Genomic DNA, 144179 nt, shown 5'->3' with positions numbered 1-144179 from the left:
ACACCTGATACATAACAGGCGAAATTTTCAAATGCTTCTCCTTCGCAAACTGAAGACTTATAAAACTCTCAGTACTGCCCGTATCTATAAGGGCCTTCACTTCCAACCCATTAACTTGAGCCGTAACTATAGCTTTGTTTGGGCCATGAGCAAATGCAGCAGAAATTGATGCAATAAACGCCCTATCTAAAGGCTGAATAGTCACAGAGGAGGAGGTGGTAGAGGAGGGCCCTCCCACACCAGGAGAGGAGGAGGTAATTGAACCTGATGATTTGCACACGCGTGCATAATGACCTCTCTTGCCGCATTTACTACACACAGCCTCCTGAGCAGGACACTTCAGATGAGGGTGCCGGATATTCCCACAAAAATAACACTTCTGAATCCTAAAGGCAACAGCCGCCGAAGTAGAAACTGTTTCAGAATCTAGTAAACCACTCCCATTAAGTCCACATAATTCCTTTTCATCCGAAACTGCCGAAACCATAGTCGCAGGCCGATTAAAAAGAGCATAAGAATCCGAACTTCTCTGAGCCACATCCAATGTAGAAGCTTGCTCAAAAGCACTTTTAAGATCCAAAGTCTTATTTTCTAACAACCGCTGATGAATTGATCTAGACAGTAATCCATTAATAAAAGCATCCCGTACCGATTCTTCCTTATATTCTTCAGCCGTCACGGCCTTATAATTACAGTTAACACTAAGGCACCGAAGTGCTTGTAAATAAGTATCCAAAGATTCTCCCACCTGCTGCCTACAGGCAGATAGAAGGTGACGTGCAAATACCTCATTCTTTGGTTTAACAAAAATCTTTTCCAATGTAGAAATAGCCACTTCATAAGTTTTACAGTCCAAAATATATTTATATACATCCGGAGCAATGTAGTTGATCAGCATATTCAGCTTATTTAGAGACTCTTGATCCAACACGCCCAAAAAGTTTTTAAATGTACAATACCAATGTTTCCATTTATCATCCACTCCAGCAGAATTGGGGTCAGCCTTGAATCGTTCTGGTTGAAGATATCGCTCCATTCTAACATAAAGTTAATAAATTGAAATAAAGAATAGATTTGCCTTCCAAAGCTAGGCTTTATTAACTTTAAAATCTGCAGCACTTCTTTCCACATCCAGTCCCAACCAAAGCTGGAAAAGAACTGAATTTAAGGTGGCCACCACACATCATGTGACATCAACTACCAATGAGATTACAACATATATCCCAAGGCAGTTAACAAACAACCAATCACAATACTTTTACTAAACAAGGAATAATCACCACATTCCCCCTCACAGTACCGGTGTTTTCCCCTCACTTTCCCGGTGTTTTCCCCTCACGTTCCCGGTGTTTTCCCCTCACATTCCCGGGGTTCCCCCTCACATTCCCAGTGTTTTCTCCTCACATTCCCGGTGTTTTCTCCTCACGTTCCCGGTGTTTCCTCCTCACAGACCCGGTGTTTTCTCCTGACATTCCCGGTGTGTCCCTCCTCACAGTCCCGGTGTTTTCTCCTGACATTCCCGGTGTTTCCCTCCTCACAGTCCTGATATTTTCCCCTCAGCCTCCCGGTGTTGTCTGTTATTCTGGCCCCGCCCCTCTCCCCGCCTCTCAGTCAATGGGCCCCATGTGACCGCTCTGGGCCAATCCGCTTCTCGGGACTGGGCGCGGGGAATTTAAACTGAGGGCGGTTGGATGGACTCAGGGCCGCGGCTTCATGTTTGAATCCATATTGCCCCGTGTCGGGACTTTCCCGCCCTCCCGGTTACCGGCTGGCTCTGGGCCCATATTTCCCAGTTATTCCCGAGTCTGTCTGAGGAGCGCAGGTGCCAAGTTCGGCTTTTCTCCCAGGTCACTCCCAGCGGAGCCGCTCAATGGAGCCTGGAGTCTCCCTGTGCCAAACACTCCTGGTTTCAGCAGAGAGGCCGGCTCCCTGGATGTTTGTAACTGAGAGACTGGCCTGGTGATGGGAGAGCGACTTCTGTATAAATAGTGAGAAGGCAGAGTGCATGGGACTGCAGGTCTGGGGGGAAACATACAGATATAGAAACATAGAAGATAGGAGCAGGAGTAGGCCATTCGGCCCCTCGAGCCTGCTCCGCCATTTAATGCGATCATGGCTGATCATCGAAATTCAGTACCCTGTCCCTGCCTTCTCCCCATACCCCTTGATCCCTTTAGCCTTAAGAAATATATCTAACTCCTTCTTGAATATATTTAATGAATTGGCCTCAACTGCCCTGTGTGGCAGAGAATTCCACAGGTTCATCACTCTCTGGGTGAAGAAATTCCTCCTCATTTCTGGCCAAAATGGCTTAGCCCTTATCCTTAGACTGTGACCCCTGGTTCTGGACGCCCCCACCATCGGGAACATCCTTCCTGCATCTAGTCTGTCTAGTCCTGTTAGAATTTTATAAGTTTCAATGAGATCCCCTCTCATTCTTCTGAACTCTAGCAAATAAAAGCCCAACCGACCCATATATATATATAGACACATACACACATATATGACACACACATAAACAGATGCGTAATAGCGATCCTCAGATAAGTTAAGACAAAAAGAAAATACTGCAGATGCTGGAAATCTGAAATAAAAACAGAAAATGGTGGAGAAACTCAGCAGGTCAGGCATCATCTGTGGAGAGAGAAACAGAGTTAACGTTTCAGGTCGATAACCCTTCGTCAGAAGGTCGAAATATGCCTGACACCGGTAGTGGGGAAAATGCTAGAGTCCATTATAAAAGATGTAATAGCAGAGCACTTGGAAAACAGTGACAGGATCGGACAAAGTCAACATGGATTTACAAAAGGTAAATCGTGCTTGACTAATCTACTGGAATTTATTGAGGACGTAACTGGTAGAATAGATAAGGGAGAACCAGTGGATTGGTGTATTTGGACTTTCAGAAGGCTTTCGATAAGGTCCCGCATAAGAGATTAGCGTGTAAAGTTAACGCACATGGGATTGGGGGCAAGGTACTGACTTGGATAGAGAACTGGTTGGCAGACAGGAAGCAAAGAGTTGGAATAAACGGGTCTTTTTCCGAGTGGCAGGCAGTGACTAGTGGGGTACCGCAGGGATCGGTGCTAGGACCCCAGCTATTCACAATATATATGAATAATGATCTAGACGAGGGAACTAGATGTAATATCTCCAAGTTTGCAGACAACACAAAGCTGGGTGGGCGTGTGTGCTATGAGGAGGATGCCGAGAAACTTCAGTATGATTTGGACAGGTTGGGTGATTGGACAGAAGCATGGTAGATGCAGCATAATGTGGATAAATGCGAGGTTAGCCACTTTGGTGGCAAAAACAGGAAGGCAGATTATTATCTGAACGGCAATAGATTGGGAGAAGGGGAAGTGCAACGAGACCTGGGTGTCCTTGTGCACCAGTCGCTGAAGGTAAGCATGCAGGTGCAGCAGGCGGTTAAGAAGGCAAATGGTATGTTGGCCTTCATAGCAAGAGGGTTCGAGTACAGGAACAAGGATGTCTTACTGCAGTTGTACAGGGCCTTGGTGAGACCACACCTTGAGTATTGTGTGCAGTTTTGTTTGCCTTATCTGAGGCAGGATGTTCTTGCCATGGAGGGAGTGCAGCAAAGATTCACCAGACTGATACCTGGGATGGCAGGAATGACGTATGAGAAGAGATTGGGTCGATTGGGCTTACACTCGCTGGAGTTTAGAAGAATGAGAGAGGATCTCATTGAAACTTATAAAATTCTAACAGGACTAGACAGACTAGATGCAGGAAGGATGTTCCCAATGGCCGGGGAGTCCAGAACCAAGGGTCACAGTCTAAGGATAAGGGGTAAGCCATTTAGGACAGAGATGAGGAGGAATTTCTTCACCCAGAGAGTGGTGAACCTATGGAATTCTCTACCACAGAAGGCAGTAGAGGCCAATTCATTAAATACATTCAAGAAGGAGTTAGATATGTTTCTTAAGGCTAAAGGGATCAAGGGATATGGGGAGAAAGCAGGGACAGGGTACTGAATTTGGAAGATCAACCATGATCTCGTTGAATGGCAGAGCAGGCTCGAGGGGCCGAATGGCCTACTCCTGCTCCTATCTTCTATATTTCTGTGAAACGTTAACTCTTGTTTCTCTCTTCACAGATGCTGCCTGACCTGCTGACTATTTCCAGCATTTTCTGTTTTTATCTGAGATAAGTTGAGCCTGGGGGATGTGTTGAATATGGGAGACCGGGGAGCGGAGGCGATCGAGGTGTTCGGGAGTGGGACCAAGCTTTTGTTAAATGTGCGTTTGGGAGGAGCTCTCCTGATACTCCAGGCTCCACATTGCGGTAAGTAAATTTAAGAACTTACCTTGATGGACGCAGGCGGTCCCAAGGTCGGATTTACTCCATGTCCACACCAGCTGCCTTGAGGGCTAACCAATCTTACGGTGGGGCCTTAAACAGGCCTCTTATTTCCCTATGCAGAAGGCCTAATGCCTATTTTGTCCTTCACCAATATGGTGGGCGGCGCACTTCTGGCAGAAATGTGAATGACCTTCCTGCCTGCTATATTGGGGGCTTTAGTGAGTACAATAGGTTGGAAACTCCAATTAATCCAACTCCTCGGCTGTGACAGGAGATTCAATGGCGGATCTCAGAATGAATCTGTGCTTTCACTGTCAGTATATCAAATTTACATGATCCTGAATCGTGCTCTAAATAAACAATTCTTTGGATATAAATATTTGCTCCTACTTAGCATCGACTTACACTATATTTCACAGAAGGCCATTCGGCCCATTGTGCCTGTGTGGGCTCTTTGAAAGAGCAATTCAATTAGTCTCACTCCCCGGCTCTTTCCACATTGCCCGGCAACATTTTCACCTTCAACTGTTTATCCAATTCCCTTTTGAAGGTTCAAGTGTTGATCCAATTCCCTTAAGGCTGAAGGGATCAAGGGATATGGGGAAAAGGCAGGGACAGGGTAATGAGTTTGGATGATCAGCCATGATCTCATTGAATGGCGGAGCAGGCTCGAGGGGCCGAATGGCCTACTCCTGCTCCTATCTTCTATGTTTCTATGTTACTATTGACTCTGCTTCCACCACCCTTTCAGGCAGTGCGTTCCAGATCATATCAACTTACTTCGGGAAAAAAGTCTCCTCATCTCGCCTCTGGTTCTTTTGCCTATTACCTTACATCTGTGTCCTCTGGTTAGCGACCCTTCTGCCACTAAACACTTAAAAAAATCTTAGGATGAGGGTGTCCCTGGCAAAGCTGGCATTTACTGCACATCTCTAGTTGCCCTTGACGAGCCGCCTTCTTCAACCGCTGCAGGCTGTGCGGTGAAGATACTCCCACAATGCTGTTAAAGTAGGGAGTTTTAGGATTTTGACCCAGCGACGATGAAGGAATGGCCAACATATGTCCAAGTCGTGCTGGTGTTTGACTTGGAGGGGAACTTAGAGGTGATGCAGTTCCCATGCACCTGCTGCCCATGTGCTTCTAGATCATGGACCTCATGGTTTCGGTGGTGCTGCCGAAGAAGAAATGGCGAGTTGTTGCAGTCTATCCTGTAGACAGTACGCAGTGCAGCCACGGTGCGCCAACGGTTGAATGTGTGGATCTTTCAGATATATAACTCAGATATATTTATATACCATCAGATCAGTATTTGGTGGGACAGTGTAGAGGGAGCTCTACTCGATATCTAACCCATGCTGTACCTGCCCTGGGAGTGTTTGCTGGGAGAGTGTAGAGGTAGCTTTACTCTGTATCTAACCCGTGCTGTACCTGCCCTGGGAGAGTTTGATGGGACAGTGTACAGGGAGTTTTACTTTGTATCTAACCCATGCTGTACCTGTCATGGGAGTGTTTGATGGGGCAGTGTAGAGGAAGCTTTACTCTGTATTTAACCCGTGCTGTACCTGCCCTGGGAGAGTTTGATGGGACGATGTACACGGAGCTTTACTTTGTATCTAACCCATGCTGTACCTGTCATGGGAGTGTTTGATGGGGCAGTGTAGAGGAAGCTTTACTTTGTATCTAACCCATGCTGTACCTGTCATGGGAGTGTTTGATGGGGCAGTGTTTGATGGGGCGGCATTTGATGCGACATACATGCCTTAGAGGGGGTGCAATGATGGTTCACTAGATTGATTCCTGGGATGAGATAGTTGTCCTTTGAGGAGAGATTGAGTAGAATGGGCCTATACTCTCTGGAGTTTAGAAGAATGAGAGGTGATCTCATTGAAACAGATAAGATTCTGAGAGGGCTTGATAGGGTAGATGCTGACAGGTTGTTTCCCCTGGCTGGAGAGTCTAGAACTAGGGGGCATAGTCTCAGCATAAGGGGTCAGCCATTTAAGACTAAAATGAGGAGGAATTTCTTCACTCAGAGGGTTGTGAATCTTTAGTATTCTCTATCCCAAAGGGCTGTTGATGCTGAATTGTTGAGTGTATTCAAGGCTGAGATTGATAGATTATTGAACTCTAGGGGAACCAAGGGATATGGGGATCAGGCGGGAAAGTGGAGTTGATCTTACTGAATGGCAGAGCAGGCTCGAGGGAGCATAAGGCCTACTCCTGCTTCGAATTCTCATGTTCTTATATAGTTAAAATTCCGCCAAATGATTCACATTGAGTAGTCGAGGAATGTTAACAGGAATGGTCAGATGCTTGGATAGGGGAGCTGCCTTCAGTCTGTTCCTGCCATGGTATCGCAGACTGCAGCAGCCTGTTGTGACTGTAATGTAAGTACCTTTAAGGGGGAGAACTACTTTTTACAGCTCATGTATACTGTAGTATCGGCAGTGACCACACCTGTATATAACGTTGAATAGTAATCTGTACAGTTCAGTTGCAGTCTGAGCCACGTTGAGTAAACACCGTTTGTACCGTTGTCCGCAGTCTGTGTCTGATTATACACGGACATAACAGTGGCGACGAGGCAGATTCGAACCTACCTGCAACTCTGCATCACCTCCCAGGGATTCGCTCCTGGAGAACAGTGGAAGAAGGTCGAGTCCAGAAGCACGGGCGTCGACCACGGGCAACCGCCCAGTCATCCAGCGGAGATTTGAGCATCGCAGGGGAGGCTGTCGAGAGCCAGGCTTGGCTTTCCAGTCACGGTGGTCCAGCGAAACAGGCTGGCAACAGGTACTGCGCAGACCCTTCCCGGACAGCGATGGGCTAGAGCCCGACCAAGTGGCACAGAAAAAGGCCGAGCAGCGTCGACGGGGGAGGGAGAGAGGGCAGAGCACACAGGGCACAGCCGGTGTTCAGGACCGAGCGGCGTCAATGGGGGAGAGAGACGAGAGAGAGCAGAGCGCAGCCGGTGTTCAAGGGCCGAGCAGCGTCAACGGGGGAAAGAGGTGCGCGGTGATGCATTTTGGACGGGCAAATAAGGCAAGGGAATACACAATGAGTGGTAGGACCCTAGGAAGTACAGAGGGTCAGAGGGACCTTGGTGTACATGTACATAGGTCCCTGAAGGCAGCGGAGCAGGTAGATAAGGTGGTTAAAAAGGCATATGGGATACTTGCCTTCATTAGCCGAGGCATAGAATATAAGAGCAGGGAGGTTATGATGGAGCTGTACAAAACGCTGGTGAGGCCACAGCTGGAGTACTGTGTGCAGTTCTGGTCGCCTCACTATAGGAAGGATGTGATTGCTTTGGAGAGGGTGCAGAGAAGATTCACCAGGATGTTACCTGGGATGGAGCGCCTGAGCTATGAAGAGAGGCTGGACAGGCTGGAGTTGTTTTCCTTGGAGCAGAGAAGGCTGAGGGGGGACCTGATTGAGGTGTACAAAATGATGAGGGGCATAGATAGGGTAGATAAAGAGGAACTTTTCCCCTTAGTGGGGGGGTCAATAACAAGGGGGCATAGATTCAGGGTAAGGGGCAGGAGATTTAGAGGGGATTTGAGGAGGAACTTCTTCACCCAGAGGGTGGTTGGAATGTGGAATTCAATGCCTGAAAGGGTGGTAGAGGCAGGAACCCTCACAACATTCAAGAAGCATTTGGATGAGCACTTGAAATGCCATTGCATACAAGGCTATGGACCAAATGCTGGAAAATGGGATTAGACTGGACAGGGATGGATGGGCGGCGCAGACACGATGGGCCGAAGGGCCTCTTTCTGTGCTGTAAAACTCTATGACTCTATGACTCTATGACTCTAAAACGCGAGGTGCTGCCATTGCCACGAGGACCGCCGAGAGCAGCGTTGGCATCAGCGCAGGAGAAGCCATTTTAAGCCGCAGCGGGGAAGAAAGGAAAGCGCGGGAGACGCCATTTTAAGCCAGTCTAACCACACCCAAAAATGCCGAAGAGTGGCAGTATCACAGCGTTCGACAATGAAGTCGAAGTTTGGATGACATATGTCGAACGCATAGAAGTATACTGCAAGGAGAATGAAGTGCCAGATGACAAGAAAGCGTTGGTATTGTTGAATTCAATGGGTGCAAAAACATATGGCTTACTACGAAACCTAGTAACCCCAGAGAAGCCAGTAGAAAAGGATTTTGAAACATAGTGTCAATCCTACAGGACCACTTAAACCCCACACCGCTGCTGATAGCAGAAAGATTTAAGTTTCACAAAAGGAACCAGCATAAAGATGAAAGTAATGCTGAGTATTTAACAGAACTGCGCAAGCTATCAAAACACTGCCAGTTTGGAACGGGACTAGCAGATACTTTAAGGGACAAGTTTGTGTGTGGGCTTCAAAGTGAAGGAACCCAGAAATGGCTTTTATCTGAAAAGGACCTTACGCTGGAAAAGGCTTTCAGCATTGCAGTATCACACGAAGCAGCAGCACGGGGCGCTGCAGAGATACAACAGAGACCGCAAGAATATGGCACAAACGAAATGTCATATGGAACAGAGAAGTGCTATCGCTGCAGCAGAACAACACACGACCAGAATGATTGCTGGTTCAAAGACAAAGTGTGCAGACAGTGTGGAAAAGTAGGACACATAGCACGAGTCTGCAGGTCGGGAAAGAAAACCAGCAATAAGAAACCGACCAAAGGAAAGTACAAGAAGGTACATAAGATAACGGAGAATCGTTCAAACAAAAGAGTAATAACGACTCCGAAAGCAGGGAACTGAGTTGTCTGAAACTACATAATGTAATCACAACAGAGGATCACCGAACCATTTGGGTCACTCTCAAGATAGCAGGAGTCCAGGTAAAGATGGAATTGGACACAGGATCAGCCCTAACAGTCATAAACTGACGGGACTACGAGCGGCTATTCTCACACATACCGTTGAGAGACACAAAAATTATTTTGAAGACGTACACGGGGCAAAAAGTTTACCCCAAAGGAAAAATAAGGGTGAACGTTATATATAACGGCAAGGGAACATCAAAAATGGACCTATATGTATTGCCAGATTGAGGACCACCACTACTAGGACGTGAATGAATCCGGAAGTAACAGCTAGATTGGCATTCCATACAAGCACTGACTGTAGATGCCAAAAAGGATGACGATGTCACACCTGGACGACTGTCAAAAATGCTAACTGACGCACAAGAAGTGTTCCAGCAGGGACTCGGAACGCTAAAAGGCATAACAGCGATGATCAAAATAGAGGAAAATGCAAGCCCAAAGTTTTTTAAGGCCAGACCGGTACCTTATGCGATCCACCCAGCCGTCGAAGCAGAGCTGGAGAGTCTGGAACGTTCAGGTGTACTGTCCAAGGTAGACTGGAGTGAGTGGGCTACACCCATCATCCCTGTGATGAAAAAGTCGTTGAGCAGCACGCCTGGGGAACCAAGGAAGGTTCGCATCTGTGGGGACTTTAAGGTAACAGTGAACACGATCCTTCACACCATACAATATCCACTTCTGCGGATTGAAGATATTTTTGCCTCACTATCTGGAGGGAAACGCTTCACTAAGATTGACCTGGCCCAGGCGTATCTGCAAATGGAGGTAGAAGAAGCATCAAAAAAATACCTCACAATCAACACCCATAAAGGTCTCTACCAATACAACCGGCTGGTATTCGGGATAGCATCAGCTCCAACTATTTGGCAGAGGGCAATGGAACAAGTCCTGCAAGGGATCCCAGGGACCCAGTGTTATTTGGATGACATCCTGGTCACGGGCGAAAATGACAGTGATCACCTTGCCAACCTGGAGCAGGTGCTCACTAGATTGCAGGAATATGGGCTCTGAGCTAACCGCCCCAAATGCGAGTTTTTTAGAAAACAGATCTCGTATTGTGGCCACGTTATCGATAAAGAGGGGTTACATAAGTCCCCAGAGAAGATTGAGGCTGTAGTCAAGGCTCCAGCACCGGAAAATGTGTCACAACTGCAGTCGTTCCTCGGGCTGGTAAACTACTACTGTAGTGTATGTACCTTTAAGAGAGAACTACTTTTACAGCTCCTGTATACTGTAGTACCGGCAGTGACCACACCTGTATATAAGCTTTGAGCAGGCATCTGTACTATTAGTTTTTAGACTACCCTCATCCAGTAAACACCTGTTGATTGTTGATCTGCAGTCTCCGTCTATTTATTGAAGAACTCCATACCTTAAGATTCACGGATTCAACAGTGGCGACGAGGTCGATTCGAATCTACCTGCAACTCTGCATTTCCTCCCAAGGATTCGCTCCGGGAGGACAGTGGAAGAAAGTCGAGGCCCGAAGCACGGGCGTCGACCACGAGCAACCGCCCAGTCATCCGGCAGAGAGTGAACATCGTAGGGGAGGCTGTTGAGAGCTGGGCTTGGTTCTCCAGCCACGACGATCCAGCAACAGACTGGCAACAGGTACAGCGCAGACCCTTCCTGGACAGCGGCGGCTGGAGCCGACCGACGGCACAGAATAGGCCGAGCAGCGTCGACGGGGTAAGAGAGAGGGTAAAGCGCACAGGGCACAGCCGGGGGTTGAAGACCGAGCGGCGTCGACGGAAAACAAAAAAGAGAGAGAGGGTAAAGCACAGCCGGGGTTTAGGACCGAGCGGCGGCAACGAGAGATGCGCACAGGAGAACGCGCAGAGTGCAGCCAGGGCTCAAGGGCTGAGCAGCATCCGCGGGGAAAGAAAGGAAGCGTAGGAGACGCCATTGAGCCGCGGAGAAGAAGGGAGAGTGCGGGAGACGCCATTTTTGAAGCCGCAGCGGAGAAGAAGGATGAGCGCGGGAAGAAAGGAAAGCGTGGTAGATGCCATTTTGAGCCAGCGGAGAAGAAGGGAGAGCGCGGGAGATGCCATTTTAGCCAGTCTAACCACACCCAGGGATGCCGAAGAGTGGCAGTGTCACAGCGTTCGACAATGAAGTCGAAGATTGGGCGACATATGTGGAACGCATTGAGGTGTACTGCAAGGCGAATGAAGTGCCAGATGCCAGGAAAGCACTGGTTTTGTTGAATTCCATGGGTGCAAAAACGTTTGGCTTACTGCGAAACCTAATAACCACAGAGAAGCCAGTGGATAAGGATTTCGAAAGCATAGTGGAAATCCTACAGGACCACTTAAACCCCACACCGCTGCTGATAGCAGAAAGATTTAAGTTCCACAAAAGGAACCAGCAGAAAGACGAAAGTAATGCTGAGTATTTAACGGAACTGCGCAAGATATCGAAACACTGCCAGTTTGGAATGGGACTAGCAGATACGTTAAGGGACAAGTTTGTGTGTGGGCTTCAAAGTGAAGGAACCCAGAAATGGCTTCAATCAGAAAAGGATCTTACGCTGGACAAGGCTTTCAGCATGGCAGTATCACACAAAGCAGCCGCACGGGGCGCTGCAGAGATACAACGGAGACCGCAAGAATATGGCACCAATGAAATGTCATATGGAGCAGGGAAGTGTTATCGCTGTGGCAGAACAACACACGACCAGAAGGATTGTTGGTTCAACGACCAAGTGTGCAGACAGTGTGGAAAAGCAGGACACATAGCAAGAGTCTGCAGGTCAGGGAAGAAAACCAGCAGCAAGAAATCTCCATAGGAGAAGTACAAAAAGGTACATAAGGTGATGGACAGTAGTTCAGACGAACAGAAAAGTGATACAGGCTCCGGGAGCAAGGAGCTGGGTTGTCTGAAACTACATAATGTAATCAAAATGGAGGATCACCAGACTATCTGGGTCACGCTCAAGATAGACGGAGTCCAAGTGAAAATGGAATTGGACCCAGGATCAGCCCTAACAGTCATAAACCGAAGGGACTACAAGCGGCTATTCTCACATATACCCTTGAAAGCTACAGAGATTGTCTTGAAGACGTATACAGGGCAAAAAGTCTACCCCAAAGGAAAAATAATGGCGAATGTGATATACAAAGGCCAGGAAATACCAAAAATGGACCTATATGTATTGCCAGATGGAGGACCACCACTACTAGGACGTGAATGGATCCGGAAGATACAATTAGATTGGCATTCCATACAGGCACTGAAGGTTGAGGCCAAAAAGGATGACGACGTTACACCTGGACGACTGTCAAAAATGCTAACTGACGCACAAGAAGTGTTCTAGGAGGGACTCGGAACACTAAAAGACATAACAGCGACGATTGAAATAGAGGTAAATACAAGCCCAAAGTTTTTTAAGGCCAGACTTATGCGATCTGACCAGCCGTCGAAGCAGAGCTGGAAGGTTTGGAACGTTCAGGAGTACTGTCCAAAGTGGACTGGAGCGAGTGGGCTACACCCATCGTTCCTGTAATGAAGAGGTCGTTGAGTAATACGCCTGGGGAACCAAAGAAGGTCTGCATCTGTGGGGATTTTAAGGTGACAGTGAACCCAGTCCTTCACACGGTATTTTCGCCTCGCTATCTGGAGGAAAACGCTTCACTAAGATTGATCTGGCCCAGGCGTACCTGCAAATGGAGGTAGAAGAAGCCTCGAAACAATACTTCACGATCAACACTCATAAAGGTCTCTACCAATACAATCGGCTGGTGTTCGGGGTAGCATCGGCTCCGGCTATTTGGCAAAGGGCAATGGATCAAGTCCTGCAAGGGATTCCAGGGACCCAGTGTTATTTGGACGACATCCTGGTCACGGGCGAAAATGACAGTGATCACCTCGCCAACCTGGAGAAGGTGCTCACTAGATTGAAGGAATATGGGCTACGAGCTAATCGCCACAAGTGCGAGTTTTTCCAGAAGCAGATCTCGTATTGTGGCCACGTTATTGATGAAGAGGGGTTACATAAGTCCCCTGAAAAGACTGAGGCAGTAGCCAAGGCTCCAGCACCGGAAAATGTGTCACAACTGAGGTCGTTCCTCGGGCTGGTGAACTACTACCATAAGTTCTTACCAAATTTGACTGCAGTATTACACCCACTGAACACTCTACTGCAAACGGGGGTACCATGGAAGTGGAATGACAAATGTAAACGAGCTTTCCAGAAGTGCAAAGAATTGATCACATCAAAAGAGGTGTTGGCCCATTTCAACCCAGCACTACCAATTCGGTTGGCATGTGATGCATCACCCTATGGTATTGGAGCGGTGCTGTCGCACAAATTCCCAGACGGGTTGGAGAGGCCAGTAGCCTTTGCGTCTCGGTAACTAACCTCAGCCGAGCGCAACTACACCCAGATTGACAGGGAGGCCCTCAGCCTAGTATGGGGAGTAAAAAAATTCAACCACTATCTGCATGGGCGGAAGTTCACCTTGCTGACTGACCACCAACCACTTGTCTCCATCTTTAATCCAAAGAAGGGCGTTCCGGTGATGACTGCACAACGGCTACAAAGATGGTCCCTTTTTCTAGGGGCGAACCAATATGAAATAGAGTATAAGGGCACAAAACAGCATGGAAACGCTGATGGGCTATCACGCCTGCCACTGCCTACTGCAGAGGAAGCACCAGCAGTGGACCCTATCGAAATATTTTATTCGTCGATGTTTGAACGCTTGCCAGTAACTAACGCGGATATAGAGAAGGAGACCCGAAATGATCCGGCACTGTCTCGGGTATATGATTTGACGGTGAAGGGATGGCCAACACATGGCGACTCACTGTTGCCAGCATTCTCATCCAGAAGAGAACAGCTGTCAGTATGCCAGGGGACAGTGATGTGTGGATCCCGAGTGGTAATTCCACCCAAGTTAAGGGAGAGAGTGCTCAATGAGCTTCACAAAGGCCATCTGGGAGGGGTGAAAATGAAAAGCCTTGCTAGGGCTTATGTCTGGTGGCTGGGGATCGATCAACAAATCGAGGACCTAACAAAGAGCTGCTCCGGATGCCAGAAGGTCCAAAATGCACCACCAGATGCCCCCCTCCACCCATGGGAGTGGCCCTCCTCTCCATGGCAACGGGTGCATATTGATTTTGCTGGTCCATTCATGACTCAATGTTCTTAATAGCAGTGGATGCGCACTCGAAATGGCCTGAGGTAATCAAAATGTCCTCCACCACTACGGAGAAAACGATTGCAGTCCTACGGACCATATTTGCCAGGAACGGCTTGCCAGAGCAGATTTGTTCTGATAACGGACCACAGTTTGTGTCCGAAGAGTTTCGGAAATTTATGAGAAGGAATGGGGTAAGGCATTACACATCCGCCCCGTATCATCCAGCCACAAATGGATTGGCTGAGAGGTTCGTACAAACGTTTAAAAAGGCAGTAAGGGCCATGTGCGATGATGACATTCCACTACAGCATAAGGTGGACAATTTCCTGTTAGCCTACAGAAATGCGACACATGCAGTTACCAACCAGACCCCGGCCATGATGTTCTTCAACTGAAGGTTGAGATCTCGTCTGGATTTGCTCGGACCAAATGTGCGAAGAAATGTTGAGGATAAGCAATTCCAGCACTTCAATGAGAAGCCGACAAGGAGCTTAAATGTAGGACAACCTGTCTTGGCCCGCGACTGCCTAACAGAGAAATGGCAACCCGGAACGATATGCACACGGCAGGGGCCACTAATGTACACAGTGGATGTCGGGGAGAACATTGTGAGACGCCATGTCGACCAGATCCTAGCATCACAGGAACGAGTCAACCCCATGTCTCGCGTACCTGGGGATGAATCCGACATACCGGTAGCATCTACCCCAGAAACAGTAGCAGCGTAAACTGATGAACTAACCGACGACAGGGGGCCAGAATCGCCTCCGCACCAAGAACAAGACACTCAGGAAAGGCGTGATCCAGAAAGGATCAGGAAGCCGCCCCAAAGACTGAATCTATAAATGGACTATTTCAGTTAAATGTGCATATTAAAGTGTTAACTGTTATTTGAATGTTATGGTACTGTTAATCTAAAAGGGGAGGAATTGTAGTGTATGTACCTTTAAGAGAGAACTACTTTTACAGCTCCTGTATACTGTAGTACCGGCAGTGACCACACCTGTATATAAGCTTTGAGCAGGCATCTGTACTGTTAGTTTTTAGACTACCCTCATCCAGTAAACACCTGTTGATTGTTGATCTGCAGTCTCCCTCTATTTATTGAAGAACACCACACCTTAAGATTCACGGATTCAACAACTACCATAAGTTCTTGCCAAATTTGTCTACACCCACTGAACACCCTACTGCAAACTGGGGTGCCATGGAAGTGGAGTGACGAATGTAGACGAGCTTTCCAGAAGAGCAAAACACTAATCACATCGAAAGAGGTATTGGCCCATTACAACCCAGCATTACCAATTCGGTTGGCATGTGATGCCTCACCCTACGGCATTGGAGCGGTGCTGTCGCACAAATTCTCAGACGGCTCAGAGAGGCCAATAGCCTTTGCGTCACGATCACTAACCTCAGCTGAGCGTAACTACGCCCAGATTGACAGGGAGGCCCTCAGCCTAGTGTTGGGAGTGAAAAAGTTCAATCACTATCTGCACGGACAGAAATTCACCTTGCTGACTGATCACCAGCCTCTTGTCTCCATTTTTAATCCAAAGAAGGGCGTTCCGGTGATGACTGCGCAACGACTACAAAGATGGTCACTTTTTCTAGGGGCGCACCACTATGAGATTGAATATAAGGGCACGAAACAGCATGGAAATGCTGATGGGCTATCACGCCTGCCACTGCCTACTGCGGAGGAAGCACCAGCAGTGGATCCTGTCGAAATATTCCATTCGACTATAGTTGAATACCTACCGGTAACTAACGCTTGTATCGAAAAGGAAACCCGAAATGACCCGACACTGTCTCGGGTATATGATTTGACGGTGAAGGGATGGCCAGCACATGGCGACTCACTGTTGCCAGCATTCTCGACAAGGAGAGAACAGCTGTCAGTGTGCCGGGGGACCTTGATGTGTGGATCCCGAGTGGTAATTCCACCCAAGTTAAGGGATAGAGTGCTCAATGAGCTTCATGAGGGTCATCTGGGAGGGGTAAAAATGAAAAGCCTAGCCAGGGCTTATGTGTGGTGTCCGGGAATCGATAAACAAATCGAGGACCTGACCAAGAGCTGCTCAGGATGCCAGAAAGTCCAAAATGCACCACCACAGGCCCCTCTACACCCATGGGAGTGGCCCTCATCTCCATGGCAACGGGTGCATATTGATTTTGCTGGTCCATTCATGGACTCAATGGCCTAGAAATTGAGTTTGCGCTGCGCCAGGGCTTTAGCGCCGGAAGTTAGCGCCGGCGCTAAGTCCCTTTGCGCGCGCTAAGAATTCAGTAGCGCCGCGCCCAAACGGCTGCCGGCGCTACTGAAGGGTTTTAGCGCCTGAAAACTGGCGCAACGCGCCGCATTGCGGCGCTATTCCGGCGCTGCGGCGCCCGCTGCGGTGCGGCAGGCTCGGGAAGTGCAGGCCTCCTCCTTCCGTTAAGGAGGAGCTGCCTGCACCCGGCCGCGGCCCGCGCAAATCTCTTCAAAAATGAGCCCGGCACCTCGGACAAGTGCCGGGCTTGCATCTGTTCCGGGGGGGGGGGAGAAGTCCGGGGAGGGAGCTGCGGGCAGGCGGCCGGCGGGAAAGCGGCCGGCCGCCGCGCCTCCTTAAAGCGCCGGCGCAGACTCCGGCAACACTCGTTTGCCGGAGTCTTAGTTGCGGCTGCCACTGGCGAGGCGGCCGCAACTGAATTTCGGCTTGGGGCCGGGTTACCACGGCAACCGGGACGCTGCGCACACCGATGACGTCATCGGTGCCGGCGCAGCGCTACCGGTCTACCGCCGCGGAAGGGCCCCAGGCAATTTAGGAACCGGCGCCAATTGCAGCGCTAGGCCCTCTAGCGCCGCAAAATCGGTGCTAAGGGCACTGAATTTCTAGGCCAATGTTTTTAATAGCCGTGGATGCACACTCGAAATGGCCTGAGGTCATCAAAATGTCCTCCACCACCACGGAGAAAACTATTGCAGTCCTACGGACCATTTTTGCCAGAAATGACAGCCATGAACGATATGCACACGGCAGGGTCCACTAATGCACACAGTGGACGTTGGGGAGAGCATCGTGAGACGCCATGCTGACCAGATCCTAGAGTCACAGGAACAAGTCAACCCCATGCCTCGCCCATACGTACCTGGTGATGAACCCGACGTACAGGTAGCATCTACCCCAGAAACAGTAGCATCGGAAGCTGATGAACCAACCGATGACAGGGGGCCAGAATCGCCTCCGCACCAAGAGCAAGACACTCGGGAAAGGCGCGATCCAGAAAGGATCAGGAAGCCTCCCCAAAGACTGAATTTATAAATAGACTATTTTCAGCTAATGTTGCATGTTAAAAGTGTTAATTGTAATTAGGTTGATATTTAATTGTTAAATGAGTGTTATGGTACTGTTAATCTAAAAGGGGAGGAATTGTAATGTATGTACCTTTAAGGGGGAGAACTACTTTTTACAGCTCATGTATACTGTAGTACTGGCAGTGACCACACCTGTATATAACGTTGAGTAGTAATCTGTACAGTTCAGTTGCAGTCTGAGCCACGTTGAGTAAACACCGTTTGTACCATTCTCTGCAGTCTGTGTCTGATTATACACGGACATAACAGTGACGTCCATGACTTGGTTGTCCAGGATAGCCTAGAGGTTGACGCGCTAAGGCGGGAGGGAGAGGCAGAGGGAGATACCACAAGACACAAAAAGGAGAAGTTGCATAACCAACAGCCACAGCAACCAGAGAGGTGCGATTGCAGTTTGTGCTGAATCATGCACCGTTGTTTGTCACAAAGACATTTCCGTTTGTAGCACAGTTCTATCTTGACTAATGGTCTTTAATAAAAGATGGAAAGGATTTGCAACCTCAGGATGTCTCAAAGCGCTTTACAGCCAATGAAGTACTTTTGAAGTGTAGTCACTGTTGTAATGTAGGAAAAGCGGCAGCCAATATGCTCACTGCAAGGTCCCGCAAACAGCAATGTGATAATGACCAGATCATCTGTTTTAGTGAAATAACAACAGAAAATGCTGGAAAAACTCAGCAGGTCAGGCAACATCCGTGGAGAGAAATTTGAGTTGACGTTTCGGTTCGATGTTGGTTGAGGGGTAAATGTTGGCCGGGACACGGGGAGAACTCCCCTGCTCTTCTTTGAACGGCAAAGAGGCTTCAAGGCGATTTAAACAAGTTGAGTGAGTGGGCAAATACATGGCAGATGCAGTATAACGTGGATAAATGTGAAGTTATCCACTTTGGTATGAAAAACAGAAAGGCAGAGTATTATTTAAATGGTGATAGATTGGGAAATGTTGATGTACAGAGGGACCTGGGTGTCCTTGTTAATTTTAAATCTGAGATTGATAGCTTTCTGTTTACCAAAGAATTTAGGGATATGGGCCAAAGGCGGGTATGTGGAGTTAGGTCGCAGATCAGCCATGATCTCATTGAATGGTGGAGCAGGCTCGAGGGGCTCAATGGCCTACTCCTGCTCCTATGCTCTTGTGTTCCTTTCCCCAGTGGCTGCAGCTTGGGAGAAGGAAGGCTGCTGAGCTTCCATTGAGGAAGACACTGCAGATTGCCTTGGAGGACAAACTCGTGCATCACTGGGTCTCGAGGGCCTGGCTGCAGACTGCACCGTGCCAGCCTGGGCTGCAGCAGCCTGGGCCAGCTGGCTGACAGCTAACAGCAAGGGCGCTGGCAGGGGCAGCGGTGGGAGCAGGAATGCTGTCACCCTGAGAGGGGATAGCAGGTTCCTCTTCCAATGATGGTACTGGCACTACTCTTGTTAGCAAAGCATTGGAGTCGACCTTGGGAAGTGAACCCGTTAAAGTCTAACGAAGTGAGTAAAGACTCTGGAATAGGCCCGATATATAAACAATACGAAGAATACACACGCCATCTGATAAAGAATGCTGGAACTTGGATAGTACCGGATGACGTAAGAAAACTACGAGGCACTTGGTCTAAGCGTTAAACAAAGCTTTAATCAACTGTTTTACAATATGGAGGTCTAGTTGTGTCCTTCACTAGTTCCTGTTAAAGAATGTCCTGAGCAAGCTGGGCCCATGCCTGAGTATTTATACTCTCCCTGGATAGCACCACCAGCAGGCCACCGAGTATTATTTGGAATTTTTTGAGGATGTAACTGGTAAAATAGATAAGGGAGAACCAGTGGATGTGGTGTATCTGGACTTTCAGAAGGCCTTCGATAAGGTCCCGCATAAGAGATTAGCGTGTAAAGTTAAGGCACATGGGATTGGGGGCAAGGTATTGACTTGGATAGAAAACTGGTTGGCAGACAGAAAGCAAAGAGTTGGAATAAATGGGTCTTTTTCCGAATGGCAGGCAGTGACTAGTGGGGTACCGCAGGGATCGGTCCTTGGACCCCAGCTATTCACAATATATATAAATGACCTGGACAAGGGAACTAGATGTAATATCTCCAAATTTGCAGATGACACAAAGCTGGGTGGGCGTGTGTGCTGTGAGGGGGATGTCGAGAAACTCCAGGATGATTTGGACATGTTGGGTGATTGGGCAGCAACATGGCAGATGCAATATAATGTGGATAAATGTGAGGTTATCCACTTTGGTGGCAAAAACAGGAAGGCAGATTATTATCTAAATGGCAATAGATTGGGAGAAGGAGGAGTGCAACGAGACCTGGGCGTCCTTGTGCACCAGTCGCTGAAGGTAATCATGCAGGTGCAGCAGGCGGTTAAGAAGGCAAATGGTATGTTGGCCTTCGTAGCGAGAGAGTTTGTGTACAGGAACAAGGATGTCTTGTTGCAGTTGTACAGGGCCTTGGTGAGACCACATCTTGAGTATTGTGTGCAGTTCTGGTCGCCTTATCTGAGGAAGGATGTTCTTGCCATGGAAGGAGTTCAACGAAGAGTCACCAGGCTGATACCTGGGATGGCAGGAATGACGTATGAGGAGAGATTGGGTCGATTGGACTTGTACTCGCTGGAGTTTAGAAGAATGAGAGGTGATCTCATTGAAACTTATAAAATTCTGATTGGACTGGACAGACGAGATGCAGGAAGGATGTTCCCGATGGTTGGGGAGTCCAGAACCAGGGGACACAGTCTAAGGATAAAGGGTAGGCCATTTAAGACAGAAATGAGGAGGAATTTCTTCACCCAGAGAGTGGTGAACCTGTGGAACTCTCTACCACAGAAGGCGGTGGAGGCCAGTTCATTAAATATATTCAAGAAGGAGTTGGATATATTTCTTAAGGCTAAAGGGATCAAGGGGTATGGGGAGAAAGCAGGGACCGGGTACTGAATTTGGATGATCAGCCATGATCGCATTGAATGGCGGGGCAGGCTCGAGGGGCCGAATGGCCTACTCCTGCTCCTATCTTCTATGTTTCTATAAGTCATTTCCCCATGAATGACAAGATTCATGTCACCGGACATAGAGTGCTGCACGCTAAAAGGGACCACTTGAGTTTGTAGGTGTGATGTGCTGCAAAAATATACCATTCCAGCTTGCGGGTTCAAAAACAATGAGGAATCACCCAATTGTAAGATGAGTCTAAGACTCTGGGAAGAGGGACGGACTAATATAGCCTACAAAGAGAAGGAAAGATACTGTGCGACCACCACAGCTGCTTTTCTGACTGTTGGATTAACAAGATTGTGATTTAAACAGAGCGCTGCGAGTTGGGTGAGTCAGGGAGTCTTAACTCTTTGCTAAAATCAAACTTTGTTTGTTTCAAATTTACTGTTACTAGTTATTGTTTAAAATCTAAATTTCCCAGCTTTAAGCAGGGTTATAAAGGGATATACAAGGCCTACAATTCAGAACAGCTGAAGGCAGTTAATTAGGGAAACTAGATTAAACTGGTTCTCCTGTAGCAGAACCCAGCAAGCTCCTTTGTTTCAGGGCCTATAAAAACAGGCTTTGCAGTGTGATTTTGCACTGAGTGTGGTTTAAACAGAGTGCTGCGAGTTGGGTGAGTCAGGGAGCATTCTTGGAAATGCCAGTTTTCAGCGCATGCGCGTACCCACCCGTAGGGATCAGAATATCTGGGCCAATATAGATTGTAAATAGCTGAGGTCCAAGCATGGATCTTTGCGGTACCCCACTAGTTACAGCCTGCTAACACAAAAATGAACCGTTTATTCCTAATCTCTGTTTTCTGTCTGTTAACCAATCCTCAATCCAAGCTAATATATGTCACCCAATCCCATGGGCCCTAATTTTGTGTAATAACCTATTGTGTGGCACCTTATCGAATGCTTGTTGAAAATCCAAATATACTGCATCTACTGGTTCCTTCTTATCTACCCTGCTAGATACAACCAGCATTCCCTCTAAGCTGCGCGGCCGCATAGCTCTCTGTTGGTCCCGCACAGCCCGGGACCGGCTTTTCCAGTGTTAAGTTTCATGCAAGCGCACCCAAAAAAAATTGGGGGCACATTGGTTACAACCTCAAAAAACTCTAACAGATTCGTCAAACACGATTTCCCTTTCATAAATCCTTGTTGACTCTGTCCAATCATATTATAACTTTGCAAATGCCCTGTTATCACGTCCCTAGGAATAGATTCTAGCATTTTCCCTACTATTGATGTCAGGCTAACTGGTCTGTAGTCCCCTGTTTTCTCTCTCCCTCCTTTCTTGAACAGCAGGGTTACATTTGCTACTTCCCAATCCATGGGGACCATTCTAGAATCTAGGGAATTCTGGAAGATCAAAATTAATGCATCCGCTATCTCTGTAGCCATCTCTTTTAGAACCCTAGGATGTAGGCCATCAGGTCCAGGGAATTTGTTGGCTTTTAGTCTCATTAATTTCTCCAGTACCATTTCTTTACTAATACTAATTTGTTTAAGTTCCTCACTCTCACTAGACCCTTAGCTCCCCACTATTTCCAGGATCTTTTTGTGTCTTCTGCTGTGAAGACAGGTACAATGCATTTGTTTAATGTCTCTGCCATTTCCTTATTCCCCATTATAATTTCTCCTGTCTCTGCCTATAAGGGACCCACGTTTACATTCACATACCGCCCTCCCCATGCCCGTTCTCCGCACTAATCAATTTAACCCCCATAGCTTTTGATGGACATTCTGACAAACATATTGGAAGCTAATGCAGCATCTCTCATTCATAATTGATGCTGTGGTTTATGCCTCTTTATAGCAGCAGTTATATAAATATCCCTGGTCTGTTAGTCAGCAACACTTTCATAGTATCATAGAATCATAGAAAGGTACAGCATAGAAGGAGGCCATTCGGCCCATCGAGTTTGCGCTGGCTCTTTCGAAGAGCAGTCCAGTTAGTCCCACTCCCCCGCTCTTTCTCCATTTCCCTGCAAATTTTTCTTCTGCAAGTATTTGTCCAATTCCCTTTTGAAGGCTACTATTGAATTTTTTATTTTATTCATTCATGGGATATGAGCGTCATTGGCAAGGCCAGCATTTATTGCCTATCCCTAATCGCCCTTGAGAAGGTGATGGTGATCCGCCTTCTTGAACCGCTGCAGTCCGTGTGGTGAAGGTACTCCCACAGTGCTGTTAGGGAGGGAGTTCCAGGATTTTGACCCAGCGACGATGAAGGATCAGCGATATACTTCCAAGTCAGGATGGTGTGTGACTTGGAGGGGAACTTGAAGGTGATGGTGTTCCCATGCGCCTGCTGCCCTTGTCCTTCTAGGTGGAAGAGGTTGCGGGTTTGGGAGGTGCTGCTGAAGAAGCCTTGGCGAGTTGCTGCAGTGTATCTTGTAGATGGTACACACTGCAGCCACGGTACGCCGGTGGTGGAGGGAGTGAATGTTTAAGGTGGTGGCTGGGGTGCCAATCAAGCAAGCTGCTTTGTCCTGGATGGTGTTGAGCTTCTCAAGTGTTGTTGGAGCTGCACTCATCCAGGCAAGTGGAGAGTATTCCATCACACTCCTTACTTGTGCCTGTAGATGGTGGAAAGGCTTTGGGCAGTCAGGAGGTGAGAATACCATCCTCTGACCTGCTCTTGTCGCCACAGTATTTATGTGGCTGGTCCAGTTAAGATTCTGGTCCAGTTAACAATCTGCCTCCACCGCCCTATCAGGCACCGCATTCCAAATCTGAACCACTCGTTGCCTAAAAAGTTTTTCCTCATGTCGCCTCTTGTACTTTTGCCAATCACCTTAAATCTGTGCCCTCCCGTTATCGACGTTTCCGCCATTGGAAACAGTTTCTCTTAATTACTCTATCTAAACCCTTCATGATTTTAAACACCTCTATCAAATCTCCTTTTAGCATTCTCTGCTCTAAGGAGAACAACCTCAGCTTAGAGTCATAGAGTCATAGAGTAATACAGCACGGATAGAGGCCCTTCGGCCCATCGTGTCCGCGCCGGCCATCAAGCCCTGTCTAATCTAATCCCATATTCCAGCATTTGGCCCGTAGCCTTGTATGCTATGGCATTTCAAGTGCACATCCAAATGCTTCTTAAATGTTGTGAGGGTTTCTGCCTCCACAACCCTTTCAGGCAGTGAGTTCCAGACTCCAACCACCCTCTGGGTGAAAAAGTTCTTTCTCAAATCCCCTCTAAACCTCCCGCCTTTTACCTTGAATCTATGCCCCCTAGTTATTGACCCCTCTACTAAGGGAAAAAGCTCCTCAGCATCCATCCTATCTATGCCCCTCATAATTTTGTACACCTCAATCATGTCCCCCCTCAGCCTCCTCAGCTCCAAGGAAAACAAACCCAATCTGCCCAGTCTCTCTTCATAGCTGAAGCGCTCCAGCCCTGGTAACATCCTGGTGAACCTCCTCTGCACCCTCTCTAACGCGATCACATCCTTCCTGTAGTGTGGCGACCAGAACTGCACACAGTATTCCAGCTGTGGCCTAACCAGTGTTTTATACAGCTCCATCATAACCTCCTTGCTCTTATATTCAATGCCTCGGCTAATGAAGGCAAGTATCCCATATGCCTTTTTTACCACCTTATCCACCTGTTCCGCCGCCTTCAGGGATCTGTGTACTTGCACACCCAGATCCCTCTGACCCTCCGTCTTGCCTAGGGTCTTTCCATTCATTGTGTATTCCTTTGCCTTGTTAGTCCCCCCAAAGTGCATCACCTCGCACTTTTCCGGGTTAAATTCCATTTGCCACTGTTCCGCCCATCTGACCAACCCATCTATATCGTCCTGCAGACTGAGGCTACCCTCCCCGCTATTTACCACCCTACCAATTTTTGTATCATCCGCGAACTTACTGATCATACCCTTTACATTCATATCCAAGTCATTAATATAGACCACAAACAGCAAGGGACCCAGCACCGATCCCTGTGGTACCCCACTGGCCACAGGCTTCCAGTCACAAAAACAACCTTCGACCATCACCCTCTGCCTTCTGCCACTAAGCCAGTTTTGTATCCAATGTGCCAAGGCACCCTGGATTCCATGGGCTCTTACCTTCTTGACCAGTCTCCTGTGCGGGACTTTATCGAAGGCCTTACTGAAATCCATGTATACCACATCCACTGCGTTACCCTCATCCACATCCAGCTTCTCTAGTCTATCCACGTAACTTTATTCCCTTATCCCTGGAACCATTCTAGTAAACCTCTTCTGTACCCTCTCCAAAGCCTTCAGGTCCTTCCTAAAGTGTGGTGCCCAGAATTGGACACAATACTCCAGCTGGGGCCGAACTAGTGTTTTACACCGGTTTAGCATAACTTCTTGGCTTTTGTACTCTATGCCAATATTTTTAAAGTCCAGTACCCGTATGCTTTATTAACTGCCTTGTTAACCTGTCCTGCCACCTTCAAAGATTTATGCACAAACACCCCCAGGTCTCTCTCTTCTTGCAGTCCATTTAAAATTGTACCATTTAGCTTGCATTGTCTCTCCTCATTCTTCCTACCAAAATGTATCACATCATACTCCTCATGCGCTGAATTTCATTTGCCATGTGTCCACCCATTGCACCAGCCTGTCTATGTCTTCTTGAAGTCTATCACTATCTTTGCTCTCTTTTTCTGCTCAACATAAAGAGACTTCCTCTTAGCCTCTTACATTCAGTGAGATTGAGAATTTGTTTTGCGGGGTTCCACAGGAAGTGAAGAAACACTTTGAGCAACTTCTGTATTTCGGTGTCAGGGGATAAAAAGCAGCGAGGGAGAAGGACGGAACACCGAAGAGTTGGCAATGAATTCTCTCTACGTTTGGCTTTCCGCAGTCCTGCTGTCGGTCTCGGTGCGGGGTTACAGTAGGTGCTTTCTAATAACAACTGTTCAAATTCATTTTGTTGCATAAATTGCTCCTTTTTATCATTTCACCGCAGGGTCGCGAGTGGGTGAAAGTCCAGGGGAGCGACGGTCAGAGTCAGAGAAACAGGGAGGGGTAGAGTGAGCGTCCAGTTTCTAAGCGAGACACAAGAAACAGGAGGAGACCATTCAGCCCCTCGAGCCTGTTCTGCCATCCACTGAGATTATGGCGATCTGTATCCTAACTCCATCCACCCACCTTGGCTCCATATCCCTTAATACCCTTGGCTAGCAAAAATCTATCGATCTCAGATTTAAAATTATTAGTTGAGCTCGCACCTACTGCTTTTTGTGGGAGAGAGTTCCACAGTTCGACCACCCTTTTAGTGAAGAAGTGTTTCCTAACTGCTCTGCTGAATGACCTGACTCCAATTGTAAGGTTGTGCCCCTTGTCCCACCCCCACCAGTGGAAAAAGTTTCTCTATCTACCCTACCAGTTCCTTTCAAAATCCTAAAAACTTCAATCAAAGTACCCCTTACCCTTCTACATTCCAGGGACTACAAGTCTAGTTTATGTAGGCATAGAAATTCGGAAGCGCTCAAATGGGGAGGTCCAAGGAGCCGGGGATTGTGGGCCTTGGACCTCATTATAATGTAGATGGCACTGAGTTAGGAGCCTGTACAGGTTAGTACTCCAATTTCCAGGGGTAAGTGCATAAATAGCGCTCTTTAGTAAATGAAGTGGGTTAAGCAGCCTTATAAATTGATAATGGCTATCTGAGAGTTGAAAGGCTGTCTCCTTGGGTGAATAAGATGGACAGAATGTTTCCCTTTTAATTTCTGTGCACCTTTTTCAATGAGTTTTATTCCTCTTGGTAGTTTCTAGCTGCTGGGACTCGTCTGGCAATGTTTTTGTTTTTATTTGTTCCTGGGATGTGGGCGTCGCGGGCAAGGCCGGTATTTATTGGCCATCCCTAATTCCCCTTGAGAAAGTGGTGGTGAGCCGCCTTCTTGAACCGCAGCAGTCTGCGTGGTGAAGGTACTCCGTTACAGTATCTCCATTGCTATTTCGTGCTGTCGTGATGATCTCTGCCATTCCTTATTGTGCTTTGAATCCATCCGAGCCCCTATTTCTTTGAGACTGGTCTCTTCCCAGGTTTCAAAACACTGAAGTCCTTGCAGTTGGCCACGTCCTGCTGTTTGCAATTGGAGCATCTGCTCGAGGTCACTTTTTTAGGAAGGTTGTGGGTCTCCGAGGAGTCAGTTTCTGCAGCATCTAGTCTGAAAACAGTGTATTGGGTTGGATCTTGGTGGGTCTGGAGGAGGAACGGGTGGGCCTCGGAGTCAGTGATCGGAGTGCTGTCGGGGGTCGGGTAGGAAGATCGCAGGACTTGGGTGTATCGTTGCGGGGTCGGAGTGCTGTTGGGGTGGGGGCTAGTAGTTCGAGGCTGGGGCTGGGGGGAGATCAGGGGCCATGGAGTTGGGAGGGAGGTCGGAGATCTTGGGACAGGCAGTGGTGATTATGGTAAGTACTGAAGTTTTTTTACTTACGTGGTGTTTACCATTGGTTTTCCCGGAGGCAATCGGCACTGGCGCTGGCTGCCTCAGGCAGAAACCAAATTGCAGCAGGGACCAGAAGCTGGGGTTAGGCCTTATTTGCATATGCAAATGTCCTAACGCCTGCTTCAGACATGGATGATGGAGGCCTCTTGTTTGTAATTTACCAAGTAGGTGTCTGGCGCGGCCGGCACCGGAAGACATAGACATAGAAGATAGGAGCAGGAGTAGGCCATTCGGCCCTTCGAGCCTGCTCCGCCATTCAATGCGATCATGGCTGATCATCCAATTTCAGTACCCGGTCCCTGCTTTCTCCCCATATCCGATATATAAGTTTCAATGAGATCCCCTCTCATTCTTCTAAACTCCAGCGAGCACAAGCCCAATCGTCCCAATCTCTCCTCATATGTCATTCCTGCCATCCCAGGTATCAGCCTGGTGAATCTTCACTGAACTCCTTCCATGGCAAGAACATCCTTCCTCAGATAAGGCGACCAAAACTGCACACAATGCTCAAGATGTGGCCTCACCAAGGCCCTGTACAACTGCAGCAAGACATCCTTGTTCCTGTACTCAAACCCTCTCGCTAGTGTGTGTGAGCAGATGCCATTTTGGACTCAAAATGGTGCCATAGTGCAGAAAAAATGGGTGCTATGGAGCTGAATTTCTAGCCCTAATCTCTCCTCATAATCTAACCCCTGGAGACCTGGTAACATTCTGGTGAAACTGCACTGCACTCCTTCCAAGGCCAATATATCCTTCCTAAGGTGCGGAGCCCAGAACTGCTCACAGTGCTCCAGATGGGGTCTAACCAGTGCTTTGTGTAGCTGCAGCAAAACTTCCTCCCCTTCATATTCCAGCCCTCTCAATATAAAGGCTAACATTCCATTAGCCTTTTTGATCAATTTTCCTACCTTTACTGTAGCCGGTGGTTTATATATTGGGATTGAGCATCCGATCCTGATGCAGTGACAGTGGGACCTTGCTCTCCAGACACAGTGCTCTCTGATGAGCTCAGGGTCTAATACAGGGTCAGCTTGTTTACATCTGTAACAACAGGTGATCTAATTGAGGTGTTTATGATGTTTAAAGGATTTGACTATTTCCTCTGGTAGGGGATTTCAGAACAAGGGGGCCTAACCATAAATTAGAGCCAGGCCGCTCAGGGGTGATGTCAGGAAGCACTTCTTCACACAAAGGGTGGTGGAAATCTGGAATTCTGTCTCTCCCCAGAAGCTGTTGCATGGCTGTGGAATCAAGAGTGGTGGCGATATTGGGTGTGGCACAGGGAGCTGCGAGCTGGTGTAGGCAGCTGTCAATGTCTGGGAGAACTGATTATTCTCTCTCTCCTCTTCACCCCTGAAGGTGCCAGCTGGTCTCTTCCTGCCAGTCTTTTTTTGTCTGCTTGTGTGCATCACCCCCTGACCTTCTCTGGCACCCCATCCCATCATACATTCAATTTAAATCTCTTGTCCTTGTCCATAAATCCCTCCATGGCCCTGTAGCTCCCTAGCGCTGCATAGGAACGGGAGGAGGCCATTCAGCCCCTCGAGACTGTTCCACAATTCAATTAGATCATGGCTGATCTGTATCTGAACTCCATTCACCCACATTGGTTCCGTAACCCTCAGTACCCTTACCTAACAGGAGCCTATCAATCCCAGTCTTGACATTTTCAATTGACCCTCAGCATCAACAGCTTCTTGGGAGAGACAGAGTTCCAGATTTCCACCACCCTTTGTGTGAAGAACTGCTTCCTGACATCACCCCTGAACAGCCTGGCTCTAATTTATGGTTAGGCCCCCTTGTTCTGAAATCCCCCACCAGAGGAAATAGTCAAATCCTTTAATCATCATAAACACCTCAATTAGATCACCTGTTGTTACAGATGTAAACGAGCTGACCCTGTATTAAACCCTGAGGTCAACAGAGAGTACTGTGTCTGAAGAGCAAGGTCCCACTGTCACTGCATCAGGATCGGATGCTCAATCCCGATATATAAATCCCCCGAACCCCTCGATTAGATTCCAGCCTGTAACTCACTCCCGGGTATCCATTTTCTATATATAAACCCCCGAACCCCTCGATTAGATTCCAGCCTGTAACTCACTCCCAGGTATCCATTATTCTACACAGAAACCCCCTGAATCCCTGGATTAGATTCCAGCCTGTAACTCACTCCCAGGTATTTTTATTCCATATATAAACCCCCGAACCACTCGATTAGATTCCAGCCTGTAACTCACTCCCAGGTATCTGTTATTCTATATATGAACCCCCTGAACCCCTGGATTAGGTTCCAGCCTGTAACTCACTCCCGGGTATCCATTTTCTATCTATAACCCCACTAACCCCTCGATTAGATTCCAGCCTGCAACTCATTCCTGGGTATCCATTTTCTATATATAAACCACCCGAACCCCTGGATTAGATTCCAGCCTGTAACTCACTCCCGGGTATCCGTTATTCTATATATAACCCCCCCGAACCCCTGGATTAGATTCCAGCCTGTAACTCACTCCCGGGTATCCGTTATTCTATATATAACCCCCCCGAACCCCTGGATTAGATTCCAGCCTGTAACTCACTCCCGGGTATCCGTTATTCTATATATAACCCCCCCGAACCCCTGGATTAGATTCCAGCCTGTAACTCACTCCCGGGTATCCATTTTCTATATATAAACCACCCGAACCCCTGAATTAGATTCCAGCCTGTAACTCACTCCCGGGTATCCATTTTCTATAGATAAACCACCCGAGCCCCTGGATTAGATTCCAGCCTGTAACTCACTCCCGGGTATCCGTTATTCTATATATAACCCCCCCGAACCCCTGGATTAGATTCCAGCCTGTAACTCACTCCCGGGTATCCGTTATTCTATATATAACCCCCCGAACCCCTCGATTAGATTCCAGCCTGTAACTCACTCCCGGGTATCCGTTATTCTATATATAAACCACCCGAACCCCTCGATTAGATTCCAACCTGTAACTCATTCCCGGGTATCCATTATTCTATATAACTCCCCCGAACCCCTCGATTAGATTCCGGCCTGTAACTCACTCCCGGGTATCCGTTATTCTATATATAACCCCCCGAACCCCTCGATTAGATTCCAGCCTGTAACTCACTCCCGGGTATCCATTTTCTATATATAAACCACCCAAACCCGTCGATTAGATTCCAACCTGTAACTCATTCCTGGATATCCATTATTCTATATAACTCCCCCGAACCCCTCGATTAGATTCCGGCCTGTAACTCACTCCCGGGTATCTGTTATTCTATATATAAACCCCCCGAACCCCTCGATTAGATTCCAGGCTGTAACTCACTCCCGGGTATCCGTTATTCTATATATAACCCCCCGAAGCCCTCGATTAGATTCCAGCCTGTAACTCACTCCCGGGTGTCCGTTATTCTATATATAAACCCCCTGAACCCCTCGATTAGATTCCAGCCTGTAGCTCACTCCCGGGTATCCGTTATTCTATATATAACCCCCCGAACCCCTCGATTAGATTCCAGCCTGTAACTCACTCCCGGGTATCCATTTTCTATATATAAACCACCCAAACCCGTCGATTAGATTCCAACCTGTAACTCATTCCTGGATATCCATTATTCTATATAACTCCCCCGAACCCCTCGATTAGATTCCGGCCTGTAACTCACTCCCGGGTATCCGTTATTCTATATATAACCCCCCGAACCCCTCGATTAGATTCCAGCCTGTAACTCACTCCCGGGTATCCATTTTCTATATATAAACCACCCGAACCCCTCGATTAGATTCCAGCCTGTAACTCACTCCCGGGTATCCATTTTCTATATATAAACCACCCGAACCCCTCGATTAGATTCCAGCCTGTAACTCACTCCCGGGTATCCATTTTCTATATATAAACCACCCGAACCCCTCGATTAGATTCCAACCTGTAACTCATTCCCGGGTATCCATTATTCTATATAACTCCCCCGAACCCCTCGATTAGATTCCAGGCTGTAACTCACTCCCGGGTGTCCGTTATTCTATATATAAACCCCCTGAACCCCTCGATTAGATTCCAGCCTGTAACTCACTCCCGGGTATCCGTTATTCTATATATAACCCCCCGAACCCCTCGATTAGATTCCAGCCTATAACTCACTCCCGGGTATCCGTTATTCTATATATAACCCCCCGAACCCCTTGATTAGATTCCAGCCTGTAACTCACTTCCGGGTATCCGTTATTCTATATATAACCCCCCGAACCCCTCGATTAGATTCCAACCTGTAACTCATTCCCGGATATCCATTATTCTATATAACTCCCCCGAACCCCTGGATTAGATTCCAGCCTGTAACTCACTCCCGGGTATCCGCTATTCTATATATAAACCCCCCGAATCCTTCGATTAGATTCCAGCCTGTAACTCATTCCTGGGTATCCGTTATTCTATATATAAACCACCCGAACCCCTGGATTAGATTCCAACCTGTAACTCATTCCCGGGTATCTGTTATTCTATATATAAACCACCCGAACCCCTGGATTAGATTCCAGCCTGTAACTCACTCCCGGGTATCCGTTATTCTATATATAACCCCCCCGAACCCCTGGATTAGATTCCAGCCTGTAACTCACTCCCGGGTATCCATTTTCTATATATAAACCACCCGAACCCCTGGATTAGATTCCAGCCTGTAACTCACTCCCGGGTATCCATTTTCTATATATAAACCACCTGAGCCCCTGGATTAGATTCCAGCCTGTAACTCACTCCCGGGTATCCGTTATTCTATATATAACCCCCCCGAACCCCTGGATTAGATTCCAGCCTGTAACTCACTCCCGGGTATCCGTTATTCTATATATAACCCCCCGAACCCCTCGATTAGATTCCAGCCTGTAACTCACTCCCGGGTATCCGTTATTCTATATATAAACCACCCGAACCCCTCGATTAGATTCCAACCTGTAACTCATTCCCGGGTATCCATTATTCTATATAACTCCCCCGAACCCCTCGATTAGATTCCGGCCTGTAACTCACTCCCGGGTATCCGTTATTCTATATATAACCCCCCGAAGCCCTCGATTAGATTCCAGCCTGTAACTCACTCCCGGGTGTCCGTTATTCTATATATAAACCCCCTGAACCCCTCGATTAGATTCCAGCCTGTAACTCACTCCCGGGTATCCGTTATTCTATATATAACCCCCCGAACCCCTCGATTAGATTCCAGCCTGTAACTCACTCCCGGGTATCCATTTTCTATATATAAACCACCCAAACCCGTCGATTAGATTCCAACCTGTAACTCATTCCTGGATATCCATTATTCTATATAACTCCCCCGAACCCCTCGATTAGATTCCGGCCTGTAACTCACTCCCGGGTATCCGTTATTCTATATATAACCCCCCGAACCCCTCGATTAGATTCCAGCCTGTAACTCACTCCCGGGTATCCATTTTCTATATATAAACCACCCGAACCCCTCGATTAGATTCCAGCCTGTAACTCACTCCCGGGTATCCATTTTCTATATATAAACCACCCGAACCCCTCGATTAGATTCCAGCCTGTAACTCACTCCCGGGTATCCATTTTCTATATATAAACCACCCGAACCCCTCGATTAGATTCCAACCTGTAACTCATTCCCGGGTATCCATTATTCTATATAACTCCCCCGAACCCCTCGATTAGATTCCAGGCTGTAACTCACTCCCGGGTGTCCGTTATTCTATATATAAACCCCCTGAACCCCTCGATTAGATTCCAGCCTGTAACTCACTCCCGGGTGTCCGTTATTCTATATATAAACCCCCTGAACCCCTCGACTAGATTCCAGCCTGTAACTCACTCCCGGGTATCCGTTATTCTATATATAAGCCCCCGAACCCCTCGATTAGATTCCAGCCTATAACTCACTCCCGGGTATCCGTTATTCTATATATAACCCCCCGAACCCCTTGATTAGATTCCAGCCTGTAACTCACTTCCGGGTATCCGTTATTCTATATATAAACCCCCCGAATCCTTCGATTAGATTCCAGCCTGTAACTCATTCCTGGGTATCCGTTATTCTATATATAAACCACCCGAACCCCTGGATTAGATTCCAACCTGTAACTCATTCCCGGTTATCTGTTATTCTATATATAAACCCCCCGAACCCCTGGATTAGATTCCAGCCTGTAACTCACTCCCGGGTATCTGTTATTCTATATATAAACCCCCCGAACCCCTCGATTAGATTCCAGCCTGTAACTCACTCCCGGGGTATCTGTTATTCTATATATAAACCCCCCGAACCCCTGGATTAGATTCCAGCCTGTAACTCACTCCCGTGTATCCGTTATTCTATATATAACCCCCCGAACCCCTGGATTAGATTCCAGCCTGTAACTCATTCCCGGGTATCCGTTATTCTATATATAACCCCCCCGAACCCCTGGATTAGATTCCAGCCTGTAACTCACTCCCGGGTATTCATTAATCTATATATAAACCCCCCGAACCCCTCGATTAGATTCCAGCCTGTAACTCACTCCCGGGTATCCATTATTATCTATCTCACATAACTGAACAAGCATTCACCTGAAGGAAGGACCCCCCACCAGCACTATTTAAAGGATCATCTTCTACTTGCAGGATAGTTGATCATTGATTCCTTCTTGCTGTTGCTATGATTCTACAAGAGTTTCTTTTTATTTGTTCATGGGAAGTGGGCGTCGCTGGCAAGGCCAGCATTTATTGCCCTTCCCTAGTCTATATATATAAATCGGTCGATCTGTCTGTCTGTCTGCACGTGTGCATCTGGGTGGCTATTCGCTCGAAAGTTACAGAGCGTACCTATGCGTGCGTTACCTCGAAAGAAAGCTTACCTTTCCCAAACGGTCATAAGCGTATTTACGTTTCGGCCGGACTAAAATCACGCCCGCGGTATCCGAAAAACCTTAACATTCCGCTCATTAGCATCTCATTATCCGCTCATTAGCGACAGAGTGACCTTGAGCTCGACCAATCGTACGCCGGGTTGCTGGCGTGTGCCGCCAGGCCAATTGGTGCGTGTGTGGGCGGGCCTTATCGTTCTGAACCAAGGTGAGTCGCCGCCATCTTGATTCCAAACTTTTCCTTTCCTTTTCCCGCTTTCTGCGTCTTTAAAAAAAACGTTGCTTTTAAAACACATAGGCCTAGAAATTGGGTTCTGGCGTAGGCAGGGCTTTAGCGCCGGAAGTTAGTGCCGGCGCTAAGTCCCCCTGTGCGCGCCAAAAATTCAGTAGTGCCGCGCCCAAACGGCTGCCGGCGCGACTGAAGGGTCTTTGCGGCGGTACATCGGCGCTAACTGCCGTTTCGCGCCGCAATTCCGGCGCTGCGGCACCCAATGCGGTGCGGCAGGCTGGGGACGTGCAGGCCTCCTCCTCCCGTTAAGGAGGAGCTGCCTGCACCCGGCCGCGGCCCGCGCAAATCAGCTTAAAAATGAGCCCGGCACCTCGGACAAGTGCCGGGCTTGCATCTGTTCCGGGGGGGGGCGGGGAGAAGTCCGGGGAGGGAGCTGCGGGCAGGCGGCCGGCGGGAAAGTGGCCGGCCGCCGCGGGGCCTTTAATGCGCCGGCGCAAACTGGAGTAAGGCACCTCTGACAGAACGTTGCTTGCGGCTGCCACGGGCGAGGCGGCCGCAACTCAATTTCGGAGTTCGGGCGGGTTACCACGGCAACCGGGACGCTGCGCACACCGATGACGTCATCGGTGCCGGCACAGCGCTACCGGTGCAACGCCGATTTAGGGCCCCAGGGAATTTTTAAACTGGCCATAACTCTGGCGCTAGTCCCTCTAGCGCCTCAAAAGCGGCGCTAAGGCAACTGAATTTCTAGGCCATATTGTTTTAAAAAAAAATGATTTAGAAACTAATTAACTTATCTAATCTCATTAATTTTCCTACCTTTCCCGTTTTTCCAGGTAGGCCTCGAAGCCTCGGCCTCTCCTCCGCACCCACGCCTGAGCTAGGCACCTCCCGGCCCCACTCGAAGGCTGGAGGGGCGGGCCTCAGCCCAGCACCGCTACCTTACGAAAGGGTGCGCGCGCAGCAGGAGCAGCTGAGACGCGGCGTCTCTCTCTCTGGCTCGGCCGGGGGCGGGGCTTGGTGAGCGTCAAGGGTTACCCTGGCAACCGGGCCCGCCGGCCGTCTCGCACAGCCGCAATCTTGAAGCCAGCTCGGGAGGCCGGTGCTCGGAAGATCGCGCCTCCGGAGTTCGGTGCTTGGTTGGTGGGGGGGGGGGCGAGCCTCGGAGGTGGGGGGCGAGTCTCGGGGGGGCCAACCAGGGGGCTCGGGAGTTTGGGGGGACGGGGATCAGGGGGCTCGGGGACTCTCCCCCTTCCCCTCCCCTCCCCCCTCCCTCCTCTCCCCCCCGCCCTCCTCTCTCCACCTCCCTCCTCCCCCCTCCTCCCCTCCCTCCCCTGCCTATCCCTCCCCCCCTGCTCTCTCCTCCTCCCTCCTCCCCCTCCCTCCCCTCCCCCCCTCCCTCCACTCCCCCCTCCCTCCACTCCCCCCCTCCCCTCCCCCACCCTCCCCTCCCCCCCGCCCTCCCCTCCCCTCCCCCCCGCCCTCCCCTCCCCTACGCCCTCCCCCCCGCCCTCCCCTCCCCTCCCCCTCCCCCCCTCCCCCCTCCCCTCCCCCTCCCCCCCTCCCCCCTCCCCCCTCCCCTCCCCCACCCCCCCTCCCCCCCTCCCCTCCCCTCCCCTCCCCCTCCCCTCCCCTCCCTCTTCCCTCCCCTCCCTCTCTTCCCTCCCCTCCCCTCCCCTCCCTCTCTTCCCTCCCCTCCCCTCCCCTCCCTCTCTTCCCCCCGTCGCTCTCTCTCTCCCCCCCAGTCGCTCTCTCTCTCCCCCCCAGTCGCTCTCTCTTCCCCCCAGTCGCTCTCTCTCTCTCTTCCAACAACATGCCCTCAAAAGACCCTCGGCACCGCCGGGCACTTCAGCTAGTCTATATATATATAAATCGGTCGATCTGTCTGTCCTTCTGTCTGTCTGTCTGCACGTGTGCGTCTGGGCGGCTATGCGCTCGAAAGTTATAGAGCGTATCTACGCGTGCGTTACCTCGAAAGAAAGCTTACCTTTCCCAAACGGTCATAAGCGTATTTACGTTTCGGCCGGACAAAAATCGCGCCTGCGGTATCCGAAAAACCTTCAACATTCCGCTCATTAGCATCTCATTATCTGCTCATTAGCGACAGAGTGACCTCGAGGTCGACCAATCATACGCCGGCTTGCTGCCGCATGCGGCCGGGCCCTCCTACGGTCGAGTGACGGGACGATTGACCAATCCTACGCTTTGGTCACCTGACGGTCGACCAATCGGTGCGTGTGTGGGCGGGCCTTATTGTTCTGAACCGAGGTGAGTAGCCACCATCTTGCTTCAATTCTTTTTCCTGCTTTCTGCATCTTTCTTTTCAAATATACATTTCCAGCAAAATAAATTTGAATTTATTAAATTGTTTTAAAAAAAATCACTCGTTTGTAAATATTTTCTCTAACCTGAAGATTCTTTTTCCTACCTTTCCCCGTTTTTTTCTTAGGCCTGAAAGCCTGGGCCTTTCTTGCCCAGCCAGGCCCGAGCTCGGTAATTGGGCTTCTGCTAAGCTCCTCACCCACCGCCCCCCCGTGTCACGTTACCCGGGGCAAAGGCGTCAGCCACGAGGGTCAGGGTGCGCACGCAGCAGGAGCAGGTGAGACGTGGCGTCTCTCTCTGTTCCGTGCTCGGCTCGGGTGGGGCTCTCGAGAGTGCGGATCTCGGCCTTGGTGAGCGGGGCTCTCGGGAGTGCGGGGCGGGGCGGCTGGGGCTCGGAGAGCGGGGCTCTCGGCCGGGGGGGGCGGGGCTCGGAGAGCGGGGCTCTCGGGAGTGCGGGGCGGGCTCGGAGAGCGGGGCTCTCGGGAGTGCGGGGCGGGGCGGCTGGGGCTTCGAGCGAGGGGCTCTTGGGAGTGCGGGGCGGGGCGGGGCGGCGCGGCAGGGTTACCCCGGCAACCGGTCGTGGCCGTGGCCGTCTCTCAGCCTCAAGCCGTCCCTTCCTCCCTCCCCACCCGCCCTCCCCCTCCCCCCCTTCCCCTCCCCCCTCCCCCCCTCCCCTCCCCCCTCCCCCTCCCCCTCCCCCCTCCCCCTCCCCCTCCCTTCCCTCCCTTCGCCCCTCCCCCTCCCCCCCACCCTCACTTCCCCCCCGCCCTCCCTTCCCTCCCTCCCTTCCCCCCCCGCCCTCCCTTCCCCCCGCCCCCCCTTCCCCCCCGCCATCCCTTCCCCTCCCCCTGCCCTCCCTTCCCCCCCTGCCCTCCCTTCCCCCCCGCCCTCCCTTCCACCCGCCCTCCCTTCCCCCCCCGCCGTCCCTTCCCCCCCGCCGTCCCTTCCCCCCCGCCCTCACTTCCCCCCCCCGCCCTCCCTTCCCTCCCCCTCTTCCCCTCCCCCCCTTCCCCTACCGCCGCCCTCCCCCTCCCCCTTCCCCTCCCCCCCTTCCCCTCCCCTCCTTCCCCTCTCCCCTCCCCCCTTCCCCTTCACCCCTCTCCCGCCCGCCCCCCTTCCCCCCCACCGCCCTCCCTTCCCCCCCGCCCTCCCTTCGCCCCCACCGCCCTCCCTTCCCCCCCCGCCCTCCCTTCCGCCCCGCCCACCCTTCTCCCCCGCCCTCCCTCCCCCCCCGCCCTCACTCCCCCCCGCCCTCCCTTCCCCCCCCGCCCTCCCTTCCCCCCCGCCTTCCCTCCACCCCCCCGCCCTCCCTTCCCCCCCGCCCTCCCTTCCCCCGCCTTCCCTTCCCCCCCACCCCGCCTTCCCTTCCAACCCCGCCCTCCCTCCCCCCCCACCCTCCCATCCCCCCGCCCTCCCTTCCCCCCCGCCCTCCCTTCCCCCCCACCCTCTCTTCCCCCCCGCCCTCTCTTCCCCCCCGCCCTCTCTTCCCCCCCGCTCTCTCTTCCCCCCGCCCTCTCTTCCCCCCCACCCTCTCTTTCCCCCCCCTCTCTTTCCCCCCCACCCTCTCTTTCCCCCAGTCTCTCTCTCTCTTCCCCCCAGTCGCTCTCTCTTTACCCCCCAGTCGCTCTCTCTCTTCCCCCCCAGTCGCGCTCTCTCTCTCTCTCTCTCCCCCCCCACCCCCCCCAGTCGCGCTCTCTCTCTCTCTTCCAACAACAACATGCCCTCGAAAAAGCCTCGGCACCGCCGGGCACTTCAGCTAGTCTATATATATTAATCGGTCGATCTGTCTGTCCTTCTGTCCTTCTGTCTGTCTGCGCGTGTGCGTCTGGGCGGCTATGCGCTCGAAAGTTATAGAGCGTACCTACGCATGCGTTACCTCGAAAGAGAGCTTACCTTTCCCAAACGGTCATAAGCGTATTTACGTTTCGGCTGGACAAAAATTGCGCCCGCGGTATCCGAAAAACCTTCAACATTCCGCTCATTAGCATCTCATTATCCACTCATTAGCGACAGAGTGACCTCGAGGTCGACCAATCGTACGCCGGCTTGCTGCCGCGTGCGGCTGGGCCCTCCTACGGTCGAGTGACGGGACGATTGACCAATCCTACGCTTTGGTCACCTGACGGTCGACCAATCGGTGCATGTGTGGGCGGGCCTTATCATTCTGAACCGAGGTGAGTAGCCGCCATCTTGCTTCCATTCTTTTTCCTGCTTTCTGCGTCTTTCTTTTCAAATATCCATTTCCAGCAAAATAAAATTGAATTTAGAAAATTGTTTTAAAAAAAATCACTCGTTTGTAAATATTTTCTCTAACCTGAAGATTCTTTTTCCTACCTTACCCCGTTTTTTTCTTAGGCCTGAAAGCCTGGGCCTTTCTTGCCCAGCCAGGCCCGAGCTAGGTAATTGGGCTTCTGCTAAGCTCCTCACCCCCCCCCCACCTCCCCGTGTCATGTTACCCGGGGCAACGGCATCAGCCACGAGGGTCAGGGTGCGCGCGCAGCAGGAGCAGGTGAGACGCGGCGTCTCTCTCTGTTCTGCGCTCGGCTCGGGCGGGGCTCTCGAGAGTGCGGATCTCGGCCTTGGTGAGCGGGAAGGGTTACCCCAGCCGTCTCTCAGAGCCGCAATCGGCAGACTTCAAGCCGGCTCGGCCGGGGGACGGGGCTCGGAGAGCGGGGCTCTCGGGAGTGTGGGGCGGGGCGGCTGGGGCTTGGAGAGCGGGGCTCTCGGCGGGGGGGCGGGACTCGGAGAGCGGGGCTCTCGGGAGTGCGGGTCGGGGCGGCTTTGGCTTGGAGAGCGGGGCTCTCGGCCGGGTGGGGCGGGGCTCTCGGGAGTGCGGGGCGGCTGGGGCTTGGAGAGCGGGGCTCTCGGGAGTGCGGGGCGGGCTCGGAGAGCGGGGCTCTCGGGAGTGCGGGGCGGGGCGGCTGGGGCTTCGAGAGCGGGGCTCTCGGTAGTGCGGGGCTCGGAGAGCGGGGCTCTCGGGAGTGCGGGGCGGCGCGGCAGGGTTACCCCGGCAACTGGGCGTGGCCGTGTCCGTCTCTCAGCCTCAAGCCCTCCCTTCCTCCCCCCCTCCCCCCTTCCCCTCCCCCCTCCATTCCCCCCTCCCCCCCTCCCTTCCCCCCTCCCCCCCTCCCTCCCTTCCCCCCCTCCTTTCCCCCCATTCCCCCCCTCCCTCCCTTCCCCCCCTCCCTCCCTTCCCCCCCCTTCCCCCCCGCTCCCTTCCTTCCAATTCAATTCAATTCAAATCGCTTTATTGGCATGACAAGTTACATCTTATGTTGCCAAAGCATCGGAAAACATTCATGTTTGTTCACAAAAATACAGATCTATCCATACAGTGTATAAACAGACATATCCCTGAGTGTATAAATATATACTTTCATATAATTTACATATGCTCTTTTCTTATATTTACTGGTTGTCCCTCTGTTTATGGCAAGCTGTAACATAGTGTGCCGCTAGTGTTATGCAATTTCTCTCTTCCCCTAGTAGGTATGGGAGTTTTTGGTCGTCATTCAAATTTCTGAATTCCGGGCATATTTTTGTGAATTTTGGGTAGAAAGTCTCCCTTATGCCCTGATATTTTCTACAAGCTGTGAGGAAGTGCATCTCTGTCTCCACCACTCCCTGACTGCAGTGAGAGCATATCCTGTCCTCTCTTGGTAGCCGGGTCTGCCTGTGTCTACCTTTTACGATCGCCAGGTTATGTTCACTAAGTCTGTACATTGTCAAAGTTTTTCTCAGTTTGCTATCCTTTACCATGGTCAGGTAATCAGCCATGTTGTATTGTCTGTTTAGGGCCAAGTAGCAATTGAGTTTGCTTTGGGTTTTTGTTGTTTCTGCCCAATATGACAGATATTTTTCCTTCCCCCCCCCTGCCCCCACCCTCCCTTCCCCCCCCGCCCTCCCTTCCCCCCCGCCCTCTCTTCCCCCCCGCCCTTTCTCTACCCCCCAGTCGCTCTCTCTCTTCCCCCCCAGTCGCGCTCTCTCTCTCTCTCTCTCCCCGCCCCCCCCACCCCAGTCGCTCTCTCTCTCTCTCTCTTCCAACAACAACATGCCCTCGAAAAAGCCTCGGCACCGCCGGGCACTTCAGCAAGTTCTATATATAAACCCCCCGAACCCCTCGATTACATTGCAGCCTGTAACTCACTCCACACTGTCCAATGTCGATGTGTAAACCATCTCAATCGGGCCGTGTGATGTTATATCTGTTGTCACTATATCACAGACTCTGTATATTGTCTGGCAGTGTGTTTTTGAAACACTGATATCTGCCCCCGCTGTTCTAATGTTGTCTCTCTCGCCCCACAGAGATTTATGGTATAGGTTGGACAATGAGCGGCGCGGATGCAGTGACTGCTGAGGAAGGGGGCTCCGCTGTCTTGCCGTGCAGTTTCACCCACCTAAACCCTGATCACACGGTCACCGGCACTGTGATATGGTACAAAGGTGACTTGGGGTCTCACAGGGTTATTTTTAACTGTACATATTCTGTTCTGGGCCATTCACGGGCCGAGCTGTGTGAGAGTGTGAGGCAGCAGGACCGCGGGAATCGATTCAGGTTCGTGGGGAACCTCAGCAACAACGATGTCTCGATAATGATGGAGCGGCTAAGCCAGGCGGACAGCGGTGAATATCGGTGTCGTGTGGAGCTCAATATTGGGACGTTTCAAACACCATGGACGATTCCGAGTCTGAGTGTGAGTGTGAGAGGTGAGGAACAATGTTCAGGGGCTGTAGCTGCTCCGATAGCTCAATGAGTAAAGGCTCCACCTGGTCCTGTCCTGAGCCACATGGATCAATAAACTTTCAGCAGCCCCGGGCTATGGGGGGGGGGGCGGGCGGGGGCGGGGTAATGGCCAGGGTTCCCGCTCCTGATCACTCTCCAGTGACTCCTGCTGGAAGCTGTGTTCTTGGACATTGGGCTTGCCTGTGATGCTCGCCACAGTCAAATAGTCCGTTGCCACTCATTGACCAGCCTTGTGCTCTAAGGAAGGCCACAGGGAGAGCTCTGAACTGAAACAAATTAAACCTCTCATCAAGACACTGATAATTTCTGTTTGTCCTTTCCTCAGCTGCTAGTGGAAGTGTCTCAGTGATGAATGGGACCGAGGGAGCTTCGGTTACACTGCCCTGTATGTTCACACGGCCCAGCGACCACACCACCCTGAGCACCGTTACATGGATGAGGAAGGAGCCCTACCAACACGTAGTCACATTTAGAGCCCAATCAAACGGATCTTGGGCAACTGTAAACGGTGGAAATCGGTACGAGCTAGTCGGGAACCCAAAGGAGGGAAACGCCTCAACCAGGATAAACCAGCTGAGGGTGAAGGACACCCACACTTACCTGTGTCTGGTGGAGTACAAGTCACTATACCATTATCAACATCTGATCCAGAGTGAGACACGGCTGCAGGTGGTACATGGTAAGAAACCATTCCCACATTCTCCAGTGTACAGAGGTTGTACAGTGAGGTGCGGGCGGTGTAACAGAAAACACTCATCAGCCTGGCTCAGTGGGGAGCACTCTCGCCTCTGAGTCAAAAGGTCGAGTTGTCCAATCACACTCCAGACACTTGACTAATCTAGGCTGCCATTCCCGATGCAGTACTGACGTTTTTCAGATGAGACGTTAAAACGGAGCCCCATCTGCCCCCTCAGGTGGATGTAAAAGATCCCACTGCACTATTTTGAAGAGCAGTGAGTGCTCCCCGGTGTCCTGGCCAGCATTTATCCCTCAAAAAAAAAGTAAAAAGAGATTATCTGTTCATTTATCACATTAGTGTTTGTGGGAGCTTGCTGTGCGCAAATTACTGCCCTACATCAAAACAGGGACTAAAAGAAAGACCTGCATTTATATAGCACCTTTCATGACCACCAGACGTCCCAGAGCACTTTACAGCCAATGAAGTGCAGTCACTGTTGTAATGTCGGAAACGTGGCAGCCAATTTGCGCACAGCAAGCCCCCACAAACAGCAATGTAATAACGACCAGATAATCTGTTTTTGTTATGTTGGCCAGGACACGGGGAGAACTCCCCTGCTCTTCTTCGAAATAGTGCCATGGGATCTTATACATCCACCTGAGAGAGCAGACGGGGCCTCGTTTTGTCTCTCTCCCCCACACGGCAGCTGTCTCCCATCCTGCCAGTACACTTCACACCTAATTTTGCCTTCTTTTGTCTCCACTGTCCTATTACCATCTCGTCTGGTTTTGAATACCTCTTAATGTCTCTTTTACTTCTTTTGTTCTATCGCAGCCCTGCCTTCGATCTATTTAATTTCCTTTCCAGTTTGAAAAAGGGATAGACCCGAAACATCACTCTACATTCTCTCCATGGATGTTGCCTGGCCTGCTGAGTTTTTCCAGCATTCTCTGTTGTTACCTCGGTTTAAGGTCTCATCCGAAAGACGGCACCTCCGACAGGGCAGCACTCCCTCAGTACCGCACTGGAGTGTCAGCCTAGATTTTTGTGCTCAAGCCTCTGGAGCGGGGCTATGAACCCACGACCTTCTGACTCAGAGGCGAGAATGCTACCCACTGATCCACGGCTGACTGCACGCCAAAATGTACTTCATTGGTTGTAAAGCGCTTTGTGATGCCCCGGGGTTGTGAAAGCCGCTATATAAATGCAAGCACTTCTTTTTCCTAACTGAGCGAATCCGTCAGTTCCTTCCAAACACTCCCATTTGGGGGACACTGGGGCCTAAAATCCCCCTGGGCTCCATTGAAATGCGCAGCGTCTGTGGGTGGTCCTCCATTGTGCCCGCGACACAATGGGATAAAACCATGGGCGCCTTCCAGCCGAGGAAGACTGCGTGGAGGGCCAGTCCGCTGGTTCTGGGTGAGATGCCGTAGCTAACCCCCACCCCACCCGATGAAAAATGCCCCCTCTTGGCCCCCTTTATAAGGGGCAGTATAACCGGTGAGGTCCCCCTTCCACCGGTCGTATGGTCGGTACATGTGGTCTCACCCAGCGCACCAGCCACCAATCATCTGCCCAGTAAATAAGAGGCCAGGGATGTATCAGCATAGTATGTTCCTCTGTCACTGTGAGTACCCTTGTATTTACCCGTCACTGAGTACTACAGTATTCACCCCAACACTAAATACGGCAGTATTCACCCATCACAGTAAGTTTGACAGTATTTAACCATTTCACTAAGTACGACAGAAATTATTTACTTCACTATGAGCATTACAATATATAGCCCTGTGATTGTGATATACTACAGTATTAACCCTAGTCACCGTAAATACTACAGTATTAACCCTAATCACCGTAAATACTACAGTATTAACCCTAGTCACCGTACCCTAGTCACCGTAAATACTACAGTATTAACCCTAGTCACCATAACTAATACAGTATTAACCCTAGTCACGGTAAATATGACAGTACTAACGCTAGTCACTGTAAATACTACAGTATTAATGCTGGTCATGGTAAATAATATAGTATTAGCCCTAGTCACCGTAAATACTACAGTATTAACCCTAGTCACCGTAAATACTACAGTATTAACCCTAGTCACCGTAAATACTACAGTATTAAGCCTACTCGCTGTCAATACTGCAGTATTAACCCTGCTCACCGTAAATACTACAGTATTAACTCTAGTCACCATAAATACTACAGAATTAACCCTAGTCACCGTAAATACTACAGTATTAACCCTAGTCACCATAAATACTACAGTATTAACCCTAGTCACCGTAAATACTACAGTATTAACCCTAGTCACCGTAAATACTACAGTATTAACCCTAGTCATGTAAATACTACAGTATTAACCCTAGTCACGTAAATACTACAGTATTAACCCTAGTCACCGTAAATACTACAGTATTAACCCTAGTCACATAAATACCACAGTAGTAACCCTAGTCACGTAAATACTACAGTATTAACCCTAATCACCATAAATACTACAGTATTAACCCTAGTCACCGTAAATACTACAGTATTAACACTACTCGCCGTAAATACTACAGCATTAACCCTAGTCACTGTAAATATTACAGTATTAACCCTAGTCACTGTAAATACCACAGTATTAACCCATGTCACCGTAAATACTACAGTATTAACCCTACTCACCGTAAATCCTACAGTATTAACCCTACTCGCCGTAAATACTACAGCATTAACCCTACTCGCCGTAAATACCACAGTATTAACCCTAGTCACCGTAAATACTACAATATTAGAGTCATAGAGTCAAAGAGTCATAGAGTTATACAGCACGGATAGAGGCCCTTCGGCCCATCGTGTCCGCGCCGACCATCAAGCCCTGTCTAATCTAATCCCATATACCAGCATTTGGTCCGTAGCCTTGTATGCTATGGCATTTCAAGTGCTCATCCAAATGCTTCTTAAATGTTGTGAGGGTTCCTGCCTCCACAACCCTTTCAGGCAGTGAGTTCCAGACTCCAACCACCCTCTGGGTGAAAAAGTTCTTTCTCAAATCCCCTCTAAACCTCCCTCCCTTTACCTTGAATCTATGCCCCCTTGTTATTGACCCTTCTACTAAGGGAAAAAGCTCCTTAGTATCCATCCTATCTATGCCCCTCATAATTTTGTACACCTCAATCATGTCCCCCCTCAGCCTCCTCTGCTCCAAGGAAAACAAACCCAATCTGCCCAGTCTCTCTTCATAGCTGAAGCGCTCCAGCCCTGGTAACATCCTGGTGAATCTCCTCTGCACCCTCTCCAAAGCGATCACACCCTTCCTGTAGTGTGGCGACCAGAACTGCACACAGTATTCCAGCTGTGGCCTAACCAGTGTTTTATACAGCTCCATCATAACCTCCTTGCTCTTATATTCTATGCCTCGGCTAATGAAGGCAAGTATCCCATATGCCTTTTTTACCACCTTATCCACCTGTCCTGCTGCCTTCAGGGATCTGTGTACTTGCACACCCAGATCCCTCTGACCCTCCGTCTTGCCTAGGGTCTTTCCATTCATTGTGTATTCCTTTGCCTTGTTTGTCCCCCCAAAGTGCATCACCTCGCACTTTTCCAGGTTAAATTCCATTTGCCACTGTTCCGCCCATCTGACCAACCCATCTATATCGTCCTGCAGACTAAGGCTCCCCTCCTCGCTATTTACCACCCTATCAATTTTTGTATCATCCGCGAACTTACTGATCATACCTTTTACATTCATATCCAAGTCATTAATGTAGACCACAAACAGCAAGGGACCCAGCACCGATCCCTGTGGTACCCCACTGGCCACAGGCTTCCAGTCACAAAAACAACCTTCGACCATTACCCTCTGCCTTCTGCCACTAAGCCAGTTTTGTATCCAATGTGCCAAGGCACCCTGGATTCCATGGGCTCTTACCTTCTTGACCAGTCTCCTGTGCGGGACTTTATCGAAGGCCTTACTGAAATCCATGTATACCACATCCACTGCGTTACCCTCATCCACACACCTAGTCACCCCCTCAAAAAATTCAATCAAATTAGTCAGACATGATCTTCCCTTGACAAAGCCATGTTGACTATCCCTGATTAATCCTTGCCTCTCCAAATGGAGACTAATTTTGTCCCTCAGAATTTTTTCCAATAATTTACCTACCACTGATGTTAGGCTCACTGGCCTGTAGTTCCCCGGTTTTTCCCTACTCCCCTTCTTGAATAATGGTACTACATTAGCAGTTCTCCAGTCCTCTGGCACATCCCCTGTGGCCAGAGAGGTTCTGAATATATGTGTTAGAGCCCGCGCAATCTCTTCCTTTGCTTCACACAGCAGCCTGGGATACATTTCGTTCGGGCCTGGGGATTTATCCATTTTTAGGCCTGCTAAAACCGCCAATACCTCCTCCCTCTCGATGTTAATATGTTCGAGCATATCACAGTCCCCCCGCCCTATTTCTATGTCTACATCATCCTTCTCCATAGTGAAAACAGATGCAAAAAATTCATTTAGAACCCCTCCTACATCTTCCGGCTCCACACACAGATTGCCACTTTTGTCCCTAATTGGCCCTATTTTTTCCCTAGTTATCCTCTTACCCTTAATATACTTATAAAACATCTTAGGATTTTCCTTTATTTTGCTCGCCAGTGTTATTTCATGGCCCCTCCTTGATCTCCTAATTTCTTTTTTAAGTATCCCCCTGCACTTTTTGTACTCCCCTAGGGCTTCCTCCGTCTTTAGCCTTTTGTATCTGCCAAAAGCCCTCCTTATTTTCCTAATCCATTCTCGTATATCCCCTGACATCCAAGGTTCCCTGTGGTTTTTGGAACCACCCTTGACCTTTACGGGAACATGTTGCCATTGTATGATCTCAATCTCCCTTCTGAAAGCCTCCCATTGCTCCGATGTGGATTTTCCTACAAGTAGCTGATCCCAGTCCATTTTGGCCAGATCCTGCCTTATCCTATTAAAATCGGCCTTCCCCCAATTTAGAACCTTTATTTCCGGCCCATCCCTGTCCTTTTCCATGACCATCTTAAATCTCACCATATTATGGTCACTGTCACCAAAGTGCTCACCTACTAGCACTTCTTCCACTTGGCCGGCCACATTCCCTAGAATTAGGTCCAGTACCGCCCCCTCTCTTGTAGGACTTTCTACATGCTGGCTCAAAAAGCTCTCCTGGATGCACTTTAAGAATTCTACACCCTCTGAGCCTTTCACACTCTGACTATCCCAGTTAATATTGGGGAAGTTGAAATCCCCCATTATTATTACCCTATTATTTGCACATTTCTCTGAGATTTGCCTACATATCTGTTCCTCTATCTCCCCCTGACTGTTTGGAGGCCTATAGTACACTCCCAGCAAAGTGCTTGCCCCCTTTTTGTTTTTAAGCTCCACCCATATGGCCTCATTAGAGGAACCTGCTAATATATCATCCCTCCTTACTGCAGTAATTGACTCCTTAATTAATATTGCGACACCCCCTCCTCTTATAACTCCCCCTCTGTCTCGCCTGAAGATTCTGTACCCCGGAATATTGAGCTGCCAGTCTTGCCCCTCCCTCAACCATGTCTCCGTGATAGCAACAATATCATACTCCCATGTGTTTATCAACACCTTCAGTTCATCCACCTTATTTGCAAGACTCCTTGCATTAAAATAGATGCCATCCAGCCTTGCCCTTATATATTTGCCCTGTCTACCAAGCTGACTTGTTTTTTTCTCTATAATTGGCAGCACATCACCCCCTATTTCAGCTCCCCTCTGTATCCCATCCCCCTGCCAAGTTAGTTTAAACCCCCCCCAACAGTGCTAGCAAACCTCCCCGCAAGGATATTTGTCCCGCTCTGGTTCAGGTGCAACCCGTCCGACTTGTACAAGTCCCACCTTTCCCAGAAGCAGGCCCAGTGATCCAGGAAACTAAAACCCTCCCTCCTGCACCAACTCTTTAGCCACGCATTCATCTGTTCTATCCTCCTATTCCTATACTCACTAGCATGTGGCACTGGGAGTAATCCAGAGATTACAACCTTTGAGGTCCTGCTCTTTAATCTGCTACCTAGCTCCCTAAATTCTTGATGCAGGACCTCATCCCCCTTCCTACCTATGTCGTTGGTCCCAATGTGGACCACGACCTCTGCCTGCTTATTAACACTAGTCACCGTAAATCCTACAGTATTAACCCTAGTCACCGTAAATACTACAGTATTAACCCTAGTCATCATAAATACTACAGTATTAACCCTAGCCTCTGTAAATGCTACAGTATTAACACTAGTCACCGTAACTACTACAGTATTAATCCTAATCGCCGTAAATACTACAGTATTAACCCTACTCACCATAAATACTACAGTATTAACCCTAGTCACCATAAATACTGCAGTATTAACCCAATCACCATAAATACTACAGTATTAACCCTAGTCACCATAAATACTACATTATTAACCCTAGTCACTGTAAATACTACTTTATTAACCCTAGTCACCGTAAATACTACAGCATTAACCCTAGTCACCATAAGTACTACAGTGTTAACCCTAATTACCGTAAATACTACAGTATTAACCCTAGTCACCATAAATACTACAGTATTAACCCTAGTCACCATAAGTACTACAGTGTTAACCCTAATTACCGTAAATACTACAGTATTAACCCTAGTCACTGTAAATGCTACAGTGTTAACCCTAATCACCATAAATACTACAGTATTAGCCCTAGTCACCATAAATACAACAGTATTAACCCTAGTCACCGTAAATACTACAGTATTAACCCTAGTCACCGTAAATACTACAGTATTAACCCTAATCACCGTAAATACTACAGTATTAACCCTAGTCACCATAAATACTGCAGTATCAACCCAGTCACTATAAATACTACAGTATTAACCCTAGTCACCGTAAATACCACAGTATTAACTCTAGTCACCGTAAATACTAGAGTATTAACCCTAGTCACCGTAAATACTACAGTATTAACCCTAGTCACCGTAAATACCACAGTATTAACTCTAGTCACTTTAAATACTACAGTATTAACCCTAGTCACTGTAAATACTACAGTATTAACCCTAGTCACCGTAAATACCACAGTATTAACTCTAGTCACCGTAAATACCACAGTATTAACTCTAGTCACCATAAATACTACAGTATTAACCCTAGTCACCGTAAATATTACAGTATTAACTCTAGTCACCGTAAATGCTACAGTATTAACCCTAGTCACCGTAAATACTACAGTATTAACCCTAGTCACCGTAAATACCACAGTATTAACTCTAGTCACCGTAAATACCACAATATTAACCCTAGTCACCGTAAATACTACAGTATTAACCCTAGTCACCGTAAATACCACAGTATTAACTCTAGTCACCGTAAATACTACAGTATTAACCCTAGTCACCGTAAATACTACAGTATTAACCCTAGTCACCGTAAATACCACAGTATTAACACTAGTCACTGTAAATACTACAGTATTAACCCTAGTCACTGTAAATACTACAGTATTAACCCCAGTCACTGTAAATACTACAGTATTAACTCTAGTCACCGTAAATACTACAGTATTAACCCTAGTCACTGTTGTGTCCGTGTATAATAAGACACAGACTGCAGGAGAACGGTACAACAGGTGTTTACTCAACGTGGCTCACATTGGAACTGATCTGTACAGATTACTACTCAGTGCTATATACAGGTGTGGTCACTGCCGGTACTGCAGTATACATGAGCTGTAAAAGATAGTTCCCCCCTTAAAGGTATATACATTACAATTCCTCCCCTTTTAGATTAACAGTACCATAACACTCATTTAACAATTAAATATCAAACTAATTACAATTAACACGTTTAACATGCAACATTAGCTGAAAATATTCTATTTATATATTCAGTCTTTGGGGAGGCTTCCTGATCCTTTCTGGATAGCGCCTTTCCCGAGTGTCTTGCTCTTGGTACGGAGGCGATTCTGGCCCCCTGTCGTCGGTTGGTTCATCAGCTTCCGATGCTACTGTTTCTGGTGTAGATGCGACCTGTACGTCGGGTTCATCACCAGGTACATATGGGCGAGGCATGGGGTTGACTTGTGACTTTAGGATCTGGTCAGCATGGCGTCTCATGATGCTCTCCCCAACGTCCTCTGTGTACATTAGTGGGCTCTGCCGTGTGCATATCGTTCCTGGCTGCCATTTTTCTGTTCTGTAGTCGCGGGCCAAGACTGGTTGCCCTACATTGAAGCTCCTTGTTGGCTTCTCATGGATGTGCTGGAATTGCTTACTCTCAACATCTCTTCGTACATTAGGTCTGAGCAAATCCAGGCGAGATCTTAACCTTCGGTTAAAGAACATCATGGCTGGGGCCTGGTTGGTGTTGATAGAGACACTGAAGACAGGAGTTGGTTTCACAGGTGTTTACGAAACAAAGTCTGGAGTGGAACTAACTGATACAACACAATATACAGGCTTATATAGCCCGAGTGGCCATTACCGGCATTACAGTACACATGGGGCTCTTAAAGACACATACACTACAATTCCTCCCCTTTTAGCCAACCAGTACATAATATTTTAAGTAATCATTAATTACATGTTACAAGAAAAATAATCTACACATTGCTGCAGTTAATTAATTATAAGTCAATCTCTCTGGAGGCTTCCTGACGCGGTCTGGATAACGCCTCGGTGGTGTAGTAGTTTCTGGTGGTGTAGTAGGTTCTTTTGGCAAGGCTGATTCGGCTTGAATGCCAGTGTCGGGTTCATCGGGTTCCAGTATCACCGGATCGGAGGTAGATATGGGTAACTCTACTTCATCATTAGGCGTATAGAGTTGTGGTGTAGGTTGTCCCTTTTCGGATGACTCTATGATTTGGTCAGCATGGCGCCTTATTATGCTTTCTCCGATGTCTACGGTACACATCAGCGGTCCTAGTCGTGTGCAGATAGTTCCAGGCTGCCATTTCTCGGTACGGTAGTCCCGGGCCAAATCTTGTTGACCTATCTGGAAGGTTCTAGTTGGCCTTTCATTCATGCCTTGAAATTGCCGGTTCTCCACGTCCCTTCTGATGTTTGGCTTGATCAAATCCAGCCGGCATCTTAGGTTTCTATTGAAGAACATCATGGCGGGAGTTTGGTTTGTAACCATATGTGTTGCATTCCTGTATGCGAACAAGAAGTTATCCACCTTGTGCTGAAGTTTTATGTCTTCATTACCCATGGCCTTTATGGCCTTAGAGTCATAGAGTCATAGGCCTAGAAATTGAGGTTGTGCTGCGCCGGGGCTTAACGCCGGAAATTTAGCGCCGGTGCTAAGTCGCGCTGTGCGCGCCAAAAATTCAGTAGCGCCGCGCCCAAACGGCTGCCGGCGCTACTGAAGGCTGTTTGCGCCTGAAAACTGGCGCTACGCGCCGCATTGCGGCGCTATTCCGGCGCTGCGGCGCCCGATGCGCTGCAGCAGGCTCGGGAAGTGCAGGCCTCCTCCTTCCGTTAAGGAGGAGCTGCCTGCACCCGGCCGCGGCCCGCGCAAATCTCTGCAAAAATGAGCCCGGCACCTCGGACAAGTGCCGGGCTTACATCTGTTCCGGGGGGGGGTGGGGGAAGAAGTCCGGGGAGGGAGCTGCGGGCAGGCGGCCGGCGGGAAAGCGGCCGGCCGCCGCGCCTCCTTAAAGCGCCGGCGCAGACTCCGGCAACACTCGTTTGCCGGAGTCTTAGTTGCGGCTGCCACTGGCGAGGCGGCCGCAACTGAATTTCGGCTTGGGGCCGGGTTACCACGGCAACCGGGACGCTGCGCACACCGATGACGTCATCGGTGCCGGCGCAGCGCTACCGGTCTACCGCGGCGGAAGGGCCCCAGGCAATTTCGGCGCCGGCGCCAATTGCAGCGCTAGGCCCTCTAGCGCCGCAAAATCGGCGCTAAGGGCACTCAATTTCTAGGCCATAGAGTTTTACAGCACAGAAAGAGGCCCTTCGGCCCATCGTGTCTGCGCCGCCCATCCATCCCTGTCCAGTCTAATCCCATTTTCCAGCATTTGGTCCATAGCCTTGTATGCAATGGCATTTCAAGTGCTCATCCAAATGCTTCTTGAATGTTGTGAGGGTTCCTGCCTCCACCACCCTTTCAGGCATTGAGTTCCACATTCCAACCACCCTCTGGGTGAAAAAGTTCCTCCTCAAATCCCCTCTAAATCTCCTGCCCCTTACCCTGAATCTATGCCCCCTTGTTATTGACCCCCCACTAAGGGGAAAAGTTCCTCTTTATCTACCCTATCTATGCCCCTCATTATTTTGTACACCTCAATCAGGTCCCCCCTCAGCCTTCTCTGCTCCAAGGAAAACAACTCCAGCCTGTCCAGCCTCTCTTCATAGCTCAGGCGCTCCATCCCAGGTAACATCCTGGTGAATCTTCTCTGCACCCTCTCCAAAGCAATCACATCCTTCCTATAGTGAGGCGACCAGAACTGCACACAGTACTCCAGCTGTGGCCTCACCAGCGTTTTGTACAGCTCCATCATAACCTCCCTGCTCTTATATTCTATGCCTCGGCTAATGAAGGCAAGTATCCCATATGCCTTTTTAACCACCTTATCTACCTGCTCCGCTGCCTTCAGGGATCTATGTACATGTACACCAAGGTCCCTCTGACCCTCTGTACTTCCTAGGGTCCTACCACTCATTGTGTATTCCCTTGCCTTATTTGTCCGTCCAAAATGCATCGCCTCGCACTTTTCAGGGTTAAATTCCATTTGCCACTTTTCCGCCCATCTGACCAACCCGTTTATATCGTCCTGTAGCCGGAGGCTTTCCTCCTCGCAATTTACCACCCCACCAATTTTCGTGTCATCTGCGAACTTACTGATCATACCTTTTACATTCTCATCCAAATCATTTATGTCGATCACAAACAATAAGGGACCCAGCACCGATCCCTGAGGTACCCCACTGGACACAGGCTTCCAGTCACAAAAGCAACCTTCGACCATCACCCTCTGCCTCCTGCCACTCAGCCAGTTTAGGATCCAACGCGCCAAGGCACCCTGGATCCCATGGGCTCTTACCTTCTTGACCAGTCTCCTATGCGGGACTTTGTCAAAAGCTTTACTGAAGTCCATGTAAACCACATCCACAGCACTTCCCTCATCCACCCCACTAGTCACCCCCTCGAAAAATTCGATCAGATTTGTTAGACATGATTTACCCTTGACAAAGCCATGCTGACTATCCCCGATTAATCCTTGCCTCTCCAAGTGGAGATTAATTTTGTCCCTCAGAATTTTTTCCAATAATTTCCCCACCACAGATGTTAGACTCACTGGCCTGTAATTCCCTGGTTTATCCCTGCTACCCTTCTTGAATAATGGTACTACGTTAGCTGTTCTCCAGTCCTCTGGTACATCCCCTGTGGCCAGAGAGGTTCTGAAAATTAGTGTCAGAGCCCCTGCAATCTCCTCCCTTGCCTCCCACAGCAGCCTGGGATACATCTCGTCCGGGCCTGGGGATTTATCCACTTTTTGGCCCGCTAAAACCGCTAGCACCTCCTCCCTCTCGATGCTAATATGTTCAAGTATGTCACAGTCCCCTTGCCCGATTTCTATGTCTGCATCGTCTTTCTCCATAGTGAACACAGATGCAAAAAATTCATTTAAAACCCCGCCTACATCCTCTGGCTCTACACACAGATTGCCACTTTGGTCCCTAATGGGCCCTACCCTTTCCCTGGTTATCCTCTTGCCCTTAATATACTTATAAAACATCTTAGGATTTTCCTTTATTTTGCTCGCCAGTGTTATTTCATGGCCCCTCCTCGCCCTCCTAATTTCTTTTTTAAGTATGCCCCTGCACTTTTTATACTCCTCTAGGGTTTCTTCTGTCTTTAGTCTTTTGTAACTGCTAAAAGCCCCCCTTTTATTTCTAATGCATTTTTGTATATCCCTTGTCATCCAAGGTTCCCTTTGCTTGTTGGTCCCACCCTTGACCTTTACAGGAACATGTTGGCGTTGTACTCTCTCTATTTCCCTTCTGAAAGTCTCCCACTGTTTTGATGTGGATTTTCCTATAAGCAGCTGCTCCCAGTCCACTTTGGCCAGATCCTGCCTTATCATATTAAAATCGGCCTTCCCCCAATTTAGAACCCTTATTTCCGGGCCGTCTTTGTCTTTTTCCATGACCACCTTAAATCTCACCGAATTATGGTCACTGTCGCCAAAATGCTCTCCTACTGACACTTCCACCACTTGCCCGGCTACATTCCCCAGAATTAGGTCCAGTACCGCCCCCTCTCTTGTAGGACTTTCTACATGTTGGCTCAAAAAGCTCTCCTGGATGCACTTTAAGAATTCTGCACCCTCTAAGCCTTTCACACTCTGACTGTCCCAATTTATATTGGGGAAGTTGAAATCCCCCACTATTATTACCCTATTATTTTCGCACTTCTCTGAGATTTGCCTACATATCTATTCCTCTATCTCCCCCTGACTGTTTGGGGGCCTATAGTACACTCCCAGCAAAGTGCTTGCCCCCTTTTTGTTTTTAAGTTCTACCCATATGGCCTCATTAGAGGAACCCGCTAATATATCATCCCTCCTTACAGCAGTAATTGACTCCTTAATTAATATTGCAACACCCCCTCCCCTTTTACACCCCCCTCTGTCTCGCCTGAAGATTCTATATCCCGGAATATTGAGCTGCCAGTCCTGACCCTCCCTCAACCATGTCTCCGTGATAGCAACAATATCGTACTCCCATGTGTTCAACAACAACTTCAGTTCATCCACCTTATTTGCAAGACTCCTTGCATTAAAATAAATGCCTTCCAGCCCTGCCATATTCTCTTTTGCCTTCACATATTTGCTCTGCCTTCCCAGCTGACTTGTTTTTCCCTCTGTATTTGGCCGTAAATCACCCCCTACTATAGCTCCACTCTGTACCCCAACCCCCTGCCAAGTTAGTTTAAACCCTCCCCAGCAGTGCTAGCAAACCTCCCCGCACGGATATTGGTTCCCCCCTGGTTCAGGTGTAAACCGTCCGACTTGTACAAGTCCCACCTTTCCCAGAAGCAGACCCTTCTTGAAGGTCTGGACAAACCTTTCAGCCAATCCATTGGTGGCGGGATGGTATGGGGCGGATGGGTAGTGCTTAACCCCATTGTTTTTTAAGAACGTCCTGAATTCTTCAGGCACAAATTGCGGTCCATTATCAGAACAGATCTCTTCAGGCAGCCCATTCCTGGCAAATATGGTCCTTAATACTATGATGGTTTTTTCCGTGCTGGTGGAGGACATCTTTATTACCTCCGGCCACTTGGAGTGTGCATCAACCGCGATTAAGAACATTGAGCCCATAAATGGACCAGCAAAGTCGATGTGTACCCTTTGCCAGGGAGATGAGGGCCACTCCCATGGATGTAGAGGGGCTTGTGGTGGAGCATTTTGGACCTTCTGGCATCCTAGGTAGCTCTTGGTCATTTCTTCGATGTCTCCATCAATACCTGGCCACCATACAAACGCCCTGGCTCGGTTCTTCATTTTCACTCCACCCAGGTGCCCCTCGTGAAGCTCCTTTAGAACTTTATCCTGGAGTTTGGGTGGAATCACCACTCTGGATCCACACATCAAGGTTCCTCGGCACACTGACAGCTGTTCTCTTCTTTGCGAGAATGCTGGCAACAGTGGTTCGCCATGTGCTGGCCATCCCTTCACTGTTAAATTGTAGACTTGTGAGAGAGTTGGGTCATTTCTAGTTTCCCTTTCAATGGCAGAATTTGTTACTGGTAGACATTCGACTATGGTAGAGTGGAAAATCTCCACTGGGTCTACGGTAGGTGCTTCTTCTACCATTGGCAACGGTAGGCGCGATAACCCGTCAGCATTCCCATGCTGTTTTGATCCTTTGTATTCTATGTTGTATTGGTGTGCCCCTAGAAAAAGGGACCACCTCTGTAGCCTTTGCGCTGTCATAATGGGAACACCCTTTTTAGGGTTGAATATGGAGATGAGGGGTTGATGGTCAGTCAACAAGGTAAATTTTTGTCCGTGTAGGTAATGGTTGAATTTCTTCACTCCCCATACCAGGCTGAGTGCTTCCCTGTCGATTTGGGCATAGTTACGCTCAGCTGAGTTCAATGAGCGTGACGCAAAAGCTATCGGTCGTTCCGAGCCATCAGGGAATTTATGCGATAATACTGCTCCTACGCCGTAAGGGGATGCATCGCACGCCAGTCTGATTGGCAGTGATGGGTTGTAATGAGCCAAAACTTCTTTGGACGTGATTAAGTCTTTGCATTTATGGAAGGCACGTTTAGTCTTCGCTCCATTTCCAAATTACTCCTGCCTGTAGCAGTTCATTAAGAGGGTGTAGAAGAGTTGATAAGTTCGGTAAAAATTTATGATAGTAATTTATTAATCCCAGGAACGACCTTAATTGTGAAACATTTTCAGGTGCTGGGGCTTTTATGACCGCTTCAATTTTTTCAGGTGACTTATGCAACCCTTCCTTATTAATTATGTGGCCACAATATGATATTTGATTCTGGAAAAATTCGCACTTGGGGTGATTTGCTCGTAGGCCCCGTTCTCTCAGCCTAGTGAGCACCTGCTCCAAATTGGCAAGGTGCTCATTATCATTTTCTCCTGTTACAAGGATGTCGTCTAGGTAGCATTGAGTCCCCGGACTCCCTTGGAGGACTTGCTCCATAGCTCTTTGCCAGATAGCTGGAGCGGATGCTACTCCGAAAACCAGTCGATTGTACTGGTACAGGCCTTTGTGTGTATTTATCGTGAGATACTTTTTAGAGGCCTCTTCAACCTCCATCTGTAGATATGCCTGTGCCAAGTCAATTTTGGTGAAACGTTTCCCTCCGGATAGTGAGGCGAAAATATCTTCTATCCTCGGAAGAGGATACTGTACCGTGTGAAGGACCAGGTTTACAGTCACCTTGAAGTCTCCACAGATGTGAATTTTTCTCTGTTCTTCAGATTTATCATTATTCAACGTTTTCTTCATGACCGGGACGATGGGTGTTGCCCACTCGCTCCAATCTATTTTGGATAATACGCCTGCCTTTTCCAAATTCTCCAGCTCTGCCTCGACTGCTGGACGAATTGCGTATGGCACCGGTCTTGCCTTAAAAAACTTGGGAATTGCCGCATCTTCCACTTTTATTGAGGCGGTGATGCCTTTCAAGGTTCCTAGTTTCTCTTGAAACACTTCCTTGGCGTCGGCCAAGATGTCTTTTAATCGTTCAGGTATGACGTCATCGTCATTTTTTTCCTTACTGGTCACCGTCAGTGCCTGAATGGAGTGCCAGTCTAAACGTATTTTCCTGATCCATTCACGTCCCAACAGCGGTGGACCACCATCTTGTAGAACGTATAAATACAACTTCTGTATTTCCTTGCCGTTGTATACAACAGGCACCCTTATTTTTCCTTTGGGGTATACTTTCTGCCCCGTATATGTTTTCAAGATAATGGATGTGTCTTTTAAAGGTATATGCGGAAATAGCCGCTCGTAATCCCGTCGATTTATGACGGTCAGAGCTGATCCTATATCTAGCTCCATTTTAACTGGGGACCCTGCTATTGTGAGGGTAACCCAAATGGTCTGGTAATCTTCTTTGGCAATTATGTAATTTGAGAGAGCTTAGTCTCTTATTTCCAGAGTTGCTATCGCTCTTCTGGTCTTCGGAGCTACTGTCCGTCATCATTTGTACCTTTCTGTTAGTGGATTTTTTGTTTCCAGATCGGCATACACGTATAATGTGTCCCATCTTTCCGCATTGCCTGCATGCTTTGTCCTTGAACCAGCAGTCCCTCTGGTCATGGGTAGATCTGCCGCAGCGATAACATCTCTCGAAACCCCGTGTCATTTCATGGGTGCCGAAGTCCTGTGGCTTTTGCTGTATCTCTGCAGCTCCTCTTGCACTGAAAGCCTTGTCCAGTGTCAAATCTTTCTCAGAAAGTAGCCTTTTTTGTGTTCCTTCATTTAGGAGACCGCAGACAAATTTGTCTCGTAGAGAATCTGCCAGTCCTGCCCCGAATTGGCAGTGTAGGGTATCAACAATTTCCTTAAAATTCTTGTCCATCGGTTCGGCTGGAGTGATTAAGTTTCGTAACAGCTTGTATGTCTTTGCGCCCATTAGATTTAGAAGTACTGAAGCTTTTTTTTCATCTTCTATTCCATTTGCGGTGCAATATATCTCCACTCTTTCCACATATGTGGTCCAATCCTCTATCTTGTTATCAAAAGCATCAATATTGCCAGACTTAGGCATCCTAGAAAAAAATGGCGCTTTCCGCGCTTTTCTTTCTTTTCTGCAGAAAAGATATGGCACTTCCCGCGCTTCCCCGCCGCTGCTGCCGATGACAACGCTGTTTCCCGCGGTTTCCGTTCTTTTTATTTATTTATTTACAGTTGGAGACTCGTTCCCGCCGGACTCTCTTTCTAGGTCTGAACGCTGACCTGCTTGCAGCGCCGGCCATCTCCCGAGTGCTCCCTCCCCGTCTGTTACTGCCTGCCTCTGCCTTAGTTGCTTGGCCTAGCTGCAGAGCCAGCCGCTGGAGCCCCAGCCCGATGCCCAGGAAGGATTATTGCATGTACCTGCCACCAGCTTGGCTAGCTGGTGAAACCACAGCTTGTTCTTTTTCTTGATTTTTCTTCAACTTTGGACGCCAGAGGAATCGATGTCGTTGAGGTGCTGCCGAATTGCAGGTAAGTCCGTTTCCAATTCGTCACCACTGTTGTGTCCGTCATCATCATCAAGTTTGCAGATGACACCACGGTAGTAGGGCAGATCACCAACAATGATGAGTCAGCCTACAGGGAGGAGGTCCAGCATCTCGTGAAGTGGTGCGCCGACAACAACCTGGCCCTTAACACCAAGAAAACAAAGGAAATAATCGTGGACTTCAGGAAGTCCAAAGGCGGAAGTCACACCCCCATTCACATCAATGGGGCGGAGGTGGAAAGGGTGGCCAGCTTTAAGTTCCTCGGAGTCCACATCACAGAAGACCTCTCCTGGTCCCTCAACACCTCCTCTCTGGTGAAGAAGGCCCAGCAGCGCCTATATTTCTTGAGGAGGCTGAAGGGATGTAATCTGTCACCCCTGATCCTCTCTAACTTCTACCGCTGCACTATAGAGAGCATCCTGACAAACTGTATCACGGTATGGTACGGCAGCTGTAGCTCCCATGACCGGAAAGCCCTGCAGCAGGTAGTCAAAACTGCCCAACGCATTACCGGCACCCGGCTACCGACCATAGAACATATATATCAGAAACGCTGCCTACGGAGGGCACGGTCCATCATCAAAGACCCTACCCACCCCCCCACAGTCTGTTCGCCCTCCTACCATCTGGAAGGCGCTACAGATGCATTCCCACCCGTACAACCAGATTTAGGAACAGCTTCTTTCCCAGGGCTGTCATCCTACTGAACTCCACAAATAAACACTAAAGCCTGCACATCTGCCGATGCACTTTATTATGGTCATATTTATGCTAATATATATGTACAAATGTATGTTGAAATGTTTAAGTGTCCTAATCCAAATTGTACACTCTCGGGGGCCGCAAGCCTACATTTCGTTGTACTGCACTTGTGCACTAACAATGACAATAAAAGTTGATTTGATTTGATTTGATTTGATAGAGACACTGAAGACAGGAGTTGGTTTCACAGGTGTTTACTAAACAAAGTCTGGAGGGGAACTAACTGATACAACACAATATATAGGCTTATATAGCCCGAGTGGCCATTACCGGCATTACAGTACACATGGGGCTCTTAAAGGCACATACACTACAGTTGGTGACTGCATGTGTTGCATTCCGGTAGGCGAACAGGAAATTGTCCACCTTGTGCTGCAGCGGAATGTTGTCATTGTACATAGCCTTTATTGCCTTCTTAAAGGTTTGTACGAACCTCTCAGCCAATCCATTTGTGGCTGGATGATACGGGACGGATGTGTAATGCCTTACCCCATTCTTTTTCAAGAACCTCCGGAACTCTTCGGACACAAACTGTGGTCCGTTGTCGGAGCAAATCTGTTCTGGCAAGCCATTCCTGGCAAAAATGGTCTGTAGGACTGCAATAGTTTTCTCCGTGGTGGTGGAGGACATTTTGATGACCTCAGGCCATTTCGAGTGCGCATCCACGGCTATTAAAAACATTGAGCCCATGAATGGACCAGCAAAATCAATATGCACCCGTTGCCATGGAGATGAGGGCCACTCCCATGGGTGTAGAGGGGCCTGTGGTGGTGCATTTTGGACTTTCTGGCATCCTGAGCAACTCTTGGTCAGGTCCTCGATTTGTTTATCGATTCCCGGCCACCACACATAAGCCCTGGCCCTCATGAAGCTCATTGAGCACTCTATCCCTTAACTTGGGTGGAATTACCACTCGGGATCCACACATCAAGGTCCCCCAGCACACTGACAGCTGTTCTCTCCTTGGCAAGAATGCTGGCAACAGTGAGTCGCCATGTGCTGGCCATCCCTTCACCGTCAAATCATATACCCGAGACAGTGTCGGGTCATTTCGGGTTTCCTTTTCGATACAAGTGTTCGTTACCGGTAGGTATTCAACTATAGTCGAATGGAATATTTTGACAGGATCCGCTGCTGGTGCTTCCTCCGCAGTAGGCAGTGGCAGGCGTGATAGCTCATCAGCATTTCCATGCTGTTTCGTGCCCATATATTCAATCTCATAGTGGTGCGCCCCTAGAAAATGTGACCATCTTTGTAGTCGTTGTGCAGTCATCACCGGAACGCCCTTCTTCAGATTAAAAATGGAGACAAGGGGCTGGTGATCAGTCAGCAAGGTGAATTTCTGCCCGTGCAGATAGTGATTGAACTTTTTCATTCCCCACACTAGGCTGAGGGCCTCCCTGTCAATCTGGGCGTCGTTACGCTCGGCTGAGGTTAGTGATGGTGACGCAACGGCTATTGACCTCTCTGAGCTGTCCGAGAATTTGTGCGACAGCACCGCTCCAATGCCGTAGGGTGAGGCATCACATGCCATCCGAATTGGTAATGCTGGGTTGTAATGGGCCAATACCTCTTTCGATGTGATTAGTGTTTTGCTCTTCTGGAAAGCTCGTCTACATTCGTCACTCCATTTCCATGGCACCCCAGTTTGCAGTAGGGTGTTCAGTGGGTGTAGTATTGTAGACAAATTTGGCAAGAACTTATGGCAGCGGCTTACCAGCCCGAGGAACGACCTCAGTTGTGACACATTTTCCGGTGCTGGAGCCTTGACTACTGCCTCAATCTACAATACGAGATCTGTTTTCTAAAAACTCGCATTTGGGGCGGTTAGCTCGGAGCCCATATTGCTGCAATCTAGTGAGCACCTGCTCCAGGCTGGCAAGGTGATCACTACAATTTTTGCCCGTGACCAGGATGTCGTCCAAATAACACTGGGTCCCTGGGATCCCTTGCAGGACTTGTTCCATTGCCCTCTGCCAAATAGCCGGAGCTGATGCTACCCCGAATACCAGCTGGTTGTATTGGTAGAGACCTTTATGGGTGTTGATTGTGAGGTATTTTTTTGATGCTTCTTCTACCTCCATTTGCAGATACGCCTGGGCCAGATCAATCATAGTGAAGCGTTTCCCTCCAGATAGCGAGGCGAAAATATCTTCAATCCGCGGAAGTGGATATTGTACGGTGTGAAGGACCGGGTTCACTGTTACCTTAAAGTCCCCACAGATGCGAACCTTCCTTGGTTCCCCAGGCGTGCTGCTCAACGACTTTTTCATCACAGGGACGATGGGTGTAGCCCACTCGCTCCAGTCTACCTTGGACAGTACACCTGAACGTTCCAGACTCTCCAGCTCTGCTTCGACGGCTGGGCGGATTGCATAAGGTACCGGTCTGGCCTTAAAAAATTTTGGGCTTGCGTTTTCTTCAATTTTAATCGTCGCTGTCACGCCTTTTAGTGTTCTGAGTCATTGCTGGAACACTTCTTTCACGTCAGTTAGGATCTTTGACAGTCGCCCAGCTGTGACGTCGTCATCCTTTTTGTCAGCCGCAGTCAGTGCCTGTATAGAATGCCAATCCAGTTGTATTTTCCGGATCCATTCACGTCCCAGTAATGGTGGTCCTCCATCTTGGAATACATACAGGTCTAGTTTTGGTGTTTCCTTACCGTTATATATAACGGTCACCCTTATTTTTCCTTTGGGGTAGACTTTTTGCCCCGTGTACGTCTTCAAAATAATCTTTGTATCTCTCAAGGGTATGTGTGAGAATAGCCGCTCATAGTCCTGTCGGTTTATGACTGTTAGGGCTGATCCTGTGTCCAATTCCATCTTTACCTGGACTCCTGCTATCTTGAGAGTGACCCAAATGGCTCGGTGATCCTCCGTTGTGATCACATTATGTAGTTTCAGACAACTCAGTTCCCTGCTTTCAGAGTCGTCATCACTCTTTTTTTTGTCAGAACTATTCTCCGTCATCTTATGTACCTTCTTGTACTTTTCTTTGGTAGGTTTCTTATTGCTGGTTTTCTTTCCCGACTTGCAGACTCGCGCTATGTGTCCTACTTTTCCACACTGTCTGCAGACTTTGTCTTTGAACCAGCAATCACTCTGGTCGTGAGTTGTTCTGCCGCAGCGATAGCACTTCTCTGTTCCATATGACATTTCGTTTGTGCCATATTCTTGCGGTCTCTGTTGTATCTCTGCAGCGCCCCGTGCTGCTGCTTCATATGATACCGCAATGCTGAAAGCCTTTTCCAGCGTAAGGTCCTTTTCAGATAAAAGCCGTTTTTGGGTTCCTTCACTTTGAAGCCCACACACAAACTTGTCCCTTAAGGTATCTGCCAGTCCCGCTCCAAACTGGCAGTGTTTCGATAGTTTGCGCATTTCTGTTAAATAATCAGCATTGCTTTCATCCTTATGCTGCTTCCGTTTGTGAAACTTGTATCTTTCTGCTATCAGCAACGGTGTGGGGTTTAAATGTTCCTGTAGTATCGTTACTATGTCTTCAAAACTCTTTTCCATTGGCTTCGTTGGGGTTACTAGATTTTGTAATAAACCATACGTCTTTGCACCCATTAAATTTAACAATACCGACGCTTTCTTGTCATCTGACACCTCATTTGCCTTGCAGTATACCTCTATTCGTTCGACATATGTAGACCAATCTTCGACTTCATTGTCAAATGCGGTGATACTGCCACTCTTCGGCATTTTGGATGTGGTTTAAAATGGCGTCGCCCAATGGCTTAAAATGGCGTCTCCCATGCTTCCCTTCCTCCCCCGCTGCTGCCAACGCCACTCTCGGCGGTCCTCGTGGGAATGGCGGCGCCTCGCGGGTTTCTGTGCGTCTCTCTCTCCCTCTCTTCGATGCTGCTCGGCCCCTGAACACCAGCTGCACCCTGTGCGCTCTGCCCTCTCTCTCTCCCCCATCGACGTGCTCAGCCCTTTGCTGTGCCGCTCGGTCGGGCTCTAGCCCGCCGCTGTCCGGGAAGGGTCTGCGCACTACCTGTTGCCAGCCCGTTTCGCTGGACCACCTCGACTGGAAAGCCAAGCCTGGCTCTCAAAAGCCTCCCCCACAATTCTCGAGTCTCTGCTGGATGACTGGGCGGTTGCCCGTGGTCGACGCCCGAGTCTCTGGCCTTGACCTCCAATCCACTGAACTCCAGGAACGAATCCCCGGGAGGTGATGCACAGTTGCAGGTAGGTTCGAACTTGCCTTGTCGCCAATGTTGTGTCCGTGAATAATAAGACACAGACTGCAGGAGAACGGTACAACAGGTGTTTGCTCAATGTGGCTCACATTGGAACTGATCTGTATAGATTACTACTCAGTGCTATATACAGGTGTGGTCACTGCCGGTACTGCAGTATACATGCGCTGTAAAAGATAGTTTCCCCCTTAAAGGTATATACATTACAGTCACTGTAAATACTACAGTATTAACCCTAGTCACCGTAAATACTACAGTATTAACCCTAGTCACCATAAATACTACAGTATTAACCCTAATCACTATAAATACTACAGTATTAACCCTAGTCACCGTAAATACTACAGTATTAACCCTAATCACCGTAAGTACTACAGTATTAACCCTAGTCACCATAAACACTACAGTATTAAGCCTAGTCACTGAAAATACTACAGTATTAACCCTAGTCTCTGTAAATACTACAGTATTGACACGAGTCACAGTAAATACTACAGTATTAACCCTATTCGCCGTAAATCCTACAGTACTATCCCTACTCGCCGTAAATACTACAGCATTAACCCTACTCGCTGTAAATACTACAGTATTAACGCTAGTCACCATAAATACTACAGTATTAACCCTAGTCACCGTAAATACTACATTATTAACCCTAGTCACTGTAAATACCACAGTATTAACCCTAGTCACCGTAAACACTACAGTATTAACCCTAGTCACCGTAAATACTACAGTATTAACTTTATTCACCGTAAATGCTATGGTATTAACCCCAGTCACCGTAAATACTACACTATTAACCCAATCACCGTAAATAAAACAGTATTAACTCTAGTCACCGTAAATACTACACTATTAACCCATTCACCGTAAATACTACAGTATTAACCTTAGTCACCATAAATACTACACTATTAACCCAATCACTGTAAATACTACAGTATTAACCCTAGTCACCATAAATACTACAGTATTAACCCTTGTCTCCGTAAATAGTACAGTATTAATGCTAGTCACCGTAAAAACTACACTATTAACCCTACTCACCGTATATACTACATTATTAACCCTAATCACCGTAAATACTACAGTATTAACCCTACTGACCGTAAATTCTACAGTATTAACCCTAATCACCATAAATACTACAGTATTAACCCCAATCACCATAAATACTGCAGTAACAACCCTAGTCAGCATAAATACTACAGTATTAATCCTAATCACCGTAAATACAACAGTATTAACCCGAGTCACTGTAAATACTACAGTATTAACCTAATCACCATAAATACTACAGCATTAGCCTTAGTCACTGTAAATACTACAGTATTACCCTAGTCACTCTAAATACTACAGTATTAACCCTAGTCACCGTAAATACTACAGTATTAACCCTAATTACCGTAAATACTACAGTATTAGACCTAGTCACCATAAATACTACAGTATTAACCCTAATCACCATAAATACTACAGTATTAACCCTAGTCACCATAAATACTACAGTATTAACCCTAGTCACCGTAAATATTACAGTATTAACCCTAATTATCATAAATACTACAGTATTAGCCCTAGTCAACATAAATACTACAGTATTCACCCAATCACTGTAAATAATACAGTATTAACCCAATTACCATAATTGTTACAGTATGAATGCTAGTCACTGTAAATATTACAGTATTAACCCTAATCACAGTAAATACTACAGTATTAACCCGAGTCACCATAAATACTACAGGATTAACCCTACTTGCCGTAAATACTACAGTATTAACCCTAGTCACCGTAAATACTACAGTATTAACCCTAGGCACTGTAAATACTACAGTATTAAGCCTAGTCACTGAAAATACTACAGTATTAACCCGAGTCTCTGTAAATACTACAGTATTGACACGAGTCACAGTAAATACTACAGTCATAGAGTCATAGAGTAATACAGCACGGATAGAGGCCCTTCGGCCCATCGTGTCCATGCCGGCCATCAAGCCCTGTCTAATCTAATCCCATATTCCAGCATTTGGCCCGTAGCCTTGTATGCTATGGCATTTCAAATGCTCATCCAAATGCTTCTTAAATGTTGTGAGGGTTTCTGCCTCCACAACCCTTTCAGGCAGTGAGTTCCAGACTCCAACCACCCTCTGGGTGAAAAAGTTCTTTCTCAAATCCCCTCTAAACCTCCCGCCCTTTACCTTGAATCTATGCCCCCTAGTTATTGACCCCTCTACTAAGGGGAAAAGCTCCTCAGCATCCATCCTATCTATGCCCCTCACAATTTTGTACACCTCAATCATGTCCCCCCTCAGCCTCCTCTGCTCCAAGGAAAACAAACCCAATCTGCCCAGTCTCTCTTCATAGCTGAAGCGCTCCAGCCCTGGTAACATCCTGGTGAACCTCCTCTGCACCCTCTCTAACGCGATCACATCTTTCCTGTAGTGTGGCGACCAGAACTGCACACAGTATTCCAGCTGTGGCCTAACCAGTGTTTTATACAGCTCCATCATAACCTCCTTGCTCTTATATTCAATGCCTCGGCTAATGAAGGCAAGTATCCCATATGCCTTTTTTACCACCTTATCCACCTGTTCCGCCGCCTTCAGGGATCTGTGTACCTGCACACCCAGATCCCTCTGACCCTCCGTCTTGCCTAGGGTCTTTCCCTTCATTGTGTATTCCCTTGCCTTGTTAGACCCCCCAAAGTGCATCACCTCGCACTTTTCCGGGTTAAATTCCATTTGCCACTGTTCCGCCCATCTGACCAACCCATCTATATCGTTCTGCAGACTGAGGCTACCCTCCTCGCTATTTACCACCCTACCAATTTTAGTATCATCCGCGAATTTACTGATCATACCCTTTACATTCATATCCAAGTCATTAATGTAGACCACAAACAGCAAGGGACCCAGCACCGATCCCTGTGGTACCCCACTGGCCACAGGTTTCCAGTCACAAAAACAACCTTCGACCATCACCCTCTGCCTTCTGCCACTAAGCCAGTTTTGTATCCAATGTGCCAAGGCACCCTGGATTCCATGGGCTCTTACCTTCTTGACCAGTCTCCTGTGCGGGACTTTATCGAAGGCCTTACTGAAATCCATGTATACCACATCCACTGCGTTACCCTCATCCACACACCTATTAACAGTATTAACCCTATTCGCCGTAAATCCTACAGTACTATCCCTACTCGCCGTAAATACTACAGCATTAACCCTACTCGCTGTAAATACTACAGTATTAACGCTAGTCACCATAAATACTACAGTATTAACCCTAGTCACCGTAAATACTACAGTATTAACCCTAGTCACTGTAAATACCACAGTATTAACCCTAGTCACCGTAAACACTACAGTATTAACCCTAGTCACCGTAAATACTACAGTATTAACCTTATTCACCGTAAATGCTATGGTATTAACCCCAGTCACCGTAAACACTACACTATTAACCCAATCACCGTAAATAAAACAGTATTAACTCTAGTCACCGTAAATACTACACTATTAACCCATTCACCGTAAATACTACAGTATTAACCTTAGTCACCATAAATACTACACTATTAACCCAATCACCGTAAATACTACAGTATTAACCCTAGTCACCATAAATACTACAGTATTAACCCTTGTCTCCGTAAATAGTACAGTATTAATGCTAGTCACCGTAAAAACTACACTATTAACCCTACTCACCGTATATACTACATTATTAACCCTAATCACCATAAATACTACAGTATTAACCCTACTGACCGTAAATGCTACAGTATTAACCCTAATCACCATAAATACTACAGCATTAACCCTAGTCCCCATAAATACTACAGTATTAACCCAATCACTGTAAATACCACACTATTAACCCTAGTCACCGTAAATACTACAGTATTAACCTAGTCACTGAAAATAACACAGTATTAACCCTAGTCACTATAAATACGACAGTATTAACCCTAGTCACCGTAAATACTACAGTATTAACCCTAATCACCGTAAATACTACAGTATTAACCCTAGTCGCCGTACATACTACAGTATTAACCCTAATCACCGTAAATACTACAGTATTAAGCCAAATCACTGTAAATGCTACAGTATTAACCCTAATCACCATAAGTACTACAGTATTAACCCTAGTCACCATAAATACTGCAGTATTAACCCTAGTCACCATAAATACTACAGTATTAACCCTAGTCACTATAAATACTACAGTATTAACACTAGTCACCGTAAATACTACAGTATTAACCCTACTCACCATAAATCCTACAGTATTAACCCTACTCGCCGTAAATACTACAGCATTAACCCAATCACCATAAATACTACAGTATTAACTCTAGTCACCGTAAATACCACATTATTAACCCCAGTCACCGTAAATACTACTGTATTAACCCTAGTCACCGTAAATACTACAGTATTAACCCTATTCACCGTATATACTACAGTATTAACCCCAGTCACCATAAATACTACAGCATTAACCCTAGTCACCGTAACTACTACAGCTTTAACCCTAGTCAACGTAAATACTACAGTATTAAAGCTGGTCACCGTAAATACTACAGTATTAACCTTACTCGCCGTATATACTACATTATTAACCCTAATCATCGTAAATACTACAGTATTAACCCTAGTCACCGCAAATAGTACAGTATTAATCCTAGTCACTAAATACTACACTATTATCCCAATGACCGTAAATACTACAGTATTAACCCTAGTCACCGTAAATACTACAGTATTAACCCTAGTCACTGTATTAATGCTAGTCACCGTAAAAACTACAGTATTAACATTACTCGCCGTATATACTACATTATTAACCCTAATCACCGTAAACACTACAGTATTAACCCCAGTCACCGTAAATACTACAGTATTAACTCTCGTCACCGTAAATACAACAGTATTAACCCTAATCACCGTAAATACTACAGTATTAACCCTAATCACTGTAAATACAACAGTATTAACCCTATTCACCGTAAATACTACAGTATTAACCCCATTCACCGTAAATACTACAGCATTAACCCTAGTCACCGTAATTACTACAGCATTAACCCTAGTCACTGTAAATACTACAGTGTTAACCCTAGTCACCGTAAATACTACAGTATTAACCCTAGTCACTGTAAATACTACAGCATTAACCCTAGTCACCGTAAATACTACAGTATTAACCCTAATCACCGTAAATACTACAGCATTAACCCTAGTCACCGCACGTACTACGGAATTAAACCTAGTCACCATAAATACTACAGTATTAACCCGTCATTGTGAGATACTATATTACTGGTACTCCCCATTTGTCATTCTTCATTGACAGTCCATACTCTTTGCCTAGCTCATCTCGATCACCACAATTTTTCTGCCTTGCAGTCGGAATTCACACTTGTCTACAGGCTTTGTTTAATTGTCTCTGCATTGTTGGTCTTTCACCATTGTTTGTCTCTGATTTGATCTCTCACTTTCTGTTCAGTTGCAGAGGCTTTCCCCATTGTGATATTGTGCATTCCACTTGGAGTGAAACTCCTTGCCCTTTTCGTGATGTGCATCATTTTATTCAGAGACAAAACCAGGTATGTAATATTGCTGGGAGACTCTTGCCTTTAAATGCCTGAAGCCTGATTCATGGGTGCGCCTGGGTCATAGAAACATAGAAGATAGGAGCAGGAGTAGGCCATTTGGCCCTTCGAGCCTGCTCCGCCATTTAATGAGATCATGGCTGATCAGTCAAATTCAGTACCCTGTCCCTGCCTTCTCCCCATATCCCTTGATCCCTTTAGCCTCAAGAGATATATCCAACTCTTTCTTGAATATATTTAATGAACTGGCCTCCACCGCCATCTGTGGCAGAGAATTCCACAGGTTCACCTCTCTCTGGGTGAAGAAATTCCTCCTCATTTTAGTCCTAAATGTCCTACCCCTTATCCTTAGACTATGACCCCTTGTTCTGGACTCCCCGACCATCGGGAACATCCTTCCAGCATCTAGTCTGTCCAGGCCTGACAGAATTTTATAGGTTTCGATGAGATCCCCTCTTAATCTTCTAAACTCCAGTGAATATAAGCCCAATCGACACAATCTCTCCTCATACATCATTCCTGCCATCCCAGGTATCAGCCTGGTGAATCTTCGCTGCACTCCTTCCATGGCAAGAATGTCCTTCCTCAGATAAGGCGACCAAAACTGCACACAATACTCAAGGTGCGGTCTCACCAAGGCCCTGTACAACTGTAGCAAGACATCCTTGTTCCTGTACTCGAACCCTCTTGCTACGAAGGCCAACATACCATTTGCCTTCTTAACCGCCTGCTGCACCTGCATGCTTACCTACAGCGACTGGTGCACAAGAACACCCAGGTCTCTTTGCACTTCCCCTTCTCCCAATCTATTGCCATTCAAATAATAATGTGCCTTCCTGTTTTTGCCACCAAAGTGGATAACCTCACATTTATCCACATTATGGTGCATTTGCCATGTTTCTGCCCAATCACCTAACCTGTCCAAATCATACTGGAGTTTCATGACATCCTCCTCGCAGCATACCCTCCCACCCAGCTTTGTGTCGTCTGCAAATTTGGAGATATTACATCCAATTCCCTCGTCCAGATCATTAATATATATTGTGAACAGCTGGGGTCCTAGGACCGATCCTTGCGGTACCCCACTAGTCACTGCCTGCCACTCGGAAAATGACCAGTTTATTCCAACTCTTTGCTTTCTGTCCGCCAACCAGTTCTCTATCCAAGTCAATACCTTGCCCCCAATCCCATGTGCCTTAATTTTGCACGCTAATCTCTTTTGCGGGACCTTATTCAAAGCCTTCTGAAAGTCCAAATACACCACATCCACTGGTTCTCCCTTATCTATTTTACCAGTTACATCCTCAAAAAATTCCAGTAGATTAGTCAAGCATGATTTACCTTTTGTAAATCCATGTTGACTTTGTCCGATCCTGTCACTGCTCTGCTATTACATCTTTTATAATGGACTCTAGCATTTTCCCCACTACCGATGTCAGGCTTACCGGTCTGTAATTCCCCGCTTTTTCTCTGCCACCGTTTTTGAATAGTGGGGTAACATTAGCTACCCTCCAATCCATGGGTACTGTTCCAGAGTCTATCGAGTTCTGGAAGATGACCAGCAATGCATCTACTATTTCTAGGGCCACTTCCTTAAGTACCCTGGGATGTAGATTATCAGGACCTGGGGATTTATCGGCCTTCAGTCCCATCAATTTTCCTAACACCATTTCCCTACAAATACTGATTTCTTTCAGTTCCACCCTTTCATCAGACCCTATGTTCCCCGGTATTTCTGGGATGTTATTTGTGTCCTCCTTTGTGAAGACAGAACCAAAATATGTATTTAGTTGGTATTCCATTTCTTTGTTCCCCATTATAAATTCCCCCAATTCTGACTGCAAGGGACCTACGCTTGACTTCACCAATCTTTTTCTCTTCACATATCTATAAAAGCTTTTACAGTCAGTTTTTATGTTCCCTGCAAGCTTACTCTCACATTCTATTTTCCCTTTCTTAATTAATCCCTTTGTCCTCCTTTGTTGAATCCTGAACTGCTCCCAATCCTCAGGATTATTGCTTTTTCTGGCCAATTTGTATGTGCTCTCCTTGGATCTTATGCTATCCCTAATTTCCCTTGTTACCCACGGTTGAGTCACCTTTTTTGTTTTATTTTTATGCCAAACTGTGATGAACAACTTCTGTAGTTCATCCATTCGGTCTTTGAATGTTTGCCATTGCCTATCCACCGTCAACCCTTTGAGTGCCATTTCCCAATCAATCCTACCCAACTCGCTCCTCAGACCATCGTAGTTTCCTTTATTTAAATTGAGGACCCTTGTTTCTGAGTCAACTACTTCATTCTCCATCTTAATGAAGAATTCGATCATATTATGATCGCTCTGACCCAAGGGGCCTCGTACAACAAGATTGCTAATTAATCCTTTCTCGTTACATGATACCCAGTCTAAAATGGCCTGATCTCTGGTTGGTTCCTCGACATATTGGTCCAGGAAACCATCCCGTAAACACTCCAGGAATTCCTCCTCCACAGCATTGTTACCAATTTGGTTAGCCCAATCTATATGTAGATTAAAGTCAGCCATGATGACTGCTGTGCCCTTATTGCATGCTTCGTTAATTTCCCTTTTAATGCCATCCCCAACCTCCGCCTTACTGTTTGGAGGTCTATATACCACTCCCACTAACGTTTTTTCCCCCTTAGTATTTCTCAATTCTACCCATACAGATTCCACATCATCAGAGCTAATGTCCTTCATTACAATTGTGTTAATCCCTTCTTTAACCAGTAATGCTACCCCACCTCCCTTTCCTTTTTGCCTATCTTTCCTGAATATCGATCCCCGGGCTGGGCTGAGTTAGCTGGGGCTGCAGTCGGGGCTCTCCAGTTGGTCTATGTGAAACTGGGCTAGGGAGAGGAAACAGTGCTGGGGATCCTGCTCCTGCTCGTATCCAGCAACCCCTGCAAGACTTGTAGTCAGTGTGTGTTGGCAGGTGATTCAAACACTGAGCCATCCTAGTCGAGCCAATGACCACACAGTACACATCCAGCAGGGGTTGCTGGATACGAGCAGGAGCAGGATCCCTGGGCAATGTTTCCTCTCCCTATCCCAGTTTCACATAGACCAACTGGAGAGCCCCTACTGCAGGCCCAGCTAACTCAGCCCAGGCCAGGGATCGAAACTGGCCCCTTCCTGGTCTGCACGATTCAGTTCCTCATGGCATGAACTTGCTGAGCTATCGGGGACCTGATTAAATCTCCCAGACCACCTCTATTCGCTGCAGCCTAGTTTAATCTACAAGGTTAACCTCTCAGGGGACACTGGGATTCAAATCCGATTTAGCTGAATTTCATTCCCGTCCTGGATTATTAAAAAACAGATTCCTGTTCACTTTCCAATCTCAGTCTTTTCCCAATGCTTAATGGTTAACACTGACCTCTCACCTTAACACTAGGAGAACGAATAGTACACTCTGGGTATTGGCTGCTGTTAAGATGATGAAAATCATGGCTATCAGTGTTGAAGAGGTTTTGCAGTTCCCTTTAATGACCAAACGATGTCACGAGAGGGCTTTGTAATCTCTCTCTAGAATTTACATTGCATGTGAATGATGCCAACTTCAGAAACACAGATACTGCATCCATGGAAACTGCATCCATAAATACTGCGTCCATGGAGACGACCAATAGATAGTGTAATCATGGATACTGTACCCATAGTTCATGCTTGAATTCTATCCATAGATAGTGTATCAGTGGAGACTTTACTCTTAGATACTATATCCATTGATTCTGCTCCCATAGATATTATATCCTTGGACACTACCTACAACATGCATTTATATAGCTCCTTTAACATAGTAAAACGTCCCAATATGTGTCACTGGAGCATAATCAAGCAGAATAATGAGAAAATATGACAGGTGGCCAAAAGCCCGGTATAAGAGGTAGGATTTAAGGTGTGTCTTAAAGGAGGGAGAAAGGTAGAGGTGGAGAGGTTTAGGGAGGGAATTCCAGAGCTCAGGGCCGAGGCAGCTGAAGACTTAGCCACCAACAGTAGAGCGATAAAATTCAGGAATGCTCAAGAGGCCAGAATTGAAGGTGTGAAGAGATCTCCGAGGTTTGAAGGTCTGGAGAGGTTATAAAGATAGGAAGGGACGAGACCATGGAAGGAATTGAAAACAAGGATGATCATTTTAAAATCGAGGCGTTGCTGTACCGGGAGCCAATGTAGGTCAGCGAGCACAGGGGTGATGGGCGAATGGGACTTGGTGCGAGTTAGGACACAGGGCAGCAAAGTTTTGGATGAGCTCAAGTTTACGGAAGGTGCAAGTTGGGAGGCTAGACAGAAGATAGCCGACCTGAGCGGGAGCGAGAGCGGAGTCGGAGAAAATAAAGAGCGCAGCAGAGGAAGGCCCGAGAGTGCAGGCAGCGGACCTGAGCGGGAGCAACTCAACAAAGGCAGAATTTGAAAGAGTGACGTCAGAATTGAAAAGTGACGTCAGCACAAGTGAAGGAGCTGATTGGTGAGTAGCTGGTAAGTGTTTCTAGTTAAAAGTCTATAAAGTAAATGTATGGCAGGGCAGGGCAGCTCAGTCCCATGGAATGCACATCCTGTGCAATGTGGGAAGCCCCAGACACTTCTCGTGTCCTGGACCATGTGCGCAGGAAGTGTCGCCAGCTACAGCAGCTCGAGCTCCAGGTTTCGGAGCTTGAGCAGCGGCTGGAGTCACTGCACTGGATCTGCGAGGCTGAGAACTTCGTGGATAGCACGTTTCAGGAGGTGGTCACCCAGCAGCTTAGAGTGTGCAGGCAGAGAGGGAATGGGTGACCGCCAGACAGAAGAGGAGGACCAGGCAGGTAGGGCAGGAATCCCCTGAGTGCATCTCGTTCGCTAACCAGTTTTCAGTTCTGAATGATGGTTCCTCTGGGGAGTTATTTTTTTGTTTGTTTTTATGGGACCTGGGTGTCGCTGGCAAGGCCAGTATTTATTGCCCATCCCTAATTGCCCTTGAGAAGGTGGTGGTGAGCCGCCTTCTTGAACTGCTGCAGTCCGTGTGGTGAAGGTATTCCCACAGTGCTGTTAGGGAGGGAGTTCCAGGATTTTGACCCAGTGACGATGAAGGATCGGCGATATACTTCCAAGTCAGGATGATGTGTGACTTGGAGGGGAGCGTGGAGGTGGTGGTGTTTCCATGCGTCTGCTGCCCTTGTCCTTCTAGGTGGAAGAGGTCGCGGGTTTGGGAGGTGCTGCCGAAGAAGCCTTGGCAAGTTGCTGCAATGCATCTTGTAGATGGTACACACTGCAGCCACGGTACGCCGGTGGTGGAGGGAGTGAATGTTTAAGGTGGTAGAGGGGATGCCAATCAAACAGGCTGCTTTGTCCTGGATGGTGTCGAGCTTCTTGAGTGTTGCTGGAGCTGCACTCATCCAGACAAGTCTTCCATCACACTCCTTACTTGTGCCTTATAGAAGGTAGAAAGGCTTTGGAGAGTCAAGAGGTGAGACACTTGCCACAGAATACCCAGCCTCTGACCTGCTCTTGTTGCCACAGTATTTATGTGGCTGGTCCAGTTAAGTTTCTGGTCAGGGCAGCTCAGTCCCGTGGAGCTATGGTAGGGGGTGATGCACAGCCAAATATAGAGGAAAAAACAAGTCAGCCTGGAAGGCAGAGCAAATATGTATTGGCACAAGGGAGTATGGCAAGGCTGGATGGCATTTATTTTAATGCAAGGAGTCTTGCGAGTAAGGCAGATGAATTGAAGGTGTTGATGAACATATGGGAGTATGATATTGTTGCTATCACAGAGACATGGCTGAGGGAGGGGCAGGACTGGCAGCTCAATAATCTGGGGTATAGAATCTTCAGGCGAGACAGATGGGGGTGTAAAAGAGGTGGGGGTGTTGCAATATTAATCAAGGAGTCAATTACTGCTGTAAGGAGGGATGATATCTTAGCAGGTTCCTCTAATGAGGCCATATGGGTAGAACTTAAAAACAAAAAGGGGGCAAGCACTTTGCTGGGAGTGTACTATAGGTCCCCAAACAGTCACGGGGAGATAGAGGAACAGATATGTAGGCAAATCTCAGAGAAGTGTAGAAATAATAGGGTAATAATAGTAGGGGATTTCAACTTCCTCAATATTAACTGGGATAGTCAGATTGTGAAAGGCTTAAAGGGTGTGGAATTCTTAAAGTGCATCCAGGAGAGCTTTTTGAGCCAGCATGTAGAAAGTCCTACAAGAGAGGGGGCGGTACTGGACCTAATTCTAGGGAATGTAGCCGGGCAAGTGGTAGAAGTGTCAGTAGGAGAGCATTTTGGTGACAAGTGACCATAATTCGATGAGAATTAAGGTAGTCATGGAAAAGGACAAGGATGGACCGGAAATAAAGGTTCTAAATTGGGGGAAGGCCAATTTTAATATGATAAGGCAGGATCTGGCCAAAGTGGACTGGGATCAGCTACTTGTAGGAAAATCCACATCAGAGCAGTGGGAGTCTTTCAGAAAGGAAATAGAGAGAGTACAATGCCAACATATTCCTGTAAAGGTCAAGGGTGGGACCAACAAGCCCAGGGAATCCTGGATGTCAAGGGATATACAAAAATGGATTATGAAAAAAAGGGAGGCTTTTGGCAGATACAAAGGACTAAAGACAGAGGAAGCCCTAAAGGAGTATAAAAAGTGCAGGGGTGTACTTAAAAAAGAAATTAGGAGAACGAGGGGGGGCCATGAAATAACACTGGCGAGCACGGTGGCATAGAGGTTAGCACTGTTCCTCACAGCACCAGGGACCCGGGCTCGAATCCGGCCTCGGGCGACTGTCTGTGTGGAGTTTGCACATTCTCCCCGTGTTTGCGTGGGTTTCCTCCGGGTGCTCCGGTTTCCTCCCACAGTCCAAAGATGTGCGGGTTAGGTTGATTGGCTATGATAAATTGACCCTTAGTGTTAGGGGATTAAATACGTGGGGTTAAGGGGATAGGGTGGGATATGTGTTGGTGTAGGGGTTACGGGGATCAGGTGGGATATGTGTCAGTGCAGGTTCGATGGACCGAAATGGCCTCTATCTGCACTGTTGTGATTCTGTGAAACTAATACAGAAACTCAATCTAAAATAAAAGGAAAATCCTAAGGTGATTTATAAGCTGGGGGTGCCCGGCAGTGCCGAGGCTTTTTTGAGGGCATGTTGTTGTTGGAAGAGAGAGAGGGAGTGACTGGGGGGAAGAGAGAGAGGGAAGGAGAGAGAGAGAGAGAGAGGGAAGGAGAGAGAGAGAGAGAGAGAGGGAAGGAGAGAGAGAGAGAGAGGGAAGGAGAGAGAGAGAGAGATGGAAGGAGAGAGAGAGAGAGATGGAAGGAGAGAGAGAGAGGGAAGGGAGAGAGAGAGAGAGAGAGAAGGAGAGAGAGAGACGGAAGGAGAGAGAAAGAGGGAAGGAGAGAGAGAGAGATGGAAGGAGAGAGAGAGAGAGAGGGAGAAGGAGAGAGAGAGAGGGGAGGAGAGAGAGAGAGAGGGAAGGAGAGAGAGGGAAGAAGAGAGAGCGGGAAGGAAAGAGAGGGGGGAAGGAGAGAGAGAGGGGGAAGGAGAGAGAGAGAGGGGGAAGGAGAGAGAGAGAGAGGGAAGGAGAGAGAGACGGGGTGAGAGAGAGAGAGACTGGGGAGAGAGAGACTGGGGGGAGAAGAGAGAGAGAGAGATTGGGGGGAAGAGAGAGAGACTGGGAGTGTGAGAGAGAGAGACAGAGACTGGAAGTGTGAGAGAGAGAGAGAGAGACTGGGAGTGAGAGAGAGAGAGAGAGACTGGGAGTGTGAGAGAGAGAGACAGAGACTGGAAGTGTGAGAGAGAGAGAGAGAGACTGGGAGTGAGAGAGAGAGAGAGAGAGACTGGGAGTGTGAGAGAGAGAGAGAGTCTGGGAGTGTGAGAGAGAGTGGGAGTGTGTGAGAGAGAGAGAGAGACTGGGAGTGTGTGAGAGAGAGAGACTGGGAGTGTGAGAGAGAGAGAGAGACTGGGAGTGTGAGAGAGAGAGAGAGGGAGTGTGAGAGAGAGAGAGAGAGTGGGAGTGTGCGTGAGAGAGAGAGAGAGAGAGTGGGAGTGTGTGTGCGAGAGAGAGAGAGAGAGTGGGAGTGTGTGTGAGAGAGAGAGAGAGAGAGACTGGGAGTGTGTGAGAGAGAGACTGGGAGTGTGAGAGAAAGAGAGAGACTGGAGTGTGAGAGAGAGAGACTGGGAGTGTGAGAGAGAGAGAATGGGAGTGTGAGAGAGAGAGACTGGGAGTGGGAGTGTGAGAGAGAGAGAGAGAGACTGGGAGTGAGAGAGAGTGTGAGAGAGAGAGAGAGACTGGGAGTGTGAGAGAGAGAGAGAGTGTGTGTGAGAGAGAGAGAGAGAGAGAGAGACTGGGAGTGTGTGAGAGAGAGAGAGAGAGTGGGAGTGTGTGTGAGAGAGAGAGAGAGAGACTGGGAGTGATAGAGAGAGAGAGACTGGAAGCGTGAGAGAGAGAGAGAGACTGGGAGTGTGAGAGAGAGAGAGATTGGGAGTGTGAGAGAGAGAGAGATTGGGAGTGTGAGAGAGAGAGATTGGGAGTGTGAGAGAGAGAGAGATTGGGAGTGAGAGAGAGAGAGAGAAAGAGAGACTGGGAGTGTGAGAGAGAGAGAGACTGGGAGTGTGAGAGAGAGAGAGATTGGGAGTGTGAGAGAGAGAGAGATTGGGAGTGTGAGACAGAGAGATTGGGAGTGTGAGAGAGAGAGAGATTGGGAGTGAGAGAGAGAGAGAGAGAAAGAGAGACTGGGAGTGTGAGAGAGAGAGAGATTGGGAGTGTGAGAGAGAGAGAAACTGGGAGTGTGAGAGAGAGAGATTGGGAGTGTGAGAGAGAGAGACTGGGAGTGTGAGAGAGAGAGATTGGGAGTGTGAGAGAGAGAGAGATTGGGAGTGTGAGACAGAGAGATTGGGAGTGTGAGAGAGAGAGAGATTGGGAGTGTGAGAGAGAGAGAGATTGGGAGTGTGAGAGAGAGAGATTGGGAGTGTGAGAGAGAGAGATTGGGAGTGTGAGAGAGAGAGAGAGAGAGAGAGACTGGGAGTATGAGAGAGAGAGAGATTGGGAGTGTGAGAGAGAGAGAGATTGGGAGTGTGAGAGAGAGAGACTGGGAGTGTGAGAGAGAGAGAGATTGGGAGTGTGAGAGAGAGAGACTGGGAGTGTGAGAGAGAGAGATTGGGAGTGTGAGAGAGAGAGAGATTGGGAGTGTGAGAGAGATTGGGAGTGTGAGAGAGAGAGATTGGGAGTGAGAGAGAGAGAGAGAGAGAGACTGGGAGTGAGAGAGAGAGAGAGAGAGATTGGGAGTGTGAGAGAGAGAGATTGGGAGTGTGAGAGAGAGAGAGATTGGGAGTGTGAGAGAGAGAGCGATTGGGAGTGTGAGAGAGAGAGAGAGAGATTGGGAGTGTGAGAGAGAGAGAGATTGGGAGTGTGAGAGAGAGAGATTGGGAGTGTGAGAGAGAGACTGAGTGTGAGAGAGAGAGAGATTGGGAGTGTGAAAGAGAGAGAGACTGGGAGTGTGAGAGAGAGAGATTGGGAGTGTGAGAGAGAGACTGGGAGTGTGAGAGAGAGAGAGATTGGGAGTGTGAGAGAGAGAGAGATTGGGAGTGAGAGAGAGAGAGATTGGGAGTGTGAGAGAGAGAGACTGGGAGTGTGAGAGAGGGAGAGAGATTGGGAGTGTGAGAGAGAGAGATTGGGAGTGTGAGAGAGAGAGAGACTGGGAGTGTGAGAGAGAGAGAGATTGGGAGTGTGTGAGAGAGAGAGATTGGGAGTGTGACAGAGAGAGATTGGGAGTGTGAGAGAGAGAGACTGGGAGTGAGAGAGAGAGATTGGGAGTGTGAGAGAGAGAGAGATTGGGAGTGTGAGAGAGATTGGGAGTGTGAGAGAGAGAGACTGGGAGTGAGAGAGAGAGAGATTGGAGTGAAAGAGAGAGATTGGGAGTGTGAGAGAGAGAGACTGGGAGTGAGAGAGAGAGAGATTATTCCTGATTAGTCCTGGGAGAAGGAGACAGACCATACCTTGGGGCCAAATATGTAACAACATGTCACAACCTGAGGACTGTTTAAAAGTAAGACTGTTTAAAATTAATATTGTTAAAAGTAATATTGTATGTACCCAACAAATGTCAAATCGATTGACACCTACAGAATGTTGGAAAACTGTACCTTTTTGCTATGTAAGCTTTGGCAATATGGTTCTCTGTAAACTTTCATGCCAATAAAGCATTTGAATTGAATTGGAGAGAGAGATTGGGAGTATGAGAGAGAGAGAGATTGGGAGTGTGAGAGAGAGATTGGGAGTGTGAGAGAGAGATTGGGAGTTTGAGAGAGAGAGAGAGATTGGGAGTGTGAGAGAGAGAGATTGGGAGTGTGAGAGAGAGAGATTGGCAGTTTGAGAGAGAGAGAGATAGGGAGTGTGAGAGAGAGAGAGAGATTGGGAGCGTGAGAGAGAGAGATTGGGAGTGTGAGAGAGAGAGATTGGGAGTGTGAGAGAGAGAGATTGGGAGTGAGAGAGAGAGAGAGACTGGGAGTGTGAGAGAGAGAGATTGGGAGTGAGAGAGAGAGAGATTGGGAGTTTGAGAGAGAGAGAGATTGGGAGTGTGAGAGAGAGAGAGAGATTGGGAGCGTGAGAGAGAGAGATTGGGAGTGTGAGAGAGAGAGAGAGATTGGGAGTGTGAGAGAGAGAGATTGGGAGTGTGAGAGAGAGAGATTGGGAGTGAGAGAGAGAGAGAGACTGGGAGTGTGAGAGAGAGAGACTGGGCCGCCACGGCCGCTCACCTGATGGCTTTGGGTCGGGCTTTGGGGCGGGGCTGTTGATGCCGCGGGGAGGCTTTGTGCGCGGCAGCTCCCGGCACGGCCCGCCGAGGCCGGTGACCTGGTGGCTTTGGGTCGGGCTCTGGGGCGGGGCTGTTGACGCCGCGGGGAAGTTTTGTGCGCGGCAGCTCCCGGCACGGCCCGCCACGGCCGGTGACCTGGTGGCTTTGGGTCGGGCTCTGGGGCGGCGCTGCTGACGCCGCGGGGAAGTTTTGTGCGCGGCAGCTCCCGGCACGGCCCGCCGCGGCCGGTGACCTGGTGGCTTTGGGTCGGGCTCTGGGGCGGGGCTGTTGATGCCGCAGGGAAGTTTTGTGCGCGGCGGCTCCCGGCACGGCCCGCAACTCAAGGCCCAGGCATCCCGGGCTGCTAGGCCGTGCCCGGCGTCGGCACAGCCACTCGAATTGGCTGTCAAATTAAGCGAGCCTCCGGGCGAAGGGCAGGGGATCACTTCATTTCCTACTGTTGCTAAATACAATTTAAAACTCAAATAAAGCCCTGGCGCGGCGCCAACTGAATTTCTAGGCCGAGGTCTTTTATATATATAGAAGCTGGAGTGCCCGGCGGTGCCGAGGCTTTTTCGAGGGCATGTTGTTCTTGGAAGAGAGAGAGAGAGAGTGACTGGGGGGGGGGGAGAGAGAGAGAGCGACTGGGGGGAAGAGAGAGAGCGACTGGGGGGAAGAGGGGGGGAAGGGGGGGAAGAGGGGTGGAAGGGGGGAGGGAGGGGGGAGGAGAGGGGGGGAGGGGGAAGGGGGAGGAGGGGGGAGGGGAGGATGGGAGGGGGGAGGAGGGGGGAGGGATGGGAGGGAGGGAGGGATGGGAGGGAGGGAGAGAGGGGGGGAGGGAGGGGAGGGAGGGAGAGAGGGGGGGAGGGAGGGAGGGAGAGAGGGGGGGAGGGAGGGGGGGCAGGGAAGAGGGGGGCAGGGAGAGAGGGGGGTTGCAGGTAGAGGGGGGGAGGGAGAGGGAGGGGAGAGAGGGGGGGAGAGAGAGGGAGGGGGGGAGAGAGAGGGAGGGGAGGGGGAAGGAGAGAGGGAAGTAGGAAGAAACCGGTCAGCCCAGACTAAAGATGGCGCTGTTCGGGCCCACATTGAAGTTCCGCCATGATCAAAGATGGCGTCACGAGGAAATTGCCGTGCCGCCAGGATCAAATATGGCGCCGTGGTGTCGCTGCATTGAACTGCTGCCAGGATGAAAGATGGCCGGGCCCAGTTGCCGGGGTAACCCTCCTCCCCTCCCAACCTCCAGAGCCGGTTGCCGGGTTAACCCTTGAGAGGGGGGGGAGAGGGGATAGGGGGCGGGGGCAGAAAGAAAAAAAAGCTGTCTGCCAGCCTTCAGGGCAGGTGCGGCCAGCCTTGAAGGTGCGTGAAGAAGCCGGCGGCCATTTTCTCATGTCGGTTGGAAGCATGGAAATTTTTTTTTTCTTAATTAAAAACTGCAAAATTTCTTTACTTTTAAAAATTGTAGCTGCAAGGTACAAAATCGGAAATCTTCTAACTTTATATGTTCTTTCCTTAAAAACTTTCGGCTTTTGTATATCTTCTAACTTTATATCTTCTTTCGTGAAAAACTTTCGGTTTTTGTATATCTTCTAACTTTATATCTTCTTTCCTTAAAAAACTTTCGCCTTTTGAAAACCGAAAGTTTTTTAAGGAAAGAAGATATAAAGTTAGAAGGTATAAAAACTGAATTATTTATTCTCTATCTCTTCACTTACATTGCTATAGTTGCTGCAGTCACTCCAGTGCTCGCGAAGACTAAAGTAACTTTTATTTATTCTGTCTTATTAAGCATCAGGCCCCGCCCACACATGCCATAGGATTGGTCAACCATCACCTGATGGGGGAGACCGAAGGGGGGGGGGGTGAGGGGTGGGAGGAGCTTGCCACAAAACAATTGCCTAGGGTCCAGCATGGCTGGCAACAGACGCCCAGGTTTAGAGGCCTACCTGCAAAAACGGTGAAAGGTAGGAAAATTAATGAGATTAGATAAAAGATTTAGAAAGGAATTAACTTTTTTTTAAAACAATTTCTGAAAGTAATTAACTTTTTTCAAAAAGAATTTCTGTTTTAAAAGGAACTTTTTTTTTTAAAGACGCAGAAAGCGGGAAAAAGAAATGAAAAGTTTGGAATCAAGATGGCGGCGACTCACCTCAGTTCAGAACGATAAGGCCCGCCCACACAGGCACCGATTGGTGGACCGTCAGGTCACCGAAACGTAGGATTGGTCAATCGTCCCGTCACTCGACCGTAGGAGGGCCCGGCCGCACGCGCCAGGAACCCGCCGTACGATTGGTCGACCTCGACGTCACTCGATGCTAATGAGCGGATAATGAGCGGAATGTTGAACGTTTTTTGGATACCGCGGGTGCAATTTTTGTCCGGCCGAAATGTAAATACGCCTATGACCGGTCCATAATCGTAAGCTTTCTTTTGATGTGATGCGCGTGTAGGTACGCTCTACAACTTTCGAACGTATAGAGAACGGACAGACAGACAGACAGACAGACAGACAGACAGAAAGACAGACAGAAGAGCTCTTTTATATATATATAGATAGATAGATAGATTAAGGGCAAGAGGATAACTAGGGAAAGAGTAGGGCCCATTAGGGACCAAAGTGGCAATCTGTGTGTGGAGCCGGAAGATGTAGGTGGGGTTTTAAATGAAATTTTTGCCTCTGTGTTCACTATGAAGAAGGACGATGTAGACATAGAAATCGGGCAGGGGGACTGTGATATACGTGAACATATTAGCATCGAGAGGGAGGAGGTACTAGCGGTTTTAGCAGGCTTACAAGTGGATAAATCCCCAGGCCCAGACGAGATGTATCCCAGGCTGCTGTGTGAGGCAAAGGAGGAGATTGCAGGGGCTCTGACACAAATTTTCAGAACCTCTCTGGCCACAGGAGATGTGCCAGAGGACTGGAGAACAGCTAACATAGTACCATTATTCAAGAAGGGTAGTAGGGATAAACCAGGGAATTACAGGCCAGTGTGCCTAACATCAGTGGTAGGGAAATAATTGGAAAAAATTCTGAGGGACAGAATTAGTCTCTACTTGGAGAGGCAAGGATTAATCAAGGATAGTCAGCATGGCTTTGTCAAGGGAAGATCATGTCTGACCAATTTGATTGAATTTTTCGAGGGAGTGACTAGGTGTGTGGATGAGGGTAGTGCAGTGGATGTGGTATACATGGATTTCAGTAAGGCTTTCGATAAAGTCTCGCATAGGAGACTGGTCAAGAAGGTAAGAGCCCATGGGATCCAGGGTGCCTTGGCACATTGGATCCAAAACTGGCTTAGTGGCAGAAGGCAGAGGGTGATGGTCGAAGGTTGTTTTTGTGACTGGAAGCCTGTGTCCAGTGGGGTACCACAGGGATCGGTGTTGGGTCCCTTGCTGTTTGTGGCCTACATTAATGATTTGGATGTGAATGTAAAAGGTATGATCAGTAAGTTCGCAGATGACACGAAAATTGGTGGGGTGGTAAATAGCGAGGAGGGTAACCTCAGTCTGCAGGACGACATAGATGGGTTGGTCAGATGGGCGGAACAGTGGCTAATGGAATTTAACCCTGAAAAGTGTGAGGTGATGCATTTTAGAGGGACTAACAAGGCAAGGGAATACACAATGAATGGTAAGACCCTAGGAAAGACACAGGATCAGAAGGACCTTGGTGTACATGTACATACATCCCGGAAGGCAGCAGAACAGGTGGATAAGGTGGTTAAAAAGGCATATGGGATACTTGCCTTCATTAGCCGAGGCATAGAATATAAGAGCAGGGAGGTTATGATGGAGCTGTACAAAACGCTAGTCAGACCACAGCTGGAATACTGTGTGCAGTTCTGGTCGCCACACTATAGGAAGGATGGGATTGCATTGGAGAGGGTGCAGAGGAGATTCACCAGGATGTTACCTGGGCTGGAGCGCTTCAGCTATGAAGAAAGACTGGACAGGCTGGGGTTGTTTTCCTTGGAGCAGAGAAGGCTGAGGGGGGACCTGATTGAGGTGTACAAAATTATGAGGGGCATAGATAGGGTAGATAGAAAGGAACTTTTTCCCTTAGTAGAGGGGTCAATAACAAGGGGGCATAGATTCAAGGTAAGGGGCATGAGGTTTAGAGGGGATTTGAGGAGCAACTTTTTTACCCAGAGGGTGGTTGGAATCTGGAACTCACTGCCTGAAAGGGTGGTAGAGGCAGGAACCCTCACAACATCCAAGAAGCATTTGGATGAGCACTTTTAATGCCATAGCATACAAGGCTACGGACCAAGTGCTGGAAAATGGGATTAGATTAGACAGGGCTTGATGGCCGGCGTGGACACGATGGGCCGAAGGGCCTCTTTCTGTGCTGTATAACTCTATGACTCTATAAAGTCTCGCATGGCAGACTGGTCATGAAAGTCTACTCTCAATCATCAGCAACGTGATGGAAAGTGTCATCGACAGTACTATCAAGCGGCATTTACTCACCAAAAACCTGCTCACTGATGCCCAGTTTGGGCTCTGCCAAGACCACTCGGTTGTCGGCCTCATTACAGCCTTGGTCCAAACATGGACAAAGGAGCTGAATTCCAGAGGTGAGGCGAGAGTGACTGCCCTTGACATCAAGGCAGCATTTGACCGAGTGTGGCACGAAGGAGCCCCAGGACATCGCTGCAGAAGTTTCTCAGGGCAGTGTCCCAGGCCCAACCATCTTCAGCTGCTTCATCAATGACCTTCCCTTCAACATCAGGTCAGAAATGGAGATGTTCGCTGATGACTGCACAGTGTTCAGTGCCATTCACAACTCCTCAGATAATGAAGCAGCCCATGCCCACATGCAACAAGACCTGGACGACGTTCAGGCTTGGGCTGATAAGTGGCAGGTAACATTTGCACCACAGAAGTGCCAGGCAATGACTATCTCCAATAAGCGAGAGTCTAAACACTGCCCCTTGACATTCAATGGCATTACCATCGCTCAATCCCCTACCATCAACATCCTGGGGGTCACCATTGCCCAGAAGTTTAACTGGACCAGCCACATAAATACTGTGGCAACAAGAGCAGGTTAGAGGCTGGGTATTCTGTGGCAAGTGTCTCACCTCCTGACTCCCCAAAGCCTTTCTACCATCAACAAGGCACAAGTCAAGGGTGTAATGGAATACTCTCCACTTGCCTGGATGAGTGCAGCTCCAACAACACTCAAGAAGCTCGACACCATCCAGGACAAAGCAGCCTGCTTGATTGGCACCCTATCTACCACCTTATACATTCACACCCACCACCACCGACATACCATGGCTGCAGTGTGTACCACTGACAAGATGCACTGCAGCAACTTGCCAAGGCTTCTTCGGCAGGACCTCCCAAACCCGTAACCTCTTCCACCTAGAAGGACAAGGGCAGCAGACGTATGGAAACACCACCACCTCCAAGTTCCCCTCCAAGCCACACACCATTCTGACTTAGAAGTATATCGCCGATCCTTCATCATCGCTGGGTCAAAATCCTGGAACTCCCTCCCTAACAGCACTGTGGGAGTACCTTCACCACACGGGCTGCAGCGGTTCACGAAGGCAGCTCACCACCACCTTCTCAAGGGCAATTAGGGATGGGCAATAAATGCTGGCCTTGCCAGCGACGCCCACATCACATAAACGAATAAAAAACAAGCCCATGGGATCCAAGGTAAAGTGGCAAGTTGGATCCAAAATTGGCTCAGAGACAGGGAACAACAGGTAATGGTCGAAGGGTGTTTTTGTGACTGGAAGGCTGTTTCCAGTGGGGTTCCGTAGGGCTCAGTACTGGGTCCTTTGCGTTTTGTGGTATATATCATTGATTTGGACTTGAATGTAGGAAGCATGATTAAGAAGTTTGCAGTTGAAGCAAAAATTGGCCGTGTGGTTGATAATGAAGAAGAAAGCTGTAGACTGCAGGAAGATATCAATGGACTGGTCAGGTGGGCAGAACAGTGGCAAATGGAATTCAATCCGGAGAAGTGTGAGGGAATGCATTTGGGGAGGGCTAACAAGGCATGGGAATACACTATAAATTGTAGGACACTGTGAAGTGCAGAAGATCAGAGGGACCTTGAGTGCATGTCCACAGATTCCTGAAGGTAGCAGGACAGGTAGATAAGGTAGTGAGAAGGCATACGGGATACTTGCCTTTATTAGCCGAGGCATAGAATATAAGAGCAGGGAGGGTTATGCTTGAACTGTATAAAACACTAGTTAGGTCTCAGCTAGAATACTGCATGCAGTTCTGGTCACCACATTACAGGAAGGATGTGATTGCACTAGAGAGGGTACAGAGGAGATTTACGAGGATGTTGCCTGGGCTGTGGAATTTTAGCTATGAGGAAAGATTGGATAGGCTGGGGTTGTTTTCTTTGGAACAGACGAGGCTGAGGGGAGACCTAATTGAGATGTATAAAATTATGAGGAGCCTAGATCGAGTGGATAGGAAGGACATATTTCCCTTAGCAGAGGGGTCGATAACCAGGGGGCATAGATTTAAAGTAATTGGTCAGAGGTTTCGAGGGGATTTCAGGAGAACTTTTTTCACCCAGAGGGTGGTGGGGGTCTGGAACTCACTGCCTGAAAGGGTGGTAGAGGCAGAAACCCTCATTACATTTAAAAAGTACTTGGATGTGCACTTGAAGTGCCGTAACCTACAAGGCTATGGACCAAGTGTTGGAAAGTGGGATTAGGCTGGATCGCTCTTTGTTGGCCGGCACAGACAAGATGGGCCGAATGGCCTCCTTCTGTGCTGTAAATGTCTATGGTTCTATGAGACCATTGGGGTCGTTGAGTCTAGAGGTAACCAAGGCATGGTGGAGGGTTTCAGCAGCAGATGAGCTGAGTCAGGGCCAGAGAGGAATGATGTTAAGGAGGTGAAAGTAGACAGTCTTGGTGATGGAGAGGATATGGGGTCAGAATCACAGCTCGGGTCAAATAGGATACCAAGATTGGAATGGTGTGGTCCAGCCTTAGAAATTGCCCAGAGTGAGGGATCGAGTTGTTTGTTCAGGAACAAAGTTTGTGGCGGTGTTTGGAGCACAAATCTTCAGGATGTTGTCGGATCCCCTAGCCTTTGCTGTATCCAATGTGCTCAGCCATTTCTTGATATCACGTGGAGTAAATCGAATTGGCTGAATACGAACATACGAATTAGGAGCAGGAGTAGGCCACTCGGCCTTTCGAGCCTGCTCCGCCATTCAGTAAGATTATGGCTGATCCGATTACTCCACATTCCTGCCTACCCCCGATAACTTTTCACCCCCTTACTTACCAAGAATCTATCCACCTCTGCCTTAAAAATATTCAAAGACTCTGCTTCCACCGCCCTCTGAGGAAGAGACTTCCAAAGACTCACGACCCTGTGTGAGAAAAAATTTCTCCTCATCTCTGTCTTAAATGGGCGACCCCTTAATTTTAAACAGTGACCCCTAGTTCTAGATTCTACCACAAGAGGAAACATCCTCTCCACATCCACCCTGTCACGGTCCCCCAGGATTTTATATGTTTCAATCAAGTCACCTCTTACTCTTCTAAACTCCAACGGATACAAGCCTACCCTGTCCAACCTTTCCTCATAAGGCAACCCGCCCATTCCAGTTATCAGTCTAGTAAACCTTCTCTGAACAGCTTCCAGCACATTTACATCCTTCCTTAAATAAGGAGACCAATACTGTACACAGTATTCCAGATGTGGTCTCACCAATGCCCTGTATAACTGAAGCATCACCTCCCTTCTTTTGTATTCAATTCCCCTCGCAATAAACTATAACATTCTATTAGCTTTCCTAATTACATGCTGTACCTGCATAGTAACCTTTTGCTATTCATGCACTAGGACACACAGATTCCTCAGCATCTCAGAGCTCTGCAATCTCTCACCATTTAGATAATATGCTTTTTTATTCTTCCTGCCAAAATGGACAATTTCACATTTTCCCACATTATACTCCATTTGCCAGATCTTTGCCCACTCACTTAACCTATCTATGTTCCTTTGTAGCCTCCTTATGTCCTCTTCACAATTTACTTTCCTACCTATCTTTGTGCCTTCAGCAAATTTAGCAATCATACCTTCGGTCCCTTCATCCAAGTCATTTATATAAATTGTAAAAAGTTGAGGCCCCAGCACTTTGCTGGGAGTGTACTATAGGCCCCCAAACAGTCAGGGGGAGATAGAGGAACAGATATGTAGGCAAATCTCTGAGAAGTGCGAAAATAATAGGGTAATAATAGTGGGGGATTTCAACTTCCCCAATATAAATTGGGACAGTCAGAGTGTGAAAGGCTTAGAGGGTGCAGAATTCTTAAAGTGCATCCAGGAGAGCTTTTTGAGCCAACATGTAGAAAGTCCTACAAGAGAGGGGGCGGTACTGGACCTAATTCTGGGGAATGTAGCCGGGCAAGTGGTGGAAGTGTCAGTAGGAGAGCATTTTGGCGACAGTGACCATAATTCGGTGAGATTTAAGGTGGTCATGGAAAAAGACAAAGACGGCCCGGAAATAAGGGTTCTAAATTGGGGGAAGGCCGATTTTAATATGATAAGGCAGGATCTGGCCAAAGTGGACTGGGAGCAGCTGCTTATAGGAAAATCCACATCAAAACAGTGGGAGACTTTCAGAAGGGAAATAGAGAGAGTACAACGCCAACATGTTCCTGTAAAGGTCAAGGGTGGGACCAACAAGCAAAGGGAACCTTGGATGACAAGGGATATACAAAAATGCATTAGAAATAAGAGGGGGGCTTTTGGCAGTTACAAAAGACTAAAGACAGAAGAAGCCCTAGAGGAGTATAAAAAGTGCAGGAGCATACTTAAAAAAGAAATTAGGAGGGCGAGGAGGGGCCATGAAATAACACTGGCGAGCAAAATAAAGGAAAATCCTAAGATGTTTTATAAGTATATTAAGGGCAAGAGGATAACCAGGGAAAGGGTAGGGCCCATTAGGGACCAAAGTGGCAATCTGTGTGTAGAGCCAGAGGATGTAGGCGGGGTTTTAAATGAATTTTTTGCATCTGTGTTCACTATGGAGAAAGACGATGCAGACATAGAAATCGGGCAAGGGGACTGTGACATACTTGAACATATTAGCATCGAGAGGGAGGAGGTGCTAGCGGTTTTAGCGGGCCAAAAAGTGGATAAATCCCCAGGCCCGGACGAGATGTATCCCAGGCTGCTGTGGGAGGCAAGGGAGGAGATTGCAGGGGCTCTGACACTAATTTTCAGAACCTCTCTGGCCACAGGGGATGTACCAGAGGACTGGAGAACAGCTAACGTAGTACCATTATTCAAGAAGGGTAGCAGGGATAAACCAGGGAATTACAGGCCAGTGAGTCTAACATCTGTGGTGGGGAAATTATTGGAAAAAATTCTGAGGGACAAAATTAATCTCCACTTGGAGAGGCAAGGATTAATCGGGGACAGTCAGCATGGCTTTGTTAAGGGTAAATCATGTCTAACAAATCTGATCGAATTTTTCGAGGGGGTGACTAGTGGGGTGGATGAGGGAAATGCTGTGGATGTGGTGTACATGGACTTCAGTAAAGCTTTTGACAAAGTCCCGCATAGGAGACTGGTCAAGAAGGTAAGAGCCCATGGGATCCAGGGTGCCTTGGCGCGTTGGATCCTAAACTGGCTGAGTGGCAGGAGGCAGAGGGTGATGGTCGAAGGTTGCTTTTGTGACTGGAAGCCTGTGTCCAGTGGGGTACCTCAGGGATCGGTGCTGGGTCCCTTATTGTTTGTGATCTACATAAATGATTTGGATGAAAATGTAAAAGGTATGATCAGTAAGTTCGCAGATGACACGAAAATTGGTGGGGTGGTAAATTGCGAGGAGGAAAGCCTCCGGCTACAGGACGATATAAACGGGTTGGTCAGATGGGCGGAAAAGTGGCAAATGAAATTTAACCCTGAAAAGTGCGAGGTGATGCATTTTGGACGGACAAATAAGGCAAGGGAATACACAATGAGTGGTAGGACCCTAGGAAGTACAGAGGGTCAGAGGGACCTTGGTGTACATGTACATAGATCCCTGAAGGCAGCGGAGCAGGTAGATAAGGTGGTTAAAAAGGCATATGGGATACTTGCCTTCATTAGCCGAGGCATAGAATATAAGAGCAGGGAGGTTATGATGGAGCTGTACAAAACGCTGGTGAGGCCACAGCTGGAGTACTGTGTGCAGTTCTGGTCGCCTCACTATAGGAAGGATGTGATTGCTTTGGAGAGGGTGCAGAGAAGATTCACCAGGATGTTACCTGGGATGGAGCGCCTCAGCTATGAAGAGAGACTGGACAGGCTGGAGTTGTTTTCCTTGGAGCAGAGAAGGCTGAGGGGGGACCTGATTGAGGTGTACAAAATAATGAGGGTCATAGATAGGGTAGATAAAGAGGAACTTTTCCCCTTAGTGGGGGGGTCAATAACAAGGGGGCATAGATTCAGGGTAAGGGGCAGGAGATTTAGAGGGGATTTGAGGAGGAACTTTTTCACCCAGAGGGTGGTTGGAATGTGGAACTCAATGCCTGAAAGGGTGGTGGAGGCAGGAACCCTCACAACATTCAAGAAGCATTTGGATGAGCACTTGAAATGCCATTGCATACAAGGCTATGGACCAAATGCTGGAAAATGGGATTAGACTGGACAGGGATGGATGGGCGGCGCAGACACGATGGGCCGAAGGGCCTCTTTCTGTGCTGTAAAACTCTATGACTCTATGACTCTATGACACTGATCCCTGTGGCACACCACTCGTTACATCTTGCCAATCAGAAAATGACCCATTTATGCCTACTCTCTGTTTCCTGTTAGCTAGCCAATCTTTTATCCATGCCAATATGTTACCCCCTACACCGAGCTTTTATTTTCCGCAATAACCTTTGATGTGGCACCTTATCAAATGCCTTCTGGAAATCTAAGTACAGTACATCCACCGGTTCCCCTTTATCCACAGCACATGTTTTATTCCAATAAATTGGTTAAACATGATTTCCCTTTCACAAAACCATGTTGACTCTGCCTGATTACTTTGAACTTTTCTAAGTGCGCTGCTATAATGTCTTTAATAATTGCTTTTAACATCTTCCCTAGGACTGATGTTAAGCTAACTGGCCTGTAGTTTCCTGCTTTCTGTCTCCCTCCCTTTTTGAATAAAGGAGTTACATTCGCTATTTTCCAATCTAATGGCACCTTCCCTGAATCTAGGGAATTTTGGAAAATTAAAACCAACGCATCAAATGTTTCACTAGCCACTTCTTTTAAGACCCTAGGATGAAGTCCATCAGGACCTGGGACTTGTCAGCCTGCAGCTCCAACAATTTACTCAGTACCACTTTCGTGGTGATTATAATTTTCTTGAGTGCCTCCCTCTCTTCCATTTCCTGACTTACAGCTATTTCTGGGATGATAGGAGATATCGGCCTAGAAATTCAGTATAGCCATGTTTGGGGCGCTACAGCCGGGCGGCCGCTAAAGTTTGCGCCCGGTGCAACTTCGCGCCACCTTCGCCGATATTCAGTGGCATCGCCCCAAGAGGTTGCTGCTGCGCTAAAGCAGGCGATGCACGACTATCATTAGGCGCTAAGCCGGCGATCCGGGGCGCTTACACCGAGGACGGGCGCAGCGCAGGTGCGGCGAGTTGCTCGATGAAGGCAGACACGCTGGCGCCGGTCAGCTCTTAAAGGGGAAGGGTCGACTTGTTTGGCTGCCAAGTCCTGCACACTGCAGCCCTGAAGCAAGGCCTGACCATTGCTGGTTCATCAGTTCTACGCCCTCAACCATGGGGAAGCCCACTATTCTTCCAAAGCCGATTGCACGCTCTTGCTGCTTGTCCAGGGTCATGGGGAAGGAGATGTACTGACGTCTCCTTCTGAAAAGGGCATTGTTCACCTGGCGGATGCAGCAATGTACCGCGAACTGGGAGATGTTGGCAATGTCCCCAGTAGCGGATTGGAAGGAGCCAGTGGCATCGAAGTTGAGAGCCACCGTCACCTTCACTGCCACTGACAGAGACGTCCTGCTCCTCAGCTGTGGCTGCAGATCTCTGTGAAGCAGGTGGCAGATCTCAGTGACCACCTCCCTTCTGAATCGCATCCTCCGAACACACTGCTCCTCAGACATGTTCAGATATGAGAACTGCTGGCAGTATACCCTGGGTGGGTAAGGCCTCCTGTGCTGACGCCTGTTGACCAATCTCCGTCTGGCCATGACTGGCACTCTCTCACGGCGTCTCTGATCCCTTTGAATGCAATGCAGAAAGCCAACGTTTCCACCCATTGCAGCCCCCATTATATGTGGCGACTCAAGGCTATGGCACTGAAAGTGAAATCCAAGTGCAAAGCTCTGGCCTGAAGCCACAAGTACCTGTACAAGTGCTCAGTCAAAGCAGAAAGCTCTCTGCCTTTGCCTCTCTCCAAATATCCGTCTCTCACACAGAGGGATTGGCACAAAATGGCTGCCACTTATACTGCAGGAGGAGTCCCCTTTAAATAGCGCCCCCCGCACCCCGCAGCGACTGGGAACCATTCCCCTCTACCAGTCGCTGGGGGCGCCAGGCGCAAAGAAGGGCGGCGCCACTGAATTTCCGTTTCGGGGCGCACAAAGGGCGTTGCACGATGAAATGACGTCAGGATCTGCGCGCGCAGCTGAGCGCGCGCAAAGGCTTTGCGCCGCCGCTAAATCTTTACTGAAGTTGGGGAGAGGCGCAGATCGCGCTGCGCCCGGCCGCTAGCCGCCTAGCGCCCCACATCTCCTCCTCCTAAGGCGCTAGCGGCTGGCGCAAACAACTGACTTTCTAGGCCATCGGCTTCAGTGGGACAGTAACACACAACATTTTCAGGTTATTGGGTGTCTATTGTGTGTTCAATTCCATCGGGTGGGAGGTGAGTGTTGGAAAACCAGCACATACTCGATGGGATCAGTGCGAGGTCAGACCTGATTTCATGGCCATGACTCAACAACAGAAACAACAGCAACACTGCACTGCAGCGTCAGCCTAGATTCTGTGCTCAAGTCTCCGGAGTGGGACTTAAACCCATGACCTTAACACTGATAGTGACAATCAAATCTATTTTTAAATGTGCGGGGAATCCTATTTAAACAGCCGCTGGTTGTATATGGAGGTGCTGAAAGTGCTCTTATTTTATCGTTCACACGGCTCATTTTAATTGGTCTTGTTTTGTCCATAGGAAGGAGCAGGACTGATCCATCCCAGGAGGCTGAGAAACCGAATGTACAAACCGCAATATCAACCTGTTCCGCTCTCCCCGCACTGAATCTCATCCAGCCATTCAAGCTGTACTTGCTATAGTGATCCTTCGCTGAGTGATCCTGGACCGGAGCGCAAAATTCTTCCTGTTCATCAGCTATTTGGCACGGCTCTGCATCACACTGTCATTTCGAATGGAATCCGCATAGGATCATCCCCAATATAATTCAGTACAAACACACAGGGCTAGAAATTCGGGCACATCCATTGCCGGGCGGGGGGGGGGGGCGGCGGGTGGGGGCCTTCAGTTCGCTGCTCTGCACCTGGATGATGAGGCCTGAGGCTCCCCTCGGGCATCATTATAATGGAACAGGCGAGGCGCAAACAGCAGCCGGCGAGGAGGCGACCAAGATGGGACTGCTGCTCGCCTCACAACGACCATCAGGTAAGTGAAGCTCGGGGGAAGGTATCGGAGTGGAGGCCTGGGGTCAAGATTGGAGGCTAGGGAGTGAACATCGGAAGTTTTGAGGGGGGGAAATAGGCGGATAGGAAAAAAACTGTGCCTTGGCAGGGTGTCGGCAGTGGGGCGAATCAGGGTTCGGAATCGGAGCGGTGGCGGTGGTGGGCATTGGGATCAGGGTGTCGGGAGCGGGGCGATCAAGGGGGGTTGGGAGTGGTTGTGATTGGGGGCATCGGGCGTGGAGGCGATCGAGGTGTTTGGGAGCTGGGGCCAAGCTTTCGTTAAATGTGGGGTCGGGAGGAGCCCCCCTGATCCTCCAGGCTCCACATTCCACTAAGTAGATTTCAGAACTTACCTTGTAGGACGCAGGTGGTCCCAAGGTCGGTTTTACTGAGTGTCAGCACTGGCTGCCTCGGGCGAAGCCAGTCTTGCAGTGGGGCCACAAACAGGCGTTCAGCCCCTTATTTCCCTACCAACAGTGCCAGCTGTGGCTCAGTGGGTAGCACACTCACCTCTGAGTCAGAATGGTTGTGGGTTCATAGTCCCACTCCAGGGACTTGAGCACATAAAGCTAGGCTGACACTCCCAGTGCAGTGCTGAGGGAGTGTTGCACTGTCAGAGGTGCCATCTTTCGGATGAGACGTTAAACCGAGGCCCCGTCTGCCCTCTCAGGTGGATGTAAAAGATCCCGTGGCACTATTTCGAAGAAAAGAGTTATCCCCGGTGTCCTGGCCAATATTTATCCCTCAACCAACATAACGAAAACAGATTATCTGGTCATTATCACATTGCTGTTTGTGGGAGCTTGCTATGCAAATTGGCTGCCGCGTTTACCGCATTACAACAGTGACTCCATTACAAATAGTACTTTTTGGCTGTAAAGCGCTTTGATACGTCCAGTGGTCGTCAAAGGCGCTATAGAAATGCAAGTCTTTCTTTCTTTCTACGTGAAGGGCTTAACACCTGTTTTACCCTTCACCAAATATGGTGGGTGACGCACCTCTGGCCAGAAATGTGAATCACCTTCCTACCTGCCATATTGGGGGCTTAGTATGCTGGTTATTGCTCGAAAAACGGGCACTGCGCGGATCAATTCACAGGTCACAGGCTTTATCTATGTTGTGAATAGAAGGCGAGGTCAAGGAGCAGAGGTGACTGTGAATAAGATAGTTTTGAAACTCCAGTTAGTCCAACTCATCGGCTGTGACGGGAGATTCTGCTGGAGGTCAGCCAGCTCTCAATAGCTGATCTCAGAGTGAACCTGTGCTTTTACTGTCAGTGTATCAAAGTTACATGATGGAGCTGCAATGATTGTGAACAGTGCTCTAAATAAACAATTCTGTGTGTATGAACATTGGCTACTCCTTAGCATCGACTGGCACTACATTTTAAACTGTTTCTTCCAATTATCATATTCCCTTTCAAAATATAGACTGGGATAGTAACAGTGCAAATGGCAAAGAGGGGGAGGAATGCATGAAATATGCAAAAGAGAACCTTCCAGCCCAACAAGGAAGGTAGTGGCGCTGGAATTAGTTCTGGGGAATAAAGTGGAGCATGTTTCAGTGGGGGAGCATTTGGGGAACAGTGATCATAATATCAACAGGTTTAGAGTAGTTAGGGAAAATGACAAAGAACATTCAGGTGTGGAAAGGTTGGGTGATTGGGCAGATGCATGGCAGATGCAGTATAATGTGGATAAATGCAAGGTTATCCACTTTGGTGGCAAAAACAGGAAGGCAGATTATTATCTGAATGGCAATAGATTGGGAAAAGGGGAAGTGGAACGAGACCTGGGTGTCCTTATGCACCAGTCGCTGAAGGTAAGCATGCAGGTGCAGCAGGTGGAAAAGAAGGCAAATGGTATGTTGGCCTTCATAGCGTGAGGATTCGAGTACAGGAGCAAGGATGACTTGCTGCAGTTGTACAGGGCCTTGGTGAGACCACACCTTGGGTATTGTGTGCAGTTTTGGTTGCCTTATCTGAGGAAGGATGTTCTTGCCATGGAGGGAGTGTAGCAAAGATTCACCAGACTGATACCTGGGATGGCAGGAATGACGTATGAAGAGTGATTGGGTCGATTGGGCTTGTATTCGCTAGAGTTTAGAAGAATGAGAGGGGGTCTCATTGAAACTTATACAATTCTAACAGAACTAAACAGACTAGATGCAGGAAGGATGTTCCCGATGGCGGGGGAGTCCAGAACCAGGGGTCACAGTCTAAGGATAAGGGGTAAGCCATTTAGGACAGAGATGAGGAGGAATTTCTTCACCCAGAGAGCGGTGAACCTGTGGAATTCTCTACCACAGAAGGCAGTTGAGGCCAATTCATTAAATATATTCAAGAAGGAGTTGGATATATTTCTTAAGGCTAAAGGGATCAAGGGGTATGGGGAGAAAGCAGGGACAGGGTACTGAATTTGGATGATCAGCCATGATCTCATTAAATGCGGAACAGGCTCGAGGGGCCAATTGGCCTACTCCTGCTCCTACCTTCTATGTTTCTATGAAATACTTAACTGGAGGAGGGCTAATTTCAGTGAGTTGAAAGGGAATGTGCCCCTGGTGGTTTGGAATCAAAGATTGGCAGGTGAAACAGTGGAAGGCTTTCAAAGAGAAGATCGTTCAGGTATAGACTAGACCAATTCCCATGAGTGGGAAAGGAAGGACATCCAAAGCTAGAGCTCCCTGGATGACTAAAGAAATTGGGATTAAAGTGAAAAAGAAAAAAGAGGCTTATGATGAATGTCAGGTTCACGATACAGTAGAGAGAACACCAAGCTAAATACAGAGATGTGTAAAAGGAAATAAGAGGGGCAAAGAGAATATGAGACAAGATTAGGGGCTAACATAAAAGGAAACCAAAAGGTCTTTTATGAACATATAAATAGAAAAAAGATAGTTAGAGGAAGAGTGAGGCTGACTAGGGACCAAAAAGGAAGTCTTCTTGTGGAGGCCAAGGGCACGGATGAGGTACTAAATGAGCACTTTGCATCCGTCTTCACAAGAGAATAGGATGCTGTCAATGTCACAGTAAAGGAGGAGTTAGTAGCGATATTGGATAGGATAAAAATAGAGGAGGTAATTTAAAAGTTGGCAGTACTCAAACTAGAAAAGACACCCATCCAGATGGGATGTATCCTAGGTTGCTGAGGGAAGTAAGAGTGGAAATAGCGGAGGCTCTGCCCATAAACTTTAATCCTCCTTGGGTATGGGGGTGGTGTCAGAGGACTGGAGGGTTGTAAGTGTTACACCCCTGTTCAAAAAAGGGAGAGGGATAAACCCGGCAACTACAGGCCAGTTGGCCTAACATCGGTAGTGGGGAAACTTTTAGAGACAATAAACCGGGACAAAATTAATTGACACTTGGAAAAGTACGGGCTAATAAATGAAAGTCAGCATGGATTTTTTGAAAATTCAAAACGTATTTGACTAACTTGATTGAGTTATTTGATGAAGGCAAGGGTTGATGAGAGTTGTGCGGTTGATGTTGTGTATATGGACTTTCAAAAACAAAATTACACAGCAAGTTGTTGTGATCTGGAATGTGCTGCCTGAAAGCACGGTGAAAGTAGATTCAATATTAACTTTCAAAAGGGATTTGGATAAATACTTCAAGGGTAAAAATTTGCAGGGCTGTGGGTAAAGAGCAGGGGAGTGGGATTAATTAGATAGCTCTTTCAAAGAGCCGGCACATACACGATGGGCCAAATTGCCTCCTTCTGTGCTGCATCATTCCATGAAAATCTCAGCTTTTCTTACAAATATTGAATAACTATCTGAGGAGAGTTAACAAGAGATTAAGCTCAAGGCATCCAAGGTTCAATTCAGTGAGCCTCCTACATGCAAATATGCAGATGTGTATCACTTGTGTGTTTACTGTGATTGGTACATCAATATACAGAGCACATAAAATCTACTAAATCTTGTGTATCTTTGTAAAGTATTAAAGTTGCTGACACTAGACTCTTGGACCTATTAAAAAATGAGATAAGACAGGAGCAAAAATCTTACACCAGTGCTGAGCTGGAGGAAGTTGTGATTCATCCAGGACTTGCTATCAGGTAAGTCTGACAGCACCAAGGTAGTAGAGAGATGGTGGAGCAGCAGAGAGGTGGTGGAGGGGCAATGAGAGATGGTGGAGGAGTGGAGAGGTTGTGGAGGGTGAAGAGAGGTGGTGGAAGGGCTAAGAGAGGTTGTGGAGAGTGAAGAGAGGTGGTGGAGGGTGAAGAGAGGTGGTGGAGGGTGAAGAGAGGTGGCGGAGGGGTGAAGAGAGGTGGTGGAGGGGCGGAGAGAGCTGGTGGAGGGGAGAAGAGATGGTGGAGGGGTGAAGAGAGGTGGTGGAGGGTGAAGAGAGATGGCGGAGGGGTGAAGAGAGGTGGTGGGGGCGGAGAGATGGTAGAGGGGAGAAGAGATGGTGGAGGGGAGAAGAGAGGTGGTGGAGGGTGAAGAGAGGTGGTGGAGGGGTGAAGAGAGATGGTGGAGGGGTGAAGAGAGGTGGTGGAGGGTGAAGAGAGCTGGTGGAGGGGTGAAAAGAGCTGGTGGAGGGGTGAAGAGAGGTGGTGGAGGGGTGAAGAGAGGTGGTGGATGGGGTGAAGAGAGGTGGTGGATGGGGTGAAGAGAGGTGGTGGAGGGTGAAGAGAGGTGGTGGAGGGTGAAGAAACATAGAAGATGTAGAAACATAGAAGGGGTAGGCCAATCGGCCCCTCGAGCCTGCTCCGCCATTCAATGAGATCATGGCTGATCATCCTTATTCAGTACCCTGTCCCTACCTTCTCCCCATATCGCTTGATCCCTTTAGCCTTAAGAAATATATCTAACTCCTTTTTGAATGATGTGGAGATGCCGGTGTTGGACTGGGGTGGACAAATGTAGGAAGTCACACAACACCAGGTTATAGTCCAACAGCTATATTTGAAATCACAAGCTTTCGGAGCGCTGCTCCTTCATCAGGTGAAGTGAAGAGATGCATATAGGCACAGCATATATAGTCAGAGAGCACTGCCAGATGATTACAGGTAATCTTTCTAACTGCCCTTTATCACACCTCGGCAGAGAGATAATCACAGCAATAAAAGGTGTGAATGGTGTCCAAACAGGACAGTCAGGAAAACATTACATCAAAGAACAATGAGGTGGGGTCACAAGAGGTCAAATGTTGCAGATGCTGGGGTCTGTATGAAAAACAAAAAAAAACAAAAAACAATAATAAATTTTAAAAGAAGATTTTTTTGTGCTGGAAATCACAGCCGGTCCGGCCGCATCTGTGTAGAGAGAACAAGCCAATGACGACTCAAGTCTGGATGACTCTATGTCAGGTGGGGTTACATGTAGCGTGACATCAACCCAAGATCCCGGTTGAGGCCGTCCTCATGAGTGCGGAACTTGGCTATCAGTTTCTGCTCGACGATTTTGCGTTGTCGTGTGTCTCGAAGGCCGCCTTGGAGAATGCTTACCTGAAGATTGGAGGCTGAATGTCCTTGACTGCTGAAGTGTTCCTCGACTGGGAGGGAACACTCCTGCCTGGCGATTGTTGTGCGGTGTCCGTTCATCCGTTGTCGCAGTGTCTGCATGGTCTCGTCGATGTACCACGGAGGGCATCCTTTCCTGCAATGTATGAGGTAGACAACGTTGGCCGAGTCACATGTGTATGTACCATGTACCTGGTGTCCTCACGTGTGATGATGGTATCTGTGTTGATGATCTGGCATGTCTTGCAGAGGTTGCCGTGGCAGGGTTGTGTGGTGTCGTGGTCGCTGTTCTCCTGAAAGCTGGGTAATTTGATGCGAACGATGGTCTGTTTGAGGTTAGGTGGCTGTTTGAAGGTGAGTAGTGGAGGCGTAGGGATGGCCTTAGCGAGGTGTGGGTCATCATCGATGACATGTTGAAGGCTGCGAAGAACATGGCGTAGTTTCTCCGCTCCAGGGAAGTACTGGATGACGAAGGGTACTCTGTTGGTTGTGACCATGACTGCGAATTAAACATACCAGGTTATTTAACAATCAGGAAGGACAGGCAGGAAGGGAGAGGAGGTGGGGTGGCTATGTTAATAAAGGAAGGAATCACTATAATACAGAGAAATGATATTGGGTCAAAGGAGCAGGATAGTGAAACAGTTTGGGTGGAGGAAAGGAATAATAAGGGGAAAAAAACACTAGTGGGTGTAGTCTATAGGCCTCCGAACAGTTGCAACTCTGTTGGACGGAGTATTAATCAGGAAATAGTTGAGGCTTATAATAAGGGAACAGCTATAATTATGGGGGATTTTAATTATCATATTAACTGGACAAATCAAATTGGGCAGAGCAGCCTTGAGGAAGAGTTCATTGAGTGTATTAGGGATGGGTTTCTTGAGCAGTATGTAACTGAACCGACCAGGGGGCAAGCAACCTTAGATTTGGTCCTGTGTAATGAGACAGGATTAATTAAAAATGTCCTAGTAAAGGATCCCCTTGGAATGAGTGACCATAACATGGTTGAGTTCCATATTCAATTAGAGGGTGAGAAGGTTGGATCTCAAACAAGCGTGCTGAGCTTGAATAAAGGAGACTATGAAGGTATGAGAGCGGAATTAATTAGAGTGGACTGGGAAAATAGATTAAAGGGTAAGACGGTACATGACCAGTGGTGTACATTTAAGGAGTTATTTTACAACTTCCAAAAAAAATATATTCCACTGAGGAAAAAAGGGTGTAAAAGAAAAGATAGCCATCCGTGGCTAAGTAAAGTAATTAAGGATAGTATCCGACTAAAAACAAGGGCATATAAGGTAGCCAAATCTAGTGGGAGGATGGAAGATTGGGAAGTCTTTAAAAGGCAGCAAAAAATAACAAAAAGATTGATTAAGAAAGGGAAGATAGATTATGAAAGTAAATTAGCAAAAAATATAAAAACAGACAGTAAAAGTTTCTATAGTTATATAAAAAGAAAAAGGGTGGCTAAAGTAAATGTTGGTCCCTTAGAGGATGAGACCGGGAAATTAATGGTGGGAAACATGGAGATGGCAAAAGCACTGAACAATTATTTTGTATCAGTCTTTACAGTAGAGGACACTAAGAATATCCCAACACTGGACAAACAGGGGGCTCTAGGGGGGGAGGAACTAAATACAATTAAAATCACTAAGGAAGTGGTACTTGGTAAAATAATGGGACTCAAGGCGGATAAATCCCCTGGACCTGATGGCTTGCATCCCAGGGTCTTGAGGGAAGTAGCGGTAGGGATTGTGGATGCATTGGTAATAATTTTCCAAAACTCACTGGACTCAGCAAAGGTCCCGGCAGATTGGAAAACTGCTAATGTAACACCCTTATTTAAAAAGGGTAGTAGGCAGAAGGCTGGAAACTATAGACCTGTTAGCCTAACATCTGTGGTTGGTAAAATGTTAGAGTCCATTATTAAGGAGACAGTAACGGGACATTTGGATAAACATAATTTAATAGGGCAAACTCAGCATGGTTTCATGAAGGGGAAGTCATGTTTAACAAATTTGCTTGAGTTTTTTGAGGAAGTAACATATAGGGTGGATAAAGGGGAACCAGTGGACGTAGTGTATTTAGACTTCCAAAAGGCATTTGACAAGGTGCCACACAAAAGATTATTGCTCAAGATAAAAAATCACGGGATTGGGGGTAATATTCTGGCGTGGGTGGAGGATTGGCTCTCTAACAGAAAGCAGAGAGTTGGGATAAATGGTTCGTTCTCAGATTGGCAACCAGTAACTAGTGGTGTTCCGCAGGGGTCAGTGCTGGGTCCCCAACTCTTTACAATCTATATTAACGATTTGGAGGAGGGGACCGAGTGTAACATATCAAAGTTTGCAGATGATACAAAGATGGGACGGAAAGTAGTGAGTGAGGAGGACATAAAAAACCTGCAAAGGGACATAGACAGGCTAAGTAAGTGGGCAGAGATTTGGCAGATGGAATACAATACTGGAAAGTGTGAGGTTATGCACTTTGGCAGGAAAAATCATAGAGCAAGTTATTATCTTAATGGCAAGAAACTGGAAAGTACTGTAGTACAAAGGGATCTGGGGGTCCTGGTGCACGAAACTCAAAAAGTTAGTATGCAGGTGCAGCAAGTGATTAAGAAGGCCAATGGAATGTTGGCTTTTATTGCTAGGGGGTTGGAATATAAAAACAGGGAGGTATTGCTGCAGTTGTACAAGGTATTGGTGAGGCCGCACCTGGAATACTGCATACAGTTTTGGTGTCCATACTTAAGAAAAGACATACTTGCTCTCGAGTCAGTACAAAGAAGGTTCACTCGGTTAATCCCGGGGATGAGGGGGTGGTCGTATGAGGAGAGGTTGAGTAGATTGGGACTCTACTCATTGGAGTTCAGAAGAATGAGAGGCGATCTTATTGAAACATATAAGATTGTGAAGGGGCTTGATCGGGTGGATGCGGTGAGGATGTTCCCAATGATGGGTGAAACTAGAACTAGGGGGCATAATCTTAAAATAAGGGGCTGCTCATTCAAAACTGAGATGAGGAGAAACTTCTTCACTCAGAGGGTGGTAGGTTTGTGGAATTTGCTGCCCCAGAAAGCTGTGGAAGCTACATCATTAAATAAATTTAAAACAGAAATAGATAGTTTCCTAGAAGTAAAGGGAATTAAGGGTTACGGGGAGCGGGCAGGAAATTGGACATGAGTCTGGGTTCGGAATGGTCATGGCCCTGTGGGTAGTGGAGCGGGCCCAGGGGCCGTGTAGCCTTGTTCTGCTCCTACTGTGTTCTAATTCTGTTAGATTTCAGGAGATGGTTTTATTCCTGTTCCTGGCTGGGGTGGAGATCGCCTTTACAGAAGGTAAGTACTGTAGAAAATATAGGGACAGAGTGATCTCCTGGAAGAATTTCGATCGCCTAGATGGGTCGGAGAGGAATTTCCCAGATTTTTTTCTCCCAAATTGGCCATTGGGTCTTTATCTGGTTTTTCGCCTCTCCCGGGAGATCACATGGGTTCGGGTGGATGCAGAGTGATAGAAAATTTGAGGTTAGGATCAGATCAGCCATGATCTTATTGAATGGTGGAGCAGGCTCGAGGGGCCGATTGGCCTACTCCTGCTCCTATTTCTTATGTTCTTATGTTCTTATGTCCCATGTTTGTCTTCTGAGGAGGTCTATGCGATTTTTCGCTGTGCCCCATCGGAACTGTCGATCGACGAGTCGAGCGTCATATTCCGTTCTTATGAGGGCATCTTTCAGCGTCTGTAGGTGTCCACCGTGTTCCTTCTCGTCTGAGCAGATCCTGTGTATTCGCAGGGCTTGTCCATAGGGGATGGCTTCTTTAACGTGGTTAGGGTGGAAGCTGGAGAAGTAGAGCATCGTGAGGTTGTCCGTGGGCTTGCGGTAGAGTGAAGTGCTGAGGTGTCCGTCTTTGATGGAGATTCGTGTGTCCAAGAATGAAACCGATTCTGAGGAGTAGTCCATGGTGAGTTTGATGGTGGGATGGAACTTGTTGATGTTATCGTGTAGTCTTTTCAGTGATTCTTCGCTGTGGGTCCATAGGGAGAAAATGTCGTCGATGTATCTGGTTGGAGGTCCTGTGCAGCGAAGAAGTCTTGCTCGAACTTGTGCATGAAGATGTTGGCGTATTGGGGTGTGAATTTGGTCCCCATGGCTGTTCCATGTGTTTGGGTAAAGAACTGGTTGTCGAAGGTGAAGACATTGTGGTCAAGGATGAAGCGGATGAGTTGTAGGATGGCGTCTGGAGATTGGCTGTTGTTGGTGTTGAGTACTGAGGCTGTCGCAGCGATGCCGTCATCGTGGGGGATACTGGTGTAGAGTGCCGAGACGTCCATTGTGGCGAGGAGTGTTCCTGGTTCAACTGGTCCGTGGGTGCTGAGTTTCTGTAAGAAGTCTGTAGTGTCGCGACAAAAGCTGGGAGTTCCCTGTATGATGGGTTTCAGGATGCCCTCGACATATCCAGAGAGGTTCTCACACAGGGTTCCGTTGCCTGATATGATAGGACATCCGGGTGTGTTGGCTTTGTGTATCTTTGGGAGGCAGTACAAGTCTCCCACGCGGGGAGTACGTGGGATGAGAGCGCGTAGGATGCTTTGAAGGTCTGGATCGAAGGTCTTGATCAGTCTGTTGAGTTGGCGGGTGTGTTCTTTGGTCGGATCTGCGGGTAACTGTCTGTAGTGTTCCTGGTTGTCCAGTTGTCAGTATGCTTCTTTGCAATAGTCCATTCTGTTCTGTATGGCGATGGCTCCTCCTTTGTCTGTTGGTTTGATGACGATGTTGCGGTTGGTCTTGAGAGCGTGGATGGCATTGCGTTGTGCTCGGGTGACATTCTGGACTGTCTTGTGAGTGCGGCTAATGAATCTGGCATTGATGCATCTCCTGACAGCTTGAGCATACATGTCAAGCTTAGGGCAGCGACCCTCCGGAGGGGTCCAATTTGACTCTTTCTTCTTTGGTTGCTGCACTGCGGATCCCTCTGTCTGCTGTTCCGGATCATTGATTGTCTCATTGGGTTCACTGCTGACATCTTGGGATTTGTGGAAGAATTCCCGGAGCCTCATTCTCCTGATGAATTCCTCTGTGTCTGCCGCAAGACCGATGGGGTCCATTTTGGTGGTGGGGCAGAAATTGAGCCCTTGGCTAAGAACTTCGATTTCATCTGGTTGAAGGGTGTGGTCGGACAAGTTGACGATGGACTTCCCTGTGGTTTCAACCGTGGTACTGGGGGAGGCTTGGTTGCTGCTGGTGGTGATGCCGAGTTTCTCAAGTTTCCTGTTCTTGGTGGGGGTGAAGTCATTACCATACAGCATGAAATTCGAGATACTGGAAGGAGTGCAGTACTTTCGAGTGCTGCATGATAACCAAGTGAAGGTTTGCTATTATTGTCTTGGACACGACCATCTTGTAAGAAACTGTCCAGACTTGTACTGTTATAATTGCGACGAGTCTGGACACATTGCTTGGAGCTGCAAGGCGGTGAGCTGTGTGGTGTGTCACAAAGGCCCCACCTGCTGTGAGTGTGAGGCAGAAGGAAGCTCTATGAGTGATGAGGAGATGGGAGAAGGAGCAGGAGATGTGAGTGGAACGGCCGGAGGAGCTGAGCAGTCAGAGGACACAGCTGGTAAATTGAAGGAGAAAAGAGCACAGGAAGAGGCAGAAAATTGCGGAGCAGAGAACAGGATGGAGATGGTGGAAAACACACCAAGTACAGTGGAAAAGAACAAAGACAGCAGCGGGCAGCAAAGGTCGAGTGCAGACTCGAACCTTAATATGGTTCCGCTCTCCCTAAAGAATCTGGTGTCTGCGGGGGGAGAGGAGGCGGGAGCAGGGTGCGTGGTAAATGTAAGTACTCCAAATAAGACAGGGATTTGGACATCTCAGAGAGCAGGAGGGGGCAAGACAAGGAGAAGGTGCAAGAGGCAGGAGCCTTAAAGGGGCAGCAGGACGAGATTGGCGAGACAAAGACGCCAGAAGGGAACAATATAGGTGTGCCATTGTCCCAGAGAGAGAAGGATCAGGGAGCAAGGGTCAGAGGTGAAGATGAGGTCGAAGGGAGCGGCCCTGTTGGAAAAACCGCGATAGCAGGAAGATTCTCTGTGGGAGATGATGTATCTGATGGGGAGCAGGCACAGAGGGTTGCAGAAGAGCATGAGAGTGAGGAATTAGAGGGGGACAGAGACATGGAAGTCGGGGGTGGGGTGGCATCATGTGGAAAGGGAAAGGTTAGTGAGGGGCAGAAGGAGGGAGAAAGGGCAGCTCCTGGGCCCAAACTTAATGCAAGGAAGAGGCTGAAACAGCAGGGAAGGTTCAAACAGGAGGTGAAAAAGAGTCGGAGGCTGCAGGAAAAAGCAACAGCTGGCCGAAAAGTTGGGAAGGAGCATGTGAGGAGGGAAGGGCCAGAGATTAAATGATGGGGAAATTAGCAGGCATACTTCCCTTCTTAGACATAGACATAGAAAACATAGAAGATAGGAGCAGGAGTAGGCCATTCAGCCCTTCAAGCCTGCTCCGCCATTCAACGAGATCATGGCTGATCATCCAAACCCTAGCACCCGGTCCCTACACCGACAGCCATCCCACCCAAGCCCTATCCCCGTAACCCATAACCCCACGTATTTAACACTAAGGGTCAATTTTTTTATCATGGCCAATCAACCTAACCCGCACATCTTTGGACTGTGGGAGGAAACCGGAGCACCCGGAGGAAACCCACGCAAACACGGGGAGAATGTGCAAACTCCACACAGACAGTCACCCGAGGCCAGATTTGAACCCGGGTCCCTGGCGCTGTGAGGCAACAGTGCTAACCACTATGCCACCGTGCTTTGGAGCCATGATTACATTGGTCTCGATTAATGTGAACGAACTGAGGGGTGAGAAGAAATTGCAGCAGTTGTTGCAGGGTTTTAAAGGTACGGACTTGTTGTGTCTGCAAGAAACCTTTTGGGATGAGGATATCCTAGAAAGAGCTCAGAAGGTTTGGAAGGGAGAGGTGTTTGCAAGTTGTGCAAACAATAACCGTAGAGGGGTGGCTGTTTTGGTGAGTCCGTCCATAAAAGAGAACGTTGCCTTGGTGGACAAGGACACTGAGGGGAGATTTTTACGGCTAAGGGTAAAAATGGAGGGATTTAATTGCGATCTCTTTAATATCTATGCACCGAACGACCATTGCAAGCGTCGCGAGTTTTTTCGGGGGTTATTCACTGAAGCGGCAGAGGTGGAAAATCCTTGTATAGTGGGGGATTTTAACGTATTTTTATCTCAGATGGACATTTCAGCCCAGATGACCTTTAAGGATGATAACTCCAGGGGGATGGTTGTAAAAATGATGGCAAATTTAAATTTGAGAGACTTATGGAGGGACCGGAACCCCATAAAAAGGGAGTTTTCCAGATCAGGTTGGGTTGGTGATGTTTTAAAACAGAGCCGAATAGATTTTGTGTTAATGCGGGAAGGGTAAGTTCTGAGGTGATGGAGATTTATTATAAAAAAGTATTTTTTAGTGATCACTCGGCTTTGGTTCTTAGAATTAGGAACAGCAGAGTTAAGATCGGTTCAGGGTTGTGGATTTTAAACAATGAATACCTGAAAGAAATTGCTTATAAAGAAGGGATTATAAATTTAATAAAGAATGCTCGGAAGGAACCTTTGTTCTTGAAAGAAAGAAGAGTTTGGTGGGGCAATTTCAAATATGAGGTAAAAGTTTTTTCGGTACGTTATGGGAAAAAGAGGGCGGCAGCTAACCGGCATCGAGAAGAGAATATAAACAAAAGGTTTATGCATGTCTTTAAAGCAGTTGACGGAGGGGATAAGGGAGCGGAGACTAAGTTCCGGGTGCTAAAGGAAGAGTGGGAATTATAGCAAGCTGAAAAATGCAAGGGGGCCATTCTCCGTGCACTAGATATTTTCTAGAGCAAGAGATGCTGCGACAGAGATTATCGTTAATTGGAGAGTTGAAGGTTGGGGAGAAGATCATTCATGAAAGTGGGGAGATTTTAGAGGTGGCTAGCAGCTTTTATCAAGAGTTATATACAAAAGAAGACATTTCCAATTTGGCGATGGAGAAGGTTGCTGCTTTTATTGAAGAGGGTTTAAAGGAGGATGAGAGAAGCATGTGTGACAAAGAAGTAGGATTAGCGGAAATAAAAGTAGCAATAAGTGGAATGAAGGGGGGGGGAAAGCCCAGGGTCCAATGGACTAAGTGCAGAATTTTAGAAATAATTTTTTGAGATTTTAAGTCCATTGCTCTTAGAAGTTTTTAAGGAAATTAAAATTGAGGGAAGCCTGGCCCCATCTATGAGGAGAGGTATCATAAGCTTAGCTTATAAAAATAAAGGGGATAGATGGGATCTGAAGAATTGGAGGCCCATCACACTCTTTAATGTGGATTATAAGATCTTGGCGAGGGTTATGGCAAACCGTTTGAAGGAGGTGTTACCGCAGATAGTTTTGCCCTCTCAGTCCTATGGAGTCATAGGCCGGGACATCGCAGACTCTGTGGTCTCAATACGAGATGCGATAGAGCTCTTGGAAGAGAGTGGGAGGGAGGCTTATGTATTAAAGATAGATCAAGAGAAAGCCTTTGATAGGGTCGCTCATGAGTTTTTATTGAAGGTTTTGGAAGCATTTGGTTTCAAGGAAAATTTCATTCAGTGGATAAGGATTTTTTATTCAAATATATTTAGCTGTGTTAAATGTAATGGCATTTCACTTGGAGTGAAACTCCTTGCCCTTTTCGTGATGTGCATCATCTTATTCAGGGACAGAACCAGGTATGTAATATTGCTGGGAGACTCTTGCCTTTAAATGCCTGAAGCCCGATTCATGGGTGAGCCTTGGGCAATGTGTGTTGGCAGGTGATTCAAACACTGAGCCATCCTAGTCGAGCCAATGACCACACAGTACACGTCCAGCAGGGGTTGCTGGATACGAGCAGGAGCAGGATCCCTGGGCAATGTTTCCGCTCCCTATCCCAGTTTCACATAGACCAACCGAAGAGCCCCTACTGCAGCCCCAGCTAACTCAGCCCAGGCCGGGGATCGAAACTGGCCCCTTCCTGGTCTGCACGATTCAGCTCCTCACGGCATGAACTTGCTGAGCAATCGGGGACCTGATTAAATCTCCCAGACCACCTCTATTCACTGCAGCCTAGTTTAATCTACAAGGTTAACCTCTCAGGGGACACTGGGATTCAAATTCGATTTAGTTGAATTTCATTCCAGTCCTGGGTTATTAAAACCAGATTCCTGTTCACTTTCCAATCTCAGTCTTTTCCCAATGTTTAATGGTTAACGCTGACCTCTCACCTCAACACTAGGAGAACGAATAGTGCACTCTGGGTATTGGCTGCTGTTAAGATGATGAAAATCATGGCTATCAGTGTTGAAGAGGTTTTGCAGTTCCCTTTAATGACCAAACGATGTCACTAGAGGGCTTTATAATCTCTCTCTAGACTAGAATTTACATTACGTGTGGATGATGCCTGCTTCAGAGACTCAAATACTGCAACCAGGGAAGCTACCCATAGGTAGTGTATCTGTCCCAAGCCACCTGTAACTTTTGCGGCCCGGATGTGTCTGTGTTTCATGTATACACGGAACGTGAGAGGTTGCAGCCCTTGTTCCATTATTTAAAGAGGCTGCTCCTCAATTTTTGGCTGTGCTTCAGTCACACACTCCTGATACTTGACGAAAGGTCATCGACCTGCAACGTTAACTCTGTTTCTCTCTCCACAGATGCTGCCTGACCTGCTGAGTATTTCCAACATTTTCTGTTTTTATTTCATGATATATTTTGATACGTTTCCTTTGTTTTCTTTATGATTTGGGTGTTCATTATTTGTGTCCCTTTAATAAGAGGCCACTTTTGTTAAATGACGATGATTTGGGTTGATAACACATGGGGGGACAGCGCAGGGAAGGGGTTGTGTCTTCTTGATTTGTCCAATCAGTAGAGTAGGTGCTGCATCCATTGATACTGCATCAATGGAAACTATCCATAGTGCCTCTGTGGAGACTGTACTCCATAGATACTGCTCCCATAGATAATAAATCCTTGGAATCCACGTAGGATCATTCCCAATATAATTCTGTATAAACGCACAGGGCTAGAATTTCGGGAACATCCATTGTGGGGGGTGGGGGGTCACTGCCCTGCGCCTGAATCATGAGGCCTGAGGCTCTCCCAATATTGGGCCTCGGGTATCATAATGGAACAGGTGAGACACGAACAGGAGCCGGTGAGGAGGAGACTAAGGCAGTGACCACAGTCCACGGGTCCAATAGTGACCACAGCTCATGGATCCAGTAGTGACCACAGCCCAGGGATCCAGGAGTGAGCACAGTCCATGGATCCAATAGTGACCACAGCTCATGGATCCAGTAGTGACCACAGCCCATGGATCCAGGAGTGAGCACAGTCCGTGCATCCAGTAGTGACCACAGCCCACGGATCCAATAGTGACCACAGCTCATGGATCCATTAGTAACCACAGCCCAGGGATCCAGTAGTGAGCACAGCCCATGGATCCAGGAGTGACCACAGTCCACAGATCCAGTAGTGAGCACAGTCCACGGATCCAGTAGTGACCACAGCCCACGGATCCAATAGTGACCACAGTCCACGGATCCAGTAATGAGCACAGTCCACGGATCCAGTGGTGACCACAGCCCACAGATCCAGGAGTGAGCACAGTCCGTGCATCCAGTAGCGACCACAGCCCACGGATCCAGGAGTGACCACAGCCCACAGATCCAGGAGTGAGCACAGTCCGTGCATCCAGTAGTGACCACAGCCCACAGATCCAGGAGTGACAACAGTCCGTACATTCAGTAGTGACCACAGCCCACGGATCCAGTAGTGAGCACAACCCACGGAACCAGGAGTGAGCACAGTCCGTACATCCAGTAGTGACCACAGCCCACGGATCCAGGAGTGACCACAGCCCACGGATCCAGGAGTGAGCACAGTTCACGGATCCAGGAGCGACCACAGCCCAGGGATCCAGGAGTGACCACAGCCCACGGATCCAGGAGTGAGCACAGTCCACGGATCCAGTAGTGACCACAGCCCACGGGTCCAGGAGTGAGCACAGCCCACGGATCCAGGAGTGAGCACAGCCCACGATCCAGGAGTGACCACAGCCCAGGGATCCAGTAGTGACCACTGCCCACGGATCCAGTAGTGACCACAGTCCACGGATCCAGTAGTGACCGCAGCCCATGGATCCAGTAGTGACCACAGCCCATGGATCCAGGAGTGACCACAGCCCACGGATCCAGGAGTGAGCACAGCCCACGGATCCAGGAGTGAGCACAGCCCACGGATCCAGGAGCGAGCACAGCCCACGGATCCAGGAGTGAGCACAGCCCACGGATCCAGGAGTGTGCACAGTCCACGGATCCAGGAGTGAGCACAGCCCACAGATCCAGTAGTGAGCACAGTCCACGGATCCAGTAGTGACTACAATCCATGGATCCAGTAGTGACCACAGCCCACGGATCCAGTAGTGACCACAGTCCACGGATCCAGTAGTGAGCACAGCCCACGGATCCAGGAGTGAGCACAGTCCGTGCATCCAGGAGTGAGCACAGCCCACAGATCCAGTAGTGACCACACCCCAGGGATCCAGTAGTGAGCACAGTCTACGGATCCAGTAGTGAGCACAGCCCAGGGATCCAGTAGTGAGCACAGCCCACAGATCCAGTAGTGAGCACAGCCCACGGATCCAGTAGTGAGCACAGCCCACGGATCCAGTAGTGACCACAGCCCATGTGACTCATAGTAATAGGGTTGCCAACTCTGAACTTTTTTCTGTTCCCAGAGTGAACCATCCACTTTTCCAAATCCTTGTTATCTCACTTTCCCGCATTTCCCTCACATTCCGTGTTTTGTTTTCCCCCTCACATTTCCTTTTCCCCCGCATATCTCATGTTTTTTGTTCAAATTCCATGTTCTCCCTTCACAGACCTGGACATTCCCCCTCACATTCCCAGTATTTTCCCCTCATATTCCCTGCTTTCTTTTCCCTTCACATTCCATTTTCCCCACATATTCCATGTTTTCTCATCATGTTCCCGTTTTTATCTCCTCACGTACACGGTGTTTTCCCCTCACGTTCCAGGTGTTTTCCCCTCACGTTCCCAGGATTCTCCCCTCACATTACCGGTGTTTTCTCCTCACGTTCCCGGAGTTTCCCTCCTCATGTTCCCGGTGTTTCCCCCTCACAGACCCGGTGTTTCCCTCCTCAAGTTCCCGGTGTTTCCCCCTCACAGACCCGGTGTTTCCCTCCTCACGTTCCCGGTGTTTTCCCCTCGCGTTCCCGGTGTTTTCCCCTCACGTTCCTGATGTTTCAATCCTCACGTTCCCGGTGTTTTCCCATCACGTTCCCGGTGTTTTCTCCTCACTTTACCGGTGTTTTCTCCTCACGTTCCCGGTGTTTTCTCCTCACGTTCCCGGTGTTTTCTCCTCACGTTCCCGGTGTTTTCTCCTCACTTTCCTGGTGTTTTCCCTTCACGTTCCCGGTGTTTCCCCCTCATAGACCCGGTGTTTCCCTCCTCACGTTCCCGGTGTTTTCCCCTCACGTTCCCGGTGTTTTCCCCTCATGTTCCCGGTGTTTCCCTCCTCATGTTCCTGGTGTTTCCCTCCTCACATTCCCTGTGCTTTCCCCTCATGTTCCCGGTGTTTTCCCTTCACTTTACCGGTGTTTTCTCCTCACATTCCCGGTGTATTCTCCTCACTTTACCGGTGTTTTCCCTTCACGTTCCCGGTGTTTTCCCTTCACATTCCCAGTGTTTTCTCCTCACATTCCCGGTGTATTCCCCTCACGTTCCCGGTGTTTTCCCCTCACATTCCCATTGATTTCCCCTCACTTTACTGGTGATTTCTCCTCACGTTCCCGGTGTTTTCTCCTCACTTTACCGGTGTTTTCCCCTAACATTCCCAGTGTTTTCCCTTCACTTTACTGGTGTTTCCCCCTCACAGTACCGGTGTTTTCCCCTCGCGTTCCCGGTGTTTTCCCCTCATGTTCCCGGTGTTTCAATCCTCACGTTCCTGGTGTTTTCCCATCACGTTCCCGGTGTTTTCTCCTCACTTTACTGGTGTTTTCTCCTCACGTTCCCGGTGTTTCACTCCTCATGTTCCCGGTGTTTCCCCCTCACAGACCCGGTGTTTCCCTCCTCACGTTCCCGGTGTTTGCCCCTCGCGTTCCCGGTGTTTTCCCCTCACGTTCCCGGTGTTTCAATCCTCACGTTCCCGGTGTTTTCTCCTCACGTTCCCAGTGTTTTCTCCTCACTTTACCGGTCTTTTCCCCTCACGTTCCCGGTGTTTTCTCCTCACGTTCCCGGTGTTTTCTCCTCACATTCCCGGTGTTTTCTCCTCACTTTACCGGTGTTTCCCTCCTCGCGTTCCCGGTGTTTTCCCCTCACGTTCCCGGTGTTTTCCCCTCATGTTCCCGGTGTTTCCCTCCTCATGTTCCTGGTGTTTGCCTCCTCACATTCCCTGTGTTTTCCGCTCATGTTCCCGGTGTTTTCCCCTCACTTTACCGGTGTTTTCTCCTCACTTTACCGGTGTTTTCCCTTCACGTTCCCGGTGTTTTCCCCTCATGTTCCCGGTGTTTTCTCCTCACATTCCTGGTGTTTTCCCCTCACTTTACTGATGTTTTCTCCTCACGTTCCCAATGTTTTCTCCTCACTTTACCGGTGTTTTTCCTTCACATTCCCGGTGTTTTTCCCTCATGTTCCCGGTGTTTTCTCCTCACTTTACCGGTGTTTTCCCTTCACGTTCCCAGTGTTTTCCCCTCACGTTCCCGGTGTTTCCCCCTCACGTTCCCAGTGTTTTCCCCTCACATTCCCGGTGTTTTCCCCTTACGTTCCCAGTGTTTTCCCTTCACTTTACCGGTGATTTCTCCTCACGTTCCCGGTGTTTTCTCCTCACTTTACCGGTGTTTTCCCCTCACAGTCCCGGAGTTTTCCCCTCACATTCCCGGTGTTTTCCCCTCACGTTCCTGGTGTTTTCCCCTCACGTTCCTGGGGTTTCCCCCTCACATTCCCAGTGTTTTCTCCTCACATTCCCGGTGTATTCCCCTCACGTTCCTGGTGTTTTCCCCTCACATTCCCGGTGTTTTCCCCTCACTTTACCGGTGATTTCTCCTCACGTTCCCGGTGTTTTCTCCTCACTTTACCGGTGTTTTCCCCTAACATTCCCAGTGTTTCCCCCTCACAGTACCGGTGTTTTCCCCTCGCGTTCCCGGTGTTTTCCCCTCACGTTCCCGGTGTTTCAATCCTCACATTCCTGGTGTTTTCCCATCACGTTCCCGGTGTTTTCTCCTCACTTTACCGGTGTTTTCTCCTCACGTTCCCGGTGTTTCCCTCCTCATGTTCCCGGTGTTTCCCCCTCACAGACCCGGTGTTTCCCTCCTCACGTTCCCGGTGTTTTCCCCTCGCGTTCCTGGTGTTTTCCCCTCACGTTCCCGGTGTTTCAATCCTCACGTTCCCGGTGTTTTCTCCTCACGTTCCCAGTGTTTTCTCCTCACTTTACCGGTCTTTTCCCCTCACGTTCCCGGTGTTTTCTCCTCACGTTCCCGGTGTTTTCTCCTCACATTCCCGGTGTTTTCTCCTCACTTTACCGGTGTTTCCCTCCTCGCGTTCCCGGTGTTTTCCCCTCACGTTCCCGGTGTTTTCCCCTCATGTTCCCGGTGTTTCCCTCCTCATGTTCCTGGTGTTTGCCTCCTCACATTCCCTGTGTTTTCCGCTCATGTTCCCGGTGTTTTCCCCTCACTTTACCGGTGTTTTCTCCTCACGTTCCCGGTGTATTCTCCTCACTTTACCGGTGTTTTCCCTTCACGTTCCCGGTGTTTTCCCCTCATGTTCCCGGTGTTTTCTCCTCACATTCCTGGTGTTTTCCCCTCACTTTACTGGTGTTTTCTCCTCACGTTCCCAGTGTTTTCTCCTCACATTACCGGTGTTTTCCCTTCACGTTCCCGGTGCTTTCCCTTCACGTTCCCGGTGTTTTCCCCTCACGTTCCCGGTGTTTGCTCCTCACTTTACCGGTGTTTTCCCCTCACAGTCCCGGCGTTTTCTCCTCACTTTACTGGTGTTTTCCCTTCACATTCCCGGTGTTTTTCCCTCACGTTCCCGGTGTGTTCTCCTCACTTTACCGGTGTTTTCCCTTCACGTTCCCAGTGTTTTCCCCTCACACTCCCGGTGTTTTCCCCTCACGTTCCTGGTGTTTTCCCCTCACGTACCCGGTGGTTTCTCCTCACTTTACCGGTGTTTTCTCCTCACTTTACCGGTGTTTTCCCCTCACGTTCCTGGTGTTTTCCCCTCATGTTCCCGGTGTTTCCCTCCTCATGTTCCTGGTGTTTCCCTCCTCACTTTACCGGTGTTTTTCCTTCACATTCCCGGTGTTTTTCCCTCACGTTCCTGGTGTTTTCTCCTCACTTTACCGGTGTTTTCCCTTCACGTTCCCAGTGTTTTCCCCTCACGTTCCCGGTGTTTCCCCATCACGTTCCCAGTGTTTTCCCCTCACATTCCCGGTGTTTTCCCCTTACGTTCCCGGAGTTTTCCCCTCACTTTACCGGTGATTTCTCCTCACGTTCCCGGTGTTTTCTCCTCACTTTACCGGTGTTTTCCCCTCACAGTCCCGGAGTTTTCCCCTCACATTCCCGGTGTTTTCCCCTCACGTTCCTGGTGTTTTCCCCTCACGTTCCTGGGGTTTCCCCCTCACATTCCCAGTGTTTTCTCCTCACATTCCCGGTGTATTCCCCTCACGTTCCTGGTGTTTTCCCCTCACATTCCCGGTGTTTTCCTCTCACTTTACCGGTGATTTCTCCTCACGTTCCCGGTGTTTTCTCCTCACTTTACTGGTGTTTTCCCCTAACATTCCCAGTGTTTTCCCCTCACTTTACTGCTGTTTCCCCCTCACAGTACCGGTGTTTTACCCTCGCGTTCCCGGTGTTTTCCCCTCACGTTCCCGGTGTTTTCCCATCACGTTCCCGGTGTTTTCTCCTCACTTTACCGGTGTTTTCTCCTCACGTTCCCGGTGTTTCACTCCTCATGTTCCCGGTGTTTCCCCCTCACAGACCCGGTGTTTCCCTCCTCACGTTCCCGGTGTTTTCCCCTCGCGTTCCCGGTGTTTTCCCCTCACGTTCCCGGTGTTTCAATCCTCACGTTCCCGGTGTTTTCTCCTCACGTTCCCAGTGTTTTCTCCTCACATTCCCGGTGTTTTCCCCTCACGTTCCCGGTGTTTTCCCCTCATGTTCCCGGTGTTTCCCTCCTCATGTTCCCGGTGTTTCCCCCTCACAGACCCGGTGTTTCCCTCCTCACGTTCCCGGTGTTTTCCCCTCGCGTTCCTGGTGTTTTCCCCTCACGTTCCCGGTGTTTCAATCCTCACGTTCCCGGTGTTTTCTCCTCACGTTCCCAGTGTTTTCTCCTCACTTTACCGGTCTTTTCCCCTCACGTTCCCGGTGTTTTCTCCTCACGTTCCCGGTGTTTTCTCCTCACATTCCCGGTGTTTTCTCCTCACTTTACCGGTGTTTCCCTCCTCGCGTTCCCGGTGTTTTCCCCTCACGTTCCCGGTGTTTTCCCCTCATGTTCCCGGTGTTTCCCTCCTCATGTTCCTGGTGTTTGCCTCCTCACATTCCCTGTGTTTTCCGCTCATGTTCCCGGTGCTTTCCCCTCACTTTACCGGTGTCTTCTCCTCACGTTCCCGGTGTATTCTCCTCACTTTACCGGTGTTTTCCCTTCACGTTCCCGGTGTTTTCCCCTCATGTTCCCGGTGTTTTCTCCTCACATTCCTGGTGTTTTCCCCTCACTTTACTGGTGTTTTCTCCTCACGTTCCCAGTGTTTTCTCCTCACATTACCGGTGTTTTCCCTTCACGTTCCCGGTGTTTTCCCTTCACGTTCCCGGTGTTTTCCCCTCACGTTCCGGTGTTTGCTCCTCACTTTACCGGTGTTTTCCCCTCACAGTCCCGGCGTTTTCTCCTCACTTTACTGGTGTTTTCCCTTCACATTCCCGGTGTTTTTCCCTCACGTTCCCGGTGTGTTCTCCTCACTTTACCGGTGTTTTCCCTTCACGTTCCCAGTGTTTTTCCCTCACGTTCCCGGAGTTTTCCCCTCACTTTACCGGTGATTTCTCCTCACGTTCCCGGTGTTTTCTCCTCACTTTACCGGTGTTTTCCCTTCACGTTCCCAGTGTTTACCCCTCACGTTCCCGGTGTTTCCCCCTCACGTTCCCAGTGTTTTCCCCTCACATTCCCGGTCTTTTCCCCTCACGTTCCCGGTGTTTTCTCCTCACGTTCCCGGTGTTTTCTCCTCACATTCCCGGTGTTTTCTCCTCACTTTACCGGTGTTTCCCTCCTCGCGTTCCTGGTGTTTTCCCCTCACGTTCCCGGTGTTTTCCCCTCATGTTCCCGGTGTTTCCCTCCTCATGTTCCTGGTGTTTGCCTCCTCACATTCCCTGTGTTTTCCGCTCATGTTCCCGGTGTTTTCCCCTCACTTTACCGGTGTTTTCTCCTCACGTTCCCGGTGTATTCTCCTCACTTTACCGGTGTTTTCCCTTCACGTTCCCGGTGTTTTCTCCTCACATTCCTGGTGTTTTCCCCTCACTTTACTGGTGTTTTCTCCTCACGTTCCCAGTGTTTTCTCCTCACTTTACCGGTGTTTTTCCTTCACATTCCCGGTGTTTTTCCCTCACGTTCCCGGTGTTTTCTCCTCACTTTACCGGTGTTTTCCCTTCACGTTCCCAGTGTTTTCCCCTCACGTTCCCGGTGTTTCCCCCTCACGTTCCCAGTGTTTTCCCCTCACATTCCTGGTGTTTTCCCCTTACGTTCCCAGTGTTTTCCCCTCACTTTACCGGTGATTTCTCCTCACGTTCCCGGTGTTTTCTCCTCACTTTACCGGTGTTTTCCCCTCACAGTCCCGGAGTTTTCCCCTCACATTCCCGGTGTTTTCCCCTCACGTTCCTGGTGTTTTCCCCTCACGTTCCTGGGGTTTCCCCCTCACATTCCCAGTGTTTTCTCCTCACATTCCCGGTGTATTCCCCTCACGTTCCTGGTGTTTTCCCCTCACATTCCCGGTGTTTTCCCCTCACTTTACCGGTGATTTCTCCTCACGTTCCCGGTGTTTTCTCCTCACTTTACCGGTGTTTTCCCCTAACATTCCCAGTGTTTCCCCCTCACAGTACCGGTGTTTTCCCCTCACGTTCCCGGTGTTTTCCCCTCACGTTCCCGGTGTTTCAATCCTCACGTTCCTGGTGTTTTCCCATCACGTTCCCGGTGTTTTCTCCTCACTTTACCGGTGTTTTCTCCTCACGTTCCCGGTGTTTCCCTCCTCATGTTCCCGGTGTTTCCCCCTCACAGACCCGGTGTTTCCCTCCTCACGTTCACGGTGTTTTCCCCTCGCGTTCCTGGTGTTTTCCCCTCACGTTCCCGGTGTTTCAATCCTCACGTTCCCGGTGTTTTCTCCTCACGTTCCCAGTGTTTTCTCCTCACTTTACCGGTCTTTTCCCCTCACGTTCCCGGTGTTTTCTCCTCACGTTCCCGGTGTTTTCTCCTCACATTCCCGGTGTTTTCTCCTCACTTTACCGGTGTTTCCCTCCTCGCGTTCCCGGTGTTTTCCCCTCACGTTCCCGGTGTTTTCCCCTCATGTTCCCGGTGTTTCCCTCCTCATGTTCCTGGTGTTTGCCTCCTCACATTCCCTGTGTTTTCCGCTCATGTTCCCGGTGTTTTCCCCTCACTTTACCGGTGTTTTCTCCTCACGTTCCCGGTGTATTCTCCTCACTTTACCGGTGTTTTCCCTTCACGTTCCCGGTGTTTTCCCCTCACTTTACCGGTGTTTTCTCCTCACGTTCCCGGTGTATTCTCCTCACTTTACCGGTGTTTTCTCCTCACATTCCTGGTGTTTTCCCCTCACTTTACTGGTGTTTTCTCCTCACGTTCCCAGTGTTTTCTCCTCACATTACCGGTGTTTTCCCTTCACGTTCCCGGTGCTTTCCCTTCACGTTCCCGGTGTTTTCCCCTCACGTTCCCGGTGTTTGCTCCTCACTTTACCGGTGTTTTCCCCTCACAGTCCCGGCGTTTTTCCCTCACGTTCCCGGTGTGTTCTCCTCACTTTCCCGGTGTTTTCCCTTCACGTTCCCAGTGTTTTCCCCTCACACTCCCGGTGTTTTCCCCTCACGTTCCTGGTGTTTTCCCCTCACGTACCCGGTGGTTTCTCCTCACTTTACCGGTGTTTTCTCCTCACTTTACCGGTGTTTTCCCCTCACGTTCCTGGTGTTTTCCCCTCATGTTCCCGGTGTTTCCCTCCTCATGTTCCTGGTGTTTCCCTCCTCACTTTACCGGTGTTTTTCCTTCACATTCCCGGTGTTTTTCCCTCACGTTCCTGGTGTTTTCTCCTCACTTTACCGGTGTTTTCCCTTCACGTTCCCAGTGTTTTCCCCTCACGTTCCCGGTGTTTCCCCCTCACGTTCCCAGTGTTTTCCCCTCACATTCCCGGTGTTTTCCCCTTACGTTCCCGGAGTTTTCCCCTCACTTTACCGGTGATTTCTCCTCACGTTCCCGGTGTTTTCTCCTCACTTTACCGGTTTCTTCCCTTCACGTTCCCAGTGTTTTCCCCTCACGTTCCCTGTGTTTCCCCCTCACGTTCCCAGTGTTTTCCCCTCACATTCCCGGTCTTTTCCCCTCACGTTCCCGGTGTTTTCTCCTCACGTTCCCGGTGTTTTCTCCTCACATTCCCGGTGTTTTCTCCTCACTTTACCGGTGTTTCCCTCCTCGCGTTCCCGGTGTTTTCCCCTCACGTTCCCGGTGTTTTCCCCTCATGTTCCCGGTGTTTCCCTCCTCATGTTCCTGGTGTTTGCCTCCTCACATTCCCTGTGTTTTCCGCTCATGTTCCCGGTGTTTTCCCCTCACTTTACCGGTGTTTTCTCCTCACGTTCCCGGTGTATTCTCCTCACTTTACCGGTGTTTTCCCTTCACGTTCCCGGTGTTTTCCCCTCATGTTCCCGGTGTTTTCTCCTCACATTCCTGGTGTTTTCCCCTCACTTTACTGGTGTTTTCTCCTCACGTTCCCAGTGTTTTCTCCTCACTTTACCGGTGTTTTTCCTTCACATTCCCGGTGTTTTTCCCTCACATTCCCGGTGTTTTCTCCTTACTTTACCGGTGTTTTCCCTTCACGTTCCCAGTGTTTTCCCCTCACGTTCCCGGTGTTTCCCCCTCACATTCCCAGTGTTTTCCCCTCACATTCCCGGTGTTTTCCCCTTACGTTCCCAGTGTTTTCCCCTCACTTTACCGGTGATTTCTCCTCACGTTCCCGGTGTTTTCTCCTCACTTTACCGGTGTTTTTCCCTCACAGTCCCGGAGTTTTCCCCTCACATTCCCGGTGTTTTCCCCTCACGTTCCTGGTGTTTTCCCCTCACGTTCCTGGGGTTTCCCCCTCACATTCCCAGTGTTTTCTCCTCACATTCCCGGTGTATTCCCCTCACGTTCCTGGTGTTTTCCCCTCACATTCCCGGTGTTTTCCCCTCACTTTACCGGTGATTTCTCCTCACGTTCCCGGTGTTTTCTCCTCACTTTACCGGTGTTTTCCCCTAACATTCCCAGTGTTTCCCCCTCACAGTACCGGTGTTTTCCCCTCACGTTCCCGGTGTTTTCCCCTCACGTTCCCGGTGTTTCAATCCTCACGTTCCTGGTGTTTTCCCGTCACGTTCCCGGTGTTTTCTCCTCACTTTACCGGTGTTTTCTCCTCACGTTCCCGGTGTTTCCCTCCTCATGTTCCCGGTGTTTCCCCCTCACAGACCCGGTGTTTCCCTCCTCACGTTCCCGGTGTTTTCCCCTCGCGTTCCTGGTGTTTTCCCCTCACGTTCCCGGTGTTTCAATCCTCACGTTCCCGGTGTTTTCTCCTCACGTTCCCGGTGTTTTCTCCTCACGTTCCCGGTGTTTTCTCCTCACATTCCCGGTGTTTTCTCCTCACTTTACCGGTGTTTCCCTCCTCGCGTTCCCGGTGTTTTCCCCTCACGTTCCCGGTGTTTTCCCCTCATGTTCCCGGTGTTTCCCTCCTCATGTTCCTGGTGTTTGCCTCCTCACATTCCCTGTGTTTTCCGCTCATGTTCCCGGTGGTTTCCCCTCACTTTACCGGTGTTTTCTCCTCACGTTCCCGGTGTATTCTCCTCACTTTACCGGTGTTTTCCCTTCACGTTCCCGGTGTTTTCCCCTCATGTTCCCGGTGTTTTCTCCTCACATTCCTGGTGTTTTCCCCTCACTTTACTGGTGTTTTCTCCTCACGTTCCCAGTGTTTTCTCCTCACATTACCGGTGTTTTCCCTTCACGTTCCCAGTGCTTTCCCTTCACGTTCCCGGTGTTTTCCCCTCACGTTCCCGGTGTTTGCTCCTCACTTTACCGGTGTTTTCCCCTCACAGTCCCGGCGTTTTCTCCTCACTTTACTGGTGTTTTCCCTTCACATTCCCGGTGTTTTTCCCTCACGTTCCCGGTGTGTTCTCCTCACTTTCCCGGTGTTTTCCCTTCACGTTCCCAGTGTTTTCCCCTCACACTCCCGGTGTTTTCCCCTCACGTTCCTGGTGTTTTCCCCTCACGTACCCGGTGGTTTCTCCTCACTTTACCGGTGTTTTCTCCTCACTTTACCGGTGTTTTCCCCTCACGTTCCTGGTGTTTTCCCCTCATGTTCCCGGTGTTTCCCTCCTCATGTTCCTGGTGTTTCCCTCCTCACTTTACCGGTGTTTTTCCTTCACATTCCCGGTGTTTTTCCCTCACGTTCCTGGTGTTTTCTCCTCACTTTACCGGTGTTTTCCCTTCACGTTCCCAGTGTTTTCCCCTCACATTCCCGGTGTTTCCCCCTCACGTTCCCAGTGTTTTCCCCTCACATTCCCGGTGTTTTCCCCTTACGTTCCCGGAGTTTTCCCCTCACTTTACCGGTGATTTCTCCTCACGTTCCCGGTGTTTTCTCCTCACTTTACCGGTGTTTTCCCCTCACAGTCCCGGAGTTTTCCCCTCACATTCCCGGTGTTTTCCCCTCACGTTCCTGGTGTTTTCCCCTCACGTTCCTGGGGTTTCCCCCTCACATTCCCAGTGTTTTCTCCTCACATTCCCGGTGTATTCCCCTCACGTTCCTGGTGTTTTCCCCTCACATTCCCGGTGTTTTCCTCTCACTTTACCGGTGATTTCTCCTCACGTTCCCGGTGTTTTCTCCTCACTTTACTGGTGTTTCCCCCTCACAGTACCGGTGTTTTCCCCTCGCGTTCCCGGTGTTTTCCCCTCACGTTCCCGGTGTTTCAATCCTCACGTTCCTGGTGTTTTCCCATCACGTTCCCGGTGTTTTCTCCTCACTTTACCGGTGTTTTCTCCTCACGTTCCCGGTGTTTCACTCCTCATGTTCCCGGTGTTTCCCCCTCACAGACCCGGTGTTTCCCTCCTCACGTTCCCGGTGTTTTCCCCTCGCGTTCCCGGTGTTTTCCCCTCACGTTCCCGGTGTTTCAATCCTCACGTTCCCGGTGTTTTCTCCTCACATTCCCAGTGTTTTCTCCTCACTTTACCAGTCTTTTCCCCTCACATTCCCGGTGTTTTCTCCTCACGTTCCCGGTGTTTTCTCCTCACATTCCCGGTGTTTTCTCCTCACTTTACCGGTGTTTCCCTCCTCGCGTTCCCGGTGTTTTCCCCTCACGTTCCCGGTGTTTTCCCCTCATGTTCCCGGTGTTTCCCTCCTCATGTTCCTGGTGTTTGCCTCCTCACATTCCCTGTGTTTTCCGCTCATGTTCCCGGTGTTTTCCCCTCACTTTACCGGTGTTTTCTCCTCACGTTCCCGGTGTATTCTCCTCACTTTACCGGTGTTTTCCCTTCACGTTCCCGGTGTTTTCCCCTCATGTTCCCGGTGTTTTCTCCTCACATTCCTGGTGTTTTCCCCTCACTTTACTGGTGTTTTCTCCTCACGTTCCCAGTGTTTTCTCCTCACATTACCGGTGTTTTCCCTTCACGTTCCCGGTGTTTTCCATTCACGTTCCCGGTGTTTTTCCCTCACGTTCCCGGTGTTTTCTCCTCACTTTACCGGTGTTTTCCCTTCATGTTCCCAGTGTTTTCCCCTCACGTTCCCGGTGTTTCCCCCTCACGTTCCCAGTGTTTTCCCCTCACATTCCCGGTGTTTTCTCCTCACGTTCCCGGTGTTTTCTCCTCACTTTACCGGTGTTTTCCCCTCACGTTCCTGGTGTTTTCCCCTCACGTTCCTGGGGTTTCCCCCTCACATTCCCAGTGTTTTCTCCTCACATTCCCGGTGTATTCCCCTCACGTTCCTGGTGTTTTCCCCTCACATTCCCGGTGTTTTCCCCTCACTTTACCGGTGATTTCTCCTCACGTTCCCGGTGTTTTCTCCTCACTTTACCGGTGTTTTCCCCTAACATTCCCAGTGTTTTCCCCTCACTTTACTGGTGTTTCCCTGAAATAAAGAATAGATTTGCCTTCCAAAGCTAGGCTTTATTAACTTTAAAATCTGCAGCACATCTTTCCACATCCAGTCCCAACCAAAGCTGGAAAAGAACTGAATTTAAGGTGGCCACCACACATCATGTGACATCAACTACCAATGAGATTACAACATATATCCCAAGGCAGTTAACAAACAACCAATCACAATACTTTTACTAAACAAGGAATAATCACCACATTCACCCCTCCTTTTAAAACATACTCCAACCTAAATAACCTTTACAATTTATAATTAATTATTTACAACTAAAACTATGCACAAGAGTAAAACTGTTTACATGACACAATACTAAGTGAACAACAACAAATAATAACATTGCACATAAGTGTTAAGTATCTCGCAACTAAAACAATATAATATAATATTTCAACAATTTTAAAACATTACTATCAATTTAAAAATCCATTTTCAATCGGTCGACCGGATATCTTGTTCGTGTCGACCTTCTTAACCTTGGTGAAATTCCTTGCCCTCCCACACCAGAAGGCACAGAAGTATCTTCAGCAGGAAGGCTATCCATATCCCGATTTTCAACGGTTTCCGGATTAGAAATCCCATCAGAAGGTAAACTGGGACGGTCATAAACATCCATCAAGGGCTGACTAATAGAAGTATAATTATCTGCAATCGGATTGGAGACATTCGTAGTATCTGTAACAGCATCCACATTATCTAAATCATGACTATTATTAATATCCTCAGAAGAGGGCTGGCCACCACAAGGAGCCAAGTCTTTAATTGAAATGGTACTTTCTTTCCCATCTTGGAATCGAATATGAGCATATTGGGAATTTGCCTCCAACAGCTCCACCTCCTCCACTAAAGGATCATATTTTGACAATCTAACATGGCGTCGAAGCAGCACAGGTCCCTGCATAGTAAGCCATGAAGGTACCGAATATCCCGTAGTAGATCTCCGCGGATAGTTAAAGAGCCTTTCATGGGGGGTCACATTAGTAGCCGTTGAAAGCAATGATCTAATGGAATGCAGGGCATCAGGCAGTACCATTTCCCACTGTGTATTCTTAAGGTTCCGGGATGTCAAAGCCAACATAACTGCCTTCCAGATCACCCCATTGTATCGTTCGCACTGTCCATTACCCTGGGGATTATACGGGGTAGTTCTACTAGTAGAAATTCCCCGACTCTGAAGGTATTCCTTCAACTGGGAAGACATAAAAGAACTTCCCTGATCCGAATGGATATACGCAGGCATCCCAAAGATGACAAAAAGTTGAGTCAGACATTTGATAACTGTAGCAGCTGATACATCTGCACAAGGAAAAGCAAAAGGGAACCTTGAAAACTCATCCACAACAGTAAAAATATATCGGTTTTGAGTAGTTGAAGGAAGAGGCCCCTTAAAATCGATGCTCAAACGTTCAAAAGGAGAAGTAGCCTTTATAAGATGAGCTCGTTGAGGCTTAAAGAAATTTGGTTTACACCGAGCACAGATAGAACATGATGAAGTCATCCGCTTGACGTCTTCAACTGAAAAGGGCAAATTCTTACTGCGTACGAAGTGTATCATCCTTGTAACCCCAGGATGACATAAGGCATTGTGAAGATTAATAAGCGTATCTCTGTGAATCACAGAACAATAAGCCCTTGACAGTGCATCAGCAGCAACATTATTCTTCCCCGGATGATAAACTATGCCAAAATGGTAACATGCCAACTCAATCCTCCATCTCATTATTTTATCATTTTTGATCTTTCCAAAATGTTTAACATCAAACATAAAGGACACAGATTTTTGATCAGTTACCAATGTGAAATGTCGCCCCGATAAATAATGTCTCCATTTACGCAATGCTTCTACTATTGCGTATGCCTCTTTCTCTATTGAAGAATGTCTTTTTTCACTATTGTTCAAAGTACGTGAGAAAAAGGCCACAGGTCTTCCATTTTGGTTCAAAGTAGCCCCAATTGCAAAATCAGAAGCATCCGTCTCGATCACAAAAGGAACCTGCTCATCAATAGAATGCACAACTGCTCCTAAAATATCCTTTTTAAAATTCTCAAAACATGTCCTGGCCTCCCATGATAGAGGATATGTCGTAACCCGAATAAGAGGCCAGATCTTCCGTGAAAAATTTGCAATCCAATTAGAATAATAAGAAAACAGTCCAACAACTCGTTGCAAAGCTTTAGAATTAGTAGGACAAGGTAAATCAATCAATGGTCGCAGACGTTCTGGATCTGGTTTAATCTTGTTTCCCGAGATAATATACCCCAATAGATTTACCTCAGTAGTCGAAAAGATACATTTCTCTTTATTAAAAGTTAAACCAACTTTTTCCGCAGCTTGAAGGAATCTTTTTAAATTAGAATCATGCTCCACCCTTGATTTGCCACACACTGTGATGTCATCTAAGTATGAAAAGGTGTCAGAGAGGGAGTTATCACTTGTAAAAGCATCCATTGCCCGTTGAAAACAAGCAACACCATTAGTAACACCAAATGGTATTCGGCAAAACTGATACAGCTTTCCACCAGCCTCAAAGGCCGTATATGGTTGATCCTTCTTAACAATAGGAATCTGATGATAAGCACTCTTTAAGTCAATAGTGCTAAAAACCTTATACTGAGATACTTTGTTGATAAGCTCATCAATCTTAGGCAAAGGGTACGCATCTAATTGAGTATACCTATTAATAGTTTGGGAATAGTCTATCACCATTCGTTTCTTGTGTCTCTCGTTAGTCGTGACAACTACCTGTGCTCGCCAAGGCGAACAACTAGGTTCAATGATTCCTTCCAATAAGAGAGGTTGAACTTCAGAATTAATAAATTCTCTATCCTGACTACTATATCTTCTTTACTTGGTAGCAATTGGCTTACAATCCGGCATCAAATTGGAAAAAAGTGATAATGGAGAAATGGATAAAGAGGTTAATCCACAAATAGATAAAGGTGGCTCAGTCCCTCCAAATGAAAGACTAAGAGACTCGTGTAACTGAAGCACATCATGTCCAATCAAAATATCCGCATAGAGATTAGGCAAAACAGATAGGCGTATATCAGTATACGTATTACCTAGAAGAATCATTTTCACAAAGCAACAACCAGCTATTTGTGAAGTAAGGGTCGTCTGAGCCATACACACCTGATACATAACAGGCGAAATTTTCAAATGCTTCTCCTTCGCAAACTGAAGACTTATAAAACTCTCAGTACTGCCCGTATCTATAAGGGCCTTCACTTCCAACCCATTAACTTGAGCCGTAACTATAGCTTTGTTTGGGCCATGAGCAAATGCAGCAGAAATTGATGCAATAAACGCCCTATCTAAAGGCTGAATAGTCACAGAGGAGGAGGTGGTAGAGGAGGGCCCTCCCACACCAGGAGAGGAGGAGGTAATTGAACCTGATGATTTGCACACGCGTGCATAATGACCTCTCTTGCCGCATTTACTACACACAGCCTCCTGAGCAGGACACTTCAGATGAGGGTGCCGGATATTCCCACAAAAATAACACTTCTGAATCCTAAAGGCAACAGCCGCCGAAGTAGAAACTGTTTCAGAATCTAGTAAACCACTCCCATTAAGTCCACATAATTCCTTTTCATCCGAAACTGCCGAAACCATAGTCGCAGGCCGATTAAAAAGAGCATAAGAATCCGAACTTCTCTGAGCCACATCCAATGTAGAAGCTTGCTCAAAAGCACTTTTAAGATCCAAAGTCTTATTTTCTAACAACCGCTGACGAATTGATCTAGACAGTAATCCATTAATAAAAGCATCCCGTACCGATTCTTCCTTATATTCTTCAGCCGTCACGGCCTTATAATTACAGTTAACACTAAGGCACCGAAGTGCTTGTAAATAAGTATCCAAAGATTCTCCCACCTGCTGCCTACAGGCAGATAGAAGGTGACGTGCAAATACCTCATTCTTTGGTTTAACAAAAATCTTTTCCAATGTAGAAATAGCCACTTCATAAGTTTTACAGTCCAAAATATATTTATATACATCCGGAGCAATGTAGTTGATCAGCATATTCAGCTTATTTAGAGACTCTTGATCCAACACGCCCAAAAAGTTTTTAAATGTACAATACCAATGTTTCCATTTATCATCCACTCCAGCAGAATTGGGGTCAGCCTTGAATCGTTCTGGTTGAAGATATCGCTCCATTCTAACATAAAGTTAATAAATTGAAATAAAGAATAGATTTGCCTTCCAAAGCTAGGCTTTATTAACTTTAAAATCTGCAGCACTTCTTTCCACATCCAGTCCCAACCAAAGCTGGAAAAGAACTGAATTTAAGGTGGCCACCACACATCATGTGACATCAACTACCAATGAGATTACAACATATATCCCAAGGCAGTTAACAAACAACCAATCACAATACTTTTACTAAACAAGGAATAATCACCACATTCCCCCTCACAGTACCGGTGTTTTCCCCTCACTTTCCCGGTGTTTTCCCCTCACGTTCCCGGTGTTTTCCCCTCACGTTCCCGGGGTTCCCCCTCACATTCCCAGTGTTTTCTCCTCACATTCCCGGTGTTTTCTCCTCACGTTCCCGGTGTTTCCTCCTCACAGACCCGGTGTTTTCTCCTGACATTCCCGGTGTGTCCCTCCTCACAGTCCCGGTGTTTTCTCCTGACATTCCCGGTGTTTCCCTCCTCACAGTCCTGATATTTTCCCCTCAGCCTCCCGGTGTTGTCTGTTATTCTGGCCCCGCCCCTCTCCCCGCCTCTCAGTCAATGGGCCCCATGTGACCGCTCTGGGCCAATCCGCTTCTCGGGACTGGGCGCGGGGAATTTAAACTGAGGGCGGTTGGATGGACTCAGGGCCGCGGCTTCATGTTTGAATCCATATTGCCCCGTGTCGGGACTTTCCCGCCCTCCCGGTTACCGGCTGGCTCTGGGCCCATATTTCCCAGTTATTCCCGAGTCTGTCTGAGGAGCGCAGGTGCCAAGTTCGGCTTTTCTCCCAGGTCACTCCCAGCGGAGCCGCTCAATGGAGCCTGGAGTCTCCCTGTGCCAAACACTCCTGGTTTCAGCAGAGAGGCCGGCTCCCTGGATGTTTGTAACTGAGAGACTGGCCTGGTGATGGGAGAGCGACTTCTGTATAAATAGTGAGAAGGCAGAGTGCATGGGACTGCAGGTCTGGGGGGAAACATACAGATATAGAAACATAGAAGATAGGAGCAGGAGTAGGCCATTCGGCCCCTCGAGCCTGCTCCGCCATTTAATGCGATCATGGCTGATCATCGAAATTCAGTACCCTGTCCCTGCCTTCTCCCCATACCCCTTGATCCCTTTAGCCTTAAGAAATATATCTAACTCCTTCTTGAATATATTTAATGAATTGGCCTCAACTGCCCTGTGTGGCAGAGAATTCCACAGGTTCACCACTCTCTGGGTGAAGAAATTCCTCCTCATTTCTGGCCAAAATGGCTTAGCCCTTATCCTTAGACTGTGACCCCTGGTTCTGGACGCCCCCACCATCGGGAACATCCTTCCTGCATCTAGTCTGTCTAGTCCTGTTAGAATTTTATAAGTTTCAATGAGATCCCCTCTCATTCTTCTGAACTCTAGCAAATAAAAGCCCAACCGACCCATATATATATATAGACACATACACACATATATGACACACACATAAACAGATGCGTAATAGCGATCCTCAGATAAGTTAAGACAAAAAGAAAATACTGCACATGCTGGAAATCTGAAATAAAAACAGAAAATGGTGGAGAAACTCAGCAGGTCAGGCATCATCTGTGGAGAGAGAAACAGAGTTAACGTTTCAGGTCGATAACCCTTCGTCAGAAGGTCGAAATATGCCTGACACCGGTAGTGGGGAAAATGCTAGAGTCCATTATAAAAGATGTAATAGCAGAGCACTTGGAAAACAGTGACAGGATCGGACAAAGTCAACATGGATTTACAAAAGGTAAATCGTGCTTGACTAATCTACTGGAATTTATTGAGGACGTAACTGGTAGAATAGATAAGGGAGAACCAGTGGATTGGTGTATTTGGACTTTCAGAAGGCTTTCGATAAGGTCCCGCATAAGAGATTAGCGTGTAAAGTTAACGCACATGGGATTGGGGGCAAGGTACTGACTTGGATAGAGAACTGGTTGGCAGACAGGAAGCAAAGAGTTGGAATAAACGGGTCTTTTTCCGAGTGGCAGGCAGTGACTAGTGGGGTACCGCAGGGATCGGTGCTAGGACCCCAGCTATTCACAATATATATGAATAATGATCTAGACGAGGGAACTAGATGTAATATCTCCAAGTTTGCAGACAACACAAAGCTGGGTGGGCGTGTGTGCTATGAGGAGGATGCCGAGAAACTTCAGTATGATTTGGACAGGTTGGGTGATTGGACAGAAGCATGGTAGATGCAGCATAATGTGGATAAATGCGAGGTTAGCCACTTTGGTGGCAAAAACAGGAAGGCAGATTATTATCTGAACGGCAATAGATTGGGAGAAGGGGAAGTGCAACGAGACCTGGGTGTCCTTGTGCACCAGTCGCTGAAGGTAAGCATGCAGGTGCAGCAGGCGGTTAAGAAGGCAAATGGTATGTTGGCCTTCATAGCAAGAGGGTTCGAGTACAGGAACAAGGATGTCTTACTGCAGTTGTACAGGGCCTTGGTGAGACCACACCTTGAGTATTGTGTGCAGTTTTGTTTGCCTTATCTGAGGCAGGATGTTCTTGCCATGGAGGGAGTGCAGCAAAGATTCACCAGACTGATACCTGGGATGGCAGGAATGACGTATGAGAAGAGATTGGGTCGATTGGGCTTATACTCGCTGGAGTTTAGAAGAATGAGAGAGGATCTCATTGAAACTTATAAAATTCTAACAGGACTAGACAGACTAGATGCAGGAAGGATGTTCCCAATGGCCGGGGAGTCCAGAACCAAGGGTCACAGTCTAAGGATAAGGGGTAAGCCATTTAGGACAGAGATGAGGAGGAATTTCTTCACCCAGAGAGTGGTGAACCTATGGAATTCTCTACCACAGAAGGCAGTAGAGGCCAATTCATTAAATACATTCAAGAAGGAGTTAGATATGTTTCTTAAGGCTAAAGGGATCAAGGGATATGGGGAGAAAGCAGGGACAGGGTACTGAATTTGGAAGATCAACCATGATCTCGTTGAATGGCAGAGCAGGCTCGAGGGGCCGAATGGCCTACTCCTGCTCCTACATAGATACATAGATACATAGAAGATAGGAGCAGGAGTAGGCCATTCGGCCCTTCGTGCCTGCTCCGCCATTCGATGAGATCATGGCTGATCCTTTAATTCAGTATCCCGTCCCCGCCTTCTCTCCGTAACCCTTAACCCCTTTTGCCCGTAGAAATATATCTAATTCCCTCTTAAATATATTTAATGAGCTGGCGTACACTGCCCTCTGTGGCAATGAGTTCCACAGGTTCACCACTCTCTGAGTGAAGAAATTCCCCCTCATCTCTGTCCTAAATGGTTTAGCCCTTATCCTTAAATTATGTCCTCTAGTTCTGTTCTCACCCGCTCACTCCTATCTTCTATATTTCTGTGAAACGTTAACTCTTGTTTCTCTCTTCACAGATGCTGCCTGACCTGCTGACTATTTCCAGCATTTTCTGTTTTTATCTGAGATAAGTTGAGCCTGGGGGATGTGTTGAATATGGGAGACCGGGGAGCGGAGGCGATCGAGGTGTTCGGGAGTGGGACCAAGCTTTTGTTAAATGTGCGTTTGGGAGGAGCTCTCCTGATACTCCAGGCTCCACATTGCGGTAAGTAAATTTAAGAACTTACCTTGATGGACGCAGGCGGTCCCAAGGTCGGATTTACTCCATGTCCACACCAGCTGCCTTGAGGGCTAACCAATCTTACGGTGGGGCCTTAAACAGGCCTCTTATTTCCCTATGCAGAAGGCCTAATGCCTATTTTGTCCTTCACCAATATGGTGGGCGGCGCACTTCTGGCAGAAATGTGAATGACCTTCCTGCCTGCTATATTGGGGGCTTTAGTGAGTACAATAGGTTGGAAACTCCAATTAATCCAACTCCTCGGCTGTGACAGGAGATTCAATGGCGGATCTCAGAATGAATCTGTGCTTTCACTGTCAGTATATCAAATTTACATGATCCTGAATCGTGCTCTAAATAAACAATTCTTTGGATATAAATATTTGCTCCTACTTAGCATCGACTTACACTATATTTCACAGAAGGCCATTCGGCCCATTGTGCCTGTGCGGGCTCTTTGAAAGAGCAATTCAATTAGTCTCACTCCCCGGCTCTTTCCACATTGCCCGGCAACATTTTCACCTTCAACTGTTTATCCAATTCCCTTTTGAAGGTTCAAGTGTTGATCCAATTCCCTTAAGGCTGAAGGGATCAAGGGATATGGGGAAAAGGCAGGGACAGGGTAATGAGTTTGGATGATCAGCCATGATCTCATTGAATGGCGGAGCAGGCTCGAGGGGCCGAATGGCCTACTCCTGCTCCTATCTTCTATGTTTCTATGTTACTATTGACTCTGCTTCCACCACCCTTTCAGGCAGTGCGTTCCAGATCATATCAACTTACTTCGGGAAAAAAGTCTCCTCATCTCGCCTCTGGTTCTTTTGCCTATTACCTTACATCTGTGTCCTCTGGTTAGCGACCCTTCTGCCACTAAACACTTAAAAAAATCTTAGGATGAGGGTGTCCCTGGCAAAGCTGGCATTTACTGCCCATCTCTAGTTGCCCTTGACGAGCCGCCTTCTTCAACCGCTGCAGGCTGTGCGGTGAAGATACTCCCACAATGCTGTTAAAGTAGGGAGTTTTAGGATTTTGACCCAGCGACGATGAAGGAATGGCCAACATATGTCCAAGTCGTGCTGGTGTTTGACTTGGAGGGGAACTTAGAGGTGATGCAGTTCCCATGCACCTGCTGCCCATGTGCTTCTAGATCATGGTCCTCATGGTTTCGGTGGTGCTGCCGAAGAAGAAATGGCGAGTTGTTGCAGTCTATCCTGTAGACAGTACGCAGTGCAGCCACGGTGCGCCAACGGTTGAATGTGTGGATCTTTCAGATATATAACTCAGATATATTTATATACCATCAGATCAGTATTTGGTGGGACAGTGTAGAGGGAGCTCTACTCGATATCTAACCCATGCTGTACCTGCCCTGGGAGTGTTTGCTGGGAGAGTGTAGAGGTAGCTTTACTCTGTATCTAACCCGTGCTGTACCTGCCCTGGGAGAGTTTGATGGGACAGTGTACAGGGAGTTTTACTTTGTATCTAACCCATGCTGTACCTGTCATGGGAGTGTTTGATGGGGCAGTGTAGAGGAAGCTTTACTCTGTATTTAACCCGTGCTGTACCTGCCCTGGGAGAGTTTGATGGGACGATGTACACGGAGCTTTACTTTGTATCTAACCCATGCTGTACCTGTCATGGGAGCGTTTGATGGGGCAGTGTAGAGGAAGCTTTACTTTGTATCTAACCCATGCTATATCTGCCCTGGGAGAGTTTGATGGGACAGTGTACAGGGAGCTTTACTTTGTATCTAACCCATGCTGTACCTGTCATGGGAGTGTTTGATGGGGCAGTGTTTGATGGGGCGGCATTTGATGCGACATACATGCCTTAGAGGGGGTGCAATGATGGTTCACTAGATTGATTCCTGGGATGAGATAGTTGTCCTTTGAGGAGAGATTGAGTAGAATGGGCCTATACTCTCTGGAGTTTAGAAGAATGAGAGGTGATCTCATTGAAACAGATAAGATTCTGAGAGGGCTTGATAGGGTAGATGCTGACAGGTTGTTTCCCCTGGCTGGAGAGTCTAGAACTAGGGGGCATAGTCTCAGCATAAGGGGTCAGCCATTTAAGACTAAAATGAGGAGGAATTTCTTCACTCAGAGGGTTGTGAATCTTTAGTATTCTCTATCCCAAAGGGCTGTTGATGCTGAATTGTTGAGTGTATTCAAGGCTGAGATTGATAGATTATTGAACTCTAGGGGAACCAAGGGATATGGGGATCAGGCGGGAAAGTGGAGTTGATCTTACTGAATGGCAGAGCAGGCTCGAGGGAGCATAAGGCCTACTCCTGCTTCGAATTCTCATGTTCTTATATAGTTAAAATTCCGCCAAATGATTCACATTGAGTAGTCGAGGAATGTTAACAGGAATGGTCAGATGCTTGGATAGGGGAGCTGCCTTCAGTCTGTTCCTGCCATGGTATCGCAGACTGCAGCAGCCTGTTGTGACTGTAATGTAAGTACCTTTAAGGGGGAGAACTACTTTTTACAGCTCATGTATACTGTAGTACCGGCAGTGACCACACCTGTATATAACGTTGAATAGTAATCTGTACAGTTCAGTTGCAGTCTGAGCCACGTTGAGTAAACACCGTTTGTACCGTTGTCCGCAGTCTGTGTCTGATTATACACGGACATAACAGTGGCGACGAGGCAGATTCGAACCTACCTGCAACTCTGCATCACCTCCCAGGGATTCGCTCCTGGAGAACAGTGGAAGAAGGTCGAGTCCAGAAGCACGGGCGTCGACCACGGGCAACCGCCCAGTCATCCAGCGGAGATTTGAGCATCGCAGGGGAGGCTGTCGAGAGCCAGGCTTGGCTTTCCAGTCACGGTGGTCCAGCGAAACAGGCTGGCAACAGGTACTGCGCAGACCCTTCCCGGACAGCGATGGGCTAGAGCCCGACCAAGTGGCACAGAAAAAGGCCGAGCAGCGTCGACGGGGGAGGGAGAGAGGGCAGAGCACACAGGGCACAGCCGGTGTTCAGGACCGAGCGGCGTCAATGGGGGAGAGAGACAAGAGAGAGCAGAGCGCAGCCGGTGTTCAAGGGCCGAGCAGCGTCAACGGGGGAAAGAGGTGCGCGGTGATGCATTTTGGACGGGCAAATAAGGCAAGGGAATACACAATGAGTGGTAGGACCCTAGGAAGTACAGAGGGTCAGAGGGACCTTGGTGTACATGTACATAGGTCCCTGAAGGCAGCGGAGCAGGTAGATAAGGTGGTTAAAAAGGCATATGGGATACTTGCCTTCATTAGATGAGGCATAGAATATAAGAGCAGGGAGGTTATGATGGAGCTGTACAAAACGCTGGTGAGGCCACAGCTGGAGTACTGTGTGCAGTTCTGGTCACCTCACTATAGGAAGGATGTGATTGCTTTGGAGAGGGTGCAGAGACGATTCACCAGGATGTTACCTGGGATGGAGCGCCTCAGCTATGAAGAGAGGCTGGACAGGCTGGGGTTGTTTTCCTTGGAGCAGAGAAGGCTGAGGGGGGACCTGATTGAGGTGTACAAAATGATGAGGGGCATAGATAGGGTAGATAAAGAGGAACTTTTCCCCTTAGTGGGGGGGTCAATAACAAGGGGGCATAGATTCAGGGTAAGGGGCAGGAGATTTAGAGGGGATTTGAGGAGGAACTTCTTCACCCAGAGGGTGGTTGGAATGTGGAACTCACTGCCTGAAAGGGTGGTAGAGGCAGGAACCCTCACAACATTCAAGAAGCATTTGGATGAGCACTTGAAATGCCATTGCATACAAGGCTATGGACCAAATGCTGGAAAATGGGATTAGACTGGACAGGGATGGATGGGCGGCGCAGACACGATGGGCCGAAGGGCCTCTTTCTGTGCTGTAAAACTCTATGACTCTATGACTCTATGACTCTAAAACGCGAGGTGCTGCCATTGCCACGAGGACCGCAGAGAGCGGCGTTAGCAGCAGCGCAGGAGCAGCGCGTGAAACCCACAGGGCGTCGCCATTTGCCACGAGGACCGCCGAGAGCAGCGTTGGCATCAGCGCAGGAGAAGCCATTTTAAGCCGCAGCGGGGAAGAAAGGAAAGCGCGGGAGACGCCATTTTAAGCCAGTCTAACCACACCCAAAAATGCCGAAGAGTGGCAGTATCACAGCGTTCGACAATGAAGTCGAAGATTGGACGACATATGTCGAACGCATAGAAGTATACTGCAAGGAGAATGAAGTGCCAGATGACAAGAAAGCGCTGGTATTGTTGAATTCAATGGGTGCAAAAACGTATGGCTTACTACGAAACCTAGTAACCCCAGAGAAGCCAGTAGAAAAGGATTTTGAAACATAGTGTCAACCCTACAGGACCACTTAAACCCCACACCGCTGCTGATAGCAGAAAGATTTAAGTTTCACAAAAGGAACCAGCATAAAGATGAAAGTAATGCTGAGTATTTAACAGAACTGCGCAAGCTATCAAAACACTGCCAGTTTGGAACGGGACTAGCAGATACTTTAAGGGACAAGTTTGTGTGTGGGCTTCAAAGTGAAGGAACCCAGAAATGGCTTTTATCTGAAAAGGACCTTACGCTGGAAAAGGCTTTCAGCATTGCAGTATCACACGAAGCAGCAGCACGGGGCGCTGCAGAGATACAACAGAGACCGCAAGAATATGGCACAAACGAAATGTCATATGGAACAGAGAAGTGCTATCGCTGCAGCAGAACAACACACGACCAGAATGATTGCTGGTTCAAAGACAAAGTGTGCAGACAGTGTGGAAAAGTAGGACACATAGCACGAGTCTGCAGGTCGGGAAAGAAAACCAGCAATAAGAAACCGACCAAAGGAAAGTACAAGAAGGTACATAAGATAACGGAGAATCGTTCAAACAAAAGAGTAATAACGACTCCGAAAGCAGGGAACTGAGTTGTCTGAAACTACATAATGTAATCACAACAGAGGATCACCGAACCATTTGGGTCACTCTCAAGATAGCAGGAGTCCAGGTAAAGATGGAATTGGACACAGGATCAGCCCTAACAGTCATAAACTGACGGGACTACGAGCGGCTATTCTCACACATACCGTTGAGAGACACAAAAATTATATTGAAGACGTACACGGGGCAAAAAGTTTACCCCAAAGGAAAAATAAGGGTGAACGTTATATATAACGGCAAGGGAACATCAAAAATGGACCTATATGTATTGCCAGATTGAGGACCACCACTACTAGGACGTGAATGAATCCGGAAGTAACAGCTAGATTGGCATTCCATACAAGCACTGACTGTAGATGCCAAAAAGGATGACGATGTCACACCTGGACGACTGTCAAAAATGCTAACTGACGCACAAGAAGTGTTCCAGCAGGGACTCGGAACGCTAAAAGGCATAACAGCGATGATCAAAATAGAGGAAAATGCAAGCCCAAAGTTTTTTAAGGCCAGACCGGTACCTTATGCGATCCACCCAGCCGTCGAAGCAGAGCTGGAGAGTCTGGAACGTTCAGGTGTACTGTCCAAGGTAGACTGGAGTGAGTGGGCTACACCCATCATCCCTGTGATGAAAAAGTCGTTGAGCAGCACGCCTGGGGAACCAAGGAAGGTTCGCATCTGTGGGGACTTTAAGGTAACAGTGAACACGATCCTTCACACCATACAATATCCACTTCTGCGGATTGAAGATATTTTTGCCTCACTATCTGGAGGGAAACGCTTCACTAAGATTGACCTGGCCCAGGCGTATCTGCAAATGGAGGTAGAAGAAGCATCAAAAAAATACCTCACAATCAACACCCATAAAGGTCTCTACCAATACAACCGGCTGGTATTCGGGATAGCATCAGCTCCAACTATTTGGCAGAGGGCAATGGAACAAGTCCTGCAAGGGATCCCAGGGACCCAGTGTTATTTGGATGACATCCTGGTCACGGGCGAAAATGACAGTGATCACCTTGCCAACCTGGAGCAGGTGCTCACTAGATTGCAGGAATATGGGCTCTGAGCTAACCGCCCCAAATGCGAGTTTTTTAGAAAACAGATCTCGTATTGTGGCCACGTTATCGATAAAGAGGGGTTACATAAGTCCCCAGAGAAGATTGAGGCTGTAGTCAAGGCTCCAGCACCGGAAAATGTGTCACAACTGCAGTCGTTCCTCGGGCTGGTAAACTACTACTGTAGTGTATGTACCTTTAAGAGAGAACTACTTTTACAGCTCCTGTATACTGTAGTACCGGCAGTGACCACACCTGTATATAAGCTTTGAGCAGGCATCTGTACTATTAGTTTTTAGACTACCCTCATCCAGTAAACACCTGTTGATTGTTGATCTGCAGTCTCCGTCTATTTATTGAAGAACTCCATACCTTAAGATTCACGGATTCAACAGTGGCGACGAGGTCGATTCGAATCTACCTGCAACTCTGCATTTCCTCCCAAGGATTCGCTCCGGGAGGACAGTGGAAGAAAGTCGAGGCCCGAAGCACGGGCGTCGACCACGAGCAACCGCCCAGTCATCCGGCAGAGAGTGAACATCGTAGGGGAGGCTGTTGAGAGCTGGGCTTGGTTCTCCAGCCACGACGATCCAGCAACAGACTGGCAACAGGTACAGCGCAGACCCTTCCTGGACAGCGGCGGCTGGAGCCGACCGACGGCACAGAATAGGCCGAGCAGCGTCAACGGGGTAAGAGAGAGGGTAAAGCGCACAGGGCACAGCCGGGGGTTGAAGACCGAGCGGCGTCGACGGAAAACAAAAAAGAGAGAGAGGGTAAAGCACAGCCGGGGTTTAGGACCGAGCGGCGGCAACGAGAGATGCGCACAGGAGAACGCGCAGAGTGCAGCCAGGGCTCAAGGGCTGAGCAGCATCCGCGGGGAAAGAAAGGAAGCGTAGGAGACGCCATTGAGCCGCGGAGAAGAAGGGAGAGTGCGGGAGACGCCATTTTTGAAGCCGCAGCGGAGAAGAAGGATGAGCGCGGGAAGAAAGGAAAGCGTGGTAGATGCCATTTTGAGCCAGCGGAGAAGAAGGGAGAGCGCGGGAGATGCCATTTTAGCCAGTCTAACCACACCCAGGGATGCCGAAGAGTGGCAGTGTCACAGCGTTCGACAATGAAGTCGAAGATTGGGCGACATATGTGGAACGCATTGAGGTGTACTGCAAGGCGAATGAAGTGCCAGATGCCAGGAAAGCACTGGTTTTGTTGAATTCCATGGGTGCAAAAACGTTTGGCTTACTGCGAAACCTAATAACCACAGAGAAGCCAGTGGATAAGGATTTCGAAAGCATAGTGGAAATCCTACAGGACCACTTAAACCCCACACCGCTGCTGATAGCAGAAAGATTTAAGTTCCACAAAAGGAACCAGCAGAAAGACGAAAGTAATGCTGAGTATTTAACGGAACTGCGCAAGATATCGAAACACTGCCAGTTTGGAATGGGACTAGCAGATACGTTAAGGGACAAGTTTGTGTGTGGGCTTCAAAGTGAAGGAACCCAGAAATGGCTTCAATCAGAAAAGGATCTTACGCTGGACAAGGCTTTCAGCATGGCAGTATCACACAAAGCAGCCGCACGGGGCGCTGCAGAGATACAACGGAGACCGCAAGAATATGGCACCAATGAAATGTCATATGGAGCAGGGAAGTGTTATCGCTGTGGCAGAACAACACACGACCAGAAGGATTGTTGGTTCAACGACCAAGTGTGCAGACAGTGTGGAAAAGCAGGACACATAGCAAGAGTCTGCAGGTCAGGGAAGAAAACCAGCAGCAAGAAATCTCCATAGGAGAAGTACAAAAAGGTACATAAGGTGATGGACAGTAGTTCAGATGAACAGAAAAGTGATACAGGCTCCGGGAGCAAGGAGCTGGGTTGTCTGAAACTACATAATGTAATCAAAATGGAGGATCACCAGACTATCTGGGTCACGCTCAAGATAGACGGAGTCCAAGTGAAAATGGAATTGGACCCAGGATCAGCCCTAACAGTCATAAACCGAAGGGACTACAAGCGGCTATTCTCACATATACCCTTGAAAGCTACAGAGATTGTCTTGAAGACGTATACAGGGCAAAAAGTCTACCCCAAAGGAAAAATAATGGCGAATGTGATATACAAAGGCCAGGAAATACCAAAAATGGACCTATATGTATTGCCAGATGGAGGACCACCACTACTAGGACGTGAATGGATCCGGAAGATACAATTAGATTGGCATTCCATACAGGCACTGAAGGTTGAGGCCAAAAAGGATGACGACGTTACACCTGGACGACTGTCAAAAATGCTAACTGACGCACAAGAAGTGTTCTAGGAGGGACTCGGAACACTAAAAGACATAACAGCGACGATTGAAATAGAGGTAAATACAAGCCCAAAGTTTTTTAAGGCCAGACTTATGCGATCTGACCAGCCGTCGAAGCAGAGCTGGAAGGTTTGGAACGTTCAGGAGTACTGTCCAAAGTGGACTGGAGCGAGTGGGCTACACCCATCGTTCCTGTAATGAAGAGGTCGTTGAGTAATATGCCTGGGGAACCAAAGAAGGTCTGCATCTGTGGGGATTTTAAGGTGACAGTGAACCCAGTCCTTCACACGGTATTTTCGCCTCGCTATCTGGAGGAAAACGCTTCACTAAGATTGATCTGGCCCAGGCATACCTGCAAATGGAGGTAGAAGAAGCCTCGAAACAATACTTCACGATCAACACTCATAAAGGTCTCTACCAATACAATCGGCTGGTGTTCGGGGTAGCATCGGCTCCGGCTATTTGGCAAAGGGCAATGGATCAAGTCCTGCAAGGGATTCCAGGGACCCAGTGTTATTTGGACGACATCCTGGTCACGGGCGAAAATGACAGTGATCACCTCGCCAACCTGGAGAAGGTGCTCACTAGATTGAAGGAATATGGGCTACGAGCTAATCGCCACAAGTGCGAGTTTTTCCAGAAGCAGATCTCGTATTGTGGCCACGTTATTGATGAAGAGGGGTTACATAAGTCCCCTGAAAAGACTGAGGCAGTAGTCAAGGCTCCAGCACCGGAAAATGTGTCACAACTGAGGTCGTTCCTCGGGCTGGTGAACTACTACCATAAGTTCTTACCAAATTTGACTGCAGTATTACACCCACTGAACACTCTACTGCAAACGGGGGTACCATGGAAGTGGAATGACAAATGTAAACGAGCTTTCCAGAAGTGCAAAGAATTGATCACATCAAAAGAGGTGTTGGCCCATTTCAACCCAGCACTACCAATTCGGTTGGCATGTGATGCATCACCCTATGGTATTGGAGCGGTGCTGTCGCACAAATTCCCAGACGGGTTGGAGAGGCCAGTAGCCTTTGCGTCTCGGTAACTAACCTCAGCCGAGCGCAACTACACCCAGATTGACAGGGAGGCCCTCAGCCTAGTATGGGGAGTAAAAAAATTCAACCACTATCTGCATGGGCGGAAGTTCACCTTGCTGACTGACCACCAACCACTTGTCTCCATCTTTAATCCAAAGAAGGGCGTTCCGGTGATGACTGCACAACGGCTACAAAGATGGTCCCTTTTTCTAGGGGCGAACCAATATGAAATAGAGTATAAGGGCACAAAACAGCATGGAAACGCTGATGGGCTATCACGCCTGCCACTGCCTACTGCAGAGGAAGCACCAGCAGTGGACCCTATCGAAATATTTTATTCGTCGATGTTTGAACGCTTGCCAGTAACTAACGCGGATATAGAGAAGGAGACCCGAAATGATCCGGCACTGTCTCGGGTATATGATTTGACGGTGAAGGGATGGCCAACACATGGCGACTCACTGTTGCCAGCATTCTCATCCAGAAGAGAACAGCTGTCAGTATGCCAGGGGACAGTGATGTGTGGATCCCGAGTGGTAATTCCACCCAAGTTAAGGGAGAGAGTGCTCAATGAGCTTCACAAAGGCCATCTGGGAGGGGTGAAAATGAAAAGCCTTGCTAGGGCTTATGTCTGGTGGCTGGGGATCGATCAACAAATCGAGGACCTAACAAAGAGCTGCTCCGGATGCCAGAAGGTCCAAAATGCACCACCAGATGCCCCCCTCCACCCATGGGAGTGGCCCTCCTCTCCATGGCAACGGGTGCATATTGATTTTGCTGGTCCATTCATGACTCAATGTTCTTAATAGCAGTGGATGCGCACTCGAAATGGCCTGAGGTAATCAAAATGTCCTCCACCACTACGGAGAAAACGATTGCAGTCCTACGGACCATATTTGCCAGGAACGGCTTGCCAGAGCAGATTTGTTCTGATAACGGACCACAGTTTGTGTCCGAAGAGTTTCGGAAATTTATGAGAAGGAATGGGGTAAGGCATTACACATCCGCCCCGTATCATCCAGCCACAAATGGATTGGCTGAGAGGTTCGTACAAACGTTTAAAAAGGCAGTAAGGGCCATGTGCGATGATGACATTCCACTACAGCATAAGGTGGACAATTTCCTGTTAGCCTACAGAAATGCGACACATGCAGTTACCAACCAGACCCCGGCCATGATGTTCTTCAACTGAAGGTTGAGATCTCGTCTGGATTTGCTCGGACCAAATGTGCGAAGAAATGTTGAGGATAAGCAATTCCAGCACTTCAATGAGAAGCCGACAAGGAGCTTAAATGTAGGACAACCTGTCTTGGCCCGCGACTGCCTAACAGAGAAATGGCAACCCGGAACGATATGCACACGGCAGGGGCCACTAATGTACACAGTGGATGTCGGGGAGAACATTGTGAGACGCCATGTCGACCAGATCCTAGCATCACAGGAACGAGTCAACCCCATGTCTCGCGTACCTGGGGATGAATCCGACATACCGGTAGCATCTACCCCAGAAACAGTAGCAGCGTAAACTGATGAACTAACCGACGACAGGGGGCCAGAATCGCCTCCGCACCAAGAACAAGACACTCAGGAAAGGCGTGATCCAGAAAGGATCAGGAAGCCGCCCCAAAGACTGAATCTACAAATGGACTATTTCAGTTAAATGTGCATGTTAAAGTGTTAACTGTTATTTGAATGTTATGGTACTGTTAATCTAAAAGGGGAGGAATTGTAGTGTATGTACCTTTAAGAGAGAACTACTTTTACAGCTCCTGTATACTGTAGTACCGGCAGTGACCACACCTGTATATAAGCTTTGAGCAGGCATCTGTACTGTTAGTTTTTAGACTACCCTCATCCAGTAAACACCTGTTGATTGTTGATCTGCAGTCTCCGTCTATTTATTGAAGAACACCACACCTTAAGATTCACGGATTCAACAACTACCATAAGTTCTTGCCAAATTTGTCTACACCCACTGAACACCCTACTGCAAACTGGGGTGCCATGGAAGTGGAGTGACGAATGTAGACGAGCTTTCCAGAAGAGCAAAACACTAATCACATCGAAAGAGGTATTGGCCCATTACAACCCAGCATTACCAATTCGGTTGGCATGTGATGCCTCACCCTACGGCATTGGAGCGGTGCTGTCGCACAAATTCTCAGACGGCTCAGAGAGGCCAATAGCCTTTGCGTCACGATCACTAACCTCAGCTGAGCGTAACTACGCCCAGATTGACAGGGAGGCCCTCAGCCTAGTGTTGGGAGTGAAAAAGTTCAATCACTATCTGCACGGACAGAAATTCACCTTGCTGACTGATCACCAGCCTCTTGTCTCCATTTTTAATCCAAAGAAGGGCGTTCCGGTGATGACTGCGCAACGACTACAAAGATGGTCACTTTTTCTAGGGGCGCACCACTATGAGATTGAATATAAGGGCACGAAACAGCATGGAAATGCTGATGGGCTATCACGCCTGCCACTGCCTACTGCGGAGGAAGCACCAGCAGTGGATCCTGTCGAAATATTCCATTCGACTATAGTTGAATACCTACCGGTAACTAACGCTTGTATCGAAAAGGAAACCCGAAATGACCCGACACTGTCTCGGGTATATGATTTGACGGTGAAGGGATGGCCAGCACATGGCGACTCACTGTTGCCAGCATTTTCGACAAGGAGAGAACAGCTGTCAGTGTGCCGGGGGACCTTGATGTGTGGATCCCGAGTGGTAATTCCACCCAAGTTAAGGGATAGAGTGCTCAATGAGCTTCATGAGGGTCATCTGGGAGGGGTAAAAATGAAAAGCCTAGCCAGGGCTTATGTGTGGTGTCCGGGAATCGATAAACAAATTGAGGACCTGACCAAGAGCTGCTCAGGATGCCAGAAAGTCCAAAATGCACCACCACAGGCCCCTCTACACCCATGGGAGTGGCCCTCATCTCCATGGCAACGGGTGCATATTGATTTTGCTGGTCCATTCAAGGACTCAATGGCCTAGAAATTGAGTTTGCGCTGCGCCAGGGCTTTAGCGCCGGAAGTTAGCGCCGGCGCTAAGTCCCTTTGCGCGCGCTAAAAATTCAGTAGCGCCGCGCCCAAACGGCTGCCGGCGCTACTGAAGGGTTTTAGCGCCTGAAAACTGGCGCAACGCGCCGCATTGCGGCGCTATTCCGGCGCTGCGGCGCCCGCTGCGGTGCGGCAGGCTCGGGAAGTGCAGGCCTCCTCCTTCCGTTAAGGAGGAGCTGCCTGCACCCGGCCGCGGCCCGCGCAAATCTCTTCAAAAATGAGCCCGGCACCTCGGACAAGTGCCGGGCTTGCATCTGTTCCGGGGGGGGGGGGAGAAGTCCGGGGAGGGAGCTGCGGGCAGGCGGCCGGCGGGAAAGCGGCCGGCCGCCGCGCCTCCTTAAAGCGCCGGCGCAGACTCCGGCAACACTCGTTTGCCGGAGTCTTAGTTGCGGCTGCCACTGGCGAGGCGGCCGCAACTGAATTTCGGCTTGGGGCCGGGTTACCACGGCAACCGGGACGCTGCGCACACCGATGACGTCATCGGTGCCGGCGCAGCGCTACCGGTCTACCGCCGCGGAAGGGCCCCAGGCAATTTAGGAACCGGCGCCAATTGCAGCGCTAGGCCCTCTAGCGCCGCAAAATCGGTGCTAAGGGCACTGAATTTCTAGGCCAATGTTTTTAATAGCCGTGGATGCACACTCGAAATGGCCTGAGGTCATCAAAATGTCCTCCACCACCACGGAGAAAACTATTGCAGTCCTACGGACCATTTTTGCCAGAAATGACAGCCATGAACGATATGCACACGGCAGGGTCCACTAATGCACACAGTGGACGTTGGGGAGACCATCGTGAGACGCCATGCTGACCAGATCCTAGAGTCACAGGAACAAGTCAACCCCATGCCTCGCCCATACGTACCTGGTGATGAACCCGACGTACAGGTAGCATCTACCCCAGAAACAGTAGCATCGGAAGCTGATGAACCAACCGATGACAGGGGGCCAGAATCGCCTCCGCACCAAGAGCAAGACACTCGGGAAAGGCGCGATCCAGAAAGGATCAGGAAGCCTCCCCAAAGACTGAATTTATAAATAGACTATTTTCAGCTAATGTTGCATGTTAAAAGTGTTAATTGTAATTAGGTTGATATTTAATTGTTAAATGAGTGTTATGGTACTGTTAATCTAAAAGGGGAGGAATTGTAATGTATGTACCTTTAAGGGGGAGAACTACTTTTTACAGCTCATGTATACTGTAGTACTGGCAGTGACCACACCTGTATATAATGTTGAGTAGTAATCTGTACAGTTCAGTTGCAGTCTGAGCCACGTTGAGTAAACACCGTTTGTACCATTCTCTGCAGTCTGTGTCTGATTATACACGGACATAACAGTGACGTCCATGACTTGGTTGTCCAGGATAGCCTAGAGGTTGACGCGCTAAGGCGGGAGGG

General features: G+C 48.5%; 1 protein-coding gene across 1 annotated transcript; it reads left to right on the top strand.

Annotated features, from left to right (window-relative positions):
• The first annotated feature begins 25387 nt into the window (after positions 1-25387).
• On the top strand, positions 25388-93497 carry LOC147123952 (uncharacterized). The gene is made up of 5 exons (XM_085970052.1): positions 25388-25483; positions 40790-41191; positions 41554-41907; positions 69138-69237; positions 93210-93497. Exons 1-5 carry the CDS (start codon positions 25423-25425, stop codon positions 93223-93225), a joined length of 933 nt encoding a protein of 310 aa, XP_085826178.1. The 5' UTR covers positions 25388-25422; the 3' UTR covers positions 93226-93497.
• The last annotated feature ends 50682 nt before the right edge of the window (positions 93498-144179 follow it).

This window comes from Somniosus microcephalus, chromosome 1, assembly GCF_052327205.1.
Source record: "Somniosus microcephalus isolate GS21.2 chromosome 1, FLI_Smic_1.0, whole genome shotgun sequence".
NCBI classification, from domain to species: Eukaryota; Metazoa; Chordata; class Chondrichthyes; order Squaliformes; family Somniosidae; genus Somniosus; species Somniosus microcephalus.
Note: the sequence above shows the minus strand (reverse complement) of the source record. Positions and strands in the feature narration are given on the sequence as shown.

Bases quoted from the DNA above. Each gene is read 5' to 3' on its own strand.
- LOC147123952 (XM_085970052.1), top strand. From the start codon at position 25,423: ATGAATTCTCTCTACGTTTGGCTTTCCGCAGTCCTGCTGTCGGTCTCG. The intron at 25,484-40,789 runs GTAGGTGCTTTC...CTCGCCCCACAG, and splicing joins GGTCTCGGTGCGGGGTTACA to AGATTTATGGTATAGGTTGG. The intron at 41,908-69,137 runs GTAAGAAACCAT...CTTTCTGTTCAG, and splicing joins ACGGCTGCAGGTGGTACATG to TTGCAGAGGCTTTCCCCATT.